The 121,896-nt window shown below is 40.9% G+C and overlaps 2 protein-coding genes across 2 annotated transcripts; one reads left to right on the forward strand and one right to left on the reverse strand.

Moving 5' to 3' along the window:
- Nucleotides 1–16,390: 16,390 nt before the first annotated feature.
- Nucleotides 16,391–18,510, forward strand: ID2 (inhibitor of DNA binding 2). Its single transcript, XM_084262113.1, has 3 exons — nucleotides 16,391–16,816; nucleotides 17,030–17,094; nucleotides 17,753–18,510. Exons 1-2 carry the CDS (start codon nucleotides 16,469–16,471, stop codon nucleotides 17,084–17,086), a joined length of 405 nt encoding a protein of 134 aa, XP_084118239.1. The 5' UTR covers nucleotides 16,391–16,468; the 3' UTR covers nucleotides 17,087–17,094; nucleotides 17,753–18,510.
- A 19,819-nt stretch (nucleotides 18,511–38,329) lies between these two features.
- On the reverse strand, nucleotides 38,330–119,067 carry KIDINS220 (kinase D interacting substrate 220). The gene is made up of 30 exons (XM_084262507.1): nucleotides 118,977–119,067; nucleotides 111,827–111,974; nucleotides 107,334–107,432; nucleotides 105,891–105,989; nucleotides 103,498–103,596; nucleotides 102,453–102,554; nucleotides 101,907–102,005; nucleotides 100,791–100,988; nucleotides 98,919–99,017; nucleotides 97,175–97,273; nucleotides 96,467–96,565; nucleotides 95,335–95,512; nucleotides 94,655–94,819; nucleotides 93,066–93,245; nucleotides 92,540–92,705; nucleotides 90,527–90,678; nucleotides 87,947–88,236; nucleotides 86,697–86,837; nucleotides 85,838–86,081; nucleotides 85,577–85,665; nucleotides 84,407–84,551; nucleotides 80,363–80,525; nucleotides 64,948–65,126; nucleotides 59,135–59,361; nucleotides 54,665–54,775; nucleotides 53,762–53,818; nucleotides 47,444–47,590; nucleotides 44,753–44,851; nucleotides 43,400–43,648; nucleotides 38,330–40,720 (listed from the first exon to the last, which is right to left on the reverse strand). Exons 2-30 carry the CDS (start codon nucleotides 111,932–111,934, stop codon nucleotides 39,449–39,451), a joined length of 5,355 nt encoding a protein of 1,784 aa, XP_084118633.1. The 5' UTR covers nucleotides 111,935–111,974; nucleotides 118,977–119,067; the 3' UTR covers nucleotides 38,330–39,448.
- Nucleotides 119,068–121,896: the final 2,829 nt, after the last annotated feature.

Consider the following 121,896-nt stretch of genomic DNA (forward strand, 5'->3'; position numbering starts at 1 on the left):
GTTCAAAGGCTACAGAGCCATTCAATTGACTCAAAAGTAGACATCTTTCTTTGGGCAGCTAGCTGGAGACTCCTCTGAGTGTGCTGATGAGACTGCCAGGAAAAGGACTGGAAATACCTTTTTAAAAGAATCTGGAAAGCCTGAACACTTTGAGAAGCACACAAACACGGGGAGCTGACACACCTGTAGGCAGTGTCTCATCTGAAGTCCAAATGCATTGTTTCTGAACAAGTAACTCTGGAAAACTCCACTGTAGTAATTTGGACTTTGTGAGCGACTGAAACACAAAACCATACTTCCTAGTGCTGAGAAAGAGACGCCCTGAGTGATGGCATAGCAGGGGACATTGCTGCAGAAGGTCTCCTGGATGTTCACAGAGAATAGAAAGGTGCGTTCTGGAAAAATCAGACAAAAGCTGCAAACCAAATCTGCTGAGTTGTAAAGCCTACAACCCTGCCAGAGGTATTCAGAAGTAAAGGCAGCCTTTGAACTGTATGTTATATGCAGCAGGTTGCTGCTGATAAGCCTCAAATGGGACAGCAGTGACAGTTCAGGCAGCTTCTCTTCTAGCTAGAAAGGCACCTCAGCCGCTTTTGGGCAAAAGAGACCCCAGTTCTGTTTCTCATTGGAATTGATTCCTCACAATTAAGGCTAACCCTGCATTTGATGTTTACTCAGTTTACTGCCTTTCCGCATTCTGCACTGTCCACATCTGGCATTGCACTTTGTATTTATTCTAGCCAATACGCATTTATTCATCAGCTGTGTTTGTTCTAGCTATGGTTGAGATGGCAATTCCATCCTAAGCCTCTGCATGCATTGATGATACATTACCTTTCAGCTGAATGTTCTCATCCTTGCTCTCAGGCCAGAGTTTACACTTTTTCCCCAAAAGTTGGAAGTGACTGTGCAGCCTGTTCTGAACCTCTCAATTTTAGACGTAAGAACACAGGATTTTAATAAAACCACTTTTTGATATAAAGTGGTGTTTTGGGTTTGTTTTTTTTTTTTCTTTTCTGAGTCCTTCCATTTTAAAGCAACTCTGAAATTACAGGCATGAGTATTTCTTCATGCAAAAAGGCACGAGACTGTATTTGGGAAGGGTGAGGTTTGTAAGGAGAAGGAACACCACCACTCCTGTTTGTGCGTGAACTCCAATGGGAGGGTAAAGTGTGTGACTGTGAGAATGTTTAATGAGTCACATTTGCATACAAATAGTTACAGAGCACTCAAATGAGTCATGAAAATTCACATAGTTTCTAAAAATGAGTGCATATGTTAATGTGATGGTAAGGTTGAGATTTCAATTTAAGATAAGTAAAAATATTTACTCTTCTGATTTCTGCCCATTATTCCTACCTACTACAACAGTCTATGTACATTCATTCAATTCTGATCTTGCCAGTATTTATCGATATAAAGCTTTTTCTTTTTTAATTAACAGAGGGTGGCTATTTTTTGCTGCAATCCAACATTATTTTTCTTGCATCAATGGTGAAGTACATTATATCTATATCATGTTCTATTTTGCGGCCACAGTATGTGCTGACTTTTTTGTCCTCCCTTGTAGGAACACTTAAAAACAGCAACATCTTGAAGGTTATCAGAAGTAGGGCACAGAGCAGTGCTAACCCACTGGGTACAGAAGGTGCTGTGAAAACAAGGCCCTTCTCGTGAAGCTTCACCTCCTACCCGCGGGAGCCACTAAGGTGATGGATAAACCTCTCAGTTACAAGCAGCCTGAAAGTGGCATTCAGGGGGGGAAACAGCGTCATCTGAAGGGGAAACTGGATGGGATTTCTGGAAGCAAAAAACTCAAAGCCAACAGATGAGCAAAGAGCGAGCCGGGGCAGTCTGGGCCCAGCGTAGGCAGGATATATATTTATGAAGGACATCCGGCAAAGGGGTAATAACGAGAGCTTATCAACGAGTCATAAATAAACTTGAATTCTGTGTCCAGGCAAAAACAGGCACTTGAGCTAGGATGTCTGATGTGCTGCTCAGGAAAGCAAGAAAGGTGTCAGAGAGCAGGGCTTTCTACAAAGAGAAAGATGGGAATGGGAAAAAGCTACCTTTTTTGGAAGAAGTCTTGGGTGCTTACTTGCAGAGCTATGTCGGGCTGGTTTAGAGGATGATTGAAAACGAGTCAGGATGAGTACAGTCTTGTGCTACTATAATGACAAAAATAATTAATAAAAACCCAAACCAAAACAAAAAACTTGAGTGCTGCTCATGTCCAGGACCCAGGAGACGAAGCAGCTGGCTGCCCACAGCTTGAAGAGCTCACTCTCCATTACAACCATTTATAGAAGCTAAGGTAACCTAACAAACAGCAGGAAGAACAAAGGATTTCTCTTTCTCCAGAACTAAGTGCAAGAACTAAACAGCTCTGAAAGGTGACTCTCACTGCTAACTCTGCTCCCACACCAGCTATCATAAGCACCCAACCACGCCATGGGTAACACTTTCCTTGCTCTAGGAGAAGACATCACGTGAGAACTATGGGAACTAAGTACTGCCTGACTTTTGCATCTGTCATCCTTGCAAGCTGCCTGATTTTAAAACATTAGCAAAAATGGCAAGGTAACAGCTTGTGTTTGTTCTGTCATCCCCCCACTCCAAGACCCCTGACGCATTGAGAGACAGACTGTGGGTCAGGTTCTGCTCTGCCCTGTTCTTTCTGTAGTTATTTACACCTGTACAAACTGAGCGGAAAACATGCAAAATGGTACCATTTTGTTTTGATAGTGTTTTACCCTCACTTCACAGGGGTGAGAATGAATAGACAGGGTGCAAGGCAGTGGAGAATCAGGGATTTTGTATATTAAAAAACAGTGCAGACAGCCGCAGAAAGTGTCAAACACCATACAAAAGGACTGTTGATGCATTCATGCTCAGCATCTGTGATCCGGACAGTATAAACAGAAGTCAGTATCTTTGTGCTATGTGGGGCTTATAGGGTTTTGTTTATATAATTTAAAAATCAGCAGACCTGCAAGGCTGAATGTTGCAGGGTGCTTTGCAAACAGCAGCCTCAGCCGGTCACAGCATTTCGGCAGCCTCTGGAGCATACGCTGAGGAATTCCCTCATTGTTGGTAGATGGTAAAGGCTATTGTCAGATGACCGATCCTGGCTCTCTGCCACATGATGCTGGAGCCTACAGTTTTAATTAAAAAACCTAAAACAATTTGAAGAATTGCCTGTTCTGAAGCTCTGATTAGCTAGGATGCCTGCCCCTTCCACGCATGGTTAGGCAAGCAATAGTGACTAGGAAGGAAGCCCTTCTGCCGCTGGGAAGGGTTAAGGTCTATGGAAGAAAGCCACACACACCCCCAAAAAATGCACCTGAGATGCCTGAAGCCAAGATGTGGCCACATATCCTAAAAGGGTGGACTCTGCCTCAGTCCCCCAGCAAGGCAAGGGAGCAGAAGTCACAGCTGCACAAGAGCCATAAAGAATGAGAGAGGCACAGTGGCTAAAAGCAAGCTGGTAGAATTGTGACTGAACAAGAGGGAAGGTAACAGCCAGCGGAGCTGAGAGCTGCTCTTATCTACGTCAGCTTCCAATGACAGCTGGCGATTACTGAAATGGCGTCACGGCCCTGTCCCCCCAGCAGGAAAGAGGTTGATAGTAAAACCACAGCAGAAATAATGTGAACATGTTTCACACAGGCTGCCCAGAAAAAAAACCCCAACATCCACTCTGCCTAGCCATTATCAGTAATGCCTCCCAGGCATCAGGGTCCAAGTGCATCCGAAGGAGTGATGTGAAGGAGAATGTCTGGAGAGAGTTTTCCAGACCTTTGTTCCACATGTGAAGGACAGGATGCAGGGAAGCATGAAGGCATCTGGGTGGGAAAAGGACTAGCACACAGTAAAGGCCAGCATCGCTAGCAGAGCACAGGTCACGTTCAGCAATGCACTCAGCTAATAGAGCTGGAAAGAATGGATAAAGAGAGCCCCAAAATAAAGCAAGCTTCTTTTTCGCCTGGAGCACAGAGGATGTAATGTGAGGTTAGTGGCTTTAGGTGCACATTCTCCTCTTTAACTTACATGGACTGTGAATCCGTGGCATTTTCTGTTCTCTGGAAGAAAATCTTACGCATCCTGGGATTTTGTTTTGGCCTCCCTCATACTGTAAGAATACTTGAGAGCTATTAAGTCGAACAGCCACTAGTTAAGCACTTAAAGCTGGGCTCTGACAGGTTTCCCAAGCTGCTTCTGAACGTATTTGGCAAATAAATTCCTCCTCATCTGCTAATTTCAGACTTTTAAAATAATTTAGCTCTCAAGTACATAACATAAAGTGATTATCTTGTTCTTTACAGTCTGAGGGCAGAATCTATTTAGAACCTGAGCAGGCTGGCTATGTGCAAACGGAAAGCTTTACATAAAATTCACTTGCCAACCCAGTACAGTGAAACAAATTCCCTGTTAGGCTCTTATAGACAACTGCTATACTAGCCAAATATCAGCTGCATCCCTCATGTACATTCAAAAGCACACCTGAAGCTGGATCCAAAGGTGTGAAACAACAAGGAGAGTCTTCCTATGTTTCACTGGATCTGCATCAGGCTCCTTGTGCATAAAGCATCAAGACTACCGAGTCTCCATCAAAGGAGTTTCCACAGCCTGTTTCATGTCCTACTCGCAGCCAAGCTGTAATAGCTGATCCACGCAGACAGTGTGCTTATTCTATGCAGGAATGTACACTTGCAGCTTATACACATGCGCTTAACTCCACCAAACGCTACCAAAATAGCAGAAAAGAGAGCAATTGGCACGCTGCAGATTGCTCCCTAAAACAATTCTGCAAGTTGCGTTGCTGCTCTCAGTACAGAGCAGAGAGTATCATCTCCCCAAATGCCTTTACCAGGCTTAAAAAAGGAACATCTGCATTACAGCAAAAAACATCCAGACAAAAGAAAAAATTACCTAAAACTTTCCCATGACATTTGTTTTTCCTTGATAGAGTCTATACAAACACTATTGGAAACAAAGCAGAAGCTCACATAAAAACCAAAAAAAGATGAAGTCACTGAAGCAGAACATGGCCACTCAATACTAAATAATTTCTGCAAACATACCCAAATATTCACCTGAATTTTAGTCTGAGATATGTCTTTAAAGGGATCCTGGGTCCTAAGGAAAGATCCTGTACTCCAAATGATACTAGATGCATATAGGAAGAATGATTTTCCCATCTTGTGAAACTTCAGGATTTCAGTAGAATTACCATCATTCTGCAGTAGAAAACCAAGAGCATTCTCCTGGATATTTTCTCAGGAAATTCTCAAATGCGTGGTTCGTGTTTAAAAAGCCTGTTGACATCTAAAGGTTAGGGTTAGGGTTCTACCCAGTTCTGACTGCAACTCAGAATTTCCATTTACGCAAGGTGAATGTCACAAATGACCACTTTTGGAGTGCTTCTTATGTGAGGGTTATAAGGACCTCACTGGATCAGTCCTGAGCCTGTATCTCCCATAAGCCAGGGAATTTATCTAGCAAGGGTTAAAATTACCACAGTTTACTTCCCAAGTTGTCCTAACAGGAGACAGAAACAGAGGAAACTTCTTCAGAAGCATTCACTTTCTGGGTAGTGTTGCTTACTTTAGCTTGTCGTTTAAATGTAAAGCAATGAATAGAGATCTGAGACTTGAATTCTCCCTCTCCCCTGTTCCCCTTTAATCCTTAGACCTCCTTGTTCCGGCTGCAAGTCCTCATCTAGCTATGACTGGTACTTTCCCTAGAACTCCAGCCCCAGCATGCTCAAGCCAACCAACCCATCATCATCTTTCTTCTCCCCCTCTCCATCAGTGTTACCCAGATGGTGCCCGACAGTCACCTTCCTGGCTCTGCACCACTCTGCAACTTCCCATCCAAGCAGCAGGAGCTAGAAGCAATCTATGGGCCATGAAAAGATTACTGGAAAGGAGACTGGAATGCCCCTTCTCACAATGAACTTCTCCCACTCCAGAATCACTTCCCACACTTACTAGAACACACTCTGTCCTACCCTCAAAGGGGATATTCCCTTTTCAAGGAAAAAAAAAAAAAGTCATCTGTTAACTTTAAACCAATGGTCATTTGTAAAGCAGCTGACCAGAACATGTACTGGTTAAGGACTCCAGCTCTGGCTGCCAAGCTTGTGATAGATGGGACCTGTTACTTCAGAGTGCTTGGCATTTTCGTTACACTTTAGATATTTAATAACTCCCATTGACTTCCCATGTGGTAAACAGTCTCCTGACAAAAGTCTGCTTTAAATGACTTGTCCATTATCTCACAAAAAACTCTGTGGTAGAGGCATGGATTGAATTAAATTCTCCACAGCAGAGTTCAGATGTTTTACGGGAGTGTCTTGCCTCTTTCACAATCCTTTGCATACCTTCTACAATCACTGAGGCAAGGCTCCCACAGAAAGCAACCTCCCTTGCTCCCTAAGCCGTATCTGCACTGCAAATGAATAAGCAGTCCTGCAAGCACAGGTTACCCAGCTAACAACAGGCAGAACTGTGGCAAAGAAACGCACAAAGCTAACAACTATGAGAACCTAGCCTAAAGGTTACACACTGCGGCCTGCAAATCCCCAGTACTATGTAAGACCACAGCCAGAACAACCTCTTGGTAAAAGTGTATTAGTCACTGCTCACTTTCTCTCTGCTGTCAGGTGTTTTAGGTAAAATATGTCAAGTCAGACACCACCACCACTACCGCCACCCCCCACCCCCCCCACCCCCCCCAATAAAATAAAACCTGAGGAATTGTTTAGAAAGTCTGAGAACAAACCCTGGCACAGACCATCCACGTCAAGATCAGGGTGTCTGGCTGAAGCATATGGCTGGACGAACAACTTGACTCAGAAGTCAAGGGGATGTCAGGGCAGAGTTAGAGTCTTTCAGACTTCTGTATTAGGAAGAATTAAGTCACCACAGAAGCAATGATTTTATCAATTGTCTGTAAACAGAATCTTGAAAGACAGGCTTACAGGGAAACATCCACAAGACATGCGCCTTACTTAAGTGAGGTGAATCCCACCTCCAGAGCCATACAGCTGTGAGAATAAGGAGCTCAGAACTATTTCTACTGAAGCAAAAACAAAGGCGAGCAAGAAGGCAGGAAATTAAGAAATGGCAAAAAGTCCAAATTTGCACTGTTCAGCAAGGAATGACTGAGTTCCTCAGCTAGGTATAAACCAGCTGTTCTGGCCCAAAATATTTTAAGAAGTTTGTACATCCTTCTAATGTTTTCAGACCACTTGTCTCCGCAGGAAGCAATAGCTTGAGGCCGTAAGCAATTTAACTTTGAGTCTATCCCAAATTATTTTTACATTGTCAAATTTAAACATCTTGGGTGTACATACAGTTTCTGTACTGCAATAAATGAAGTAGAAGGGTTTCTCAAGCATGTGTTTTGTAATAGTTGAAGGGATTCAGCCTTATGGAGCGATTGACATGAACAATGTGGTGGAATCTTCTCCAACTGTATTTGTAGCTAAAAACCCATCAGGAGAACATATGACTTTAATTTCGCCAAACTGGACACTTACTGTCCACCGCTGCCTCTACAATGTATATTGTGCAAAATGACTGGATATAACCCCTCAGTGCCCTTTGGAACATATCAAATTATAAAAACACATAGCTTGTCTTTTCCTGCAGTCATCCATTCGCAAAGAACATCCACACACCAAAGTTAGGCGGGTACAAAAAACCCATTTGCCCTCCCGTAATCCGGTAAGAAGGCTCGGTGACCTGTTGCTGATCTCAGATGAAACGCTGAAGCACGTATGTGGGATTTATCCCGTAGTACACCTCAGCATTACTCCCCATTACCAAAAATGAAAAACTGCAGCTTTTCAAAACTGAAAATTACACACTCATCTCTTCAAGGCTAGGATTCAGTGTAACATCTTTAAAGGCATCCAACCTCCAATTTTAGAAGCCAGAGACAGATTTTTCTGGGTATGCAAGTGCATGAAATGCAGTATACACTTAGTGATATTTTCCATGGCACTGGTACTTAGCTTGCTTTGATTTAAATAAGGTGCTTTTCATCTTTCTGAAAATCCCACTTGCAGCCTCTTCATATCTACAGATACTTTTAATGTGTATTTTTATGCAACTGGCTCCTCTCTTATTAAAAATACTGTGCAGTGCCTCTGGTCACTTAGACCAGTTTTCACAATGACATTTAATAGTTCCACAGTTAACTTTCAGACACCCAATGCCAGGATTCACGAGTGCAAACTAGGGGCACACATGAACTTTAGGGTCTACAGGCTTGGAGAAAAATACACATCATCCCAGGACATTTCACCCCAGCTATCCATCTCCTACCTCCCAAAGGAAGGAAGGAATGACCAGAGCAGTGACAGAACTCAAATGACTAACTCTGATTACACACCTAACTTATAAAGGCTAAAATTTGGCATGATGAATGAGAAAAATGAGTAACCTAAGTGGAATTCACCTCACTTGGTGTCTGCAAGTTAGGCTTCTGGCTGAAGTTGGTTGTCTAGCTTCTGCAGAGAACCACTGAGTGACTGCCCCCAAGGAGGAGACTTGTTCCATCCGGAGAGAGGTGTCAAACAGGCACAGAATGAATCACTCTCTGCAGGTGTCTCTTGTTCTTTCTTCCCACTGACTATAGAGAGAGGAGACACCAAACCTCTCATTAAGATAAGGAGAGATGAACTTCACCCTCAGGAATGGGCAAATCTGCCAGGCCAGGCCCAGAATTCAGGCTTCTTGCCATCCAGGAGATGCCTTTACCCCTGAGCTAGTGTCAGGCTCCCTCTTGTTTATAATTCCTCTGGCCCTTTGAAATTTGCATCTGCTTCTTTACTGTGGCAAGCTTGAACAGGATGGGTGGGTGTCCTCCACCTTAGCCTTATCTCTACTCGGGTCGTTAGGGGTGCTTTGCAACCAGGAGGGAATTTTATATCACCTCTAATGAGAAGAACGTTGAACCTGAGTCTCCCACTTCCAGGGCAACAGCTCTCACGAGAAAAATTGCTTATAAAAAGCAGCCATTCTTTCCCTTTTCTTCCCCCAAACTTCCCGGCAGCATTTCTACAGCTGCCACACTGTGTGCTCCACGGTGTCAGTGTGCCTTTGAGCATGATGTGAGCACACCTCCTGGACCAGGCCTCTCGAGAGATTTGGGCACCACGTACCTCTTTTGTGATTCTCAGGTGGCTTTATGCAGGCGACAGTCACTAAGAAAGTCAGCTTAACCTAGATAATGCTCATTCTAGGCCTATAAAGAAGCAAAGTTCTAACAGCCTCCAAAACTTCACTGGAAATCATGTAGTTCAGCAGCCTGGTGAGGGTGTACTTGCATTTGGGACATGGTGCGCACCTTTTGGTAAAAGTGCACTTCCAGTAACCAAACCTTGAGTGGAATTAGGCTCTCCTGACCACAGAGAATTTTGTTCTACATGTTAGTTAAAAAGGACTGAGAAATGCTGCAGTTCCTGTCCTAACAGAACCAACGACAATAGTTTTAGTACAGCACTAAGTGCTGTCTGCTTAATGCTACAAGGCTTTTTCCATCACGTAACTGAGGTAGCCTGCCTGTAGTGGTCGGTGAGAGTACAGATTCACCAACAATGAGATGACAGTCACAGTGCAGGCTCCATTTCTCCTCTATGCTCATGAGCAAGAACGAACACACAGACCATACTACACTAACACATCTATTCTTGTAATAATTTTACAATGTGAAGGGTGGGTGGGGTGTGTTTAAAACCATACCTGGAACACATTTTCAAAATCTTCTCCCACCAATCCAATTCCTAATCCCTCCATTCCCAGTGAAATTAAGCCAAGTGTTTTGTGATCCTATTCTCATGGGCCTGTACCTGAAAATCAAAGTTAGGCCGAAGTGGGAGGCTGAGGGGAGCTGGACCAGCCAGACAGCTAGTTAACAAAATAAAAAGCCCATTTTTTTTATTCCTTGGTTCATTCCTTACCATGTGCAAGGCACTGTCAGTAACCTTCTGCCTGGCCCCTCTCCCTTTTCTATCTTAAATGGATTTTCCAGAGAAAGTTGGGGAGCGCAAAGCTTGCACCATTCTAGACCTACACTAATTTAAAGGTATCACTAGAAGAGCTACAGCAGATGAAAACCATCTGCTATATAAGCCACGTGCTAAGAAGCGAACTTGTCTGATCCTAGATTTTAGCACAACCACGTAAGTTAAGAGAGCCGCCGGACTGGTCTGCTGTAAGCACTTCTGGAAGACACACTACGGAACTTAATTAAAAAAAAGACATTGCATTAATAAAATAGTTAAAGATTTTTTAAAATAAATGTATTTAGCTTTGAGTCAAACCAGATTTTGTGGATTTAATGCACCTCACACCAGTTAACACTTACAATGCCAGAGAGATGCTGCTTTCCAGAAGATTTCACAGCAGTGTTCTTCAGGCAGCACCAGTGAAGCAACAGCCCTACGCAGGCAGCAGCTCATGTAGAAATGCCTTCAGGGCACTGGTCCTGCTTACAGGAATGAGAAATTCTGCAAAACAGGAGAAAACACTAGAACTGAAGTGTCTGAATTTGGACTCGAAGTACATATCCTGGCAAACCTACACAATTCATGTACAAACACCCCTCTTTGCAGAGTAGTCCTAGTTTGAGTATTCCTACAGAACAGCAGTGTGGGACTGTGATCCTAAAACCATACACACCTCAAAACTAAATCAGAACAAAGACCTGTCCATCCTGTAGTCTAACACTTCTGGCCAAAAAGCAGACCTCTAGGAAAAATGAGAAAATATGTATGTTTTGTCACAGCACTTCCCAAACCTCCACCAACATGCAGCTCGGGAATGTGACAGCAGCGGATGAGAGGTGTTCAGAAGCGGGGATGAAGGGAATGATACTACACAAAAGCACCATTATTCAAACATGTAGTGGGGGAAAGGAAAGGGGATCTTACAGTCAGCAGATTGTGGCATTTGCAAATACGTCCCAGGAAAGAATGGAGGTTGGAAACGGGGCTCAGAGAAGGTGCCTCCAAATGCTTCTTGAAGAACACAGAGGGTTCACAGTAGGGTGGATGGAGGCACCGTGCTGCCCATCCTCGTGCCCAAGGGAGGTACCTGGACATGAGGGGGAGCAGCGATGCCAGCCCTGTGGCACTGCAAGGTGCTGCCAGTGGGACATGAAGAGCCGTGCCAAGGGCAGCAGGGTGATGCCAGGAAGCAGGAGTCATGCTCTCAGCACCACGGTTCTTCAGAAACAGCCCCTGGTACATGGAGATGTCACCCTGCTTAATGCCCATGCAGGTGAGGTACACCAGGGCCCCACTTCCCAGCCAGCAGTCCCACAGGCACCTCCACTCCGTGGGGATGAGGGCCCGGGATGCCTGAGCCACCAGTAGCATTCACAGGCAGCAGCACACGACGGACATGTGGCAGAGGGCTTGTGGAGACAGCTGTGTCCCTGGGAGCTGGTACTGCAGCGCTGGGGACCATGGGCACAAGGACGGCCTGGCACAGAGCTGGGCACCGAAGCAGGGCAAAGTAAAAATAAAATTAAGAAAGAAAAAATTAAAATCCCTTCCCCCAAGGCAGCTGCAGAGCACGATGAAACCCCCTTTTAGGCACAATCAGCCCCGAGCATCTGGGCAAGGATGAGGTGGGTGCAAAGTGCATGGGGAGGAAATGTGTCAGCTGCAGCATCTGAGAGCAGCAGAGCAAACTCAGACGGGAAATGAGCTTGCAAAGTGCACCCAACAAGATGATCGCGGGGATAAGTTGCTTCTATGGAAACTACAGCCCGATGAACCAAAAAACAGTTCGATGGCAAAGTTTTAGCAGGAGCCGGCTCATGCCTGGTTTCAGCCACGTTCCCCACCCCCTAAAGAAAAAAAAAAAAAAAAAGAGAAAAAGCTTCACAATGTGTTTCTTGTTATGGACAAAAAAAAAAGAAAAAAGAAAAAAAAAAAGAAAAAAATGGGGACACAGGTTTTTTCCTGTATGGGCTACATCATATTAAGCTGTAAGTTTAGTTCTGGACAAACAATCTCTTGTTGCATCTCTGGGATGGAGGTTAATGAATTCCCACAGATGATGTTGGCCAAACAGTGGTCGGCTTGTGACTTGATTTCCAGCATCATGATGTGAGGGGATCAGTATAGAAAAGCACTTTGAAGGGAAGAGGCTGCCTACAGCAGGATTGTTTCTACAAGCTAATTGTACTGAGTGCAGCTGCACAAAGCTGGATCAACAGTAATAGAAGGCGGCGCAGACTTCCTGACGCCAGCCCCGCAGAGCTCCCACCAACAGCCTGGCAATTCCAGATTGTTTTCCAGACCTTATCTCTCCCCCAAGTTTTTTTTTTTTTTCTTTCGCCTTTTTTTTTTTTTTTTGTAATTTTGTGACCGGAACAAAAGTAACAGGAAAATCCTTTGTGAAAGCAGAAAACGCTGTTACAGCTCGGTGCCTTTCGCAAAGTTGTAACTAAATATTTTGCGTGCATTACTCTCTCCCCAGCTCACAAGAGAAAAAAAACCCAAACCCCAAACTTCTAAAACTTTTTTTTTTTAATGAATTGGAAACGTGAGGGCAAAACAACAGGGAGCGGGTGGTTAAAAGCAGCCGAATTTAGCGAGGTACTTCACCTGGTACAGCGAAACCCCCCGTACCGAACACGTTGGGACGCCCCGCTGGAGGGGCTGGGTGGTGTCAATGACTTGGGAACGGGCCAATTTTAACAGATTTTTTTTTCCTCTATTTAAAAAAAGTCTAGTTTGATGGCTTAAATACGCGGCAATTAAAGCCATTTACATTATTACTAGATGCTTTAGATAAGTTTCGTCAGAGGCCCGGGACTGGGCGCGCGCAGGGACTTGCCGGTCCCTGGCGGGGGCGGCGGCGCGGCCCCACGGGCCCGGCCCCACGGGCCCGGCCTGGAGCCGCTTCCCCCGGCCGGAGGGATCGCTGTGACTCGGGGGCTGCTCTCGGGACGCCTCAGAAGCCCGGGGCACACGCAGCAGTGAAACCGAGGGTGGCTTTTCCTCGAGAAAAATAAAAAAAGTTGGGTTTTCTTTTTTTGGGGGGGACACACACACAAGGCAGGAATTCCCCTCTGTTCCCCCCGCACCGCATCCGGGCAGCCCGGCGCGCTGCTTCCCGCCCGGGTCGCGGCGGCCCGTCCCTGCGGGGCAGTACGGCGGGGGGCGAACAGTGCCGGGATCTCTCCCCCACCCCGACGCGGTCGCCTCCCCCCTGGGTCCGTGCGCGGTTTTGCCCGGTTTACTCTTTTTTTTCTCCTTTTTTCGCGGGCGACTCTCCCCATCCCTCCACCCCGTCCTCCCCCCACCCCACCGCGGCATGGCGGCGCGTCCGGCGGCGGCCCCCGCTGCAGGTGCGCCCGGGAGGGGGAAGCGGGGCCGGGCCGCCGCCTGCCGCCGCCGCGGGCGCAGCCCCGGTCGCCATGGTAGCCGCCTGAGCGGCGCCGCCGGGCCCGGGCGGCGCGGGCGGGGGGGGCGGCGGCGAGGGGCTGATGTCACGGGGCTGGCGCCGCGCAGTCCGGGCCGGCCCCGGGAGCGGGGCGGCGGGGCGGGGCGCGGTGCCCGGGGCGCGGGAGGGGGGAGGGTCACCCCCGGGGGCGGCCGCGCACCCGTCGCCGCGCTGCCCAGCGCCGCCGCGGGCTGGCGCCGGGCGGCGGGGGCCCCCCACGGCAGGGCGGCCCGCGTCCCCCCGGAGCGGAGCCTCGGGTTCGTGTCTCCCGGCGGCGGCGGGGCTGCGGCGGGCGGGTGGCGCGGAGGAGAAAGCGGCGCTTTGTGCGCGGCGGGCAGCGGCGGTTTCCTACCAGATGTTTGCAGCAGCGTTCCGGGGTTGGGAACCGGCTGTAAAAATCCCGGCCGAAAACAAGAGGCGGACGCGACTCCCCGAGGCACCCGTCCCCGCCTGGGACGTGCCCCGAGCTCCTGGGGAAAAGCCCCCGCGGAGCAGCTCACCCCGGCGCCCACCCGCCTCGCCCCGCGGGGGCGCGGGCAGCGGGACCGCCGCAGCCGCTCGTCTGGTACGAGAGCGGGGAGCTTGCGGGCCCGGGCATCCGCTGCCAGAGCTTTCAGGGTGGAAAGAGCAGAACTGAGGGAATTAAAACGTTAGGAAGAAACACTTGAGCCGCTTGCCCGGGGGAAGCGGGGCTCGCCTGCTCGCAGGCTCTTTCCGTCCAGAAAGCGCACGCCCCAGTCATTTGGTGACACACAAAATAACCACGTTAGCTTCTCCGCGCACAACTTCTGGGTATTTAAAAGAAATAATAAAGCCCTTAAGTGTGGAAAACCGAAACTATTTGCAAAAGGGTCGTCTGCAAAGCCCGGGCGGACGGTGCGGTAACGCTGCTGCGCTGTCCAAGAATGACAAATAACGATGGGAGAAGCGTGAACATACTTGTTTACGTTGGCTATTATTATACCAAAAAAGAGTGTCAGAATTTCTTCCACTGGTGCGTTCATGAGGCAAACACAAGCGCGGTGGAAGACCCAAACCCGTGGCAGCAGATCAAGTACCAGATCCGCTTGCAGCGGAGATTTTAGCGATGCGAAGGATTGAAGTCGCTCTAAGTGGTCATTTTAATCGAGTCGTTAATTGACAGGGTGCTTTTTTTCTTACTACTTATTCCCTTTAACTGCACTAGAAGGAAGCATTTGTCCTCCTATCTGAGAGAACATCGAGATTCGCTTTCCCCCCTTCGCATTTCAAATCGCGTCGGGCTGCGTTCCTGCCCGCCTCGGCACCGCCTACAGTCCACCCCCCCATCCGTCCTCCCCCCTCCCCAGAGCAGCCCCGGGGCAAACACCCGCGGGTGACAGTCGCCAAAACGTCCTGCTAGAGAACCGCCAGCCGCCACCTCTGGGATGCCACGTTAATTGGAAAAAAAACATTGATCCAGCTCCCCCAGCTTTGTCCCCAAGGGTCCGTCACGTTCCTCCCCCGCAGCCCCGCTCCTCTAGTGTAGCTATGCAACCGCAGCGCTGATAAATCCAGCGCTGGTTCGCGGCTTTTGAGTTATGATTGACAGCTTCGCCGATTTTATGGACGTGCGCCGTTACTACATTTTTGTGTGCAGTGAGCAGCCGGGTTGTTATTACAGAATTGCTCCGTTTCGTGTGGAGTTCCATTTATATTACGCGCACGTGTATATGTGTGTTAGGTCCACGCTCTCACGAGTGTAACTTCCCTCAGGTGGGCTGTGGGACGGCGGGCGGAAGCTCTGTCGGTGTGTCACACAGCCCCTGCTGCAAGCGAAGCGCAGGAGGACACAGCGGAGCTAAACTTGAGATAATCATCCCTGCTCCGGCTCACCAGAACCCCCCAACTCTTTCCTCTGGAATGTTTCTGGAAGATGTTTCATTGGCTGCAACTAAAAGCTGCAAAAAGTACAGCGTGTAGTATTTGCATTTGTCACCAGAAACAATCTCTGCGTAATTAATGCCAGCGCCGTGTCACAGGCACTGATAGGGTGCGGATGAGCAGCCTTTCAAGGGCAGCGCATGTAAATGCGCTTCCAATGTGCACGCTCGTTTAACGATCTCCAATTAATAGCATCGTTTAAAATAGCCCTGTCCTCACGAAGCAGGGAGTGAACAGTGACGCCTGACTGTCAGGGCTCTCGGCGTCCTGCCCTGGGCAGGGCACGAAGTTGCGGTCGGTGTTACAGGTTTGTCTGCTGGGGCTGGTGATGCTCACAGCCGCAGCGCTGCCGACCCCACCGCGCCGATTTACGCCTTTTGGACAGGTACATGCGGGGACGGCCCGATGCCCTCGCTCAGGGCGGCTCTGGGGAAGGCTTCGCGGCCGCTAGCCCCCCGCCCTGGCGTGATGCGGGTGTCCCTCACCCTGCGCCCCTCGCTCCGGCACCGCCAGCTCTCACAGCCCTGCACGCTCACCCCCGCCTCAGCGCCGGACTGTCACCCCGCGGAGCCTCGCGCCCTTTACAGAGATGGGGTGGGGGGTGGGGGACGGACGCCCATCGCCCCAGGCAAGAGGCGAAGGGGGTGTAAAGGCAGCGCCGCGGTGGCGCCCCGGTCCCGGCACTGCGGTGCCCGCCCCGTACAGCCGCAGCCCCGCGCCTTTGTGGTGGGCCGGGCGCCAGCGGGCCGGCCGCGGGCCGCTCACTATTTACTCCCTCAGCTGTGCGGCGCGGCCACGCCCCCTCGCGGGATTGGCTCTCCGGGCGGAAGGCCCGCGCAGCCCCCGCGCTGCCCGTCCCACCAGTGAGGGCGCCCCGGGGTGATGGACGTGCCGGCGGCCGCCAATGGCAGCGAGCGCGGGCTGGGCTCGGCGGCGGCGGCGGCGGCGCTATAAGAGGAGGCCGCGCTGCCCCGCGCTTCAGTGCGAGCTCCGCCAGCGCCCAGAGGGGGAGGGCAGCGCTAGCGCTCCGCCAGCTTCCCGTCCGCAGCCCGTCCGTCCGCTGGAGCCGCTCTCTCCGCCCGCCTTCCAGCATGAAAGCTTTCAGCCCGGTGCGGTCCGTCAGGAAAAACGGCCTCTCGGAGCACAACCTGGGCATCTCCCGGAGCAAAACCCCCGTGGATGACCCCATGAGCCTCCTGTACAACATGAACGACTGCTACTCCAAGCTGAAAGAGCTGGTGCCCAGCATCCCGCAGAACAAGAAAGTGAGCAAGATGGAAATCCTGCAGCACGTTATCGACTACATCCTGGACCTGCAGATCGCCTTGGACTCGCACCCCAGCATCGTCAGCCTCCACCACCAGAGACCCGGGCAAAACGCTTCCTCCAGAACTCCTCTGACCACCCTAAACACAGACATCAGCATCCTCTCGCTACAGGTAAGCGCATAACCCCGCGCCCCTCGGGCTCCCCGCTGACCTAGATAGGGCAGCTCAAGCCGCTGTTAGGAATGCGGTCGCTGAGGGGACGGCGCCCCGGGCACCTCTCCCCGCTGGCGGGCTCTGTCGCCGGGCGTGCCGCGGGCGGAGCGCGTCGCGACCCAGGACAGTGTTCTCCTGCCCGCTTACCCTTGTGTTGTTTTCTCCTCGCAGGCGTCCGAGTTCCCCTCAGAGCTCATGTCAAGCGACAGCAAAGCACTTTGTGGCTGAACTGAGCGGTGAGTGCGGCGCCTCCTGATTCCTGAACTTGGGGTACAGAGCGTCTCCCCGGGGAGCGGGAGGCGCGGCGGGCTAACTGGAAAAATCGCTCCTAAAAGTTGATTAGGAGATGCTTTCTTAGTGGCTGAGAAATCTAAGGCTCGTAAGGCGAGTCTGGGGGCCCGAAGGGCTCCTGTAGCGCAGGTTCAGCGCGCAGCGCGGGCCGCTCTGACACCGCTCCCCGCGCCTCGCTGGGGAGTCTCGGCTGCCTGGGCCGAAGTGACTAAGTTGGGAATCTTGGCACAATTCCGTACATTTTGTGATGTGGGATTGTCTGCGCTATCAATTAAAGAAGCGACTGCTTTTAATCAAGTAATTGCTGAAAGAGGCAGACTGGCGCCTCCGAGCATTACGGTTGCAGAGATCCAAATAAGAGATTGGGCTGAGAATCCTCTCCAGGCTTTCCCTTGAGTAGTGTGTGTTTTAATGTTGGAGTTGCGCTCTTGAGAGCAGCGAGTGTGTGAGCATGTATGTGTTGCATCTGGACGCCAGGGTTTGCCCAATCTCTTGAGTGTTTGGTTAAATGTTCAAACTGTGGCTTCCTCTCTGGCGCCAGTCTGTCCGGATCTCTGCCCTGTTAGCATTCTCCTAAATATGCCTCTCTTCAATCTCTTGCAGGTGTTCCACTGATGAGATTTTTTTTTTTTTGCACAAGAAAACGTCTACAGGATTTTTTTTTTTGAGGTGCTGAATTTATTTTTCAGCTGTATCTGGAGGGGAAAATCCACATTTTAACTAAAAAGGACCTTTTAAAAATTAATAAAGAAGAAAAAAAAACAAAACCCAAGATTGATCTTTATCCCCACCCCATTCTTCAACTTGGACTGAACCTAGTTATTTATGAAGAGACTCTTAAATACCCTTTCCCTAGTTGGAAGGCTTCCTTTATATACTATTCCCAACGTGGGGAGCGAAACAAAAATCTCATAAGGAGTTGCCCATTTTAAAGCAGACTTTGCCTTTTTTTCCAAAGGTGGAGCGTGAGTACCAGAAGGATCCAGTGTTCAGTTTTGTAGGAGAGTCTGTGGTCAGAAGTTACCTTTTTGACACAAGCCTAGGACTGAATGCTGTGTATATATTTATATATAAATATATATATATGAGTGAAACCTTGTGAACTCTTTAATTAGAGTTTTCTTGTATAGTGGCAGAAATTTACGTTTCTGCAAAAAGTGTAATGATGTACTTAATCATGCTAAACTTTTTATAAAAGTTTAGTTGTAAACTTAACCCTTTTTATACAAAATAAATCAAGTGTGTTTATTGAACTGATTGCTTGCTTTATTCTTTGGGGACCAACTGTTTGCTGGCTTGGATTTGTGTTGTGTGTTTTATTTTTTTTAATACTTCTACATTCTGTTATGACTTTACCAAATACGAACTCAAATATGTAGAGAATATAAAGAATAAAATTACCTGAAGTGAATAATGATTTTTGTAACTTGGAAAATGTTATTTGAGCGTACATTCTAAACTTCTAAACGATCTGCCTGTGAATAATATGAAAGGAACTATAAAAGTAACCTATTACGGAGGGTCTGCTATTGACGAAGTGTTTGGAAACATAGGCATGAGCAGCTAATTCTGAGACAGTCCCAGGGAGTGTTGCACTTTTTTTTTCCCCCACCCCCCTACCCATATGGATGATTCAGTTCTCTCCAGATCTGTTTGTGTTCAGAATAATAACTTGGAATTACGGGTTGTGGGTGGTTATTAGTCCCCTAACTATTAAACTTCTCAAAAAAGGCTTTGAATGTGAGAGTTGGTGATGCGTTAACATGGGATCTAGAATGATGAAGTGACTGTTGCCTTTCCACACTGGAATTTTCATGCTTCCATGCAGTATTTCAATGAAATGAGGTTTCTAATCAGTTGCAGCAGCTTCTGCGTATGACTAAGATACTGAGAATTGAGCTAAATCGCTGTTGTGTTACTGATTAAACTTTGGCTGCTCCTGAAGGGACTCTTTCTCCATAAGAATTAAATTAACTTTGAAATAGGAGTCTGAATTCCTGAAAGCCAGTAAGTTTTATTCCTCTCCTGCCCCTCACAAGCAATATACTACTCCCTTAGTTCTTCAGGGGCTGTTTAATGTGTGTGCCCCATGAAGCCACTGCAGTCACCACTGTTTATTGGGCCTGTGTAGCTGTCATAAGACAGTGGATGTGGGAACTGCGCAGCCTTATCAGATGACGTGCTAATTTAAGCTCCCTTATAAACTTGCCCAAAATGGGAAGTTTTGAGTCCTGTGAAGAAAACTGCTTGCCCTCGGAATGACAGACGCTTAGCTGATGCTTTGGGAAAGTCCAGCTCTGTGGCGAGCACAGCCCTTGGGGCCTGGGGGAGTGTGTTTGAGGTTTCTCTGCGCTGGGGAGTCAAAGTGAAAGGCGGGAGCTTCACCTGGGGCCGGCAACACTTTCACCAGCGAACAGGTGGGGGGGTGGTGCTCTGGGCCGGCAGCAGCTGCCTTTCCTTGCCCTTGACACCAAATCCATTCACGTAGGCTGGGAGAAAGCCAGCTCTGATCTCTTAATACAGGAGCTGCCCTGCCCAAGCAAAAGCACACTCTCTCAGAGGATCAATGCTGTCAGAAGACAAGAAAGGTTTGCAAAGCCTCAGCTGGGACAGGGAGAGACACGGGGCAGAGCTGATCTGCTGGTGCTCACCGTGCCCTCCCCAGCCCAGCTGATAAAGGAGATCTCTCCATGCAGCACACACGGGCTGTGCCTCCGCCCGCCAAACCTCGCTACTGTCTCAACAGCCAGAGCGCAGGGTTTGTTCCAACTTCCTGCAATGAATATTTAACCCTGACAGCCCAGTAGCAAAATATTTAACCGTGGCGGATCAGCATGCCTCAGTCCCTGAAACGCTCCTTCTCATGTATGTTTTACCCAACGCTGAACAATACTAATCGGGGCTTTCAGTGCGGTGTTGAGATCCTTGTCCTTCCATTCCAGTACCAAGCTAAGGTAATCGCCACCCCATTTCTCCCTCAAAACTAGTTTTTCACCCTGCTGTTCATTTTAGGGTGAGACCGTAGTGTCACTTCAAACTAACAGTTCAGTTTATGAAATTAAAGAGCTGCAACAGTCAGACAGATCACTGTAATCATTTTAAGATCAACTCCTCTAGAAACTAAGGCATTTGCACTTTTGGTATTTTTAAGCTACAGGATGATTAACACCACACTTGTAGAATGAAACCCATTTCCTTATCATGCATAGCCAAAAGAGAAATTCACAATTTACAAGGCGTGGGGAGCTGAGCAGGAAAACAAACAAACATGTTTTTAAAAATGTAAATTAAGAAAGGAAAAAATTTTTCCTCTTTCGGGATTAACTAATTCATTGTCTCAACGAGACATTCCTATAATCAGAACAAGGGGCTTAAACTAGGTGCTCTAACAAAATGACTCTTAGGTTTTGTTAGCCAGAGATAATCATCAAGGTCAAAGCTAAATGCCCAAAGCCTTACAATTCTTCAAGTTTCCTTGAAGATGTGAGATTTCTCTATTCTATAGCACTGTCATTGTCTCTCCAGAATACATTAGGAAAATCTGTGAAGCTTTCCCTGGCCCACTTCACTCTGTCTCAGAGCACGGTTGTTGCCAACGTTCCTGTTACCCAGCTGGCTGGACACAGGAGAGCAGGAGGACCCATACTGAGCTACGTGATAGCAAAACAGTTTTGGCAACGATCATATTTAAACGCTGTAAAATCTTTTCCAGTAGGCCATGCAGGGGAGTTGTAGCTGCACCCAGAGACACCTCCCCGGGGCGAGGGAGAAAGGATGCAGTGAAGAGGTCTCTCCCCTCTAGAAGGGGTTTGCGAACCTCTCTCTTTGTGTATTGCCCTCAACAACACACGGCCCAGCCCAAGCCCGGAATGAACGGTGCCCTTTGGGTTTTCTGGGGACGCCTTTGCATTGCAAGGCGGGTGGCGGCGCGGGCCGCAACGGCTGGGAGATGGCCCGTCTGGCCCGCAGCAGCCCCTCCAGCCCGTCAGCAGGTGAGGAAGCAGCGCGGAGAGCAGAGGTCCGGGCTTTGTTACTCTCTCCCGTGCGAACAGCATCGCGTCTGTTGCACCAAAACCCGCCCAGCGCCGCCGTCTCTGTGCAGACCCTTCCCGAGACCGGCGGCTGCGAGCTGCCCGCTCCGGGCCGGGCCGGGCCGGGCCGTCGGCGGGGCCGGTTGGCGCGTGGAGGCCTACTGCCCCCTGCCGGCCTGGGCGCAGAACGCAGGCGCGCGCGGCTCCTCCTCACGTCTCGGCGGGAACCGGCGCAGCGCGGGGCTCCGCGGCTGAGCGGGAAACCCGTGCCCGGGAAGCGCCGAGGGAGGCAGCCCCGCGCTGCCAGCCGGGCACGGCCCGCCGAAGTCGTAACGCCGTTCCGAGGAACCCGAAGAAAAAGTTGCGTAACAATAGTGAATGCTTCCCTGGTTCTGTTGTGGGAAAAGCACCTCTTGCTCCGCACCAGTTTGTACTTGACTCTGGGAAGTAAAGCACCTTCTCTAAACAATCCTGTGTGCGTTAGGGATTCTCCTGCACAGGAAGGGTCTGCAGCCTGGGTCAGTTCCTGCCATGGGGAAAGGATACCAATCATTTACTAACTGCGAGTGAGCATCCCTTCCCGCTTACCGCCGCCCTTGCTTGCTTACATGCAAATGATTTCCACAGCTCTTGTTGGGATCTGTAAGGAGGAGGGATAACAGAATGCAACTGTTGCATGACAACAGTACTGTGTCCAGTTCTGGGCTCCCAGGTGCAAAGAAGGACAGGGATCTCCTGGAAAGAGTCCAGCGGAGGGCTACAAAGATGATTAAAGGCCTGGAGCATCTTCCCTACAAGGAAAGGCTGAATGAACTGGGGCTGTTCAGCCTTGAGAAAAGAAGACTGAGAGGGGATCTGATCAGTGGTTATCAATATCTTAAGTGTGGGAGACAGAGGGAGATGGCCAGCCTCTTCTCAGTAGGCTGTGGGGACAGGACAAGGGGCAATGGCCTCAGGTTGGAGCACAGGAAGTCCACACCAATGTGTGGAAGAATTTTTTCACAGTGAGGGTGACAGAGCCCTGGGACAGGCTGCCCAGGGGGGTGTGGAGTCTCGTTCTCTGGGGCTATTCAAGACCTGTCTGGGCGCCTCCCTGTGCGACCTGTCCTAGGGACCCTGCTTTGGCAGGGGGGTTGGTCCCGATGATCTCTGGAGGTCCCTTCCAACCCCTATGATTCTGTGACAAAAGACTGAGTAAACGCTGGTACTGAATTTTATTCAGAAAAAGATTTTAACAAATGTACTCTTTAAAACTACCGGTTTCCAAAAGGATTGGTATTTTCTGATTCTGCAAATCAATGAAAATGTTTGATGTTTGAAATCCAGTTTGTTTTATCCACATTACCATTTTCCTCTCTAGAGCAGCCATTTAAGTTATCGTAATTCTAACGTGTACGAGCCAAACGCAAACACCATTTCAATAAAACAAAGCTTATATTGTACAGCAGTAGTCACTGATTGTGTGAGCCACTTGCTAAAGTAAATCGAAGGAGGGAACAAAAGAGGAAACAAACAAATGCAATTGCTTTTGGAGTCAGTCAGAGTAACTGAGAGGAATTAATATTTCAGTTGGTTGCTTGCCTTGAAAAAAACATAAAAAACGAGGGGACATGGGGCAAAGACAAGGTCCAAAGCAAGAAAAATTCATTGCACAGGAGATGCTGCTATGGACATACTGCTGCTAGCTGTCCTAGAAGACAGCCCTTTACTTGCTGCCTATCTTCACAATAATGTGATGAATGAATAGATAACACAACAATGTGTGAAGTTACAGAACCTATCCAGATTTGAAATAATTAAACCAACTGCATTACTTGCCAAAAAGAGTATGCTGTTATAATTTCCAGCAAATATCCCCACAAATTACACCATGTCTGTGGCAAACAGTTTTATGAACTGATCAGGTATTTCTACTTAAAACTAAGACCTTGAGCCAGGTCTTAGGTTTTACTACCAATGGCAGGACTTCAAAAGCTTACACAAAGCTCTTCTCTCTAACAGAACCAGACTATAAATCTGCTGAATTTGTCTTTCATTTGGAAGAGAACAAATTATTTTGATACTTACTGTCTTGCGTTTGAGCAGACCCAGGACCAGCATGTTGCCTCACTGAAGCCCACTCATGCAGCCCTCTCACCGACAGCTATAGGAGCCAATGTCTAGGGAAGAAGCTAAGGCCAGCGTTAGGTAACGTTTCTTCAGGGTACTCTCAGCATCTTGTGTTTCTTGAGAGCAGCCTACCTGATAAGTGTATTATTCACTTTGTTGTTCTGTTTGTCAGTGCAGAACTAGAATATCCTACCTGAGGTATACTTGTGGTCTGAGAAGAGGTGTAGTGCTCTGAAAGGGGAAAGATGGCAGGAAGAAAAGGGTGGGACAGAGATAGTGTAAGACTATGTATCTCCTGCATGCTTGACTGGGCATGATCAGAGAAACATATGTCACCTTAAAAAAGGAAGGAGGTTGAGGTTTGAATTGTGTTGTCAGTCTTGTGCAAGTTTCTTTCACCTGGAGCAGAGAGCCCAGCCTCCTGCCCACACTGTCTGTCTCAAGCAGAAAGTCTCTTGCATGCCACAGAACTGAGTTGGTTTAGCTATGTCTGATACCAGCACCCCAGGGAAACACAATGGACTAGACAACCTCTGGAAGCATCCTTCAGCCACATTTTCTGTAAACCTCATGCTCATCCACCAGCTCTATGTGATCTTTGAGAAGAAAAGGATTATGATTACAGGAAAGTGATGTAGAAAGGAGAGAACACAGGAGAGCTCATGTGCACAAACAAATGGTGGTGCTGAGATTTCTGCCACGTTCAGACCGGTAGCCTCATACATACCTAGCTGTAATGTATTAATACACTCTAGAAGAGACACAGACTTGTACAGCATCAGAAAAGTGCAGAGACTTGCCTCATGGAAACAGGAGGAAGTGTTACTCATGGATGTGGAATATGACAGAAGATACCTCTCTTTCATTTGTTAAGGGTAGGAGAGGTTTGTTCCCAGAGCAGGAATATGTAAAAAAAGACCAAGAATATGAACATGTAAATTTTTATTAAAGTTCAGATTCAGTGTCAATAGACAGGAATAAAGTGATGGAAAGGCTAGTTCAGAAAAATTGCTTGAGCCTCATTTCACAGATTCTTCAAGAAGAATTTCACTTGTGCTTTTGTATTTCAGCTCATAAGTATATAAAAAAACCTGCTACTGCAAGGGCTTTGCTTTTTTAATTAAAAAAATTTGTGTAAAACATATTAAGCAAACCCTCCCATTAGTCTTTTCAAAAGATATAACAGTTTGAAGGCTGACTAAATTACCTGCCAAACCTATAAATGCAGTCTAGCTCTTGTTAAAAAGCTGTTTTACTGCACGTAGATGGTTCCACCCAACAGATAGGAAATAAGGTGTTACACATGGGGACACATGCTGTTTACTAATCCTTACTGACTCCCATTTTGCTCAGATTATCCCATTGCTGCTTTTACCAGTCTTAGAGAAAAAGGTGGAAGTGTTGGTTGGACTTTATCCTGCAAGTAATAAAACTCCATGGTACCTAGGCAATTACATTTCTAAATCCCACTGTACATCTGCTTCTTCAGTCACTCAAAAATTTTAAGGGTTCATCAGAGACTGAACTTTTTCCCTGAATTAGTTTAATTTATGCACCTACCTAAGGATCTTTCTCTCCTTCCAATCTAAGTCTAATTTACAAAAAATAGTCATGCTTAGAGGAAAAAATATAACTGTATTTTACATATAAATATATAAAAGATGTGTATATTATGTACACCACACAATCACAGTTTATTGACAGAATGACAAAAATTCTCATCCTCTGAAAATCTGAAACAGACTGTTGCTAATATTGAATTGTATTTTATTTTTTTTGGCAGCTTTGTGTACTTACTATTATTTTTATTACTATTTTAGGGGGCTCTGAGGTCAGCAATACTGTCTAAAAACATAAAAGAAAGGTAGATTAACAGGACTTGTCAAGAGAAAAGAAGCACATATGGAGAGATATCCAAAGGCAGAAACATACCTGAACTGTGACAGACCTAGAGAAAATAGCTTTGTGAATTATGAAAAAAAAAACCTGAAAAATTTCAAATGGAAAAAGAAATTCAGAAGCCAGAAATCAGAAAAAATTAAGCTGATACTTCAGGATTTATTTGAGTTCCACTGGAAAATGTGAAGTGGCAACAACCCGTCACAGAACGATGGAAATGTGACTAAAATTGGAAGAATGAGACAAGAGGAATACACAGGACAGAAAGAGTGAGTGATATCATATTCCCCCTGAAGAAAATCACTGTGATTCTGCAGGGGGAGGGGAGGAAAGCAGGGTTTATGCAAAGAATCACAGGTGATAAAAAACCCAGAAAATACAATGAGTGAGACAAAAAAGAACAAAGAAAAGGTAGAACAGAATAAAGTATTTTTACAGTGTGGAAAGTGAGTTCAGCCACAAATTCTACAAAGAAAGAAACCAGAGATACTAGAGCAAAGGTATGGAAAAGTTACTTGTCCTGTGAGTTGAGGAAGAGGATGGACACATTTATCCTCCAGCCTCACAACACAGTTTTAACAAAGAGCTAAAAAACCCTACTGTAACTCTACAGTATTTACAAATATAAGATGCTAGTTCCAGCTGGCCTTGAACCTTAATCACAACATAAATTACTTTTTTTTGCCTGCATTTTCTACATTAGTCACACTGCATAACCTACAGAAGATGAAGTGAGATTGTAGCCCTTGATTCTTACCCTGGCCATAGTTGAGCAAAATTACTATTTTTTTTAAAGGAAAGATAAGAAAATTACCTGTAGCAGGTAAAAACTTGCTTTTGCGGGTTCATTTGCTAGGGAAATTATTAATGAATCACCTTCAGTTACTTAATTCCTGTGAAGCATAGTGTAACAACAAAACATTATTGTAGGAAGCATGTAATTCATGGAAAACAGGGACAGGAAACCCAGGTCAACTTTAACAACTTATTTTTTTAGATTCCATACTCAGGTTCATTGAATAGTGTGATTTCTGATTAAATCCTACAAATTTGTAACATCCATGACCTTCCATATGATTTCAAGGGTTTACCTGTAAAATGTGTAAATAACTAAGTAATCAGGAGATTATTTTTTAAGGAATAAAAAATGTGTTTTTTTTTCCTTTGGTTCTATATGCAGCAAAGGACTATTATTATACCTAAAATAATAGACCAGAGCTCAGTAAATGACAGAGAGGAAAGGAAGACTGACAATAAACTGAAGAGTTCTGTGATCTATCAATCAGATTTGCCAATGAAAGTTGTTCACTAAAAGCCCCCCAGTAACAGGAGATTCTTTTGATATACAACTTTCAGGTTTATAGACATTCTTCAGTTTCCTGGAGAGAAAAAAAACAGCTTTAAAAATGTAATTGATTTCAAGTTTAAAAAGTACTACTTTCCTATCTCTTAGTCTGTGAACTATCGCTGAAATTTATTATTACGTTTTATTGATTAACTGATGGCTTCCACACATTTCCCAAGTGCTTAATTAAAATCAGGAAAGAAAGTCCATTTCATTTGATGACTCTAACGCTGGTGAATGATTTAAGGTGTCCATGAAAACATATAAAATACAAACACTCCATACCTCTCCCTTCAAAGTTCTGGTCTTTAAGCAGCTCAAACAAAAATTTATCAGCTGTTGAAGGTGATGAAATAGGCCTTCAGTAATGCAGGGGGAAATACTGATCTCGTGGTTAAGACTTTGAACTGGGAGTTATGAGACAAGAGCTCTTAGCCCCAATTTCCCACAGACTTCAGATGTGACCTCTGCAAGTCATTTCAGCCCATTGTGTTTCTAAGCATCTGCCAGAATGGGAAATTTAGTTCTCTCTCTCTCAGTAATTCTTACAAACCAGCATGCCCAAAGTGGTATGATACTGGGCTACCTTTGTGATACTGAACAGTGCCAGCAGCATTCCTAGGCATTAAAATCGGTCATTTATCACCTGAAATTGTCCCTGCCACCTGCTGAAGGAATTGCCAATCATGACGTGGGAGTTACACGGCCTCAAAGCACTCCCAGATGATCCACTGCTTTTAGTATTATCTTTCAAAGAAAAATGATGAGTATCGATAGGAGAGATTCCATAACAATAGGCCAAAGAATGGTACTTACCCTGTTGGAAGTGCTAATGTAGATTCAAGCTCTAGTTTTTCTTATGTTACTAAATAAAAAAGAACCAGGGAGAAAGTGTGTGCTCTGGGCACTCACACATCTCCATGTCAGGAAGAAGCTGCTTCTTTGGGCCTGAATGTAGATAAAGTAACATCGCTGTATCCCATATGACCGGAATGGTCTGGTTTCCCATGTCATTGTCACTACTGCCTCTTTGCCTCCAACCAGGTTTGTGTCCCCTGGCACAGTATAAAATGTGACCTTTTGCATTTCATTTGTGTTTCTGCCCTTCTGAGGGGGAATTCTGCAACCCTTGCTCTTGTGTGGGTATTTACACCCAAGCCTGCTCTGGGAAAAGAAATCACAGAATCACAGAATCGTAGGGGTTGGAAGGGACCCACAGAGTTCATTGAGTCCAACCCCCTGCCAAAGCAGGTTCCTTAGTACAGATCACACAGGTTGGCGTTAGATGGGTCTTGAATATCTCCAGAGAAGGAGACTCCACAACCCCCCTGTGCAGCCTGTCCCAGGGCTCCGTCACCCTCACTGTGAAAAATGGTTTGGCACATGCTGTTTTTGAGTCCCATCAGTGATGATGGCTGCTGCTTTAAACAAACATGTGCATTTTGCTATATAAAACCCAGAGTGTCAGGAAGGGCCAAGTGGTCACCTTATGATTCTTGTTCATTTATATTACTCTCAAGCACTTGTGAATTAAATTCCACAACTTCCCTAGATAGCACTGATATTAAAATGATTATTAAAATATAGCATATTGGGTTTTTTTTTCCCCCACCCCAAATTAGAAGCTGATTACTTCAGGCTCTACTACTGAAGCTTCTTATGATCTTTCTGTAACAATATTTTACATATCAAGAAATGATGGGCATTCAGCCTTCCCTCTTCTGAACTCAAGAAATCCAACTCTCTCAATACTGCATACCTGTAAATGGCTCTGCAGTTCTCCTCCAGTTACTTATTAAAGTTGTTCTGGTCTGGAGACAGTACACCTCCAGCAGCACAGCCTACCTCTCCTGGACTGTAGGATACTCCTATTAATACACTGCTCAGAGGTTTCCTTTCCTTCCCTCTACCTTCAACAGCATCACATATTTGTTAGCTTAGTACTGGTTTACTACTCATGCCAACTCCCCATTGTCTTCTGCAGCATAAGCCTTTTTATAGTTGTGCATTTGATTTCACTTTTGTAAGTGCAATACTTTATACCTGCCTTTACTGAATGACATCATGTTAAGTTACAGTCCTCTATGTATAATCAAGTAATTTTGTCCTTCAGGATAAGGCAAGTTCATAGAAAAGTAAGCTATGAAATTCCACCAATAAGATTGCTAATAAAAACTGAATAAACTGGACCAGACCCCTGTATGACCCTTCCTTGCCATAAGATAACTTATAAGCACTCCAAGTCTACCTTTTCAAGCAGTCTGCTTTCACTTCATTGGATGAATTGCATAAGCTTTGATGATAAAAGCCTTACTGAAGTCAAACATATCACATCTGCTGTATCCATCTTCAGCCAAAGAAGGAAATGAAAGCGATTTGATAAGGGTCATTCCTGAAAACTCCATAGTGACTTTTATACTTGAAGTTTCAACACCTGATGAATAATAGAAGCTTGATGAATAAAGTTCTTGCAGGTATCAAAGATCATTCACAACTCCCCAGGCTCTCCCTTTTTCCCTTTAGTAAGGTTGCAGATTGTCCTCTCATATCTTCTGATAGCTGTATCTCTGGGCCTCAGTTTGGAGTATTTTGATGACTACCTTCAGTATTTATTTATTTTTGAATAATCTTAATCAGTGATTTACTTTCTTGGAAGTTCATTTATATATTAATGTTGTAGTTGCACATATTCCCAGGCAGTTCAGAACTATCCATAGTGTGTTCACACCCCATCCTCAGCTCATACTACAGACAGAGGTGTTGTTTCATCTCATCTCAGACCTGGCTCCACTACAGAATTCCAGAGTTCCCATAAAGACTTACCCTTCAGGGTAGCCAATGAATAGGGTTTTCCGCTGTTTCAAAATGCGTATTTAATCCATGTATTACCTATTACCACAGCCTAGGTATGTGTGGCTACATGAGAATTACATACCCTAATTAACATAGAGTCACTTGGGAAGAGGGGAAGCTATAAGACTCATGGACACTTTATAAAAAAAAAAAAAGGAGGTGGCAGAGAGAGCCCTGAACATGGATTTCATGTGCTCTCCTGAGCAGTGTTACAACCTGCAAAGAAATATGATCATAAATGTAAACTCCACTGAGGTTCTGTCACTTCTACAGTAAAAACAATTTCATTAAACCCACAGAACCTGAATTAACACTGCAGCTGGTGCACCAAGATAACTTTACCAAGTGAATGTGGAGGAAATTATGCTCTAGCTGAGGTTCTTTATCTCCAACAAAAAGTCCAGAAGGACTGGACCTTCATCCAAAACAGAAAACAGGCAGAAGACCCTGTAACTCACTCACAGAGCCCTTTATGCTAATAAGGATCTTTACCATACCGTGGGAACATCAGGGATCTTAATACTGACAGACATCCAATACTCATATTTAAATCAGAATGTGGAATGGACTGGGATAGGTAAAGAATTTTTCATCAGATCAGAAAGAGATGCTATTTTGGTATTTGTTACTGAGAGAGCAAAAAAGTTTGACAATGTGATGTGAGAAATGCTAGAAGAATGCATACTGCATTCCTGATCATAGTCCTTGGAGCACAGTGAACAGGGATTAAGGCTAAGGACACCTCAGGAACAGGAAGCTCTGCTTCTTACATTAAAAGCAAAAGATACAAATCAAAATAAATCGGGCTACCTACAAGCACACAACATCAGGACAGAGAAATTACAATTCTGTTCCCCAATCATGACTCAAGTCATCCACCACCAATTTAAAGCACTCAGGAGAAAAACGGGCAGATGAGTATGAGGCTTAATAGATCAAAACCAAGGACTTCTGGACTTTGTGAGGTGTAGATCTTGTACCGTACTATATATTGATACAAGACATCGCTTTGGTGTTGTCAGTTGTCACTTGAACATGCCACTTTCTCATGGTGAAAGAGAAATGCCTGGCACATGTTTCAGACCTAAGTTTTGAGACACTGATAAGCAGAATTTCCTCCTTGACAGTCTGAGTATGTCTCCAAGAAGTGGTATGTTATGATCTGGTAATGAAACTATGTGGAAAGAGACATATTTTGTGTAAAGTGGCTGAGTTTCACATCATAATCAGGGATTTCTCAACTTCTAGAAGTATGCCACACAGTTCACAGCTAGGCCTCAAAATAGGTGTGCTTATATATATATTAAAATGTATTTAAAGGTTTTGGGCCCCTCACTACAAGAAAGACATTGATGGGCTGAAGCGTGTCCAGAGAGGGGCAACAAAGCTGGTGAAGGGTCTGGAGAACAAGCCTTAGGAAGGAACTGGTGTTGTTTAGCCTGGAGAAAAGGAGGCTGAGGGGAGACCTTATTGCTCTCTACAACTACCTGAAAGGAGGTTGTAGCCAGGTGAGAGTTGGTCTCTTCTCCCAAGTAACAAGTGATAGGCCAAAAGGAAACAGCCTCAAATTGTGCCAGAGGAGGTTTAGTTTGGATATTAGGAAACACTTCTTCACTAAAAGGGTTGTCAAGAACTGGAACAGGTTGCCCAGGGAAGTGGTTGAGTCACCGTCCCTGGGGGTATTTTAAAGCTGCATAGATGTGGTGCTTGGGGACATGGTTTAGTGGGCATGGTGGTGTTGAGTTGACAGTTGGACTTGATCTTAGAGGTCTTTTTCAACCTTGATGATTATATATGTAAATATATATGTGTATGCATGTATGTACAAGCTCCAAGGTTGTTTCTGCAGGTACTACAGAAAGCTTAGAATGGCACTCATAATATCATAGCACTAGGAGGAAGAGTGTCCAACTACCTTATCCAACTTTTAACAGCCTTGATATTAATCCTGAGGAGACAAAGTTGTGATAGGTTTCTTCCCTCTCCACCCTCTCTTCAGTTCCATGGGCTACTTAAATACATGTGATCATATTTTTTTGTCTACTGGTAATTAAGAACCATGAAATGGTTTATAGAACCTGAGCAAACTGGTCTTATAGGTTTTTAGAAGCCAGTCATTCAGGCAAAGAAGTCTTCATCCATCTCCAGTGAGCTATCATCACTGTCAGGTCTTTGCTAAAGGACAACTAGTCCACACAAAAGTAATTATTCCATTGTTTTCTGAAAGTCCAAATGTTTCCAAGGACAAGAACAAAATAACAGTTCCCTTCATATATTAGAAAATAACAGGAGTGGGACTACCTTCCTGAGTTCGAATTTTAAGCATAAATGCCTCCTCCTCTTGCAAATTTAGGATGAATCACCTTTGTACTTTCTGCTTGGTAGTAAACTCTGTGTACTTTAAATGCAGAAAAATGAATTCTATGGGTCCTAGCATCACAAAGAACCTACCAGGTACTTAAAGATATTACTGTACAGAGAGCCCTGAAAGTTGATGTGAAGACTGTGGGATAAAAAAAGGGGGAACAAAAAGATAATTATTGAACATTGTAGCCATGGACTACAAAATTAAAGACTCTGGTTCATATTAGCATATAAAAAGATCTGATGAAGTTGAGCTATTCTGTCATCAGATGGAAGGGAGGCAGAAGGCAGCACAGATGGTGAAGACAGAGGAAATTATTCATGTTCCTTGCCACACCTTGAAAGGAGCTACTGAAAAGATGATGTTGAAAATTAAGACCAGAAGGCATCCAGGAACAAAATCTCTAAACCCTCCTTTATATTCCAAAGGTGTAAATATGTCCTGAGGTTAAATAGGCTTATGGTTTGAGGATTTGTCTTTTATAAAAAATGAAAAAACAATCAAGTTTTCTTCTTGTCTTTCAGAGTAAAAATACCTGAACACCAAAGGTTGGCTTCTGAGACTTTATACAAATGTAGAACCTCATAAATCTTGGCATACCAGATCAGCACTCATGAACACGTCGTCAAAGTTTGTCTTTCTTCAGATTACTTCAAAGCAAAAGCTAAAGTGCCCTGAACGTTACATGACTTGCAGTAGCATTCAGACCTGCAGCATCAAGCATAACTTAGAGGTCCATGAAGAAAATTAACCCTTCCTGAATGCAGCCCCAAAGTTCTAGAATCTTAAACAGGCTGCTTATAGTGGAGATGAGCTGATAACTCTGCTTATCTTATGAGCAAGTGTTGCCTGATTACTTATCAGGAATAGTCTTAATGAAACCAAGAGGTAGATATCCCTCTGCTCTGCCCACTATATTAAGTTTGAAGATTCTTCCCACTGGCAGATACAAAGTACTCCACTTTTTAAAAAATGTGTCCATTACTGTCCAGGACAAAGACATAAAACAAAATGTATTTTAGAACCAGTTCTGTGGACTGGGGATATGTGTATCCTGTGAATTCGCCAGGACTTGATGAAGAGGGAGAGAAGTGAGAAAAAAAAAAAAAGTAGAACCTAGACCCTACCTAGGTTGTAAAACCTTCCTAGGGTAAAAAAAATCCCCAACCAACCAGCCAAAATCCCCACCCAAGAATAAACCACCAGCACCACTGCAGAAGAACAGCATTTTCTGCCACTGCTGAAGTGGGAAAAATTGCAGCGTACAGCAGTTCTGAGGTTATGATGAAAACGTTGAAAAGAAGGTAAGGTGCCTGTCAGCAACCAAAGCCCCAATTACCAGTCAAGCAATAAGGCAGAACTGAAACATTCCCAAGTGTTCTACAATGCACTTATGGATTGAACACAGTGACTGGGGGCAAGACAGGAACTAAGTATGTCCCAAGAACAAGGGAAAGCAAATTTACTTAGTCCCAAATGATTGTCACGCCAAACACATTTGAAGTTCAAATCTCAACTTTCTGCCAGAAGGAAAGAACCACAACCAGGCTGCAAGGTTTACAGTCAAATGCAAAACATAAAAAGGATGGGAAGCAAAAAATGCTGAGCAATGACAGAAAGCTAACATAGTAGTCATCTTCAGTTCAGATTTCAGGACTTCTCGTGGTTTAAATGAACATAAAATAACAGGAGCCTCTGATATAAATTCCGATTTGTCAGTCTAGAACTGAGTCCTGAGCTTTCATCTGCTAGCCAAATTGGAATTTGTGGAGTTTTTTGTAGAAACTATGTGTAACTGTGTTCTACCTTTGCTGAGGTAGGAAAGGATTCTGCTGGTGTCCAAAATAAGGCTAGTAAAATTTTGCTGCCTCTCAAAAGTGGTATGACAAATTCAGAAAGATATAAACGTGTCACGATATGTGAACAGACTGAAGAATATGTATTGCCTTTAGCCAAGTGCAAACCACCACATTTCAAAAGAGAGAAATATTAAAAACCCCAAAAAGTTAAATCTATGCCGACTGCTTCCCTGTAGTTTAATTAGTGAGGAAAGGCAGTAAGGCATCACAGAATTTCCATTTTAGTTTTACTGTTCCCCACAGTCAGTATTTTATGCCTGTGTTTTTTATTTCTAGGTTCCAGGGACACATATAAACCGTTCAAACTTTGTTCTTTTGTTTTCTATCATGAGTCACAAATAAAATCTTATAATGGACCACTACTATTCCTCTCCTCCCCTTCTCTTTCATAAACATGCTGCACTCCAGTCACAGTAAATGGACACACTGGTTTACTTAAAGACAACTCTGCAATCCAGGTGACTTCTGTAAGAATATGTGATACCAGTACTCAGAAAGGAGACCTGAAGCATGAAGGAACTCTGCACACCATGCTATATAGTGGCAACACTAAGCATTCACAGAAATATGCTCTGCTGCTAGAATTCTGTCTTAAAAAGAAATAAACTCTCTCAAATATAAGCTTTGGTTACTTTAAAACCCTCACCTATTTTTAAAAAATTCTAAGCAATTCTGAAGGGTTTTTTCCACTTTAGAAGAAGGTGACCCTTAAGAGAAGGAAATTGGCCACTATCTTTTAGTTTATCCAGTGTCACCACCATAACAAAAAACGCTTTGGGGAAAAAAGAGCAGCTTCAATGATTTTTAAGGCCCAAACATTTCATGTGGCAATTATTGGTATTACTAAGGAATATGACTTATGACTGAGAAAACATTCCTAAAAACCCTGTAGCTCTGACTCTCTCTGAAAGACAAGGCACAGATCTCTAAAACAGAACTAAAATACTACGTGCGTCACAGGAGTCCGGCCCGCAAATGAAAATACAAATGCCAGGCTCAGAGCTCACCAGAAGAAACCCTACTCTGTCGTTAGTCTTATATTTCACCACAGAACTGAGTCAGTACAGTGCCAGAAGTTGTGCTAAGCTGCAATGAAAACATGCCTCTGTTAGAGAATTCCACGTGAAGACTTTAACAAAGGAATCATAAGCAAACTATGCATACAATCAATGAAATAATCTGAGGAACACACCTCAGCCAAAAGAACATCAGCTTTAATCTGCATTTTGACTTCTATAACCTGCTTCCATTTGTTAACCAAAGGGCAGAACCTATTTCATACTCAGCTTGCATGATGGACATCTTTAATGAAAAAGTTATCTAGATGTTAAACAGCTAAAACAACCCGTTCAACACTGTTTGATACAACTCCATGTGCCAATTAGTCTTTAGAGAATTCTAGTTCTACTTAAAACATGGTTTGATATGATTAATATTTTATATTAAAATTTTTTGAGCATCCACTTCCCTACTTTTTATTGAAATTCAGAAACCTGTGGGAACATGTCAAACTGATGAAACTGTTCTGTATTCCCACGGAGAAAGATACTAAGTACAATTATCCCCACCCCGCCCTTATACTGATGAAATGGGCTTTAATAAGGTAACTGAAATCTAAAAAACACAATGCACAAGGCTTAGAGAAAACAGTCCATAAGGTTAGCACAGTCTTCCCAGTCTTCTCTGCTTATCTGGCATTTGAATTTTGCTCCAAGCTCTCCTCACTACAGCTATTATCTGGCACAGAAAAGATCAAAATCTTAACAGCAGGCTTTATCTTACACTAATTAGCAGGTTTTATTTCTCTGTCTAAAAATTTGCTACTAGGTATTAACACTTCTACTGTATCACAATTGTAGCTTTCAGCTAAGAGAACTCAAATACCCAGGTATTGTTTCTTTGGCAATTCTTAGCAATTTCTTTAGGGACTCAAATAAACCTGTCACAGATGATAAAGCTATCTAGCATCAAGGCCACGGGGTGCAACGTGCTGGTCTGCAGATAACAGATGCTACTGGGATCCTCTGCCTGGTGTCTCGTGGCCGTACAAAGAACTTCTATACTCCTACCACAAGGCCCAAAAAGCTTCCCTCATGAGTTGCAAAGGTAAAAAACAGGCCTTGAGGATTCTGAGGACTGAATGGCTGAACCCCAGACCACAGCAGAAAGCACCTATTTTCAACATACTGCATAAATGCGTCCCAGGAAAGTTTCCCAAAGATTACATAAAGAAAAAAAAAAAGAAACAAACAAAAAATTAACAGTACTAAAAACTTAAGAAAGCTATAGACTGAAAACTTACCAACACCACATGTATGTTCTGTTGCAGAGGCAAAGTCACACAGGATGATATCCCAGACTGACCAGGACAGGCACAAAAGGGAAACCTTTTCTATTCTGTGTATCTCTTTAGATTGTTATTTTGTTGCAAGTTTTACAAGTAGGATGAAAGAATTTCCCTCTCCCTTTCCTCATAAACTAAAACCCTGAAAAAAGCTGGCAAATAGCCCTAAGAGTCTCACATAAATCCTGGAATGTTACTTGGATCCAATTTTTACTTTCAAAACCTATTTACTTTCACCCTACCAAGCAAACATATCCAGGCAACAGATCAAGACGAGAAGCCAAACCGTGCTCTTCAGATTCAGATAGGCAAAGAACTCTTGGTTTCAAGTGCCTGTAGTGTTCAATCAGAGTGGCTACATAAACTACCATTACAAGAGTTCTGGAAAGTGGTGAGCACCAGAAGTAAGTTTGCAGTTGTCTCATTGTTCTACACCCTTCATTCATTTCCACTCACTGTGAAACTCTTGGGTTCCATGATTCCCACAAGTCACAGAGCCAACGTTTAACATTTCAACACTGGAAATTGTTTATGGCTTCTTAACTCCAAGAATTGTGCAAGAACCTAAGCAAGCTAGTCACCATAGTAACCATGGCAAAGGAAAAACAAGTTTCAGCTATGAAGCTGCGGTGTATTTTTAATTCTTGCATATACTATTCTTTCATAGTCTATGTGAAAAATTCATTAAACATGGCCATATATACTATGTGTATATATATTAAAAACCATATATAAATAGCTCATTTATATATCTATAAACTAGCATATATATCTATTATGTACTAAAAGATACTTCTTACTACTGTGCAGTATCTCTCTCCTCTTTTCCTCTCTCCCCTTACCAGACTGCTACATTTTCTTCTGTTTGCTCATGAACACCTATATAAAAAAAATTAAAAGATGCTTCAAAGGAGAAGAAAAGTGTGCTCTGTCTAGTTATCTTTATGCAAGTAGGTTCTGTCAGTTATATCTACTGTCCTCATAACAAACAGCTCTGGTAGCAGACGGCCCTTGAATTGGCTATGAAGCACTCATACTTTGCTGATTCTAGGAACTTCACTAGGAAGGCATTAAATAACAAGCTGGTGAACACATCTGATGACATAAACTACAGCAGGCATTACTATATAATGCAGTTAAAGCAGACTGAGGAACCAGCACTGTTTGCAACTAAAGTAAGTTTTAGGTACCCACATTTCCTGTGGGGCATGGATCTACGTACCCACGGAGCACTGCCCTGCACAATCTTACACAGATGCTTTGCTTGTAACTATTGTTTCTTGGTGATGGTAAGCAATCTCACCAGTATTCATGAATACAAGACAGAAACACTGAAAAGTTTTCCACTCAACTACTTATTTCACCCAATTTTATGATGACTTGAGGGATGAAACTTTCAGGTAGATCTCACAACCATATGACAATTTAAAATTCATCCATTTGGATCATTTGCATTTAACAGAGAAAATTATTTCAAATAACTGTCACCTTTCAGCCATACTGTGAATGTGCCTTAAATGACGAAGGCTACACTTGTCCTCTCTCAAAAACCAGCATTTATCTTTCTGTAAGAAGCTTTTACAATCCAAACATTTCAGAAAGTGGTGGGGCTTTTTGTTTGTTTGTTGTTTAACAGGAAGAACCTAAGCAAACACACACACACACACAAACACACACACACACACACCCCCGTTCCCAAAGACTCAGCAGTGTATCATAGAGCTACATAGGTTTTGGGAAGCTTTTTGGTTGAAGTAACAATCTTTCTAATAGATATAGATGTGTGCACACAAGTTTCCTGTATTTCTGTAACACTCTGATGAGTAAATTATATTTCCACCACGTAACGCACTGACTGAACAGAATCAAGAACTGTAGAGATCACGTCTCCAGTCCTGCAAGTATGAGACATCCATGGAATGAAAAAATAGGCCCTAGATGCAAACCAGTTTTTCTGTCAACTCTGGCACAGAAAAGCATCCTCTTGATTTGGATAACAAAGGCCACAACCACATGGTCCTGCTGAAGGCATCTGCTAAGAGATGCACTAGGACAGAAAGCAAGCTGTGCAGATCTACCAGCACGTGCTCACTGCCACAAACAGCAGGATTCCTGCTCTGGACTAGTGGGAAGTGGCCACATCTCCGCAGCTCACAGCACCTCCTTTAGAAACATCTGCTTTGGCAATTCCATTTATCAAACTGTTTTTTTTTTTACATTTTGATGCTTCAATTCTGTATTAGTAACAATATTGTCTTAATGCATTCTTTTTTATTAAATGCATGAAGTACTTTAACCAAAACATGGATGTAACAGTTTCACCATGTGAAGAAACAAAATACTGCAATAAAAAGAAATCCAGACACAAAGCCAACACGCCAATTTATTTTTTATTCTCTTTGTACTACCAGCATCTAGTTCCAACAATTCTTCCTCAAAACCATGCAGATTTCACTGGACAGTACAAGTATTTTCTACAATAGCATTCAGGTACGTTACTTGGATGACATCACAATCTTCAAACACTGCACTTCAGAAATAAAGAAGCTGGCACATAGCTCTGATGAGATCCCAAGAAAAGTAGGCATTATTTTTAAAATAGCAAACACTGCTTATTTTTCCTTCCATAACCAAATGACAAACACTGTACCAAGACCATGCACAGCAACAGATACTCCTAAGTTCTGACACCACATTCAGACTTCGTCCTTACAGTATTTTAATGTAGCTCTGGTGGTTTCATCTATTTAGACCAGTGACTGTAAAATTATGTACCTATAATAAATAATGGATCCACTAAATCAATGATAAGGTATTACCTTATAAATAACTGCCAATTTCAATGACACATCAAGACAATGTTCCTTACAAACTTTTATCACTGCCCTACCCATGGTTTACAAAGTCAACAGCGATTACTGAACATACAGAGGGTAAAAGTGTACATCTAGCCAAACAGGTACCTTACCACTCAAATTTCAACATATTTAATATATGTTGCACACATTAATCCATTAATTAATGTGAATTTTGATAAGGCTGTCAGAGGTTGTGATATTTAATTTTCTAGCATCTTTTACATCAAAATGGCAAAGATGCAGTCTTTACTTGCAAATATACAGACTTAACTGGAATGTTTAGAAGGGAGAATTAATATATATCCCAACAGTAGAGTAAAATCACATCATAATTTTAATAATTAAACCATACTTACTTCTGTAACATCTGCCCCAACCACACCTTTGCACAGTGTCTTAGCAAAGAACTGGTTTCCCACGCTAACAAGTACTGCTTTTATATGTGGGGAAGGTCTGAAATAATCTGCTTCTTGTAAAACTTACTACTTCTCTTCCAGAAAATGACTGAAAGTAATCTAGACCTTCTATTACAATACTGAGAGCTTAAACTACAGAACTTAATGTAACCATACACTGACAAAGAATTCGAAGCAAGCTACAATTCACAGACATACTCTGTTTTAACCTGGCTGCCTTTTACAGGATACTCTCTCTTTCTTCTCCAAAACCAGCCCCTTCAGAGGCTGTAACGGTGTGGAGCTCTGAGGAATCTTTTGAAAGCCTGGTGTAACTTGAACGCTGGCTCCGCTTGTGAGCGACACTCTTCAGGTTCTCATTCTGAACCGCAGTTGAATTGGAACCTGAGCCAGGGTGCAGGATAATTTGAGGTGAATCTCTGATACCTTGTATTTCTTCAAAATTTTGATTAGCTCGATTGTTTGGAGCACTGTTATTATTTAAGGTTACTGTACTAGGGGTTCTGTTCAGATTATAGACTTTCTGGCAAGCTGGCCAGTTCTCCTCTGGGCTACTTGCTATCAAACTGCTTTCAGAAGGGCTTTTCTTATCTTCTGAGCAAATAGACATGCGAACCACAGCAGGGTCTTGAAGGCCACTAAGGCTGTGTGGAATTCCTCTCTTTCCACTGTGACTGTCATCTTCAAGCTCAATGAGATTTGCCTTTTCAAGCTGTGAATCATCTGCTCCTTCATTATGGAGGGAATGATTCGGAGAACTCTCGTTGGATCTTACACCAGAGTCAGATGAATCTTTTTTGTCCAAAAGGGCGTCTGTCAAATACTCCTTTGCTTTGATGAAGGTTCTAATAGGTTCAGATCCATGCTCTGGAGATTTGGGCTGCTTCTCTATTTTGCCATCTGGTTTCTTCTCTTTACCTTCCTTAAGGAGTGGAGTATTATCCGATTCCTCAGTTCCTGACTCATCTTCATCACTTGGCAGTTTCTGATAGCGGAGAGCAACTCCCTTAAGCTTTAAATCTGCAGCCTGGAAAATACTTGTTCTGTCTGAAGACTTCTTTCCCGGGAGAAGCTTGGAACCAGACTGATCGGATTTTTCATCTTCTTCAGTAATAGGATCCAAAGGGGATGCATCATTAGTAGAAACACCAGAAGTGCTGTAATCAACAACATCATTCCTCTTCATCAAGAAGGACTTTCTTCCATCATCTTGCTTCTGTTCGTTGTCTTTTCCTTTTTCCTGTTCTGCACTGGAATGCAAGGAACCCCCTGATGTACTCTGCCCCATATAGAAAGCACTTGAACTATGAGGGGAGGACCTACCACTTACTGTAGTAGAATTGGCACCTCCTTCTAACTGTGACATTTGAGCAATATACTCTCTATATGCATCTCTGTATTCTGCCTGTACCTTGTCAGTAAGCTTTGATATTTCAATACTAGAATCTTGAGAGTTAAGACTGGAAAGACTTGGAGTTCTACGAGTTTGTGACTGGAAAAAAAAAGAAAGAAAAGAGAAAGAGAACAGTTAAATGAACTATTTACTTTTACTCATCTTTTAAAATTAAATAACTCAAAGCATCAAGTATGCGCTTAAATGATTTTTCTGTTGCTGTGACTAGATTATGCAAGTGAAATTTCCAATGCTATAATTAAAAGATGCTTACTATAATCATATATATGCAATCACACACACATTCACTAAACTTACAAAGTATTCTTATTGTTGGTCCTCGTAATGGAAGATTTCCACAAAACAAGCATTTTATCCAATGCATTTGTGACTCTTTGAGTATATAATTATAACAATTGAATTTGTATGTCAAGATGGGCTTTTCTAATACATTTTTGTACATTTAGAAAATTAGCATTTTATATTAGAATGACAGCAAGAGTTCATCGAAATGCTGAACATCTCTCCAAAATAAACATTTTTAAAAGAACCCCATCCTACATACTTCAATACATCCTCTATAATTCCATTGCATGTAGCTGAGTTCAGAAAAATCAGTTCTTGGGCAAAATATTCTTCTTTGCCTCCTTCCCACTCCCTTTTAGTGAGTATGCAGAGAAGTCCATAGCCATAGGATGTGAGACCAGAGCTAGCAAAGTAAAGGAGCAGACTGTGGCTGATCATACAGCTTCATGTCATGCACATAACAGCCTGCTCACTACCACCAAGTACAAGATGTATGGTGCCCACTGCATTGGAGCTGAGGCGTTGACTTGAGCTGTAAGTACTTTAAGAAACCTACTTAACTTTGTAGTCCACAGAAGTGAGATTTTGAAAGACCATTGAGGTATTATGTCTTATTTGGGGCAAAAATGAAAATGAACCACATTTTAAAACCTACTTTCTAAAACACTACTTAAAAAGCCCCCAACAACAAAAACCTAAAGGGGTTTGGATAATTTTAATAAGCTGAAAATGCACAGGAAGATTAACATATGTGAATGAATTTAAGATTTAGAACAGAACTGCTCTTAGTCAGTCCTTTTCTTTCTTACCCTTTGCTTTTCTTTTCTCCTTCCCTCCACCTTTTTCCTGCTCTTATATGCACCCTTTGTATCTGTCTTGATTCTGTTCATTACCTTTCCCTTTTTCTTGTTCTGCACTGGAATGCAATGCAAACCAACATGTTTCTTTCTCAGAGGGTGCTCATAATCCCCCCAGCAAGCAAGACACACGAGATCTGCAGGTTATCATTCCATTATTGCCTCTGCATTACGGAACAAATACTACAGGTTTTTGTGAGATAATAATGTTGTATATACTTTACAATACTGGGGAACAGCTAAACTTATTTATCTAAAGGAAAATGGAGTTTGAATTACTTGTATCTGATCCTAGGCAGTTTAATGCCAAAAGCAAAACAGAAGCATCTCAGAAATATTAGCACTTGGTTATTTATGCATATTCACTACTGGTTATCCACACGCACAGCGGCTATGATTCCTCACCAAAAAGAGAAATATGGGATTGTGTTGTGCATTTGCAGCAGTATTCTTTCTTTTTTACAGAGAAGCAGAAATACATTTTTTAATCAGTATTGACTTTAAAAGTTCCAACAGGTGAATTCTAATGTTTGTTTGATGACAAACTCCCTTTCTCGTGCTTTTGATTCAGTTCCAGACAAATATATAGGGATCAGAAGCACTTTTTTAAAAAAACCTTACATTTTAAAGTTCTTAAAAAGCTTTTCTTGCACTTCTGTGGTTTTGACACTAAACCAATGTAGTAAATGTAAAGTCATGCCACTCTGGTTTGGAAAAACATACACTGATACTCCATTGCTGGAAAGAGGCAGTCTGGTAAGCTGGATCCTACAAACACACACAAAGGTATCTGGGATAGAAATCTGTCTCTGGGAAATATATCCCAAATCTCTTTCCAGTCACAAATTTGAATATTAAAAATAACACCTATAGATAGTAACTTGGGGTGCCTTCCCATTTTGGTGCATCTTCAAGATTTGTTGTTAGACTTCCAGAGATGAAAAAGCTGTTAAATGTTTGCTTGGGTTGTTTTGTTTTGGTTGTGGGTTTTTTTAATTATTATTTTATTCTAATAACTATTTAGATACCAACTGATGTGCCTTATTTCTTAGGAAGAACAATCACACAATTTGGGAGATTTCAGAGGATACAGAAGAAAACTGACCAAAACCTATGGCAGAAACCGTAGTTAGAGAAGGATGGGAGCTCTGGAGCCTATGAATAGATTACACAGTGTCAGGATAAGGCTCTGACGTCATGTCAGAGTATGCAGTCATCTGTTTAAAAAACCTTAATAAGTGTATCTGTAATCTTTAGAATAGCATAACATCTGACTATCACACAGTTCAAGTAATTCATACAGAAAGTCTGAATACTACAAAAATCTCACAGGACACCACCTTAAGCTAGATGTGGAGAACATGATAGGTTTGATTTTTTTCTCTCGACGTGTGATTACCGAACAGGTGAATACTTTTCAGATGGCAAAGACTAAAAGACATTGACTCAGAGAGAGGGGTTAGACTTCTTTGCAAAACTGGTCTTTGCCAAGAGTGAGAACTGTAAGTACCTCAACAGTCACAGAAGCCTTATTTTTTGACCTGTCTGCATCCAAGAATGGATAAAACCCTTTACATACAGGTAAGCAAGCAGAACACATTTTCCCATTAAATACCTGCCAACTTAAGTTACTGTGGCGTGGAGGAGCTTCATCAAGACCAATTGTGTTGAGTTCTTCAAAGCTGAAGTTAAGTGTGTAGGGAGCTTGACCAGAAAGACCTGTTAGCTCAGTGTGAGGCAACTCAGTGCTATGCCCAGGACGACGAGTAAGTTCACTATGAGGCATCGCAGTGCTGACGTGCTCAGCTGTTCCACGAGGATCTTCCTGAACAGCCTGATTTTCTGAACTTCTCATCTCAAGTATCTGAACGCAAAAAAAGGAGACAGTATGAATGCAATTATGTAACTAGATGTTCTCAGAATTGTTAAGAATGCTAGTAAAAATAGGAATGAGGAATTTATGACTAAAATGTGTATGTGGTTGTGTATGTAGCTGTATGGAAAAGTGTGATGAAAAATCTGCTCACAGATCCAGTGCATTCCTTCTCCCTGCTGCAAATCATGTTTTAGCATTTAGATTTTGTGTGTGTGTGTATTTACAGATTATTCTTACTACTGTCTCAGATCCTTAAAAACTCATTTGCCACAAAACACTTAAATTCTTATAAAACTAGGTAATTCATAAATTACAAATTTAAAAGCAAAAGTAAAACCAAGTATTTCTGGTTTATAGCTTAAGCAACTTCAATCAAACAATAAATCTTGTCTTGTAATTCTCAGTGTTTTCAAGACTGATTTAGCAGTTGACAGATATACTGCCACTTTCAGAAAGAAAACTGGCAATATATTAAAAATATTTAAAAGAGAACACAGTTCTCTCTGATGCATAATCCCTACTGTAAAACTGTCATTTATGCTCAAACTGGGATGAAGGGAATGGGGATAATTTCAGTAACAGTATGCAATGCAGCAGTGTCACCTTAAACAAGCAGGTGTCAATCCAATACTGTAAATTTCTCTCACTGTAGCTTCTTTAAAAATTATGCTTATTTGCTGTGCATTTGTAGCAGCCTTGCTGTCCACTTCCTCGCACTTGATACTTTGAACTCCCTAACTTTCAACAGGAGGACAGAGCTTCAAAGAGAATTAACTTCTGACAATTCCATTAAAATAGGCAAATTTTAAAAGGGAAAAGGGAGCCCCATACAGGAAAAACAGATCTTCAAAAAGAAGAGACAAAACTTCAGAGTTCACAATCAATTAAGATGCAAATCCGTAAGCAACTAGTTCTTCATTAAAGTGCTCAAGACAGAGACAAAGTAACTAAATAATAAATGCATGGATGTTTTAAGATGATACTTATCATTTTAAGTATGATAAAAAGAAAGCGATGGGAAAGAAAAAAGATAAGGTTCATAATGAAAAAGACCAATTTATAATGATTTGAATACTGAAGAGAATGCCTTACCATACTCCTGAACAGGTGCCAGTCACCAAAATTCATATTCATTTCTTTTTTCAGTTCATCAATGTTACACTGAGCCAAGACACGTCCATTTATATTTGCCTAAAACAATAAAACTAAATAATGTAAATAACTGATACAAGACTAATGGCATGGCATTAACTGGATATATTGATAGGGAGCTACTAGTGAAATTCCCCAGCATCACTTGAGTCCAACCCTATACATTAAACACTTTTTTATAAACACATATTTACTGATGGTTGCTGATGGACAAGAGCCACCTGTGTGGCATGAAAAAAATGAAAACATTAATCCCATCAAAAGTGTGTATATCACAGAATCATTAAGGTTGAAAAAGACCTCCAAGATCATCTAGTCCAACTGTCTCCATACGACCTATATAACTAAACCATGTCTCTAAGTACCTCATCCAACCTTTCCTTGAACACCCCAGGGGAGGTGACTCCACCACCTCCCTGGGAAACCCATTCTAATTCCCAACCACTCTTTCTGAAAAGAGATTTCTCCTAATGTCTAACCTGAATCTCCCTCAGCACAACTTGCAGCCATCCCCTCTTGTCCTGTTGCTACTTATCTGTGAGAAGAGGCTGACAACCTCCTTTCAGGTAGTTGTAGAAAGCAACAAGGTCTCCCCTGAGCCTCCTGTTCTCCAGGATAAACAGTCCCAGTTCTCTCAGCCTCTCCTCATAAGACTTGTGTTCCAGTCCATTTACCTGCTTCATTACCTTCTCTGGACACACTCCTGGGCCTCAATGTCTTTCTTGTAGTAAGGGGCCCAAAACTGAATACAGTATTCAAGATGCGGTCTCACCAGAGCTGAGTACAGGGGGATGATCACCTCCCTGGTCCTGCTAACTATGCTATTCCTGATGTAACCCAGGACACCATTGGCCTTTTTGGCCACCTGGGCACACTGCTGGCTTATGCTCAGGCAAGTGTCAACCAACACCCCCAGATCCTTTTCCTCTGTACAGCTTTCCAGCCACCCTGCCCCAAGCCTATGAAGGCAATAGAATTGTATTCTAAAAACAGACATATGGAAGCAACACATCAGTAGCAGAAAATTTCACAGACAATAAACCCCATTCATCCCCCTAGATTTCACAAGCGTGGAACACAAACAGACAGCAGACACCCAAGGATTTCAAGATAATCAGACAATGAAGTCCCAGGCATCATCTGACCCATGGCTTGAGGCATCTAAGATCAAGTACTACCTCCATCAAGTTCCATCCCTGCCAAAATAGTGGCTTACATTCCTCCTGTCATCAGAAATATCTGGGGATGGAAGACTAAACTTCTAATTTTCATCATTGTTCAGAGAACTACACAGAAGAGCCTAACACTATCTATACTCCAGGAAGGTGATTCATGATGTCAGGCATGTTTATATAGCATTTAACTTCCAACAGCACCAAACTGAATACAAACCATTCCCATCACGTAACAATGAAAGGTAATATAAGGAGAGAGGTATTTCTCTTTATACCATGTAACAGTGGACGGACAGAACATAGAAGAAGAACCACTTCTTAGCAGAGTATCACAGAATCACAGAATTGTAGGGGTTGGAAGGGACCTCGAGAGATCTTTGGGTCCAACCCCCATTTTGTAGCCACAAAATGACCCAAATTGAGAGCTCTGCTCAATCTGAGCGATCTCAGTGGTTTTGTTCCCACATCCCAGCAGATGGTCTTAATCAAACCAGGAAAAAGACCAGGCTGAGCCATTTTCATTCCTCCTTTTTTATATGGTATCACTTGTAGCACGAAATGCAAGAATATAAATAAGAGGAATCTCATTAAGGATAAATGATGGGTACATTCTTTTAGCTCTCTAGATCCACTGAAGCAACTAGAATTTTTTGCAGCTATACTTAATGAGCTGCAATCTGACATCCTGCTTCTTGCTTTAAGCAACATTGCTGAAGCTTCCTATAATAAACCTGCCTCTTAATCCTTCAATCAACATCCTCACTGTATTTTTCAAGATATCGTAGGTACTGGGACCAAGCAAGCTCAGCAAAATCATTTGCTAATGACAGCAATCATATTTTTCCATTCTTTGTAAAAGGAGCACAGAGTATGATAACAAGTAATAAAGACAAAAATGTTTTTGCTAACACCTCAGAGAAAAGAACAGTAACAGAAACGTACAGTAGCCTCTTTCTGAAACAAATAGATGTGGAATAAGAGAGAAATGGAGCCATCTTCACCACCCATTTACAACAGAAGCGATGTGCCAGTTTCTCAGAGAAAAAAAGAAAAGAAAAAGGGCGGGGGGGATGTTGGTTGGACTCAATGATCTCAAAGGTCTTTTCCAACCTAGTGATTCTGTGATACCTGAATGGAGAACACATTTGCAACCCTATTTAGCTACATATGGCAGTTTTGAAATGTTTTTCTTGCTTCTCTTCTCAAAATAGCCAGTCTCATCAGCATTTATATTCCTGAGCCTGCTTTTCCTTTTTGAGAGCGAGCATTTTCTTTGAAAAACATATGCTTGTATTACAATGTTTTCCAAACTTAGCATGCATAGAAGTTATGATGTTGTTTTGACATTTATGTGTCTTAATAAACATTTTTGAGAAAAGAGGCAACTAAACATTTCCTCTTCCTTGTGTATCTCCAAATTTAGGTGCTACGCACGTTAATACAATTCCACTGGTACCTTTCGTATAGTTGCAGAGTACTGAGGCAGCAAGCTCTGGTCCAGACCATCTATCTGCTTTAGCTTCTCACACACAGCTTCTACACTCATTGTGCTCAGAGGCACATGTGATACTCCTGTGGTGGATCCTGTGCCTGCTCCTGCTCCCTGTAACAAGTGAGAAAAGGTGCACGTAAGACTTGTTCAAATACTCAGTACACCCGGCATTTCACAATGTGAGCTAACACAGACCAAGTTGTGTTCAACTACATTTTAAAATTAAGAGATGATAATAAGAATGCACAAGCATTTTTAATTACTACTGGAGTATATGTATATTGGGAAACAATTATTATAGATATTTATATGAGAAAAAACACAGCATCTTCAGTCCTGCCTACGTGAGAAAGTAGATCTCTTGAATAATGCCATTTAAGAAAAGCAACATAAAAATCAGAAATATTAAGTGAGGGTTAATAAACTTCAAATGCAGCTTTACTCATAATTTCCCCCTGATTTTAGTAGTTAGTTTAGTTTTGAAATAGTTTTTTGTTCTAAATAATGCAGACACAACTTAAATTTCCCTGTCTTAAAAAATCCTGGTTTAGCATCAGACAAAGATGACCTAAAATACCTCCTCAACTACTTGGATTCACTGGGTAATTTTAGCAACATCTGTCCATTTTCCAGAGGTTCCTTCAGGTCCATTTATGCAAGATCAGCCAAGGGGCTGTGTACTACAGCACAGAAACAGAGCAGCACTGCCACTGCCTCTCAGGATTCTATGAGGATATTTCATAATATACCCCAAATTTCGGCAAGATTTAGCTAGAAATTATTCACAACTCAGATCTGTTACACAGAAGTTGTTGAGTTAATATTTCCAGCTTCTGGGAATTTCAAAGAAAATGTGGAAAACCAATCCAAACACACCTGCAGGTAGTTGGCATACTAAGACAGTATATTCTCAAAAAACCTCACAACTTCCCTGGATGGGGACACTGAGTAGGAGCAAAGCGCAAAGACCTAAACAGTTCTGCTAGTGACTGCAAATTCCTAAATGCAAAATCAGAAACAGTTCTATCAGCTATGAAATAATTGCACACCCTCCTCCACCTGCTGGAGGTCCCCTTTTTCAGACTGTTAACATTTGCTGTCAGGATTGTAGGCCATGCACCAAACAAAGTTCCTTTTGGGAGGATGTATAAGTGCTTCTAAAGCTTCAGAGCTCATCATCCCGTGTATGAACCCTGGGATGTAGAAGTGCATTTTGACTGTCCAAAGTTCAGTTAATCATTTGACTACATTCCTCAAACACCAATAAAGACTGTTTCGATAGTTGCAAGTTTTTTTTTTTCTATTTTTAATTACTTTGAAGTTACTTAACTTATTAATAAGTTAATAAATCCAAATATATTGCTTACGAAAACCAAGGATTATAACACAGAATGGCATGAACCATATCTGAATTACCTAAACCAGGACATTTAAAAATCATTGCTTCAACTATTAACTCCACATCAGCAATCCAAAACCCCATTATCTACTACCATTTGACCTCAAAGTTACTGGAGTTATCCTGATCTGGGGAGGTAAGAACACTCCCCACCTAAGCTACTCTGAGTGTCAAAGCTTCATATTATGACATGTAATTCCCCCAAAGGTCTCTGCAGGATGTGCCTGAATTTGACCTAAAACTGTCAAACTATCAGCTTCACTTAAGAACACTCCAGGAGGTCTTGGGGAACCTAAGCCAAGCAAAAACCAAGCTAGGGCACTGATTTTTGCTCCTTTAACCATTGATACTTTATGTGATGTCAACTGGTCACTAAACAAACAAAAGATAAACCCCATTTTCTGGGTAGGTAAGTCTACCTAAATTACCACATAAAAATTAAGGATTAAAATTTTACTACAGTCTAGACACCAATCGTAGGGAGTTTGTACTCTTCCTGAGGACATGACAGCTACTTTTCAGATCCTGCAAGGTCTCCTTAATTAGGTACCTACAATACCTATTTATTTTCAGAATGGGCATTTGAAGGAGGAAATTTAGGTCTTAATCTAGTCTGATTTTTAGCACAGATCATGTTAAGGATAAAAGCCAACCATCAAACTGATAAAGATGAGAGGAAGAAGATTCATCCATATAATATTTCTCATACACTTCTTTTATATGCATTTCTCTTTTTCCTCTCAGAAAACCCCAAATTTGAGATTTCCTTAAGAATACCAATTTCGTCTATTATTTCCCCATAAACACATTATTTACTATTGGTACCAGTTGGATAATACATCAATAAAGACAAGGTATTAAATTAATTCAGATCTTAATTAATTTTTTGAAAGAAGGCTTATCAATTCAATTGTTATAGCTAAAATTACATCGTGGCACTAGTAAAATAAATGATCCCTAAGCAACATGCGTAAGCAATTGCCTTTGTTCTCTGAATCTATTAAATACATTATCTATCACATATCTACAAATTAATGAAGAAAAGTTTTACAGGCTTCCAATTTAAGAGTTCTCTGTCAGATCAAAATATTTTTTTCACAATCAAGAACAAGCCATTCTTTCTGCATGCATTAAGACTTAGTTTAGAAACTCTTCATTCTGTGTATAAAAACGATATGGAAAAGTGCTAAAATATTTCGACTATTTTTGTTAAAAGTGTGAACTGTTTGAAATAGAAGCACATTAATCCAAATCATTCTTTATAAAAAGCACTCTCCGAAAAAATAAGGAATGTAATAGCTTTAGGGATATTGTCATCATGTAAGTGAATTAAAACTGCACTTAAACTGACACATTTTTCAGCCTTAGTGGCTTTGTTAGAGATGCTTAGAGAACATTAGTCTGAAAGGTATTTGCCATGCAAAAGCTAAAAGCAGCTTGTCAAAACAAACCTCAAGGCTAGTAACGAGCATTAGTTTACAGGCAGCCCAGCATGAAGCGCCAGTATGATAGCTTCTGAAATGGCTCCGAAACAAGTGAATGATAATTCACAGAAAGTGGCTGTACCTGTCTGTTTTTGTTTAACCCAGACTTACACGGCTTTGAGAAAAGGACAAAACAGAATGGAAAGAAACAACAGCTTAAAGCAACATCAGAAAGGTTGAACACACAGGTGACATGCTTTGAAGTAAACAGAGGAAATCAGTGTTAGGACAGAAAGGGGGTATTTCATAATGCGATGAGGTGTTTAGGACAGACCTTCAGAACAGACATTCAGTATGTGCTATACAAGTTGTATTTCCTGTGAGCAGACTACTCCATTTGCACTTGCAAAAAAAGTGACATTTGCTGTATTTTGTTTACACAGAAGTTTTACATTCGGTTTCCCAAGGAAAATTTTGCTTTTAACTAAACGTTCTCCTGCCTCTTCAAGATCACATCGTACCACCAATGCATCTCACATAACTTTAAAACCTCGTGTCTAAGCACACCCCCCCCACCCCTCCAAAAAGCAAACCCCCACCCGCTCCCAGAACTGAAAAAGTACTTTGTTAGAGAACAAATATTCAAAGCACAGAAATGTTACATAAAAGCACCAGGAAAATCCACGTCAGAAAATTCCCATGCCACACACTTTCATTCATGCTCGAACTTTGGAAAAGCACTTCTAGTTTCTTAAGGAGTATTGTATGTTTATCTACACTACATGCTCCGGGCTGTGTTAGTTCTCATTACAAGCATACATTCCGCATCTTAAGGTATCATATACTCAATGTGGTATGAAAAATGTATTTAAACAAAGTAATTATATTGCAACAAGCTGCATCCTAACAAGGCTTGATTACCAATGCAAACTGAAGCACGCAATTAGGTTTATCGTTGGACTGTAGTGTTGCCAAACTCTTCAGAGGAGCACTCTGCAAGTTTTTGCAGCTCCTGTCAGAAATCACTATTTGTGAAGTGCCTGGAAATGCACATTTAACCTCCATTACAGATGTGCTGACATCTTCGGTCAGTCTACTTCCATTAGTGATATAAGCTGATACCCTAAAATTTGCAATGCACCTTCAAGTTGCTACAACTACATAGATGGTATTGGTAAACTTACTAGCTTGACATCTATGTTTTGTTCCAGTCAGTAAAGAACAGTAAACTACAGTCCGAGATAGACAAGTTTATCATTGGCAACAAAATTCAAATATAGAAGGAAGCTGAAGTCAAATTCCTGAGGCAGGATGTCTGCTTTCAAAATACTTCTGATTCCCATTACACTAACCTAGACTTACACTGACTAATGGTTAGGATCTGAAATTTCAGAAGTCGGTAAACTCCAAGTCAGTCTCATAACAACAACTGCAGGGCCACAACTAGATCACGTAACATCCTCAACAGATCTCTGCTAGCTCATGCAATGAGTAACAAGGATGATCTGTGTAAAAAAAAATAGTAAAATTATATTCCTAGAAACTGAGTTTTGCTCTGTAAGACTTAAAACTTTCTAAATAGTGATTATTCTCTATTTTAAACAGAAATGCAGTGTCTCCATCTCCTTGCCAGTTTTGCATGAAAGACAATTTTAATTCTACACACTCTTGTCTTCAGTCATCAAACCAGTTGCACACCGTGGTATTAACTACTTTGTACAGGTTTTTTTAGTTTATTCCTTTACTTCGATGCACCAATCCATTTAAAAAATAAATATTGTATCATTTATATAGCAGCAACAACCCAGAAATTAAGGGCCACCTAAATAGCTGTATCACATTATTGTGCCCATCACCTCTGGATAACTGCAGTATCTAAAACAATACTGTCTCCTTTCAAAGAAATTTCAGTAAAGTCAATGCAAGTGGTGTTTTTAGAATAGATGAAATCCTGACGAGGCATCCTGTCAGGCACACAGAACACCATCCCCTGACTAACAACATGTTTGTAAACTATACAGGAGGTTTTCAAAAATTCAGATTTTAGATTTACACTGTAGGTTAATATTTCTAAGTCTTAGAAGTGTATGCTCTGATGCACTGTACTGTACGAATTCATGGCAGTATGAATTTAAACTAAAAACAGATCTAATAAAATAATCCATTATTGTTATTTCAATATTCAAAGTTCCTTTTAAATGTTCTAACTCCTGTAATTTCTTACCTACTGCCATCAGGCTACATAACTTACATGAGTCTTTACATTTCTGCTTGAAACTGCAGCCTATGTGTGTTGAGATACACACTTGGAGCAACACACAGAAAACCAGCCATGCCCATGTCTGCTGCTGGAGCCCATTCACTACTCTACCCTGGGACTAAACCCCACTTTTTTTGGACACACACATACTTCAGCCACCACTCTGCCATTTTCTCAAAAGTCTTTACTTTTTCTCCTTGCACTGATAAGCTGCAAAGGACTGGGAAGGGAATGGGATACTGAGATAAGGAATCAAATGCAGGGAAAGCATCAGCATCTCCAAAAATACACTACCAGGAAAACTTACCCCAAAGTCAGCCCTTCACACAAGGTAGGTAATGACCTGGAACTGAGAACTTTAGAGTACATTTTCTATTGTGTTGCCCACACATGGGTGCTCAAAGTTATATGCAGTTAAGTACAGTGCTGGGATTTGCATGTGTTTATTTTCATTGCATAACAACAGGAAGACATTTTTTGCAATGATTTACTAGATGATAAAATAGCAAAGATCAAACTGTAACTGCTGCCAACAACTACTGGCAGCAAGTATTAAGAGAATGATGACAATCATATTAACCTTTTCACTTTGGTAATAAATCATGATTCTCCATCAATTCCCACAGATAGAATTAAAACAGATACCCATAAAGACACTTTTCTGTAAATACTTTTGATAAAACAAGGCATGGAAAAAGTAATGTTAGCATTCTGACTCAAGAATAAGCTTATAACCAGCAATCTTTAGATTTAAAAAAAATTATAATTTCCATGGAAAGTTGCTTTATACTGTGTTAACTGCAATAGCTTTATGCCACAAACTAAAGGAGTAGGGATCAGATGAGAGAGCTGACTGAAGCGGGAACAAGTTACTTCATTCTAAAATCTAAGCACTGAATGACCAGCTGTCTGTCATTCTCTCTTTTTTAGCTACCACAACACTCCTTTTACTAAAAGCTCACCATAGCTACTGAGAAAGGCAAAGGGAAAACTATGGGGAAAAATATAATGCATCTTATAAGTGAAATATTAGCTCTTAAATTCATTCACAAACTACATTAGTTTTCAACTACTCTATTTGCCCACCAAAGCCACTGATGCAGTGTTAGTGAACTGCAGTTATGATTAATGCAGACTCATTACTGCTGAAAAAGCAATGAGATGCTAAAAATTTCCACACCACATGACTACTCATTTACCATTGAGGGGTCTGTGGGTGAAGGAAGCCCCTCATCAGCATCCTCCTTGATAACATCCTAACAACAACAAAATATTATGGTTTGGGTAAAATGATCAAGGGCTTAACAAAAAATTATGAAGTAAACAGTGAATGAGAATGATCTCGCAGTAATACTTAATTCAACAGACACACATTTGTTTTCCTTAAGCAATTATAAAGATTTTACCACCTCTCAAAAGCTTTGGTTATTGTATCAATATCCTAGAAATAAACTGATAGACCAGTGAGGCTTTTGCCTTTTTAGCTTTCCTTAGTTCTTAATTCCATTTGAACACCCATTGCTCAGTAAACCAAATATTGTTAAATAGGCATTTTATTAATCTATAGGAGGCTAGAGAAGTCTGCTCGTTTCTCCTTTTCAATGGATAAATAACGTTGATGCACTTACAAAGCCAAGCTACAACTGATGCATATTTAAGATAAAATGTATTTTGTTTTACTTAAGTATTTACAACATTTTAACTTTTTACTTTGGCCATCCAATTTTTAGAATTCTCCACAGCATGAAAGGATGTCATTTTCCCTTACAAAACATAAATGTACAAGTTGCATTCTTTCTCTTACAATACCACACTGTATCAATTTCTTTACTGTAGTGCAGATGGCATTTTCATAAAAATACTTTCCTGCCAGTATTACAGGTCATACTCCTATGTTAGAATTGGGTTTCCTCTCCAAGTAATTTCTGAAGTTAAAACAAAATACATTTTACATTACATGTTAATAATACCTTTGCTTAAACTATTTGTAATACAGAGCTTGTTCCTGTCTAATAGTGAATCATCATTGACAACCTTCATTTTCATTACTCGCTATATTTATCGTCTAGGTTAGTATTTGAATTATCCTTCAAAATACTTACTAGGCCATTGTTCTGATCTCTGGACAAACTCGTTTTTAGTGGTGGACGTGAGATGAGATGAGAACTGCCAGGGTAATACCTTGGCATGTAAAGATATGGGGCAAAGAATGGCTATGGAAAAAAAAAACGTAACAAAAAAGGGACAAACAATTACACAAATCAAAATGTAATAATAAAATAAAACTTATTTCAACAAAACACATCCTCTAGTCGAGTTTAATAACGTGAAAAATAGCAATTACTAATAGCTTGTTTTACTTTTTGCACTGAACAGAATTCAACCAAAAGCTCTGGAGCGAGTTCTTGAAAATCCCTCGGTGCCAATGGGTGCTCTGGCATGGTTTTCTGGTGGAACAGAGTTGGAGTGGGTTTGGTAGCTACACTCTCACATCTGTTCTGAGTATGGGAAAAGGATCATTAAGGATAATTCCGATAATTTCACTCTCTCAGACCTGCTAAACTCAAAATTAGATGCTCAGTAAAAAGCATAGTTTTATAATACTGAAGACAACTGTACTGAAAGAAAGTGTGATACAGAACAGCACCACTGGAACTTTCCAAATTTGTGGTAACCAATCTGAAGGCTTCCACAAATGCTAGATTTTATAAATGTATAAATAATATTTTATAGCAGACAATATTTCATTGGAAATAGATCAATGCATGTTATTCAATACAAACATTTTAAAAGGACAATGTTAACTACTATAAAACTAATATCAGAAATATGTTTTTCTAAACAAAAATACTTTTTTAACCTTCACATAAATCAGTTAACTCTAATAACGATTTTTACAACCAGGTTCCTTTTTATCCCTTTTAACTAGCAAATTTCAAGACAATAAACACTATCCAAGTCTTATCAGCACATCAGTGTAAAGGGTCCAGATGAGAACTCAGACTGTAATAAAATCACTTCTAGAAGATATAGAGATCTTAAAACGACAAAAACACTTCCAACAGAGGACTTCATGTACTCCAATCTTTCAAGCTTTAAAATCAACTGTACAAACATGTTCCCTGAAATTCACATGCTACCCACTGGCATGCAACAAAACCTCAAAACCTCTGTGTGTGTCTGTGTGTGTGTGTGTGTATGCGTCACCATGCGGTTAAGGGTTCCCAACCTTACAACTGCCAGTGGAGTTGGGAAGTACAAACTGATCTACCAATATTGTGAAATTTTGGTTTGACCTATTTGGGAATTTGAGTTAGGATGTGAAATAAGGTTTTTCATCTCCTTATGAATTCTCTTTTAAGGCAATGTAATGGAAGGCAATCGAGCACTCAGATTTCAAGAAAGCAGAATCACAGTGCTCATTGCTTTCAGTTTGTTACCCAGTTAAAAATACACTGAAATCTCAAAATAACATCTGTACTACAGATATCAAATGTTTCTACACATAGCACTTAAGAAATTGCAGTGCCCAAGTATTTAACAGAAAAGAATACTATCTGGTTTGTGTTACTGCACATGACAAGACTCTGAGTACCCTCTGCACCAAATTCAGCATAGTGTCAATAATTTTATGACTTGATGGCCAACATATGAGGGAGGAGTAAAATTCATTGAAATATCCCACTTTGCCTTTGTCTATAAGAACTAAAACCCCTCTGCATTCAGAAGCAGCTGTAAAGGAACCAAGAAATTAAAGTTCAATTCCTCTGTACACTGATCACTTAGCATATGCTACAACTTTGAGTAACTTCTGGCAAACACAAGTGGTTCCCTATTCTTAGCTGCTTTTCACGCTCTTTCACCCCATTACCACAAAGAGTTCATCTGCTCTTCCAGTACACGAAGTGACATGATACGCCCTGTAACCATTAGTCTGCATGTCAGAGTTTGTTTTGTTTAAATCCACAGGAGAACCAATACCGAGCCTCTGCCTTGCATTTATTGGCTACTGTAGGATGATTCAGGAAATTCACTGATTTAAAATTATTTCACTGTCACAAGGCACAGGTTCTGTGGCATTTTCTGGAAATTAAACTCTATTAAAAAAAGTTTGTGTTATTTCTAGAACAATTAAACGCCTCAGCTTTCTACTAACAGCTTAAACCACATGGCAAACCCCCAAGCATGACATGCTTAATGATCATACTGCAGTCAAGTGCCTAGCTCTCACTGCAAAGACCATCCTCTGAAACACATAGTGAGCACCTGTTTGTTGGTTGCGAGTCATCAAACCACAAAGCAATGAAAAAAATTTGTCCAATATGTCAATTACCCCACAATTCTTTCATAATTTCTAATTATGCCTTGAGCCCACTTCAGCCACTCCACTGCTTCCCAACCGTGGGATTAATTCTCCATTATAGGCTTGAACTCTGCAGACTCAATCTTCATTTGAAGTACGATAATACAGATACCGTGAAAACAAGAGATCAGTATGAACACAGATTGGGCGTAAACCACTGTTGAGCTGTTGTCTGTATTTACAGACAGCCTATAAAGGGCATAGTGCTTATTATTTTGTCAATATATCAAAGAATTTACTTCTGATTCACAAAAGAAGTCTTCATAAAACATCACTTCCAGTTCCCGCCTAGGAAATCCCAATTAGCCTTGTCTACTGCTCTGAGATTCCCCAACAGAAACACGACCTCTACAGTGATCCATGACAGAGAAGTGACTTTTTGAAGCTGAACTTCAATCCAACTTGCAGGCAGGCCCTCCTCAGGCAGGAGTAAAATGTTCACATCCAAGCACAGTCCTACACCAAGAGCCAAAGCACCAAGTTGAAGAACTGCTAAATGAAACTATAATTTTTCCTTTACAATTATACAGAAGGAAAAATGGGGTTTTAAACAAAAAAATAATAGACTGTGTTATGGACCTTGAAGCATTTAAAAAACAAAGTAAACACATAAAAAAAAATTTCTAAAAAATGAACATTTCTCCCAGCAGCTCAATGACTTTTTTTCTTAAGCACAAATCAATGCTTAAAGACATGAGGACAGGAACCATTTACTAGTCACATTAAGGCATCTATCTCCAGAACTTCGGGCGTTTTCACATAACATTTGGGCATTTTCAGAAAAGCATTTTTACTCATGATGTTGTGTCAGTGCCCAAGATCTCTCTCAGAAACTTCTACCAGGAGAGCCTATTCTTCAGTTGCTATTCCTTTTTTAAATGCCATTCTTACAAAGACCTGAAAAGTGAAATATGGCTGGAAATGCTTATGGAATCAGCCTCTCCATCTAAATTTTCTACTATTAGAAGGTTCTTATCACTTATCTCTGTATGTGGTATTCAGGACAGTACCTTTATGACCCCAAAGTAATGAATATAGCTCTTTGTCAACATATGACAGCGTGAAACACTAAAACCAAATATATCTTGGAAGGGAAGTACAAAATTCCAGAGAAAAAGGCCAACCTAGAAGTATTTAGTCTACAGTAACTGTGCCTGTAAGCCTGTGTATGCACTTCAGACAAATAAGCAAATAAACTGATTATAAGAACCGTTTATGACTCATCAATAATTGCTTCTGTAACGCTTATAAGAGACAAAAACCCATACGAGTTTCAACTGTGTATCCCCCATACTTTAAACCTTGTCATGTACAGTAACACAGACACAAAAACAGGGCTTCCAATTAAACACCTACTTTAACAAAGCTGAGCTAGTGTCAGTAAGATTCATGTGACAAGCATTTATCAGTGTGGAACTACTTCAAAGTATGGGATGTTTTAAGTTCTTTTCAACAAAACAGTGTATGCAGGTGCATAAGAATAGTATTAGAACAGATAACGATTATTAGATGAAATATTTATCTATGGTCAAATCTAGTTAAAGTTGAGTACATAGTAAACTATGACTTGTATTAACTTCCTACTTTTTTTTTCTTGATCGTACTACAGGAAAAAAAAAAGTTTAAAAAGGTTTAAAAGTGCTGAATACATCCCACAAAAATAGAAAGTTTGGACTCCATCCAACCTTGAAGTACTTCATTCACTTTTCAAGTGAGCCATATCCAAGACTGTTTTCTGAGGCCCACAAGTAGCTAAAAAATGTGTGGTTTATGCAATTTATGTTAATTCCTTTAAACTAGTGCAACACTGGTTTAGGGAAAAGATCCCAGAATAACTTTAAAAAGAGACAAAAGGAAAGACAGACACGTTCTTGTAATGCAACTCCTCACTTGAGTTTCTATATGCTTTAGCCAAAGTCACCAGGAAAAAGCCAGGATCCCTTCCAATGTCTCTGAGCAAGCACATGAACGACTGAGCACAGTTTACCCCGCGAGAATAAAAAAACCTGCAATATCCTACAATTGAGCAAATTCTGATGCAATTTACCACATTTCTCCCTCAGACTACAGTGACTGAACATTACCAACTTCTGGACTTTTTCTCCATTCATAAATAAAACTTGCATAGGTCTTTTAACATTTTATCTATGCCATCTGCAACGCTATTTGTTTAAATCAGAAGAATGTTAAATGGTTCTCGATTATTTACCCGATTGTAAAATGGATGCTGAGGTCCTGTCATACCACTATAGTAACTGCTGTGAGGTTGTGGTGATAGAACTCCACTGTTGAAAGGTCCATTGAAAGAGGTTGTAGAAGAGCAAGCTGATGAAGGCTGACTGAACAGAGATGTTGCTCTAGCAGGTGCCTCATGTAAAGGCAACGTGGGATAAGGAAGTCCTCCAATGTTCATTTGATCTCTTGCAGCACGAACGTCTGAAAAAGTAAAAAAATAAAAAGATATTTTGCTTGAAATACCCAAGAAAGTTTTTATAGATTTTCCAATTCATTACAGTACATCTTTGTGTATTTAATGCCAATCAGAAGTCATCAAGTTGAATGTCAAAGGTCACTGTCAGCTGCATCCAGTTGATTTCTCTTGAGGATCACATACAAGATTTTAGGAGAGTGTCCTGGTTTTCAGCTGGGACAGAGTTACTTTTCACAAGAAGCTGGGAGGGGACACAGTCAGGACAGCTGACCCAAACCAGCCAAAGGGATATTCCACACCATATCATGTCATGCTTATCTATAAAGGGGGAAGAGGAATCCCTGCTCAGGGACAGGCTGGGCATCAGGTTTTGGGTGACAAGCAAACTGCATTGTGTATTACCTGCTTTGTATAGTCTTTTATTAGCACTGTTGTTTTCCTTTTCCTTTGCTGTCACAGTAAAACTGTCCTTATCCCAGCCTACGAGTTTTATCTTTTCCTTCCTATTCTCCACCCCACCTCACTGCAGAGCTGGGGGATGTGAGCAAACGGCCGTGTGGTTCTCAGCCAGTGGCTGGGCTAACCCACAACAATCCTTTTTCGTGCCTAACATGGAGCCTGAAGGGTTGAGATAAGGACAAATCTGAACAGGACGTGTTAAAACAAAGCTGTTCAAAGCATTTATTAAATAGTTACAGGGGTGTTTATATTAAATGGTCACAGTGGCATTTTGCAGGTTCTCACGGCTGCAGCATGTAAACCCAGACTTGCTGTACGTATTCCCTGCAGTGCTGTTTGCCACCTCTGGGAGGCAGGGTTCTCATTTTGCTGCAGCACGTAATAACATGATAATGAGCACATCACTGGTCAGGAGGTTAAGCTGGTATTTGCATGCAGCACTAGTCATAGAATCATAGGGGTTGGAAGGGACCTCCAGAGATCATCGGGTCCAACCCCCCTGCCAAAGCAGCTCTCTAGGACATATCACTCAGATAGGCATCCAGACGGGTCTTGAATGTCTCCAGAGATGGAGACTCCACAACCCCCCTGGGCAGCCTGTCCCAGGCTCTGTCACCCTCACTGTGAAAAAGTTCTTCCGCATGTTGGTGCGGAACTTCCTGTGCTCCAACTTGCAGCCATTGCCCCTTGTCCTGTCTCCACAGACCACTGAAAAGGGGCTGGCCATCTTCCCCCTGCATTCCATGCTTAAGATATTTATAAACATTAATAAGGTCCCCCCTTAGTCTTCTTTTCTCTACGCTGAACAGTCCCAGCTCACTCAGCCTTTCCCCATAGGGGAGATGCTCCAGGCCCTTAATCATCTTTGTAGCCCTTCTCCGGACTCTCTCCAGGAGATCCCTGTCTTTTTTATACCAGGGAGCCCAGAATTGGACACAATACTCCAAGTGGGGCCTGACCAGGGCAGAGTAGAGGGGGAGGATCACCTCCTTTGACCTGCTGGCCACACTGCTCCTGCTGCACCCCAGGATGCCCTTGGCTCTCTTAGTCATGCCCATACCTCAGATAACTTCTCTCAGAACTTACTAATAACTGCACCCAACCTATGGGGAACACAGTAGAAGACACTTTTCCTGCTCTTTCACCTCCCCTTTTCCCTTCTGGCTGGTTACAGCAGCTTTTGAGACTTGAATATCCTCTGGCTGTTCAAGCCAGCGTGCTCCTACTGCTACGTCCCTTGAATGCTTTCCAGGTCTTGTTTAGGGTTACAAAAAGTTGGTTTAAGAACAGCAGCCAGAACCCTTCGCTGAGGCTGGACAGTCATTTGTGACATGGCATGTGGGAGAGCATAGCCAGGTATCTAGAGAACTTTTAACCCCCAATGGTTTGGAGTTTCACTCCTGAACACTACAGGACCCTGATAAAGTGACAGAATATTTGTAATTGGTTGTATATGAGTAATTTGGTTACTAAATGTGGAGGATTAATTCTAGCTGGAAGCCAGATGCCGAACAAAGCTGCTCCCCTTTTCAACTAGACAGGGGTGAAAATATATAGAGAGGTTTAGGAGTCAAGATAAGAACAGAGAGAGATCATTCCACAATCAGCATCATGGGTAGAACAGACTGAAAAAATAAAAACACAGATCTAATTTATTACACACACCCCTCCCCCAAAAGTACCCTATGAAAACAGAGTAGGATAATAAGTACAACCAGATCTTAAAACACCTCCCCACATCCCTCCCTTCTTCCCGGGCTCAACTTTATTCATAATTTCTCTCCCTTGGTGCCTGCCAGGTGTCACAGGCAGAGATGGGGATGGTGGTTTCGGTCAGTTCATTACAAGCTGTTTTCCTTCTTAGCAAGGGATGGCGTGGGGGGTGGTGGTGAGAATTCCTCACACCCTTCCCCTGCTGCACCGTGGGGTCCCATCCATGGGGGAGAGTCCGCCACGAACTTCTCCAGTGTGAATCCTTTCCCATGGGGCTTCAGCTCTCCACCAACTGCACCAGCATGGGTTTCTTCTATGGGGTTCAGTCCTTCAGGACCAGACTGCTCCAGCCTGAACCTCCCCAGAGACACAAGTCCCCCCAGAAAACCTGCTCCATGGTGGGCCCCTCTTTCCTACAGGATGCAGGCCCTGCCAGGAGCTTGCTACCACTTGAGTCACAGTGTCTTCCACATGTCTCTACCTGCTCCAGAGTAGTGCCTCTCCACAGGATCTCTGCTCCCTGTCATCTTCCACGGGCTGCAGGGGGACAACCCACTCCACCATGGTCTTCTCCACGGGCTGCAAGGGAATCTTTTCTCTGGCACCTGTGGCGCCTCCTCCCCCTCCTTCTTCACTGACCTTGGTGTCTGCAAAGTTTCTTACATCTTCTCACTCCCATCTCTAGCAGCAAAGAGCAGCTGTTTGTGTTTTTTGCTTTCTTAAATACGTTATCACAGAGGTGCTACCACTATCACTGATTGACTCAGCCTTGGTCAGCAGCAGGTCAATCCTTGACCTGGCTGGTATTTACTCTGTTGGACCCAGGGGAAGCTTCTAGCAGCTTCTTGCAGAAACCACCCCTGCAGAAACTCCCACCAACACAACCTTGCCACACAAACCCACAACGCTAAACCAGGTTTACTGGACTGTGTGGATCCAATGGCCTGGACGTCAGACCCTCAGGAGCACAAGGCTCTAGCAGACACTGATGCGCAGCACACCATAGTGCTGTGCCACGAAGGGGCAGAACCCATCTGTATTTCTGGAGTGACAGGGGGATCCCAACAGCAAACTGTACTGGGGGCTGAAGTCAGTCTAACTGGGAACAAGTGGCAAAAGCACCCTATTCGACTGGCCCAGAGGGTCTCTGCATCCTTGGCACAGATTACCTCAGAAGGCATTTCAAGGGCCCAAAAGGGTACTGGTGGGCTCTTAGCAGGGCTGCCTTGGAGTCAGAGGAGATTAAACAGCTGCCTACCTTGTCTTGGAGGACCTTTCTGTTGTGGGGTTGCTCAGAGTAGAAGAATAACAGCTGCCAGTTGCTACCACAACAATGCACTGGCAGCAGTAACTCAGCAACTTCTACCAAGACTCCCTGATTCCCATCCAGAAGCTGATTCATCAAATCAAGGAGTGATCAGCAGAACCACTCACCCTTTAGCAGTCCCATATGGCCAGTGTGAAAAACTAATGAGAGTGGAGATGGACAGTAGACTATCACAGCTGTGGTGGTTGCTCCCTGGCCTGAATGAAGTCATACTGCCGATGAGCGCTGCCATGCCAGACATGCTGGAACTTCAGTACGACCCACAGTCAAAGGCAGCTAAGTGGATTGCCACAACTGGTATCACTAATGGGACTGTAGAAACACAGTCCCACCGTCTGCTGGAACAGGGCAAATCTCCAGAACACAATGGGTGTGACATCATCATTGCATGGGGCAACACAGCAGCAGAAAGGTAAGAAAATTGTTCAAATCCTACTGAAAACTAGTAAGGTCGAGGGACTTGCATCAAAGACCCAATTCTTAGGAATAAAATAGCAATATGGGCATCATCAGATCTCCATGGATGATATCAACAAAGTAACAGCTATGCTGCCACCAGCTAGCAAAAAGGAAACAAGCCTTCCTAGGCATAGTGGGGTTTTGGAGGATGCATATTCCAAATTACAGTCTAACAGGGTACAGAGGATCCGAGACCTGGTATACTCCAACTGGAAAAGATGTTGGCACCATATGAAGGGGTTTTGAAGTGCTTCCCAAATAACTGGTACTGAAGTCCAGCTGCTCCTGGCACTTCAACTGCTGGTGCTGGGCTCAATATTCAAAGGGAGGGTCCCTTTACACATCATGCAACTAAAGCTATATGGAGTAAGTGGGTTGCATTGATCACTCAGTGGGCTTAAGTAGGAAACCTCAGTTGCCCAGGAATTCTGGTAGTGACCATGGACTGGTGAGAAGACAAAGGCTTCAGAATGTCACCAGAGGTGGAGATGTGTGTGCTGAAGAGGCCCCACTAGATGTCCTACACAATAAAGTTGCAGAAGTTGCTGTAGGACAAGGCAAATCAAGTCAGCAACTGGCAGTGCAGAGGCAAACCCATCTGGGCTGCTGACTTGCAGCAAGGTACTGCCACCCAGCTAGAGAACCCAACTGTGAAAGTGCAACATGTGGATGCCCACGTACCCAAGAGTCAAGTCACTGAGGAACATCAGAATAACTGGCAGGTGAATCAAGCTGATAAGAGTGACGTGGCTCAGGTGCATTTGGACTGGCAACATAAGGGTGAATTACTTATACCTCATTAGGCCCACGACACCTTAAGCCATCAACAAAAGGATGCAACATATAGACAGGCTCATGATCAAGGGGTGGATTTGACCATGAGCACTAACACACAGGTGACCCCATGACACCACTCCCAATACTATCCTGGGCCTTGGAAAGCAAGTCCTGTGACACCCTAGAAAGAAGTGAGTCAGACAGTGGGGCTCATTTCCAAAACACCCTCACAGACACCTGGGCCAAGGAGCAATGGCATTGAGTGGGTGTGCACATCATCTACCACTGGGAAAATCAAATGATACAATGGACTGTTAAAAGACTACGCTAAGAGCAATGGCTGCTGGGACCCTCAAAGCTTTAGTATCTCACAACAAAGACTGCACCCTAGGGTGAATTTAAATATCATATACAGCAGACCGAAAAGTAACTCATGGGTACCAACTGCACAGGTGAAGCGTCCATCAAACGGAGACATTCCACTTTGTTTCACTGCCTTCAGTTCTACAGGATTTTACTGGTGCTATGGAAAGTTGTTAACGATCTGGAAGTCAACTTGAATCTCTACTACTGAAATATCTTTGTGTGTACAGGTTTTCTCCATCTGCTAAAGCAGTCAACCAAGAACAGTGTATTCCCTCCCTCTAGAAGAGGTGCTTTAGTCTAGTATGATATGGCCTTTCCACCAAAACTACTAAGTGAAACTAAATGGGCTCTTATTGAAGTCAAAACCAGACAACCTGAAGGTCTGATTTGATGAACAAATCAGGATTCTGGTCAGATGCAAAGTGGCTCTACCTAAAATGAACAGAAGTGATACGATTGTCATTGTCCATTTATTTGAAAGCACACTCACCTGCAATGATTTCTCGTAGCTTGGGATCTAAGTTTACAGTACATGGCAAAAAGGTTCTTACATCACGTGCAACAAGAACAGGTGTCCGCGAAGACAAAAATACTTCAAAGTTCCGTATATCTCCATCAATTTCAAGCAGAGGTTCAACATCTTTAGTTGTAGGAATATTCTTTGAAATTCTGAGGGAAAATATTAAGTAAATCATAAACCATATTTATTAGAGTGCAACTTAGATTCCCATATTGATAATCTAGAGTGAAATTCTAGTACTCTTGCATCTATTTCCCCTGTTCTCCAGAAAATGAAAAGAGCTGCACTGGCTGCAGAAAGAACAAATTAACATTCTCTAATATGCAAAAAATCTCAAACTGCTAAGTAATCTGATTAATTGTATGCTCCAGAGAAGCAGATCAGGAATCTATGGATCAGTAACATCAAATTCAAAGGGGAAGTTAACATTTGTCAACATTAACCTCAAACATTGATTCAACTTCCAATACCCCAATCAGAAATTCCATAGTTAAAAATCTCACTTTAAAACTACCATTTATTTTAACAGGAATACTCAAGCATCTTAGACAACGCTAAAACCCAACTGTGCATGATTTCATAGTAAAAAGTGGAAATACAACTCACTGCTTTCAAGTAATTCACCTTCTAAGACAAGAAGCCACAGAGGAGAACAACAACAGAACCGTAAGACATGATCACAGAATCACTAGGTTGGAAAAGACCTTTGAGATCATTGAGTCCAACCATACCTGTCCTCTGCTAAACCATATCCATGAGCACCTCATCTACCCATCTTTTAAATACATCCAGGGTCAGTGACTCAATCATCTCCCTGGGCAGCCTGTTCCAATGCTCAATAACCCTTTTGGTGAAGAATTTTTTCCTAATGTCTAATCTAAACCTGCCCTGGTGCAGCTTCAGGCCATTAATATAAGGGACTGTTGATGCATTATGACTATTTTCAAGCAATGGTGGAGTTTTTTTGTGTAAGCACTAGTATGAAGATGAGTTTTAGGAAGGAACTAGGAGAATGATTAAATGTTAGTCTTGTGCTAAATGTTAGCTGAATAAAAGCTCCTACCAAATGCAAGTAAGTCATGGAGACTGACACGATGGGTCTGATGGATCTATTTTATTTGACATCTTATCTCACAGTAACATGACTAGTATCTCATCTGATACTAAATGATAAATTATAATCTAAATGAAAGATTATTAAAATGAAAATGTTTCTCACACCCAGGATAATAAAAATGGAAACAGTAACAGAATGCACTGAGAATGGTTGACATGGTTATAGTAATGACTATAAAGTAACTGTGACAACACTCTATGCAGATACCAGGGAAGTAACTGTGCTGTATTTAAAGTAAAAATAGAAAAAAGTTGTGAGAAAAACAAACTTTATATAAATATATAATGAATGGTGGACCTCAGCGGTCAATGGCTCTTCCCAAAGACACATTATGATCGCAGTTCCATGAAAAAGCAACTTTGCAAAGACACCTTGGCAGCTCTGTCGACTGCTGTAACTTGCCAAAAAATGAAGGTAACACAGCACAAAGAAAGTCAAAGTGTCTCCTCTGAGCACTGGACAATTAAAGCAGTTAAGGCAACTGGCAGTGCTGTCATGGCGGAAAGGCGGGCACTGATGCAGGGATGGAAAGGGAGGAAGGAGCACGTTCAGTAACCTATCCAAGTGCAACTAAGAATCTCATACATTATAAAGATGTATTCATTTGTCTATGGGAACAGAGAACATAAAAAAAAAAATCCATCTGTAATTGAATTCTACTAATAAACAGAGCAAAGTCTATTATTAGCTGAATGATTTCACCTTACTTTATCATTTGTTAGCCTTCTGAAAGCAATGGTTTTCCTTTACTTTTACATCACAGAACGCGTTATGTTGGAAGGGACCTTTAAAGGTCATCTAGTCCAATCTCCCTGCAGCAAGTGGGGACACCTTTAACTAGATCTTCCATAAAAAGTGGCATTTTATGTGCCATGCAATTATTCCAGAGACAACAGTGGCCCACTTACACAGAATATTTAGCATTTAATATAAGTAGAAGAATTGAGGATCAATGACAGATGCTTGAAGTAACTCCAACTCTTTCACACTTAAAATTTATTTTAACTGCGTTAATCTTCTAATCTTACCCTATACTAGAAGTAGAATCAACAAATCCCTATAAATTTTACCAAAAACATCTGAATGGACCATGTACCTAACAGATGGAGGATACTGCCATACCATGCTGCCTTAAGTAGTATCTACCAATAACATTATTTGCAGTAAGATGTTGCTTCTACAACATAGGAAAATGTGAAAAAATGTAAGGTATAAAAGCAAGCGTGGCCTATTTCTGGCAAAGGTTCTGATCCTGTAAATCGTTATGAGCAGTCCTTGGGATGGAAGTGGGATCACCAACTTTAGGGAAGTTCAATGCACATAAGGCTTCACAGGTTCCCGCCTTAAGAGAATAAAAAGTGGTGCTTCTGTAAAGAGAGAAACCTGACCTGCAGAAACAAGTTACTGTTTCAGGAAATGGAAGCAGTTCATTCTCCAACAACGTTTAAAGAAATACACCAGGAACTAAAAAGGGCCCTCACCTCAAGGAGTGAATGGTCAAAAGAACGAACAAACACTGGCAGTATCAAGGTAAAGCCTGTATAATCACCAGAATCTGAGAAGTGTATCTTTTCCACCAATACTTCACTACTTCCTTAAGTTGTTCTGTTTTGCCTTATATAAAACAACTGAACTGACTCTAAATGTCGATGTATTTACCCAAACATCAGAAATGTAAACAGCCTAGAACTACTAATGCACACTTCAGTTACTGTGAGCATCCCAGAGAAGAGTTCAACACTGGCAAAAAAAGAAAATTAAATGACTTAAGTCAGGGACCGAAGAGTTAAAGAGTGGCCTACTTCAACACTTAAATCTAAAGAATAAAAAGCCAAGAGAATGTGACATAGATTTAAATAAAACACACAGCTGATGAGTCACATGAAACAAATTAGCTGAATTTTAATGCCAGCTCTACTTAAGTCTGAATGCGAACACTGTTCTGAATACGATGAACAAAGCTACTGTTCAGAAGCCAATAGCCCACTGCTGGTGTGCAGATTGAAGTCTCTATTCCAACCTCCTGAGCTCAATGTCTTAAACTACGCCTTTGAAAGAAATATTTATGTAAATGATAATCTTTTGGCAAAAAGCCACAAAAATCGCATGTGCCTGTACTTCTCTGATAAAAAATAAAAGGTTAGCATGTAAAGCACTTTGGGAGCTACTTTTTCTAAAGTATAAGCACACAGATCTAAAAATAGAGCACTGTGAACACCCTATTCTCATTTGGGGGCTAGATTTTCCTGAGGCAGAAGAATTATTCTTTAAATCAGAAACATCAAAAACTGTCAGTGTTACAGAGTGTCTGTTTCCACAAGAAACTATTTGAATTTAAAAAGAACAGACCCAATACAGAGCATTACATTGACAGAAAAGAACTTAAAAATTCATTCCACTATTCTGCACGTGTCATTTTTCTATGCATAGCTAAAATTAAAAACTGCTTTTAGTGTGGGTTAAGTCATACTCAAATAATGATGTATTATTTCTGGGTTTTGCTTCAAATCAAAATAATTTACTGCCAGCATCTACAGGTACATCATCTCATCTTTTACACAAGAGATCGTGAATTTGCTCCAGTTTTTTGCTACTTTATTTTCACTTTGCACTTGCATGACTGTCTTGGAACATAACTATCATGGTCCAGCAGTGGGTCCAGTGCTGAATGTTGGCAGCAGAGCTTTAAGAAAGATGACAGAGCCCTCCTACTCACTATCCACTGAAGGAGATGGTCACCACAGGATGCAGCGCTTCAGCACCCAACCAGGCGGTGGTAAAACAGCATCCACACTGGAGGCCGTACTGTGCCCATGTTCCCTCTCCAGTTGGTTATGTCAGGCCCTGGAGTACACCAACGGGCTCTGCCACCTCGTCCCCCACTCAGGGGTTTTGCTGCCTGTGCTCAAGGCCAGCTCCGATCCTGCATGGTTGAGTAACCTGGGATCAGATTGCTGTGGTAACATCTGTGAGAAGCCTTGCTGGAGGCCTCTTGCTTGATCCACAAACTGCCTTTGTCCTCAGGCCTTTGCCCTTGGTCCTTACCTGAGCGACATCTATATATACCTCACCAATCATAACCTTGATTGAGCCACTGACCTGACTTCACAGCTTGACCTAAAACCTCATACCTACAGACCACTGGGCTGTTTGCTGTCCCTGAACCTGCTCTGTTCTTCCTGTCTGGCTATGGTGGGTCTGAACCCCTTCCTCATGAGGCCAATGCCCTGCCTGCCTCACTGTGCTCTCCAGCTCGCAGCTTGCCTTCTCTCATGGAGCAGCTTACCCTGCTCCTCCCAAAGAGGTGGAAGGCTGACTTCTTCACAAGTCCTCACAGCCCAAGGGCCATTCTCCTTGCTCTTTCGATATCTCTCTCCCTGAAGGTGAAGACAAAAAAATTCTAGAAATTACTCTTTGCACACCTAAGTATTTTTTTCCCCCTTCTGTTTCACAGAAGCAACTATGTGGACATGAATCGTTTAACTTTTGCACTTCATAAAAAGCAACAGACCTAATTAACTGTTATTGAATAACAAATAGAGCTAACAGAATGCATGTCATCTTTTATCAATCACGTGCCTTTGACTTTTTTCTCACAATACAGTTTAAGACAAAAATGTTCCTTGAAATAATTAAGGAACTTCTCATTAAAAATGACACAAAGCCATTTTTTTTTCCCCTAAAGGTCTGATACAGAGAAACAGAAAACTGGAAAATCTGGGCCACTTTGGAATGCAATATGAAAATCTGATGCTTAACAGTCTGCTAATTAGACATCTGATCTCTAATACCTAATAATCAAATACTAATAATATAACTGTCTGAAGATATTTATCCTATTCTTCTCATGTCTGGGCAGTGTAATGACAGCGTATCACCATGCCTAAGGGTGCATTCTTTTTGTATTAAAAGCTCTCATGCGAAACACTCCCAAAGATTTGCAGTATTATCAACCAATCAAAATCAGTGCTGCAAACTGAAATTTCCAACAGGTTATTTGGACATTGCAAAAGAGCATTTGCTCATATACATACATGTATAAAGGCAGGAATACAAAGCCATCATACACTCGATACTAAAATACAATGGAATCCATGTTTTATCTTAATAAAGACCAAAGGGAAAAAAACCCCAAACCTATAGTTTGATATATCTATCTAGACAAAAATTATAAACCCCTCAGTGCATATTAAGCAGTACAGAAACTTCACTGAACAGATGCAATAGCTATTTAAAAAAACCTCCGATTACTGTAGGTATTCAGAAAAGCCTGCTTTGCAAAACCAACTCTATCCAATTCCAGTGACAGCAGATAAATCATCTCTTTTAAGCATTCCTGCTTTTGATCATTTCAGAAAGAAAAAAAAAAAAAAGATCCTGAAAAGAGTATTTATTAATCTCCCACACCCAGTATCACGCACTGTCATTGAGCCATACTAAAAAGGTCCATTTTTTTGAAATATAATTTTCAAGAATACACCCTACACTAGCATTCTTTATAATGAAAACTGTTAATACAGTTACAAATGCGTGGATGCATTCACAGCCCTGCAGTGTTATTTGAATTACAGAAAGCAAAAGAATTAAAACCCCCCAATATATTTATTACTCGGGAAAAGTTGAGGAAAAGCAACAAAAGAGAGCAGCACAGAAGAATCTTAAGACTGCTCAAAGCTGCTTTGTAAACAAAAAAGTAATTATGTCTACCTGACAAGTCCAACAAGGTCACTGACACAAGTGGAATACTGTATTAATCTGGTTTTGGTATTTTCATTGCTGGATGTCAGTTACAAAGCTACTTTAAGGCTTTATACCCGGATTCTTTTACTCTATACCTCCACCAGTAGTACTTCAGAAATTCAGCAAGTATTTGCAGGTCTTCTTGCACTAGAAACAGCTGCAGTTCATCCTAGTGTCTGGCACAAGATTCTCTTCTGGGACTACATACATTGAACCTCAGGACCAGGCAAAAGGACACTCCTCATTCAAAAGTCTATGGCAAACACTTCACTCAGAAGCGTGAATTCCACTTCTCAGAGCAAGACAAAGTCTGACCCGTCAATCTGCTGCAAACAGTCCCCAGAAATGAATGGCAAAAAGGTACAAATGCTCTATTACATTAATAGGTCAAGAACCAAAATTCAAATCAACCAGGTCCAAAGACATCCAGATTCCCTGATCTTACCCTTCTAAAGCAGCTTCTTATTATGACAGTTGATCTAAAGAGGCAAATTTATTGCATGGGCATATAAGCAAGTTGTTGCAAGGAATCCTAGAGCATCACCTTGCCAAGAACTTGATATCCCATGCTATAGCTCAGTGACAGGCTTTTACAGCAACAGGAGACACAAGTTTATTCTGAATATCAAGCAAGTATTTTATCACCTCTTTTTCTGTGAGAAATAGAGGACACCAAATTTATTGCTGGTAAGAGCCAGGATACAGACTACTACCTATGCATAGCTGAGATGGCATTTCCAGCTTATCATCTTACCTCACAATATTTTCCTGTGTTCTCAACTTCTGAACAAATATTCTACTTTCGACAAAAAACGTTCAGCAGACAAAAAGCCATCATGCCCAATTTTATTTCCTAACTTTATTGGTTTCCCCAGAAGTGCAGAAAGTCTCATGAATTGACTTACATGTGTTAAAAATACATGTTTTTCTTTCCAGAAACTGTTTATAGTGTCACCAAAACTAAGGCTTCTGTGTTCTACCTTAAACTACTATCAGCCAGGGGTGCTTGGAGGAATTCGAAATACATGCAGGAACATTTCTGAGAGATGCCATTGTAACACACATTAACCATACTGTAAGCATTTACAATTATTTGGAAAGTATTTTAGAAATATGAGTTATTACTCTGTATTTCTAGAGAGAAAAAAGCTAAAAGTATTCCTCTGTCTTATTCTGATTAACTTTTGCTCTGATCCTTTTTGTCTCCCTATTACCTTTTAATCTCAGGTTCCTTCTTACTTGCCATGTCCTCTTGTGCTCTCTTTACTTCTCTTTTATGCCTTGCCTCATGTAGGTCTATTTAGTAGGCAGTTTGAGCAACAACCATCTAGTCCTCGACTGTGATGTTGCCTTTTAACATTGAGACCACCTTATTAGCACAGTAAGGAACATAACTTTATGTGCCCTGTGTTTTAAGTAGAAGGCAATAAAAGGCAACTGAAGAAGAAAAAGCAGGTTAAACATTTAGAAGCAATGCCTTGCTGTGAGGTCTACAAGAATCTTAAAATTGTCAACTTAGAGGAAGCGATTTATTTAAACCTGGCCTGGGCAAAAGATGATTGCAGGAAACATTAAAACCGGAGTGATGAATGTGGCACCTTCCATAGTTTTTTCATTTTTTAATTTCTGTAATCACTAAAGAGCTACACTTCTTAAATTAATACATCAATAGATTTTACACAACTTGCAAATCCCTCCAAAGTTAATTTCACCCTTTTTATTAAAAGGTATTTAAACAGTGTCAAAACTGGAATTAACATAATAACCTTCCAGAAAAGTTACACTTCAAATGATATTGCTCAATTTTAACATTGCTAGAGATTTGTTGAAAACACATAACATACTTTTTTAAAAGAATAATTTAATAGATACTTGTCTAAAGCACTGTAATGAAAAAGTAGACAGATAATGCTCGTCTTCAGTTTGTATTTTACTTCTTTTCTTCTTACTTATGTATATTAACAAAAAACCCTCAAATGATTTAGACAAAAGCTTTTAGCTCAACACATAATTGCAACAAAATTGCAATAATTGTACCAATTAAAATAATCCTGAATGAACAGTTTGTCATCTTAATGTTCCAATGGTTTATAGAAGGATCTACTTAATTAGCTGAAATTGCTTTCCAATGTTAGTATCAAATGTCATTTGTTAAAAGTTGAACGATTTCGAAAATAATTTAACAAAGCAATTTTACAAAACACCAAGAACCAACATTTTCTTTTCAGCTGAATAAAGCAAGCAGATGTGTCATCAAATTGCTATAAAATTAAATGAGCCTTTATATGGGGGAAAAATAAATTTTACTACTACTGCTACAGAATTATATTTTCTGATTCTTTATAAAATCAATTTCTTTAATAAAATAATATCATATCATTTATATCTTGGTGGTATTTTTAGTATGCTGTAAATACACTTTCTTAAATCGAAGGAGTAAACAATGAAGTAGAAATATTCAACTGTATGCAAAACAGAGGAATGTTTTAACCTGCCCAAGTGATTTCCTAATTCGATTCACATGGGCGTATCACACAAAAGAGCTGAACTTATCAGTAAAACACAGCACCAATGAAACCACGCTCCAGAACTCCAAACCTACACTCATCAACTGCTCGTCCACTTATAACTAAATTAGTTTTTACCAGAATAATCTGATGAAAAAAAGGAAAAAAAGAGAAAGAGTATGAGTTGTTTAGTAACCTGAATTTAAGTATTTCTCTGGGTACCATTACTAGAGAGAACTATTTCTGTTGTTGACTCCAAAAAAGGAAAACTTTCTGTAAAGACTGGGGGGGGGGGGGGGGGGGGAGTTTGAAAAAAGCAAACAAGCAAACAAAAAACCCCCCAAACCACCAAAATCAGTGCTCAAACTGGAAAGCTAACATCTATAAATGAAGAAACATGAACACATTCTATTATTTATAAATCAGGCAGAGCAGATATCTTTTACAAATTATCCTTACAATAGTGTAAGAGTTGCAAGAGCATTTTTAAATAGTGAGCTACAGCTAGCTAAGATTCTTTAATTCCCCACACAGGAAAGGATCTCGAATAAAAAAACCTATTACGTTATTCTTCTAAATTTGGTGTGTCCTGCCTTGGCACATGGCTTTGCCATCCAGTGTGACATTCATCATAGGTAGGCATGCATACGTATGGGCACAAATACTTTATTGCAGAGGTTATATTAAGCCCAAGTGACGGGTGAATTATATGTTGCCAACTTTTAAATAATGGTTACTTACAACTCTGAGGAAAGCACAACCATTTTCTCATCCTGGAAGTTATATATCTTTTCTTTTAAAATTAAAGATTTAAGACTCTTGATTTCCATAGTTTCCTTCAGCTTCCCAAAAAGCATGTTTTCAAAGGAATCAAGTAAGGGTGAAGAACCTGAACAGATGGTTCATGAGAGCTTCTTCTACCCCGAGCCAAACTCTCACATTCTAATATTTTGAATGAATTTATAAGAATAGTCACATCACAGATATTCAGGGACCAGCAACTATTTGCAGATATCCTTACAAAGAATTGATAAGCTCCATCTTAATACCCCAGTTTGAGCAAAGACTGGGCAAAGAATGACATGTACGACTGTCCTTCATGACATCAAGCATGACAATATCAAAACCACACAAGTAGGAAGTGCTTGTAACAGAAAATTGTGTGATTACCTAAATTCTACATTATTAAGCAAAATGTAAAAAATCAGTTGTGGGTACAAGGACTATCCTCTCCCCTGCAAGTATCTCTAAGCACCAAGTCAGTGAGTCATGGACTCTCTTAGTACTATCTCCCTAGATACACTATTCTTACATTTTTCAGTTTCACCAGGTAATGGCTAGAATTACATTCAGACTGATGGAATCTAGATCCTAACCACATGACAGAGAAGAAAATACTTGCTAAGGATCTATGTGATTCCTGGTTAAATATTATACCATGATGGTGTTCAGACATGACCGTGATGAAATTCTCATGGACTATACAATTTTATATTGACTTTTATTCTCTCCCAAGGAGCCCTCAAGCAGATCGGTCACTGAATTGTTCTGGTAACCTGCAGCATGCTCCCTAACATTTTCTTCTGAAGGGATAAGTGGAATTTTACTATAATGTCAACATACGCAGAAGAACTTTTTCAGTGAGGGTGACAGAGCCCTGGGACAGGCTGCCCAGGGGGGTTGTGGAGTCTCCTTCTCTGGAGATATTCAAGACCTGTCCAGACGTGTGACCTGTCCTAGGGAACCTGCTTTGGCAGGGGGGTTGGACCCGATGATCTCTGGAGGTCCCTTCCAGCCCCTATGATTCTGTGATTCTGTGATCGTATTGTGTTCACCAGGACCAGAAGGTTTCTGCATCTGGTTATACAGTCTGCATCTGTAGATGCCTGCGGGTAAAAATTTAGACACCTATAGCTTTTCAAGTGTTTACAAGTTTAGTGAGTAATTTTCTGAATTGCATTCTTGAACTCAAGAGGCATATACATCCCTGAAGTGTCACTTTCAACTGTATAAACCTGAACACATGGAAGAGACTTTAGCGGTTACCCAGAGAAGCTGACGGTGCTCAAGGTCAGGCTGAATGGGGCTTTGGACAACCTGGGCTAGTGGAGGGTGTCTCTACCCGTGGCTGGGGGTGAGAACTAGATGGGCTTTGAAGTCCCTTCCAACACAAACTGTTCTGTGATTAATCAGTGCAGACAGCCCAGCTACTAACAGCTTTAAAAAAAATGACAGACTGGCAAATCTGCCATATCCAAAAAAGAACTAGCTCTAAGATGTAGAAACTCTCTTTAACACCTTCACATTTCAGAAGGACAAAGGCCTACAGGCAAAAAGGTTACAAAACTACTTTAATGACTTCTAGGAACATCTTCCAACAACATACAGCAGACTTGGGTTTCTGCTGTGATAAGGAATACATAAACAGATGAAATGTGTTCAGTAGATCATCTCATTTAGCAAGTAAACTTCATAAGGAGAGGGACTGAGAAGACATTCCCTCCCATACAATCGGCTTTAATAGCATGATTTTTAATCAACAAGGTGGTAATAGAAAATCACTACCACCTACAGCCTTAAGCAATAGAAAATACCATCAAACAAAGTAAGATGACTAAAACTCAGAGCCTCAAACTGAAATGAAAACCTAAGGCCTTGAGGGAAAAGAAATAAATGAATCATGTCTTAGACTGAGAAAGACTTCAGAATCCAAAAAAGAGACTCTTCAAGTGAAAGTGGGATTCCTAACTGGGTGGGAAATCAGGAAATGGTGATACTCACAGCAAAATCTGATGTGAGACTGACTAGGTCTCTCCTCATTCTCTTTAGTATCTTTTCTACTTTGGCACAACCTTTTTGAGATTCGATGACTAGAATCTCACAGCATTTAGAATTCAGATATATCACGGATTTGTATAATGAATGCAATCCTTTCCTCTGCTTTGCTAATAACTCCTCAAGACAACGTTTCATTTTCTGACTGTTGCTGAAGGTACTTTTTCAGAGAAATCAGCAATGATTTGCGAATTTTTTTTCTCAATGCAGATTTACAACCCATTACTACATTAGCAGGATTAAAGATGAGTCTATTTTCCCCAATGTGTTATTATACTTACATCCGCAATGACTCTGATCTGCAGTTTACTCACAGCTACTTTCACAACCCTCTGTGAAACAGCTGAACTGGTTATATTCTCACATTGCACCTTCCCCCTCTGCCAGACCATTTACAGGTATGTCAGACAGTGCAAGTATTATCTTTGGAAACCTTACCTGCAAGTTTCTCATGGGACACTCCTGTCTAGTGTTGGAATTGGCAGCATTAGGTTAACAGTTGGACCTGGTGATCTTAAAAGTTCTTTTCCAACCAAAATGACTCTATGATCTTTCACTTCTCTCCTTTGTTTTCCTGAGGCAATCTTGACTGTTACTACCTTAAATTTCAATATATTTAAATGTTCTCGGGTCAAGATATTGCTTAAAATTTCTTACATTTCCAAATATTACATTGCCTTCACACGTTCATTTACTCTGTTGAGAATTCAGTTTCTTGAAATGTATATTTCTTTCTACAAAAGCCACAGTGACTCTTCACAATAGATCATGTATTTAGATCTGGCACTAACTTTTATTCTGGTGTCATTCCTGTAGATGGCTTATTTACAAGTCTGAGAAGTATCAATTGCAAACATTTAATGGAAACTTGCTTAAATCTGACAACTTAATTCTCTTACAAATTAATTTATAGAAAGTCCATTTCAGGGCTTTAAAAATTTGCTTTTTGCAACTTCTGCAAACCCTTTTGGCACTACACAAAACTGACGTTAGGGAGACCCTTTACAGCAACATGGGGAATATGTAAGATAAGTCTAAGGGAATATTAACTGTATGTCACAATTATACATAATCTGGCAAAAAAAAATATTGTAGAACAGGGTGGAGAGGCGGTTAATGACAACAACAGTCTCGACCACAGAACAACCTAAGCACAAAAGGGGAAGGAGAACACAACAGACAAGAAATTAGAATTAGGTGCTTAAGTTGGCAAGGAGACTATATGAAAATCCTGATGATGAAAGAGGACTAGAAAAGGCAACACAAACTCAAAGGAGTCAATACTGGTACTAATAAGTATTCCAATTGGAAAGCTAAACCAAGCAAAGATCCGGACCAGCAAAGAGAAAGGCTGGAATTGAGAGGATAGAAGCATCAAGTCAGCTAAAAAGAGTAAAGACATTTTTCTCCAGAATCTAGACCCAAAGTCAACAATGCAGGCTCAGCACTTTTTTATTTTCAGAATGTGACACGATTACAAAGCGTGGGCTAGTTCCCCTCTATCAGAAAAGTACAACATAGCACCTGTACCTGTCACAAAGAGAGAAGTCTGACTCCAGTCCATAAAGACTGTTCAGAGGTGTGCCTGTGCCAGAGATCAAAGCCTTATTTTGGTGGGTTTTTTTAAGACCCTAGGAAAATGTTACCAATTCAATAGGTTTTCTCATGCCTGCATAGTATGATCAGTAAAACACTACTTGTGACAGAAATGTTTTCATACTTATCAATATAGTTTTCCATATTCATCACAGTATCTAGAGAAAAGCACCTGCAAATTTACTTTCCTCAACAATCCACCACAGTAAGAATGTATCAGGTTTTTTAAATCCCAAATCAAAGCACAGAGATAAAGGCATACTTATTTAATAACCACAGTGAGATATAGAGGTTTTTTCAGAGTACTCCACCTACTGAAAGCAGAGCTCCCACTAGCTTCAGATATAGCTCTGAACATTGAGCACATACCAGTACCAGCCTACAGAACCGTAAGCAGTACAGCACCTGCCAAGAGAAGCACCAACACTGTCCAAGTGAGAGGTATGATACAGGTGATGAATCCAGCACCATACAAACTCCAAGAAATAGCTCAGAGCAGCTTTGAGCTGCCTTAGGTTTCCTACTGCATTCTTTTCAACTACAGCAGATAGCACTGAGATGTGACAGATAACAGCCCTCCCCCTTTACTGAATAACCTGTCCATACAGTTTTCAAAATTAAATTATGGACATTACAGGACAGGAGCCTAATGGAGGTAAATCAGTATATGATCATATAAATGATCAGCACATACATAGATAAAAATTACCTGCAGACTATTATTATTCTTTCATGTCTTAATACTTGGCTACTCGATTTTGTATGCTGTGAAAGTATTACTTATTCTTTGAAAGCCTGAAAACCAGAAGTATCTAGTGAAAAAAGTCACTAATGTTAAATTCGAATGCAGAACATGCCAAGACAAACAAGGGATTAGAAGGCGTCAGAGCTACACTGGACAGTCAGACGTTCTGCTAGTGCCACCTGCCGGCACAGCATCACCACACACAGAGGTACCACCTGCGCTCCATCCCACTTCCACAGCATCCACTGTACTCACAGTGAAGAGTTGGTCATAATCTGCCTCCAAAGATGCGGCAGTGGAACAACATAGGTTTTAACAACACTGGTCATACCCTCAGGGCACACACAGTGCATCTACTGTAACTCTTCAGCTGAAGGTACCTGTAGCAGATCAACCTGTTGTGTTAACACAGGGCCACACAGTCAGCAGCTAAGAGGAAGGTAATGAACAGAGAGCTCTCACTGCAAGGGAACCCTAGGGATTCACAAACTTTGTAGCATGTATTTCAGAAGTTGGACAGTTAACTAAAATATCAGACCACTCTCTTTACTGGGAATGTGATCCAGCATGCAACTCCTACACAACACAGAACCTACAAGATTCCTTTCATCCAAGGGAGAAGTCCAAGCAGAACCCCTCTCTTGGTACAGTTCAGAGTTCAGAAATGCAGCAAAACCAATGAAGAATTGGCAGTGTCACAATAAAAAGTAGTTTGACACAAAGATTCAACTACTTGGAGAAATATATACTTGCTCCTGTTCTAAAGTACCAAAATATTAAAAAAATGAATACATCATCCTTGCAGAATAAAAGGCAGGGAAGAAATAACACAAACTCAGTACAGGGTAAGAAACTATAAAAATATCAAAGTCTGGTTCTAGTCACGAGACTCCAAATGGGAAAGCTGTTGTATAAACTCAAAACCTGAAGTTTTAAAAGAGGAACTAAAGTAAATAACTCTACTTTGAACTGGTACAGAAACAGATCTATAAGCCAAGTGACCTCAAACTGTTGTAGATAAGAAGAATAAAAAAAAGACACAGAAAGGATTATTTTGGATAAAACAGAATTTTTAGAGCATTAGATAATACCAGAGAAGAGTTCATAGACCTGTGCAGCGTGTGCTAGCAGCTAAGAAGGCCAACCATGTCCTGGGCTGCATCAGAGACAGTGTGGCCAGCAGGTCAAGGGCGGTGATTCTGGCCCCCAACTCTGGCCTTGTGAGACCCCATCTGCGGTACTGCACCTCAGGCCACAGAGATGACTGGGGGGCTGGAGCACCTCTACTATGAAGACAGGCTGAGAGTTGGGCTTGGTTTAGCCTGGAGAAGTCAAGTCTTTGGGGAGACCTAACTACAGCCTACCAACACTTAAAGGGATTCTATAGGAAAGCGGGAAAGGGACTGTTCACCAGTGAGTGTAGTGATAGGACAAGGGGTAATGGCTTCAAGCTGAAAGAGGGTAGGTTTAGGGTAGACGTTAGGAAGAAATTCTTTACAATGAGTGTGGTGAGGCCCTGGCACAGGCTGCCCAGAGAAGCTGTGGCTGCCCCCTCCCTGGCAGTGTTCAGGGCCACGCTGGATGGGGCTTTGGGCAACCTGGTCCCTGCACATGGCAGGGTGTGGGAACTAGATGATCCGTGAGGTCCCTTCGAACCCAAAGCATTCTGTCAATGCCATGAAAGTAATTTAAAAATTTCCAGAAGTTAACAGAAAAGAGTAAGATTGATGGGACTTTTAGATTACAGTTTGCTAGCTGTTTGAAAGACACGTTATTCTTATTCATTTAATAACAATCACTACTTTAATCATTGAAAGTGTACACCATTACCAGAGTAACACTTACCTCTCATATATGGTTTTTAAAGTCAGCTGATCTGGAACGCCTTCAGTCTCTTCAAGATGTAGTATGAGCCACGATGTTCTATATGGCCACTGCTCTGTGAGATTGATCCAACTAGCCAGTCTATCCCAATTGAATGTGATCTGATTAGCTCTCAATAAACGACCTAATATAACAGAGAAGAGGAAAGAAACAGAATTTTTTCCCTCCACCTTTCACAAGGTTCCCCCCGCCCCCCCCAAAGTAACAGCTGTTTAAGTTCTTCAACCTGATCTGTGAACCTTCTGGTATTGTATTCTTAGCTCAGTAAGTTCAAAATCACCTCAAGTTGCGTCTAGAAATATAATTTGCCACCTTAATAAAAAACCTTACAAATACTGATCAGAATGTGAGACCCTTCAAATCCGCCACCTTCAGCTCCAGGATAAACACTAATTACTATCATCCTGTCCCATGTGAATCTTAAGTTACTTTCAAAAAACTCAACAGGGGATTTCACACAGCATTAATTTCTCAATCTAAACACAAAAATCATGGGAAGACTGTGAAGTATTTTCCGAGCAGTGACGTATGAAGCATGGTCTGAAGTAAAGAGCACGAATGCTGTCGTCAATGGCCAATAAATTACAACGCTGTAAGACACTGGTTTAAGTGAATAGGGCAAGGTATGACTCACAAAGTTAATTTTTAAAAAGAGAAATAAAAGTTAGTGCTACAGGTTATGCATTTCAAGTTTAGCAACTTTTCTAGAATTGCATTATTAATACTGGTAACTACATACAATTTCCATCCTGAACTCTCTGCTCATGAAATCCTCATATACAACCACGGGTTACAGTCCACTGAAAGCACTCTCTTGCACAGTTTTTTGTTTGTTTGTTTTTACAACTAACAGATTGCCACTTTCTTTGTACTTTCACATCTGCACTATAATTGGCCAAAAGCAGACATTTCATGCTACAAATTGTAATGACAATGCTAAAAGACTAAACATTTATTTAAAAGATTAGGTCAGAACTGTAGCTGTGCTGTCATGTATGATCACTAAGGAAGGAAAAAAGCAAGGGGAAAATGGGAAAAAGGCGTATTAACCCTTGTCTATTAATTGAAGTAGCATTAAGGTAACTGAGTAGAAAATAAGCCACAAGTTAATTTACTTAATTTAGAACTGCATTTACATTTAACTTTTCATTACCTGAGCAAAGGCAAATTTAGGACTATCCAAACCATGCACGCACTAGCAATGGAACTATACAGACAGCCAACTTTTTTTTTTTTTATTACTCAGGCTGGTTCAACAGAGCTGAACCTCAGCTTGAAGACATCCAGCTGTAGCCTTGTATCACACTTCCTAAGGAGATCATCACCTCAGCCCTGTACCAGACCTGAACCAGCTCCACCTATTTGTGGCGTGCTGAGAAGTACCCCTAAATGCAATGTGAAGTTGGGCAGTGGATGCAACATTGATACAGCTGTAGCGGAGTTCCATAACCAAATGGATCAGCAGGGTATCAGTTTGGTTTTGGTCTGTATTATTACTCTGTGCACCTATTGTTAAAGCAAACATCCTGAGGCATGGGATGGTTGCAGCAGGTTTCTTAGCTCCAGCTATGTGCTGTACAATCAATGGACAGGCTGATTTCTGAACTGCACCCATCATAGACAATATGGCTACAATCACACAACAGGGAACTCAAACCCAAGGTCCAGCACATGGGTCAGGGCAAGCCCAAGCACAACTACAGGCTGGGTAGGGAACGGACTGAGAGTGTGACCAGCAAGTCAAGGAAGGTGATTCTGCCTCTCTGCTCTGGTGAGACCCCAACTGCAGAACTGCATCCAGCTGTCCCCAACATAAGAAGGAGCGAATCCAGAGGTGGGTCACAAAGACAATCAGAAGGCTGAAGCACCTCTGCTACGAAGACTGCGGCCTTCCAGTACCTGAAGGGGCTAAGAGGAAAGCTGGAGAGGGGCTGTTATCAGGAAATGTAGCGATAGAACAAGGGGTGATAGGTTTAAGATGAAGTAGGGTAGATTTCAATTAAACGTTAGGAAGAAATTACTCATTCTGAGGGAGGTGAGGCCCTGGCACAGGCTGCCCAGAGAAGCTGTGGCTGCCCCCTCCCTGGCAGTGCCCAAGGCTAGGCTGGATGGGGCTTTGGGCACCCCAGGCTGGTGGAGAGTGTCCCTGCCTATGACAGGGGGTGAGAACTGGATGGTCTTTGAGGTCTCTTCCAGCCCAAAGCACTCTGACTCCATAATAAAACCAACCAATCCATTTTATTCAGGGGAAGAGTTCTACAGCACAGGAACTATAGAGAACAGGACTAATATCATCTTCCAAGACCCTCCTTTAAGTGTAAGAATCAGTTCACTGGGGAAGAGGTCAAAGGTGTACCACTGCTTCTTAAAGACACCAATGATACCTAATGGGTCATACAATTGCATGCAAAACTAGATTATATACATATTAAAAAAAAAACCAAAACAAAAGCAGAAATCTCCATTTAGTAAATAAAATGGTTTTTCAACTAGCTATTTCAAATTTTAAAAGCACTATTTGTCCTTTCCTAAACTCAGCCATAGGAAGAACAACACTTTACTGTCTTTCAATCATTATTTTATGAGCCAAGAACCTTGCTTACTAGTGCCAACTTCCCCTGAATTAACCTTCCTGTCTGCATCCCATCTTATTATCTAATGAACTTAATACAATAAATATGCATGCTAAATAGTACCAAATTAATTTAAATATTAATGACAATACATTCTACATATCTGAATTCCTTACATATTTCAGTTAGTTCTAGAAACTGTTAGTGTTATTTGTTTGACAGAATGGTTGAGACCTCTGGAGGTCATCTGAGCCAACCCCCCTGCTCAAACAGGGCCACCCAGAGCCAGTTGCCAAGATCATGCCTCAACACTTTCTAAGTATCTCGAAGGATGGAGAACCCAGAGTCTCCCTGGGCAATCTATGCTAGAGCTCAGTCACCTCTCATAGTAAAGAAGTGTTCTACTAGCATCTGGTGATTAATGGCTGCTTTCTACAGGGGTTCACATCCTCATCACAAACACTAGAAGCTGGTATTTGCTTTCACACCAATGCAAAAATGAGTTAGGGATACTGAAATTAAGCTCAAGCTTTTGCCAGAGTATTTTTTTTTCCTGGTTAAAGGTCAAGCCAATTCTGAGTAAAGGTCCAAGTTGCCCAGAAGCCTCACACTGTACCGTAGCAAATGCTTATGTAAAAGCTTCAGAGCCTGGGGAAAACCAATATTCTCTTTTGTTATTCCAGCCCTGAGTGATCTGTGGTTCACTGTTCACTCTCTATTCGCACTTGATGAATTTTACTTTATAGATATTTGTTTCTGAATCCATGTAAGCTTCCCATATTCATATGATATTGTTGCAGTTATATGCTTAACTACATACAATGTGAGAATTAACTCAATTTATTTGTTCTGAACGAGTTAGCTGTAAGGCTATTTAGTGCATTTTAGTGTCTGAAATAGAAAAGACAGTCAATAACCATTCCCCATTCACATGACACGTGATTTTATTAAACCTCCCTAAGCACTTTTCCAGTTTTTTCCAGTTTGTTAATGCAAAACAGGTCATAAAATGCTTTCATCAACTCCAGACAACCATTCAGGGGAAATACCCATACCAAAAATGTAAAGCATACATACCTGGTTTTACCTCACAGTTTCCCTTTCAAGATACCAGCAGTACGAGCTTTGTTCACATTACAGCATTAGGAAATTCAAAAATGTTATTTTATTATCCCACCTCAAAATTAAAAAGAAACAAACAACTTCCTAAAAACGTAGACTAGAATGATCTGCCTCCCAAATGAAGTGAATGAAACAATTTTTTAATTCTACATAGAACATAATCTTTACTTGGACCCTAGGAGAGTTTGCTTCAGAAGGATTTTCAAAATCAACACATGGACCTGACCTGTTAAATTCAGTTTACATACTAAAAGGCCTAACTACAACAAAACATAATACTGTTTACTATACACAAGCATTCCACACTTACCTGTCACTGAAACAATATTTAGCAATCTTCTCATGGTCTGAGGACTGATATCACTGAACCAATCCTCTGTAACCAACAGCTTGGTCAAATCAAAAGACATTTGGCGGGTAATGGTACGCTGCATCTGGCGCCTGCGGTAAGTATCCTGTTAATGACACAAAAACCCCAAAGTACTGGGATTAGTACCAAAACCCTTTCTGTGTTTAAAATAAAAGTTTTACTTGATTAAAAAGTTAGAACCTTTGTGAATATGTGCCTGAGAGGCTGACATGAAATACTACAAAAATTACCGGAATTTAATTCTGATTTAGGTGTGTAACTGTTGAATGTGAATTCCATATAAGCCAAGAACTGCTAAGAGTTACATATTTTACTTCCACAACAGTTCTGAGAGGGCAAAACAGAGTAACACAGTGAGAAACTTTGTAAAAAGGTTACAAGTTTCACCACTGCCATAATTGGTTTTTACTGTCTCTACAAAAAGTTAACGCCATCCATTAACTAACTGCATTATAAAATTAAAGTGAACATCAGGTTCCTCCACCACAAAACTCCCCAAGTCTCCACCTGTGGCAGCTCAAAAATCTCAGAAACTCCAAACTCTGTGTTGCTTTTCACTAATTCCGACATACCTTTTAATTTACCACATTCTGATTTTATATAAAGATGGGAAAATAGAACAGAAAACCAGAAAGAAAGCACGGAGAACATGTTGCAGTAAAAGCCTAGTACTGTAGTATTCTAAATTCCGTGACTTGCTCAATTACTGCCTCTTGTTGCAACACCACGATCAAGTGATATCTGACATACAAAAAATCCAAAATACACACATATATACATCGTAGCTACTACCAGTATGCTGTATTATCTCAGCATTCACAGAGAGCTGAATTTAGGTATTGGTGGAAAAGAGTGCTTTGGTGAGCAAGCCAAGTTTCTTCCTCTTTAACAGAGCATCAGTGTACTGATTTCAAAATGTACTTTTCCTACATGGATCATTTATATTAATTTCATAAGAACGGTTTGATAAGTCTTCTTAAGATGACGCCATTAAAAATATGAGAGACTAAAGAACAGAAAAAAGAAGGTATTGCCAGTATCTTCATTTAGTCTAAAGAGAAGTAAATAATAAAGTAGTAATAATATATTAAAAAAAAAATTCTCTCTCACCCGCCTATTGAGAGCAGTTTTGCTACCGAGCTTAGTCATGTCTCCAAGACTGTTCTGAGAAACTCTCCTGTCAATCTCTTCATGTAATCCTATGGAAAGGAAAGTAAAAAGCAGGTATTTTCCCCATTCGTATATATTTGACTGATCTATAAAATAACATTCATTATCTGCCAAGTGTTTAAATAGTGTTTTTGTTCCAAAACCCAGAGGTTTGGAATGCTGTTTTTCCAACTTTCCTATCAGCCTCCTGCATAACTTTACCTGCATTGTCTGCATAAGGAATATCGCCATTGGTTGTTGAAGCCACCATCAGTTTTTTTGCATTACTAAGCCCTCGGCTATTCAGGAAAACAGGCAAATGGACTATGTTTCGCATGTAATCGTGTCCATTTATGTTTGAATCACGCAGAACACTGTTGAGATTCTGGTTAATTGCCTTTATAATAATGTGGGGGTCACTTGCAAAAATAGCAATAAACGGGCCTTTTGAAAACAAGACTCGCACCTGTAAAAAAGCAGACAACACGTCTTGTTAGTAAGAATTAATAGTAACTGTGGATCATTTGAACATATGACACAACAGCTTATATGCCAGTTACAAGCTTGAGAGGACAAGTATAGTGATTCCAGACTCTTCAATAGGAGATACCTAATGTAGGAACTTATGCATAATTCAGAATATACACGCTTGACAAATTAGCAGTAGTGGTTACAGTGGAAGCCATCACCTAAACAGTATCAGGCAGTAATGTCCCAGCCCCGCCAAATATTTAGTATTCAAGCATTTTTTCATACTTTTAAAGTATTTCAAATGAAAAGTCTCCAAACATTTGAAGTTTGTTTTGCCAGGATATTAATTTGCAATAATTTACATCTATTTCAAAACTTTTCACGAGTATTAAGATGCACAGTCCTCCTGGGATTTAATTTTCAGCTTTTAAAACCCATCGCTGCTAGTACTAGTTATGCCAACATACACAAACGTTAAAGGCCACAACACAGCGACTCTATACACACACCTTCTTTCTACAGAAAATACACAGTAGCTTCTGTAGCTTCTCTGTGCAAAAGAACATTCAGGGGACCCAGAGATCGCCTTTATAAAATTATCCTTACTCACAGTATCAAGCATCTGTAAAACTTTGTCCTGTTCACAGGCATCCAACCCATCAATGATAACAACAAGCCTTGTCTGGTTCTGAGTGAAGCTGTCAATGGTTTTTGCCATTTTGGCCATCAGTTCCACTTCACATTTCAAAACCTACCAAAGAAGAAGGAAGAGACATCTCTATAAAACTTAAAACTCATAAAAATGTATGTCATTCCTTTTGCAGACTGTTACTTGTCACAAAAATACTTCAGTAAAATTACAAAAAAACCCCAGAAATACCCAAAGAGAAATTCCTAAAGCATCACTTCCAAAATTCTAATTTCCTATTTCCTCAAAAGCCAACAGCAGAACCACATATTCCACTTTAATGTGACAAACTGTCCTTATTTAACGACCACCTTTAATACAGAAACAAAGGTGGAATTCGTCTGCCCCAATTTTAGCAGGCAAACAGGTAGACATTAAAATCTGATCTATTCACCACTAATGAACATGTTAAAATGACATAAGTCATATAAGTAACTCTCTGGAAACACCCACTTCTCTCCTCGATTGCCAAGGGTCAATCCAACTCCTAAATGGCTGCGATTATGCCAGATAAACACCACTCCAAACACAACTGTCAAAAACAGTAGTAAGACACAGATAATATCATCTGTGTTACTGAAACATTTGCACAAATATTGTTATGCATTAGCTGTAAATCCACTGAGGTAACCACCTTGATGCCAAAGTATATTTTCAAATAACAGTGTATAGGATAGTCAATGACAGCCTGATGGGTACATTTTTTATCAATTTAGATACAACTCAGCAAAACAACAGTTTTTCATTTACTCATGAAATATGTGGACTGTTTTGGAATGTGCTTTCAGTGCTATCACTCCTTTCTTAATAAAGGGGTCTTGCAGTCAGCCAAAGCTAGGCTTGGCTTTTCAATTTTAGAGTATTTTAGAAGTCATCCATTCTAGCTTTTACTAAATACTGATCATTTAGAACAATTGTTTTCCTGGTATCTTCCTCCTTACAAAAATAAAATTAGAATCTGACAATTTAATAAAAATTTAACATTCCTGTTTGAGCAGACAGATCTAAACAGAACTACCAGCAGACCAGGAGTGTTCCCTTCAGCACACCAAGGCTCATTCTAACGTTGCCAGACTTAGCCTGATGAAACAAATGGCACTCAGTTTTCAGACAACTACAGATTTAAGGGTTTGTTTCAGTGCTTTCAATGGCCAATTCATATAAACACCTACCTTCATGAACCCCTCACTTTTCAATTTGTGAAGCTTGGAGGCAGCATTGTGAAGACGTTTTCTTTGAGAATTCAAAACTGAATCCATCACTTGCCACCATGTGCGACAATTCAAGATAAAGGCCAACCCAACAACACAGGTCACTGATATAAGGATAACATTCACTGTCATGTTGGCTGGTTCGACATTAAAAATCGCCAGCAGGGCAATTGCAGAAACAACGCAAGACAATATGAACAAGAAAATCACAAAGGATGGGAGGCAGCAAGTTTTCTTCCATTTCTTTTTACCTAGGAAACAAATATTTGCTGTTAAAATGAATGTAAAATGTAATCACAGGAGAGTACAAAATCTATGAACATCATCAACTTCTCATAAAACATTAACGTGCACAAAAGGTTAACACAAAAATGTTACCATCCAGTCATAAATGTGAAAAACCTGTCCAAATTTGCCAATATTCTTGTAAATCATGAGGCAGAGGTATATTCCTTTCATCTTCAGTTTATTTCCATTGTTTCAAGAAATCCATGCTGGATGGGAATGATCTTTATTAAATAGATTTCCTATCTGTGGTGTCACCGCTTTTGTGACATCTCATAGCAAAGTGTGCAAGTAAACCCTAGGAAAAGTGTGGTACCTGCTCTACCTAGAACAGAAGCACGGTATTTACATAACCTAATAATGGTACCACTGGAGAACTATATCAGAAGTGCAAGCTACAACCTGAGACTACACTGTCTTGAATGCTAAAAGACCCATAACCAAGAGACAACAGCAGTAAGTAAGGTCTGGAGAGATCACAGAAGCCTCAGAAGAGAATACAGACCTCCTGACTTCAGACAGATAAGGAAGAGACAAAAAAACCCTGCCATTGGCAGCTAGTACATCTAATGCCATGCTCAAAGACAGAGCTTTCTTAGAAAGTAGCAGTCTCTGCCTTTAGGATCTGTACCCACCTAGAAGATTCACATCTTCTGTACATATTTATTCATTAAAAAAAAGATTTTAAAAACCAGAACACAGCAATAATCTGATACCGAATGATTACAGCTAAAAAGCTGTATTTGAGCTGGAATGTGAACATCAAACTGTAAATATGCTATACGGAAAGAATATCTAAGGTTTATTCATGGTCCATGTGTTATATCCTAGCCTGGGGTATGAGCTGGAAAGGTATTTCACATTAATGATATGTGTGACAGGCTTGAGACGTAGAAGGACAAAGTAACAGAAATGCATAATGACAAGGGGCAAGAGAAAAATAGCTCAGTTACAATTACATTCAGTTTAGACATTCTGAAGTAGGAACGTAAGCTTCCTCTAGCTAAAAAGAACTGGATTAGAGAGAGACTTGGGAATCATCAACAATGAAATGGCATTTGAATAGGATTCTCCACCAATTTTCAGGCATAACAAAAATAAAAGATACAGGAGACTTGAAAATAATTCTATATGGAATGTCTATGAAAAATCCAGAGACAAGAAACCTATGAGACTAGATCTACCAATATTTGGAGAAAAGGAGAAGATTTCAATAACCAAAACATGTTATATTAGGTAATTAGGAAGAGTACAGGAAGACAACAGAGCCAAGAGTAATACAAGATTACAAATGGAAAGGAAAACATGATTACTGCAAATAATCACAAGAAGCCAGCACCACACTGCAACTCTAAAGGCAATTTTGGGAGACATTACAGCCTCACAAAAAGCTTTTTTCACTGACTTAAGTAGAAGAACTGCAGAGTGTCCCATATGGAAATAAGATGAAAAACTCCACATATCACTTTCAAATAAGAACATTAACTGAATATGAGAAAGAACAATCAAGAGCAAGTTGTATTCAGCAGATTACGTTTTTCTCGGACAGTCGAAACATTTCACTTTGTTAGAGGAGACAGCATCTACCAGATTCTTCAATTTGTGCTTAAAGATGAAATGGAAACTGACTGAAACTGAGCTCAGAAATAAGTTATCTACACATTGCAGCTACCCTGAAGAACTCTGGCTTCACAATATCATACTCTCTTGTTCTACCTAGGTTTTTTCAAGAAATCTACAGATGGGACATAAGAAAAACGTTGCTCCATTCGAATCAAGCAGGAATATTTCATCCCATCTCATCAGCACTTCTCACAGCAATTTATGGCTTTGGACTAACATGCTCTATACATTTATTATTTCCAAGAATACCCAGCAATCATTTATAAAAGCTCTAGATTACAAAGTAATAAACTAAACAGAAATGTCTCCTAGCAATATACAAAAGTATATTTTTGTCTCAGACACAGTGACTTAAATACTATGGCAAAATACCATCAAGAAGGACGTAATATACACACACACACACATATATGTACTTTCACAAACTATACTTCACAGAGGATATTCCTTTATGATAATAATGAAACTGAGATGAGCAAAGAAAACAGGGCATTTTTCTCTCCAAAACAAATCTGTATGAATTTCTGCATGGCTATAACAGTTTCTAAAAAGAGCTTATGATGTGAAAACAGAACCCCTGATAACAGTGCATCGAGACAGAATAATCGGAAGTGTCAGTCAGGTAATAAAAACCTTGTGTATCTTCTGTCTTGAAAACTCGAAATAGCCTTGTTGCTAAGAAACCAAATTCCCTTTCACATGCATCAGAGAGGGTAGCAATCATCTCAGCCAATGAAGTTTCTCCACCTACACTGGACAGTCTATTGTAGTCTGTAAACAAAAATCTGAAAGAGAAAAAAAATTATGTATTTTGTGTATTTTAGAAAGCTTTAAACATATTCTGGCAACTGAAACAAGAATCTTCCTGCATCTCTGCAGCTAGAAGTTTTTCAAGTGACACAAAACATAAAGTATTTAAATACTTAAGTAATTTTTTTTTTTTTTTAGAACTCCACATAAAATAGAAGTATTTATTTCTTAACTTCTCCTGTAATCAACTGCTGCTCTGCACTGCTTCCTATTCTAAAACTCGATCTCATAAAAAGGTAAAAGGTCTGTAAGCAATAGGAATAAACAAAACTATACGCCCAGTCAGCACGGGCTCATGAAAGGCATGTCCTTCTTGACCACCCTGATCTCCCCCTATGATAAGATGACCTGCTAGCAGACAAGGGTAAAGTTGCGCACATTGTCTATCTGGATTTCAGCAAAGCTTTTGACATCATTTCCCATAGCATTCTCCTAGAGAAACTGGCTCCTCTTGGCTTTGATGTGTGTAGTCTACACAGGTAAAAAACTGGCTGGATGGCCAGGCCCAGAGAGTGGTGGTGAATGGAGTTAAATCCAGTTGGTGTCCAGTCACCAGTGCTGCTCCCCATGGCTCTGTGCTGGGGCACAGATTTCATATCTTTATCAATGAACAGGATAAGGGCATTGAGTGCACCTTCAGCAAGTTTGCAGATAACACTAAGTTAGGCAGGAATGTTGATCTTCTTGAGTGTGGGAAGGCCCTACAGAGGGATCTGGACATGCTGAATTGATGGGCTAAGGCCATGAGGTTCAACAAAGCGAAGCACTGGGTCTTGCACTCCAGTAATAACAACCCCAAACAGCGCTACAGACTTGGAGCAGGGTGGCTGGAAAGCTTCCTGGCAGAGGACCTGGGGGTGTTGTCCGACAGCCAGGTGAATATGAGCCAGCAGTGTGCCCAGGTGGCCAAGAAGACCAACAGCATTAAGAACAGTGCAGTGAGTAATACTAGGCAGTGACTGTCCCCTTGTACTCAGCACTGGTGAGGCCCCACCTTGAGCACTGTGTTCAGTTTTGGGCCACGCAGTACAGGAAGATATTGAGTGTGTACAGAGAAGAGCAACGAGACTGGTGAGGGGACTGTAGAGTAAGTGTTATGAGTTGCTGAGGGCACTGGGGTTATTTAGTCTGGAGAAAGAGAGGTTGAAGGTAGACTTAATTGCTCTCTACAACTACCTGAAAGGAGGTTGTAGAGAGGCGGGGACTGACCTTTTGTCCCTAGAGACAAGTGATAGGACAAGAGGAAACGGCATCAAGTTACCTCAAGGGATGTTTAGATTGGATATTGGGAAAAACATCTTCCCAGAGAGGGTTGCTAGGCATTGGAAGTAGTGGAATCTCCATCCCTGAAGGTATTTAAAAGACAGCTATATGTGGTGCTGAGGGACATGGTTTAGAGGTGGATAGCAGGTTAGGGTGCTGGGTAGACTTGATGATCTAAAGGGTCCCTTCCAAGACAACTCTATGATTGAATAAAACACATGGTTTTTTTGGTTTGGTTTTTTTTTTTTTGCTTTCAGGTAAACTAGAAGCTTTGAGTTGTCCAATGCTCTACTTACAGAGAAAGGAAAAAAAAAAAAAAAAGGAGAGAAAGAGAAAAGAGGTAAGATTAAAAAAACCCAAACCCACCTTAACAGAGGTAACCAGTGAAACAAGCATTAAACCTAATACACAGAAAGCTATACAACAAGATTAAATTCGTGCTTTGTCTGTTACAAATTTTTATTAGTGTGATAGTCAAAGCCCACTTTCACCAACATGAATGTACAGTTTGAAAAGTACCAAAGTGAACCCAAATTATTAACTCAGTACATGTAAATAAAAGAGTAAACTAACCTGACGGGTAAAGCTTTAGTGGTTTGCTCTGGCAGTTCTGGTGGGTTCACAAACATGAGTTTGAGAAGCAACTCTAAATATCCAATATGTCTTGCCAACCTTGCACTTAACACCCAGGCCCAGCTCCAGCTCTCACCTTCTCTTCGGCCACCAAAATAAATTACAGCTAAAATATTAAAAATCGATAAAGATATTTCAGTCAGAATTCACAACTGAAAGAGTCATTAAGTTTGAAGAGATAAGGCATGGAGCTGCATAAAAGGAGTTGCATGAATTTTTAACAGTTATGGCTATAAATGAGAACGGTACAAACAACAGTGAAATTAAAATACAAAAACTGTTCCTTGTTTTCAAGAATGCCATCTCACAACTTACTTTCAAAACCAAGGAAAGGGTCCAAAGGGGTCCTATTTTCTAAAAAAACATTTAGTATTTTAGTTGAATTACAAAGCATGTCTACACAACATTACTGAATTCCAAAACCAGATAAAAACCATCACAAACTTAATAAAAAAGCAAGACTTACTAAAGAAAATGTAGAGAACCGCTAACAAGCTGAGTGACACAGCTATTCCAAGCTTTGCATCCACTGTGAAAGCAAGCAATAAACCCAAACCTCCACACAGCAAAAGTGTGAGGAATACAATAAGCCAGGAGAACTGAAAGAGAGGTTCAATCTGCTGCCCTGCAAAAGTCTTCATTTCATCTAAAAGAAAAAGAAAAGGTGAGTTAACAGGTTAAATCATTCTAGAACAGAAAGCAAAAAAGGCATTATAACAATCATCTTTGAAAATAAACTCTTTTTCACTAGACTGTGTAAGTTTTCTCTATCACTGATCAAATTAAAGAGACAGCAATGCTTGAGTTCTTCAAAAATTAATGCAAATGCCTAAGTTCTCATCCATACAATGAATGAAAATATTTAAATACATAATAGATGTAACTGTTTGCTGCAGATTTCCTACTTGTAAAGGCATACTAAAAGCCTTTTCCTATCCTCCTTCAAAAATTGAAAGCATTTTATGTCACCAAGGAAAACAAATCCAATTCTATGATTAAATCCACCATACCTGAAAAAAAACCCAGCACAACAAACACACCAAAACCAAACAACCCCCAAACTTTCATCACTGCAACCTCGACCATGTTCCTCAGTCAGATATAACAGTGCAATGTAAAGGCTTCAGTATTTATTTATCTTTGTTGATTTATATTTAGTAAAATAGGGATTCCTAAACTTAGTTAGGATCTGTTGAATACAAAACACAATCCAGAATGGTATTACAAACGAGGAACAGGAAAAAATACTAAAAAATGTTTTAACAATGTAAGAGCTCATCTACAATAAAATCACAGTCAAAAATACACACCACTTTTTGTTTATGACACAAGGCATTAGGTAAACAAAATTAACATAGACACCCCATTTTGACTAACACAGAAGCTTTTAAAAACATGTGAATTACAGAAAGTAAGAAATGTTTAGACTAGTAAAAGTATTTTGAATTATACTGAAGCATCTGAGAAAAATCATCCTTTGTTAGAAAAAGCTAAAACTGCAAATAAGATGCTTTTTTCCACTGTGAAAAATATTGACTATCTTCATATACGGCATTTGCCTTCCTCTGTCACTTCAGAAACTTCAAAAAGCTCAAAAGAAAATAAGGGGAAAAGGGGAAATAAAACTAGACGCAGAGAAAATACGCTACAGATTAAAAATACTAATAGCCTACAATCTGTTCTTAAAACTTCACTAGAGTAAAATAAGCTGACACATAGGAAGCATAACAAACAGATACTGCATCAAAGGAGGTCAGAGCCTGATTTGATACACAATACCCCCAGCAAGGCATATTTCAGCAGTACCTAAAGGGTAGATTCACTGCTGCAGGAAACCCAGAGAACAGTAAGTAGAGATTGCCTTGACATTATATAAATGAACAAAGCAACCTATGGACAAGCTGACCACACTAAAATTTACATTTCTTAAATTATGGAAACAGACAGGATACAACATTACATGCACCAACAGCTGTTCCAAAAACTAATAAATCCCATGTGACATTTTTCATAGAGAGATTTGAACCTATTGAAAAGGCAAAAATCAACCTTTACCTTCCAGTTTCTTGAGCAGAAAAGATTTTCCACTCCCCCACTGTGCATATAAGCCTACACAGATAGGTGGCTGCATAGTTGGTTCACTCAGAATATCAGCCAAAGCACTGCTGTACAGATCGTATCCCAGCATGTCACCGTCAGATTCCGTGGGAGACAAGTGTCCTGTAATACAAATACCCTGTTACAGAACCATCTTTAAGATCTCTCTTCCATGTAACAATTTTTATAAATAAAATCATGACAGGTTACCCTATATTTGTATATATACACTTCTCCCATATACTAGCTGTTACTATTGCTACATTCTTGTTCAAAGAATGTTCAAAAAGAATTTTAAATCATCCATGTAAACATTACATAATTATCAAAACTATTAGATCTTGCCACAAACAAAATCCCACATCACAGCAAGTCAAAGAAAATTCCTACACAAAATGATCAGAAGTTGCACGGTATCCAATATCAAAAGTATAAAATAAAAGGTACATTTGACCTTTGTTACACTCTTAGAATGATTTTTTTTTTTTTGCCAACTGATTTTTCTTAGAGCTCTCCTATGAGTTGCAAAATAAAAAAACCCTGAACGGTTATTACTTTTCAATACAGAATTGAATAAACTGGATTCTTAATATACAAATTATTAAAAAAAGAAAATAAAATTAAATGCTCAAACTTACTGGCTCCAAATATCTGTGTTAAAATACTCTTCTGGTGGCTACAGTCAATATTGTAAGGTGTTTCTCCTGTTTTATTTGGTCTATAAAGCAATCTACCATCTTTCGGATTTCTTAAGAGTAATTCAGCAAGTTTACGGCTTCTTCCACGAATGGCAATATGAAGTGGAGTATCTCCTTTCTGCAATTAAGTGAAAAACTAGTAATATCTAACATGAATTCCTAAGATCATGAACAGACGATATGTTCCATGTTGTTTCCCATGTGTTATTTAATTGAAATACATCTTAGGGTATTGTCAACATCATTAAGGCCTTATAGGACGCATTTTTCTCCCCTCTGGAAAGCATTGCAACAGTTTCAGAGAAGACGTGTAAAGGCAGTTCTTATATTGCTACATCTAAGACACTATCTTCTCCCTTCAACATTTACAATAATCCCTTTAAGGTTCATGAAAGCTGGAGTCTCTACTTAGCAAAAAGTGCCTACTGACAAACTGAGAGACTTGTTTTGATTTGGACTGAGAGATACTGCTTGTTAGAATCACTTCAATGACTTCTCAGACTTCCTGAAAAAGTAAAAATTCCCTTATCACATCAAATCCACATTATTATTTATTTGCCCTACATATAATAGTAAGAGGTTTAAAAAAATCAAATAAATACTCTTGTATTTAAAAGGTTTGTAGTCAAAGCAGGTATTGTATAAGAAGACAGCAACAAACTATTGTGTTCGCCCTGGGCATTCTTTAGTTCACGTCTGTAAATCAAAACCAAACATCAGTGACCAATGAAAAACCATTTTCTATCCTCTTTTTCAGGTATATAAAGAATTTGTATTCTTACCCCTGAAATTCTTATTTCTGACCTGGATTTTTAAAATTTTTGTATTACTAAAAGCACACCAATACAAACAAAAGATCAATATATTAATGGTGGAAATTAATTTATATTTAAGTATTCTGACCTATTTAATTACTACGCATATGAGGGACAAAGCTTTTTAGTACTATGGCCTATTGAACTTTTAAGCACATGGGAAGCTCTCTTTCTGTATTACCTTGAAAGCTTATCACAAATTTCTGCTGCAAAACTAAAATTATTAAATATACTAAAGTAAACAAAAATTTCTTTACCTTGTCTACAGCAGACACCTTAGCTCCTTTATCCAGGAGCAGCTCTACTATTTCAATATTTCTCATCTTGGTTGCCTTGATAAGCGGTGTTTCTCCATCCTAAATGGGAAAAGTACAAGTAATAAAAAGATCATCTCTGTATACTCAAAACTAAGCAAAAACTAGTGGTAGTGTAACACACCAAATCCCAAACTTTTAAGAGAAATTTTAGATTAAATATGTGCAGCTGTATGTTACTTACTAAGTCAGACAGAGAAAGACAATATGCAGATACAATACATTTGAAAAGAGACTCCTCGGAGAGGCAATTCACTGCTGTGCATACTCTATATTTTTCATTCCTGCACACACAATAAATGGTAGCCTGAACTTTTACACTTAGCACCAGAAACCTCTTTCCTCCCTTTCCAGTAGCAACTGCTCTCTACTCCTTGCTGCTGGTCATGTGAATGATGCTGAGGTAAAGTATACACACTTTCCCTGCTAGCAAGTTTTAGTAGTAGGTGATGTTTATCAACAAAGGGGTATTACTATTGCTGAAGATAAATTCTGTATTTCAGAAGAAAGTTTTGTTTTGGTTTTTTACAGTGTGCAAGGTACCAACATTTCACAAAAAAATAATTTGGTGTTATGATCTTAACCTCACACCAGAGCTGAGAAAAGAAGAGATGTTAAACAAAGCAATTCCATTAAAATTCTAATCATTACCTTTGTACATGTTTCAGTATCAGGGTTGCATTGCAAGATATCCCTCACCATTGTAGCATTTCCTTTCTCAACTGCCCAATACAGAGCAGTTTTATTATCCTGAAAAAAAAGAAGAGCATTAAATGATAACAGTACTTTCATTCAGTTGGATTAATTTCAAAACTGTCCATAAAGTACAAGCACTATATTGAAGACAGCACAGAATATGGCAAATTTTAGCATGGCTCAGGGCAAAGGGAGACATCATCAGATCTTATCAGCACACCAGTAGAACTTCAGGAGAGAATGTAAAACTGCATGGAAAACGCAAATCTATTTTAGAAACCCATGCAAAATACACTCTATTTTGCTTCAACAATCCAAGCAGCCTCCACCTCTCTTGAAACCGTTTCCAAAACCATATAGAAGTATTCCATTGTAACTCAAATATACAAGTTCTCTTTTTTATCCCTGTTATGTAAGTCATGTTTCTCTGCAGCATTTAAAACAAACAAAAAAAGGTAAAGATTTCCTATTAGAACATGGAAATGCTAACCACTTCCAGGCCTTTGAAAACAGTTGCTATTTTGTTCTCAGTTGTACAGTATAGTCTAATAATGTTGAACTGGTTGGTTGACCTAAAAACAGGCCAAGCAAGCTGCAAAGCTGTAAAAGTAGATGGACATTAAAGTCAATATAAAGTATCAGAATGCAGGTCAGCCGTGAATTGTATCACTGAAATGGGGAATGGTCGATTGCTGCAAACCAGCTTACATCATCTTTTTTTAATCTCCAGTGATGTCCAGGAAGTCTCCGTGCCTGCAACCTTTTTATAGCCTAGTGACTGCATCACAACTCTCTCTGATCAACACTTGTGTAAGGAAGCAGGAAAGTCAAAGCCTGCAGGCTTCTCCCTTGTTTCTTTTACTCACAACCCTTCCTCTCCCACTCACGGGCCTTGCAGCAAACTAAGTTTAAAGTATTTCTCAACAATCTTAACAAGCCTGGCCACTCCCCACCAAAAGATTCTAGGCTTCTCAAAGAGGCTCTGCATCAATAGCAGGCACATAACCTTTGCAGTTCTCAGTGACTAGTTAGTTCTGTGTTCAAACTTGGCCAAACATACATGCCCACGAGTGATTCGCTGGCTTCAAGCAAAAGTAAGCAAGTTGGATCTAACAATAAAAGTACTGTCATGAGTAAGAGAGCTTTTGGCTGAAGAATAAAAATACAACTTAAATGACAAAAAAAGAAAGAAGAGGTAGGTAGAAAGCATGGAAATCAATGACAACACTGCTTAACAGAAGAAAGGAAGTTAGTGAAGGAGACAAGAACTAAGCATAGCAACAATAACTAAACAGTGACAGAACTGCTCTAACACCACCTATGCTCTAAGGTGCACTTCATTTCACTGCATCACTATTAAATTTTTAAGTATTAAGCTTTAAAATAATACTAAGGATTTTTAAAGCATTTAATTACCTTAAATCTGTTCAGTAGTGTAGATGAACTATCTTCAGTTTACATCTTTTAAACCATTAAACAACTTAAATGAAAAAATGCTGCTTCCAAGTCATCACAATTACATATATTTTGTCTTAAAAACTGCACAGTAACATAACGTATTTTTAATGTTTGATGGGAATGTGAAATTCCTACAGAGTAGGCTGAGCAAGTTTTTAAAGCCCAGCACAGTGTAATTGTTTGGTGTTCAAATTCACATCCTATTTACGAACTCCTCTAATATTTGCATTGCTCTACTTACCTGACCTCTGATATCAATATCGGCGTATTTATGGAGCAGGGCTCTCACAATTTCAACATGACCTCCTCTAACAGCTCCAATCAGTACTGTATCTCCACTCTAGAAAAACAACATTGAAAATTAAATAATGCTGTTTATCAGAAAGAAATAAAACACAGAATAATTTATAGCCTCAAAATATACTTTATTCCTACTTACATAAAGAAATCTACACTCATTTTAAAGAAAGATACAAAAAATAGTTTCACCTCTGAAAAGATGGATATATAGAAGAAAGAAAAACTGGAGTCCAGATTTTTTTTCAAAACAAATTAAATATTACATGTTTATGGCAAGACAACATCACAAAAATAGATCCAGCTTAAACCCTTACCTTAAAAAGTAACAGCAAAAATTAATACTGAATATGAGTAAGTTCAGCTGTTCTGTGTTCATAGGAAGACCAACCACTCACAGTAATAACCTTTTTACAATCAGACAAGTAATTACCCACAGTAATAACCTCCACAATCAAATAAGAATGTCGGCTGTCTCCCTTTAGATGTTTCACAGCTGACAGAAGATCTTTAAAATTCTGTAAGAATTTTATCCCTTTTTTGTTGCAGATTTGACTGCTATCCTGTTTGCATGCACTATGTTGTTCCAAAGAAAAGAAGCAAAAGGCTAATTTTACCTCAAATCCATCAAAAGAAAAAATATTTTGCTGTGATAAATGAAGTTGTGTATATATATAAAACCAAGTTACAATTCTGCTTGGGGCTTCTGATTTTAACACACTTAAGGATGTATCACAATTTCAGAAAACGAAATCCTGAACTTACCTAATACTTCTTTTAGGATAAAACAGGAAAAAGTACAGCCAAGTCACAGGTGTGGAATTCAGTTAGAAGCTTAAGAGCAGTAGATCCCCTAACATACACATTACATACCTGGCTGTAAACCAAGGAACTTTCCTTCCCAAAATCTATTCTAGGATCTGAAATTAAGACTACTCATTGTTATATGTATTCCTGGAACAGTCTCAGCTGTACTGAAAGCTGTAATTTATCCTTTCTGAAAGCACTGGAATTCATACAGTTTAGAATTTTGTGACAGAAGTGGTGGGAAGGGAGACAGCAATATATTTTCTTAAATATTTAAAGGTTTGCACTGATATGTGCCTGACATCAAATTTTTTGACACATGCAGAACTACAGATCAGTATGTAACCATCTAAAACACTGACAGTTTTAGGTATCTAACCACCTACAGCCCCAGGGGTACAGCGCTTGGCCTGTCTCTGGCACTTCAGGAAAAACTGGGTATCCGCAGGACACTGCAGATAGTCCAAGGCACCTGTATAAGCAACCAAATAAATCCCCGCGTGGGTCGTAAGCAGATTCACACTGTGGTCGCTGCCCATACCACACACCTCAACTGAGCAATGCTTTACAGCTCAGGTACACAGAGCACTTCACACTGTCTCAGCAGAAAGGTAAAGTCTTCCCCATTTAATATGCTAGGATGAACGAAATAGATTCTTCTTTATGATACCTATTATTTTACAATTTTAACAGCACTAACACATGAACTAATGCACAAATCCTCACCCTAAATCTACAAGCTAGCTCAGTATTAGTCTTCTGGTACAAATACACAACCATAAACCATTCCCGTATCCATGGAAACTCACAATTCTAGAATCTGAAAGATTTACCTTCACACAGCGTTACTTAAGGAACTTGCAAAATAGCAATGCATAAAGGTACCTGTAGGTGGCAGAAAAATTAGAAAGCTAGAAAAAACATGTACTCACATTTGCATCGGCTGGCATTTTAATATATATTATTATTATAATATATAAAGTCACAATCATGATGAAAATTTACTCACTCTATCAGGAATGTTTACGTAGGTTCCAGCATCAAGAAGATCCTGAACAATTTCAGTATGCCCCTCCTTTGATGCAATCATCAAAGCTGTATTTCCATCTTTATCTGTTAAGTTTACATTTGGGTTCCTTTTCAGTATTTCTTTTACTGAGTCAGTATAGCCACCCTTCACTGCTACAATAAGTGCAGTCATAGAATTCTTGAAACAAAACCAAGAGATTTATCATACAGTGGATATAGAAATCATCATTATGTCAGCACTTTAAATAACAAAACACTAATATTACTTTCATTACCATCCAAATGTTACTTCAGGTTTGGTTTAAAAGTGCATTTACTATCCTTTTTTTTTTAAATGAAATCAACTAAGTAGTGTAAACCACTTCAAATGCAAACAGTAAAGCTGAGATCAGTTAGTTTCATCTAACCCATGGATGGCACACACATGGTAAAACAATTTACTTGTTATATGGGAACACAGTATTATCTGAGCACGCAGGTCTGTCCATATCATGCCCGAGGAAGAGTTTTTGAAGAACTTAACAAATAATTGTATAATACTACAAGCTGTCCTAATTTTCCACTTAAAATGCTTGCAAAAAAATATTAAAAAAAAAAAAAATCAGTAAAAGTGTCTTGTACAACAAAAAAATGAAAATTTCTTATATTTAAAAACAATGTGGAACTGAAACCTTCTAAAAATGTTCAACTTCTGAAAAGGCACAAAAGCCTTTTTTTTTCCCAATAGATGCCTTGTGTTTGACTTACTTTTCAAAAAGCACTGAGGAATAAGTGGTTTAACATACCAGGCTTGGGTATAGATTGAATTTTGATAGTGTTAACTTTTGGAGAACAATAACCTAAACTCATTTATGTTCATTAAAAATTAAACTTTACAGGAAAGTGTCAACTGTCAATCCTACTCTCTATTTATCTAACATTTTTAGTAAAAAGCACAGAGAAACTTAAATAATCCTCATGTGCAGTTTGCAGACAGCAATATATTCCAACATCAACATTTCATCATTTCATGTATTTCTTGCTGTTTGTATTATAAAATAGGACACATAGATGTATGCACCCACTCCTTATCACTGGAAAACAAGTTGCTACTTACAGCTCCTTCTTGATCAACATCAGCTCCCATCTGCAGCAAGTATTTCACGCACTCCAAATGACCTTTCCTTGCTGCCCAAACCAGGGGAGTGGTTCCATACTACAAAAAAATATTATAACATTTTATCATATTGCTCTCTGTATTTAGTATCCCCTATTGTCTAGATCTTTATTGCTTTAGTTTTACAATGATATAATTGAGCCTGGTGGGTTAACACAACATTTGAAAAGCCATTTTAACCTTTTGTTTGTAGATGAAAGCTGTAAGAATTATTTTGCTATGCAGCCTAGGATAGCAAGGTTTCCAATAACTCAAAACCAGAAATATGCTCCACTGAAATAAGTGTTCACAGCCATCTTTAGTGTATCATGGAAAAACCTCTTGCAACTATAACAACTTAATTCTAGCACGCAAAATATAATCTTATAGGCAAAATATAACTGGAGGTGTTTTTTTCCCCAATCAGGCTCAATTTTTTTAAAAATAAAAACTTTTAAAAGTAATGTAGCATGCATTACAATCCAGTACTACAAGTATATAACTTACTTTGTCAGAGCAGTTCACTTTAGCTCCATACTGCAGTAAGAGATGCACTATATCCGAGTGGCCCCGGCCTGCTGCCCAAATAATTGGATAAACACTGTATTGCTTAAAATTAAAAAAGAAATATGAATGAAGTCAGTCTTGGTTATTTTCATGAACAATACTTATCATAATGCTCCCAGAGATGATAAGCAGAGAGAAGGAAGAAATACAGAAATAAATCTAACTATGTGTCAATAACTGTCACCTAGCACACTGTCTAGATGATGTCTAGGAAAATGTCTACCATTTTGAATAAATTTTGTTTTTTAACTCCTTAAGGTTTAAAACTTCATATCCTCATCTCAACACACACATCTGTAAAGTTAGAGAAAAAACAACAGACAGCTAAGCAATATCCCCAAGTAATCAGGGCTGCATCTCAGTCAGGCCATGCATGCAAATCAGATGAAATGTACAGTCAGAAAGGTAAGTCACTTGTGTTCTTCTGGGATTGCTCCCTGCTGCTTCAAACACCACAGACTGGACAGTACAAACAAACTGCTCAGTCAAGTCTCAACATGCTTATACTTTTATAGAAAGTGCTTATAAAATCAAATAAACCTCAGTATCTTATTTACCAGTTCTCTCTCACATGTATAGTACATATATTAAATCCAGTTCATTTGGTAACTACTACAAAACAATTAAAACAAATTATTGCTTCCAAACTGCACGCATTATTTACTCCATTAACTTACACAGGCACAGAAAAATGACAACTGTTATACCAGTAGCATTAGATATGCTAATTATCTTTTCTTTTATTTTCTCTCCAGCTAATTTTAATCTTATTAAGAGCTACATGTTCAACTGCTTTAACTAAAAAACAAACCCAAAACAATTAAAACCACTGGCTATCATACAGATTGTTAAAGCAATTCCTTTATTAACAAAGGACAGTGATTAATATTGTATTGTAAAAAATGCAAAATGTTTAATAGACATTAGTGTATAATTCAGGACTTAAACCACTCCTACTCCCACATGTTTTAAGACTAAAACTTACCATTCCTGTGATGTTTGGATTTGCTCCTTTCTCAAGCAGTAGTTTAGCTACTTCGGTTCGGCCTTTGTATGATGCCCACATCAGGGCAGTCCACCCTCCCTGGCAAGCACAATTTAAAACAAAACAGAACAAAACAAATCCTCTTTAGAAACCTAACAGCGAGTTTAGTTTTGTATTTGTCCTAGGACTGTTTGACAAGTCCACAACATAACAAAGACAAATCACACAACCTTGTAACTATATTTATCTAATAAACATGTGTGAAAACAATTTCCTGCTAAAAGCAAAGCTAGGGAAAGTATTTGCCCCCAAAAATTCATGAATTTGCAATAAACACAGAGCTCAGACTTCAAGTGCATCATTGGACAAGCAATCAAAAAAAGAAAACACTATCTTAGAACAAGTCTAGAATCCAAATCAGTTAAACTTAAGGGTTTATGTTTTATTTCTGTAACAGACACCTGGCCTTCATAAAGTAACTATGTAATAAATTGCTGCTTCAAGAAAATTCAGGGAATCCTTTGTCCTCTTAAGGGATCACTAAGAGCAATTAACTTAACCCCCCATCAGTGCATTTAGTTTGTAAACTAGCAGACAACGAGCTTTCACATTCTAGGGCAATCAAGGGGGTAGGTAACCAAAATTAATTTTAAACTAAGAGCTTGCTTCCGGTAATTAAAAGCACAATTTTTGTATGTACCTTTACAATACACTTCAAGGGATATAAGAGATCCTTCTCAGATTGGCACAGGCCCAGATTTCAGTCCCTGGCCACGTGGATGTGCTCATCATTATACTGTTACAAAAAGGCTGCATCAGTAGGACATGGCAAGATGCCTCAGCCTTCAGAATTGGACTTTGATTAAAGGAAGCACTTCAACTCTCCCCTCTGGTTTTCCATAGTCTAACTTAAGCAGAATAAAATCAGTCCTCGCGGGTACCTAATTCTCTCTTCAGCCAATGGAGAGAAGCCTGTAGCTCTTCAGAGACATCTAACCTTCGCTTAGTGGATAAGGGAAAGGCGGTGGGTGCAGCATGCTTGGATCTCAGCAAAGCCTTTGACACTGTTTCTGACCCTATTCTACTTGAGAAACTGGTTGCCACTGGCCCAGACAGGCGCAGCCTCTGCTAGGTAAAAAAATTGGCTGGATGGCCAAAGAGTGGTGGTTAATGGAGCTAAATCCAGCTGGAGGCTGGTCACAAGTGGTGTTCCCCAAGGCTCAGTCCTGGTTCCAGTTCTGTTCAGTATCTTTATCAGTGACCTGGATGAAAGGATCAAACGTTCCTTTAGTAAGTTTTCACTTAACTGGGAAGAAATGTCAATCTGCTTGAGGGTAGGGAGGATCTTCAAAGGGATCTGGACAGGCTGGATCCATGGGCTGACACCAATGGGATGAGGTTCAGCGAGGCCAAGTGATTGGGAAGTGATTGTGCCCCTGTACTCGGCATTGGTGAGGCCATACCTTGAATGTAATTCAAGGACATTGAGGTCCTGGAGTGTGTCCACAGAAGGGCAACCAGGCTGGTGAAGGTGCTGGAGTGCCAGCCTTATGAGGAACGGCTGAGGGAGCTGGGAATGTTTAGCCTGGAGAATAGGAGGCTAAGGGGAGACCTTATCACCGCCTATAACTTCCTGAAAGGAGGCTGTAGAGAGATGGGTGTTGGTCTCTCTGCCAGGTGACAAGTGATAGGATGAGGGAATGGCCTCAAGCTGTGCCAGGGCAGGTTCAGATCAGACATTAGGAAAAAGTTCTTCACCAAGAGTGTTATCGGGCACTGGAACAGGCTGCCCAGGGCGGTGGCTGAGTCACCATCCCTGCATGTATTTAAAAGATGGGTAGATGAGGTGTTCAGGGACATCGTTTAGTAGAGGATGGGTATGGTTGGACTCAATCTCAAAGGTCTTTTCCAATCTAGTGATTCTGTGGTTCTGTTCAAGCAAGACGAAGAAAAATTCTAGGATACTGAGAACAAGGACTGCTATGTGAACAATCATAGCTGTACAGAGAAAAAGTGAAGATGGACAGGTATCTTCTGGGAAAACAGAACATTTCTTTTACCAGAATACATTAAAAACAAACAAACAAACAAAAGAAAAACACCAAAACCCACCACCACCAGAAAAAAAAACACTAACTTCCCCTCCCACAAAAAAATCACCCTCACAAATCAAACTGTTCATCAATTCAACTTTGTTCCAAAGCAAATTTAGAGGAATAAAGCAAGCCTATGAAACAAGTTGCCTGTATTAACAGTAAAGCAAATATTTTACAGCTGTATTTAAATATGTATTATTTTCCATTTTAACAACATTTAGTATATAATTTAAGAATTTTAAAAGCCATTGATTTTACAGACCCAAAAATTTCCAACACCTAATAGACAATACATACCAAATCCCGATGCTCCAAACTGACATTATAATTGAGTAGCTCTGCTACAATAGCTGCGTGTCCTTCTTTAGCTGCTGAAATAAGAGCTGTCCAGTTATCCTAGAAGAAAATATTTTACAGCCATATTCAATATTTCAACACAATTACCTTGTTTTTCAAGCATTTAGCCCACAACACAATGACCAAAACTCCTTTAAAAAAAAAAGCTATCCTTTAAAAAAGAAAAATACATTCACAGACTACAAGTTCTACATGCGAAAATACAGACCATGAGCTACTCCAATTATCTCCCCTCTAATTATCTCCTCTCCTCCCCAATATCCATCACACTCTGCTCCTTAGTTCACTGCAGGTTAACTGACTAAAAATTTTATTGAGGAAACACAACCTACAAAGTTTTAGAGAGTGAGAACTCTCAGAACTGCTGCATAGGGATAAATGGCAACCAAGACCACAGAATACAGATCTAGCAAGGGGCTGGTATACAGGAGAATTAGGACTTCAGCTTTTCAGATTTGTGATCATTTCAGGAGGCATTTCCCCTTGCATTACATTTATCTTCCATCCACTGCTCAAACCACGTATAGGTATGGACTAGTGTTTTATGTGCTATACACATATAAATATAGCGGCAGTTCATATGGTAACTGTTCTTCCTATACACACAGAAACCATTACATTTATAGCAGATGTAATAAAATGTCTAGAAATAGAGGTATTTTTCTTTTATTTTTCCCTCACAGCAGGTTTTATACCAGACCTTTCCTGGATGTTTACACTGCTGCAATTAAACTAACTGCAGAAAAAAAACCTCCACAAGCAACACCCTTTTCCTGTTTATCCCACTTCACTGGAATACAAAGGCCTTTCAAAACTGTTCAACACCACTTCTGTCCTATCCATCATTCCAGGGCATTTTTGACCTAGACTAAACCTGCTTTGCAAAGGCAGAAAGACAATTCATAAATCTGGAAACCCTACTCTATCATTGTTCAGGCTTTCACGTGATATAATCCTTTAACCTAAATGCCCTCTAAGTATTTATTGGAAAACACCAAAATCAAGGAACAAAAAAAAATTAATTCTGACATACCACAACATCACTTGGACCCCTCTTTGATGCTGTATTTCTTTATTCTATCTTTTTATAAAAGTCAAATATTACCAATCCTAAGTCCCCAGAAGAAACAGCAGCAGCATTTGGCACAGACCCTCACACATTTCAAACCATCTTAAATATCCCTATTCTTTACAAGGAATCAAATCAGGAAAATACACAGCCAAGCAATTTTGGATAAAATTTCTCTTGTATGTCATAATTTTCCACTTTTATTTTTCCCCTCTTTCCCTCATCATTCACCTAAATACCTTTTCTTTGCCTACCTCTTGATATTTCTTCTTCCTCTACTGTTAGTTACCATCATATAGAGCACTAATACTTACTGCATCTTCCAAGTTGCAATTAGCTCCCTTCTTGAGAAGCTCCTGGACAATTTCTAAATTGCCTTGCTCAGCAGCCAACATGAGTGGAGTCTGTCCATTCTGAAATTAAAACAACAGGAAAACTCATGCATTGGGAAGTGATACAAATGACACACAGACATCAACAATAAAAGGCTAAAAACTACAACAGAATGAGAAGTTGTTTCCACTGTTTCCGGTTTTTAATTGCCAGTGGGAAACAGTGAAGAGGACTGGTTTTCAAACCACATGGTAAACTTTAAAAATGGAAAATATGATATTAAACCCTGGCCCATAAAAAAAGATTAAAAAAAATGAATAAGAAACCAAACATGTTCATTTTAGATATTAAACATAGCTACCAAAAAAAGTTTACATCATTAAATATCTTTTCTTCTGAATTATTTGCCCACTGAGGACACCTCTAATACAGCCTGTTACATCCTTACATCTTCAAGTAACTGAAGTCACATTGTTTAGCTATAAACAAACCTAGCTGAGGAACCACAACGGCCAATAAAATATGCACACTGATTCAGAGCAACAGTAAGATCCCTGACAGAAGTCTTGGGAAAAACTGTCACGTCATACACCACGCTTCCATCTGATCAAATGCAGACACCGTTCCTGTCCTGTGCCACACAGGTTCTTAACAGGCAGCCTCATCTCAAGGGAGATGAAAGATGAGAGAGATGCTTTATTTGCCTTCAAAGCTGTTTCAAAAAAGTTTCCATCTGTCACCCTTCCCTCAGCCTGTTTCTGTGACAGCAGTTGTGAGATACAACCGCTCTACATGATGAAAAGTAAAACTTCCTAAAGTTGACGGTAAATTTGTTAATTTCAATAAAATAAACATTCCAGATATCTCTTCTGTCTTTTCTCTGTACCATAAAGACACCTTGAATTCTCTAGTCTATAAAGAATGCAAAACCTACACGTTCAGAGTCATATGCCAGAAATTTCCCTGAAAAGAGTGAAAATCAAAGCTAAATCAGAACATGGTAAGATTATTAATCTTCATTAGTAAAACAGTTAAAAGTGAAATTAATATAGATATCTCATGAGTTTTCTCTGCTCTTTATGTACAGCCAAAACCAACTAAATAAATGCACTGACTCTTTCAAAACCACTTTCATGTGCATCAGTTATTCCCTAATTAGCCTTCACAGAATCTTCCTGTGGCATTATGGATAACCAACAGTATTACTCATGACAGGATATAATGCAATATATTAACTGCAAGTTACAGAGAGAAATCATGCCCATGTCTAAGTTCATGGTGTTCACTCAAAATGATACCTTCCCTTTTAGATCCTAAAGTACATTTTGCATCAACAAGCAGTAGTATTTAGGAGTAGCCCTGAAAAACAAGTTAGAACTCTCAAAAAATCAAGAGGAAGGAAAATACTGCTTTCTGGAAGAGAACAACTCTCTTCAGGGAAGAGAGCAGTTATAACCTCTGCTCTTCAAGATGTGTCCTTTATACATAAGTTAGTATTTGGGAATACACATGCCAAGTGATTTGGGAAATCATTCCTGACCAATGTGACTATCTTCTGTGATGACATCACTGGCTCAGTGGATGAAGAGCTGAGACATTCCTTACCTCACCCATCCTACCACTGGACAAGTCACTGCAGCCAGGGAGGTCCTGGCACTAGCAAACCTTGGCTTGCCAGCAATCTTAGACTTACTCTGCTGGCATATTGCCTTTTTGATTTTACCCAAGAAAAAAGATGCCTCAGCAGTTCCAAAACTGGAAACAGAATTGCACTCAATGCCACTGAGTTCCAACAAAGAGCTAGCACTTAAACAAAACCTCTATCATCAATATGTATGAACAGTCCCCTGCCCTTCCATGCATTTAAAACCAATGCAAACCATACAGGTCTTCAGAAATTACCTTCTCCAATGCAGCATCTCAGAAGACTGAAAAAAAATCAAGTGTCAGGGAAATGATCTCTGCAAAAAAGGCAGTTACCAAAACCCAGAGTGCACTTAGTCCCATGAAGATGACAAGAATAATTTAGAAAAGATGAAGAAGGCATTGGCACTGTTGATAAAGTCAATGCAGATTATCTGCCTGATTTTTGCCATGTTGTTGAGAGGAATTACTAGCAGAGGGAACAGACTATTCCTCTTCTCAAACACATAGCATGCCAGGTTCACGTGCACGTTCTGAGAAGTAAGTTCTCCCATCTCAAATACCTTGGTATATGCACATACACAGCATGAAATAAAGATGCTGACAATAGAAACCAGATTAATACCAACAGTAAGGCTAAATTCTATACATTGTTTTCACATTTGTATGATTTTTTTGGTTTGAGTGATGTATCTCAAAAACATTCTTTCCATCTTATGCAGGTTTAAACAAATAATGCAACAGAATGTGCAGTTTACAAGAGTTATTAAAAAACCCAAAACCACACCCTCCCCAATTAAAAGAACCCAACGCCCCCCAAAACAAAAAAAAGTGTACGAATTGGAAAGTCAAGTCTTGCACACACTACGAGGTAAGTAAAAAAAACAGACTGTCAGATTCAATGGGTCCTGGTCAGCTCTCACAGTAACTGGTGCTCAGCTGAGAAGGTTTGATTTGGGACTAACACCATCAACACCCAGAACCACGACACAGAAAGTGCTCTCGGCAGGTTTACAGACTGCCCCAAGCTAGGGAGAACAGCTGATGCTCCAGAGGACAGGGATGCCATACAGAGAAGGTTCAACAGGCTGAAGAAAAGAGCTGACAACCTTCCTGTGGTTCAACAAAAGCAAACACAGAGACTGGAATGGACCGACCCCATGCAACAGTACAGGCTAGGGACTGCCTGCCTGGGGAGCCATGCAGCAGAAACAGGCATGGGGACCTGATGGACAAGAGGGCTGAGTTAGCAGTGCACCCCTGCATCAAAGGCAAAACAAATACTGGGCTGTATTAGCAAAAGCACAACTAGCCCCTCTGCTCAATGACTGGTGATGCTGAATCCAGATACAGTGCCCCATTTTGGGCTCACAATAGAGTCCCAACAACAGAGAGGTGGACAAAATGCAGAGCCCAGCAATGGGCCCACTTAGATGGGTATGAGACTAGAGCGTAGGACATGGAAGCAGAACCTATTCAGTGTGGAAAACAGAATAGTAAAGGGGGGCAAAGGGAATCAACATCAGCCCTAAACTACCTAAAAGCAAGGTAAGTCTTCAAAGAGAATGGCATATTCTTCTCAGAAATTCACAACAAAAAGACAAGAGTCAGCAGGAAAGGATATTTCAAAATGCAAGAAAACTGTTTTTAACCATGCCTTCATTTAAGCACTGAGGCATTGCCTAGAAAGGCTGCAGGTTCTCCATCCTCAAAGACTTTCAAACTTTGCTCGGGTAAGTCTCTGAGCAACCATAAAGCTAGCCCTGCAGTTAGGAGGAGATTGAATCCAATCAACTCCAGAGGTCCCTTATGCACTGATTTTTTTTCTCTGAACATGCTACATTAGTCAACGTGTTTCCAATTCTACAACACTGTTCACGAAATCAGAAATAAAACAGAAAATGATACAAGCTCTACATCCAGATGAAAGAGGAGCCCAGATGCTTACAAACCAGAAGCATCTACTATAAAAGGTGAAATAGATTAGTTATGTAAACTTATTCGCAAAATACACATAAATGTAACAGTGCATCAAGATTAACTGAATTTTAAACATTTTGCAAAAAGATGTAATCACCACCAACGAACATTTGCATGAATCAAACCTCTCAAGGAACTCCCAGGAAGCTTTAGTGCAGTACCATGAAGTCACAGCACATACGCTTAAATTGCTCGTGGTGATATGCTCAAATCAGACTAAACCAAATGACAAAGCAGCAGCTAATGACTATCCCAGAACGATCCACGATTCAAGTCCCTACTGTGTATCAAGACTTCTGTGTAATCCTAGTACAGTCGTTTAATCCTCCTGACTACATCCAGACTGACCTTGTGGATACATATCTGTTCACTCTGATGAACATCTGCTCAGAGTAAGTAACAAAATATGCGCTAATTTGGATCCTACAACAAAGTTTCTCTTGCCTGGAAACTAGGACATTGGGAAAGAGTTACCATCCCAAGTTTCACCCCAAAACAGACAGGATGAGAACGCACACCCAGTTGGATCTGTGAACTAAGAAACAATTCCTAGCTGCAGAAACACAGATATAACCTCCACCCACAAAGTAAGAATGAAGCCCCATTTGCCAACTTAGAAGAAGACCTGGAAAACAAATACAATGAAAAACACTGAATACTGTGTTTAGTCTGTGCAAAGGTAAACATGAAAAACACTGAATACTGTGTTTAGTCTGTGCAAAGGTAAACAATCAGTAAGTAAAACAAACCAGAAATCCATATGTGAAATAACCAGTGTGATCTCACTGATTATTACTTCTGTAACTAATAAGCTGCAATATGAAACTGACCTTTCTAAAAGTAGTCTTACCTCATTTCTCTCATCTACATCCCTGCATTTCTCAAGAAGGGCTTTCAGAGCAGGAACATTTCCTTCTTCTACGTAGGTCAAAAGACTCTGACTCACCAGACTTGCCATCTTCACGCAGTATTTAAAATGTTTCTTTGAGAAAGCTTATCTGTTTCAGAAAAAAAAAAACCAAAACCAAACCTTAAGTAAAAACTGTAAGAATTAACTTTAACATTAGAAAGCATGACTCTTACGTGGCAATAAATTATTGTCTGGGTACTAATACCTGCCTTCTCCTCAACAAAACGCTGTGGTGACGTGCACTGAAATACACTACATTTCCATGAAAAGTCAATTATTTAATTTTTCTAGTTCTTAGAATACTACTGATATTATTCTAATTTTTAGGCATTGTCTAAATATTTCTTTTAAATGGAATGCATAATAGTCTTTCATTTGCATACTTTGTCTGCATACATAACATTATGGGAATACCTGTACAGGTTACATATATATACACACACTTTATGTATACTCGTTATTTACAACATAAACCCCTTCTCCTCTATGCACATAATCAGAACACTGAGACTATTTAGCACTACAAAATACAGTCATAATATCTAAATTGCAGCCATATGGAACTTTGACAAACACCATTTAATAAATCAGCCATCACCAAACTTATCCAGACATGACTGTGATGACACATTGTTAACCCACTAGTCAAATTTAACATAGCTTCTGTTGTCTGATTACATGTTTTAACCTCTAACATGCAAGCATTATTATGACTTTCTAAGAAGCTGTGGGCTAGCAAGTTCTGAAAAACAACAGTATCATAGCAGCAACTGTATATGTGCATGGCTCCAGATGCTGAATTGTTCATTGCATCTTAAGTAAGCTTTGCTGGGAGCAGAAAAAGTTGTGGGGCTAAACAACGGATGGCACCCACCCCCACTGCTCTTCCCCTCACCAGCAGATGACAGGACTGCTCTCTTCCCAGATTTTCTTGCATGGCAGCAGTGTAACGGCAGAGGAGAAGCTGCAGTTTAGCGTCAGCTAAATCCTACTGCATAGGCTATTCTCTACCAGGCAGAGACCAGAGTCCAGTGGCTTTCCCAGGCTCTAACATTTATTCTCACATAAAAGTAGCCAGTGAATTTTTCTACACTCCCAAGTGAAATGGAACAATAGTCAAAAAGAGACAAAAGGAAGCTGTCAGGAACATCAGTATGCTTAGCACAGAGAGGTTTGATTTAAATCTCTAAATCAATACTAACAATCTAGCTCTGCTTTAAAATTGCTTGCACAGACTGTAGCACTATCACACTACTCTTTCCCCTTTAGCAAGTTAAGTATATATGGACAAACATGCTGTTGTCAGGATATATTAGACAGCCTGGGTACATTAGAAGAACTTCAGGCACACATGAACATCTAATGGCAAAGGAAACCACAAGCTACATGTATTTTAGGTATGTGAACAGAAGAACACAAGGGGGAGAAGAGAGGAGAAGGAGGCACTGTGACTCCCACTGTTAAACTTGGGCTTAATATCCATGTTGCAACGTAAAGGACAAAATCCAAAGCGGATTTAAGCATCTGAACTCTTCATACTCCAAGGTCCACATACCATATGCATAAATAGTAAAATCCAATCATATCATTCGGATATGATTTAAAATCCAAACCTAAAATCTGTTAAAAAAAAAGATTGGACATATGAAGCCCAGCGACAGTTTTACCATGGACTGCACATGGGACCAGCCTCTCCCACAAGACAGTTACAAAGAACACAAAAGGTTTATCACGTTTACCAAACAGTTAAAGTACCATCATACAAAGGGGGTGAGCAGTACAACAGTGGTGTCATGCCACTGTCTATTTTTTTCAGTAGGAAGAAGAGCTAATTCAGAGGTTGCAAGTTCAAAAAAAACCCACCCCTAAACCACATAAAAAATTAAAGGCTGAAAAGAAGCAGTGACTATAGCCACTCAAGTGCCCACATGTAGGCTCCTACTGCTATTTCAGATACAAAAATACCAAAAAAATTCAGAATCTTGCCTGGCATCCAGCTGCCAGAACAGCACACCTCCCTTACAGCCTGCACCCGTGTCTTTCAGCCCCATGCAGGTGTCTTGAATATCCACAGGCACCCAAACTGACATGAGATGTTCACATGTGGGTACTAGAATTCCTCCCATCGGCTTGTACATAAGCCAACAGAAGTTAATGAAAGCTGGCTTGCTGTCAGCTCCACTGCCACTACTGACATTTTCTGACTTCTCCAAGCAGTGTCCCAGCTTCTCTCCTGCAGCTGTACCTTTACAGCCCCACGCTATTATCCGTAACAAATTGAAAACTGTATTAAAAACCATCAGCAACACATCTACAATGCCTCACCAAGTGAATTATACCCTGCAACTGCTATAAAAATTTCACCAATTAATTCTTAGCTGGTGTGAAAAGGAAAAATATTCAGCACTGCTTCCTCCTCAAAGTACGATTCCTCCCTTGATGTTCCCCACTGCCGTATTTCGCAAAGGCAGCCCTGCTGCTCTGCAGATAAACATCCCGCTTCAGAAATCATTACTCGAGCTCCCAGTTATCGAGACAGTGCAGCTTCTGCCTCAATGTAGACCTGATCCTTAGAGGCAACTTAAACCTTTGACTAACAGCAAAATACCCGATGCTAAAGATTCCATCTAGAGCTGCACTTGCAACTCCGTGTTAATGTTACTTTTTAAAAATAATAAAAGCTTTGCAGGGGTGAAACACTGTGTCACCTATGCTTCATTGTCACACAATCTCCATCTGCTCCTTAGAATTAATAATAGTCTATTTTATAAAAGTACAAAATAAAATACAGTAATTATGAATTTTATACCCTCGTGCTTTCATTTGCCACTTTTCAGACAAGCTTCTTAGAGCATCCAAAAGATTAAAATCATGGGAGGGCCTTAGGGAAGCACTGTTTAGGGAGTCACTAACAGAAATTTCCACTTAAAATGCAACCTGAGTTCACCACCTTAATCTATGTGCTAGTATTCTTCTCATCCTTCAATAAACCCAGCAAAATAAAGAAAAAATACACCTTCCCCCATATCTTGCCCCCTCACCAACAAATATATGTAAAAAAGAACGATGTTAAGGTTTTGAGAAGTTTTGGCTTTCTCCTCCCCCTCTCCAAGAACAACAAACATGCCTGAAAGCAGGCTGAAGTTCATTCACGGTGTTTTTGCTCATGCTGGCAACTCAATATAAATAGAGCACAGTTGCAGTGCACCTGTTTATTAAATAAGATTTATGTTATTACACTATGAAGATTACAGACTCAAAAGTCCATAGGGGTGCTGGACACTACATGGTGATTCCTTTCAATGCTGAAGACCTCTATTGTTAAGTGCTTTGAACCAAGACCCTGAGGTTCAGTCTCTAGCTAGCTAAGTAACCCAATGCTAAGTAACCCAATTCTAGCCCCTCAATTGAAAAAACTCCTGAAAAATATATTCATACACTTCTCAAAACAAGCAACAAAAAACCCCCAACAAAATAAAGGTTATCCTGTGCCCAATTTCATAACTCATGAAGGAAAAAATAGTACCACTCAAGAACATCCAATACATATCAGGACATGCAGTCCTTACACATTAAATTAACAGTATTTTATTTCTTCTGTTACACAGCAGAAGTATTTTCACAGTCTGCAGCAAAACTTTAAACTAAAACCAGGGGTCCATTTGGATTTTTCATTCACAATCCAAGCTTCCAAGCTTGGAAATCTCACAGTGCCCTCAGGTAGCAAATCCTGGCATTCTCGAAGACTAATGCCACACCAAGAACTATGACAAAGTGTGTCAAGAGCACAAATGCTCAGGTAAAGGTGATGTTTGCAGAGGAATTAACCCCTGTCTGTACGGTGCTGGCATCCTGAGCTGAAGCACACGTTATCACTGTTTTGCAAAGACTGCAAAAATTTGCTGATTCACAAAAATTCAGGTTCTCTTAGTTGCACCAATACTGACTGCAGAGGTCCCGAGAACTCAAACCTGCAGGGATTTGACATACTCTCAGTGTCTAACTACATAATAAAGTATTCATACACACTACATTTTCCAAATATCATCATCAGTTTCACAGCTTTCCCCTATATTTTTCTTTTATTGTCAGCTGCATTTACAAATAAACATCAAAACTGGCCAGCAAACACCAGTGTTATGAAGACTTCTTTTCTTGCTTTGTTCTCATTCAGTGGGCAAAAATGGCAGTGACTTACATAAAATTACTTACATATGATGAAAAAACCTGTTGTCTTCTTCCTACAAAAGAAATCGTTGCCTCTCTTTCTACAAAAGCTACCTTCCCAACACACAGCACTGTGGCAGATCTTTCAGTTCACTGTAAAAGGAAATAATTACAGCGCTGCTGAAACCTAGGCACGTACAAATCAGATACACACGCAGTATTTTGCCCTTAAGAACTAGAAATGTCATTCTTCCAAATAAGAATATAAATTTAAAAACCTGGTTTACAGAAGAACTGTGCATATAAAATTTATTATAAATGACTAACCTAAGTCGGTTTCATATTCTCACACATTATGCTTTACAAGGGCATAAAAAAGAGAAAAACAAGTTGGAACATCACCTTCATTCGTGCTGTAATCTTGCTAGTACAAGCATTACCCATCCTTTATGACACCATACTGTAATTGCTTGCTAAATAAACATACTTCATAAACATTAAGAGTTCACAAGTCAAGGATCACATAAAGATGTAAATATTTTTAATTGTCCTTTCTATGGGGACTAAGTCAACCAGGATTCCGTTTAAAGAACAATTTTTCAAAATACTTTAAATGAGTGTCTGAAATATTACTTTCTGGTATTCAGAATTGGAGAGAAATAATAAATCTGTGTTTCCATAAGTAAGCTATGCATCATCTTCAATGCCTCAAGTTCCATCATGACTAACGACCTCATGCTGATTTTCAGCTTTTCCTTATTTATCTGGGAACATTTATTCTACTTCTCTTCGTGTGATGGTTTAACCTTGGCTGGATGCCAGTTGTCCACCGAACCAAACACTTCCCTCTTCAGCTTCCCCACACTCCTGTCACCCAGATGAGAAACACATCAGGGGTTACCTTATGTTAAAGAAAAAATTGTATAACTATAAAAAGATTAAAAGACTGAAAAAGGTAACTAAAGATAGAGACAAAGACAACCTTAGTTTGAAGCCTGTAACAAATAAACCCAAAAAAAAGTTTGCAGAAGAGGAGGTCCCTATGGTTGTAACCATTATTAAGAGTGCACTGTAGGAAATACAGAAAACTGGATGTAGAAAATAATGACATGTCTACCTTAGCCACTCAAGGCAACCACCACCTGCAAATACTGCAGTGAAGGGATTGATTGGGTTTTCTTTACTAAAACAATCGAGACTGGAGGTTACACCCAAAACACTGGAAAAATGAAAACACGTATTTCAATAAAAAGTCACCACTGGCATCAGATATGCCCACATTCCATCTCTGTTAAAATGATCAGTTAAACAAAAGGTTTTGGTAAGTACCTGATAAGAGGATTTAAACCTTATCAGAGAATTACTCTACCTTTAAGACTGAACTTACCTATGGTTAATGAACAATAACATACTGCTAAACACATCTCAATTCCAGAAGAAAACTGAACAAAACACCATTTCAGGTTTCAATATTTCAAATAAAAGAAAGTGAAGAGAAATAAGTATTAATAGTTGTCAAAAAGTTATACCAACCAACACAAAATCTGTCAGAGCCTGTACAAAAGAAAGCCTACAACTTCATCTTATGCTATCCCACAAAGGCATGTATTTCTCTGGATCATAAGATCAAGGGTTAGCTAATCACAGCCACAAGGTTTGTGGCAAAAATCTAATTTCTGGAGTATGGAAAAAGTGAGTTGTGATGATTATGTTAAAAAGATTTAAAAATTAATGCTGCCATCTTTCAGAAGCTGTGGCTGCATGGGATTTCGAGTAGATTTTAATTTCTTTATAACTGACAGACTTTAAATAACCAGCATTGCAGAACAAAGAACAAGCGCCTATTCAACAAACAGGTGAATTTTCTTATGCATTTTGACCTGACAAAATCCTCCTTTTAATCCTTCCACTTCTTGTTATTTGAGAAGCGCTGGGATCAGACAATCACTCCCACGATGGGAATGCTTTTCCTGCTAAAAGTGTATTACAGTATTACTCCAGCATCAATCCTTCATCAGAAGTTACAGATGGGAAAGCGCTTTCCCCCGAGGAATTTTTACACGTATATGAGAGGTGGTAAAGCCCAGTCCATGAGGGGTTTTTGCTACTCAAACAGCTTCTTCAGTAGAGCCCAGTGACAGGCCCAGGGGCAACGGGCACAACCTGAAACACGGGAGGTGTGGTCCGAACGCCAGTAAACACCCTGTTGATGTGAGTGTGACCCGGTTCCGGCAGAGGCTGCCCCGCAAGGCTGCGGAGTCTCCGTTCCTAGCCAGAGATAACAAGCACTGTCTGGACACGGCCTGGGACACCCAGCTCTAGGTGACCCGGCTCGAGCCGGGGGCTGGGACCCGCGGAGGTGCTGCTGGACCTCAACCGCTCTGTGGTTCTTCACCTCAGAAATTAGATGCCAAATATCTCCTGAGGGGCCGAGCTCGTGTTTACCCTTCCGAGTAAACAACGGGGACGTAAACGGCAGGAGCGTCACCCGCACCGCGGGGAGCGGACCTGACAGCGACACCCGGCCGGCCCCGCGGCACCCCACGGGCCGTTTTCTCTCCTGCAAGACGCCCGCGCTGCCCATAAAAGAGAGCCGAGCCCTGCCCTGCCCTGCCCGCCCGTCGGCAGCACGGCGTTGCCGGAGCCCCAGGGGCTGGCCAGGGCGGAGTGGCCCAGGCTCTGCCGCAGCTCCCGGCTCCCCAACCTGGTCCCGAGCCGGAGGGCACCGGGCCCATGCGCCCTGCGTGACAGTCAATCCCCCCGTCCCAGCGCGACCCGTAAGGCCCCGTCACTGCGGGGGGACGCCGGGCGCGGCGGTGAGGAAAGGCCCCGCGGTACCCTTTGTTTGGCAGTCGTGAGAGCCCCCTCCCCCGCGCTCTTCCCCGCCGGCCCGCGCCGGCCCTGCCTTCCAATCGCCACTCACCTCACAGCCGGAGGGACTCGGCCCCTGCGGGCAGCTCCCCGGGACCAGCCAGAGACAGACAGCGAGGCAGCGGCCCCGAGCGCTCCTCACCTTCCCCCCGCAGCGGCGGCCATCTTGCCTCCCTCTGCCCTCACCCCTCAGCGGGCCGGTCACGTGTGCTGGAGCACCGCCCACCGCCGCGAGGGAGGGCGGCGACGGCACGGCGCCTGTCAGCGCGCGGCCCCGGGCGGGGCGGGCAGCACGCCGGGCCCGTTAACAGGCGGGTGTAAGCAGCTAATAACGGGGACCCAAAAAGCCCTGCCCGGGAGCCCCGGCGGCAGTGAGTCACGGCGCTCCACCGCCTCCCTGCACCCCGGCAGGAACAGGCGCTGACTGACTGACGAGGCTCGGGGAGAGCTGAGCCGGGCCCGGGCAGCCCCGAGACAGTGTCGGGAGTACGGAGATCGCCTCAGCACTGGCCCCGGGGTACTTTCTGGAGGGAGACAGAAGTTAACGATTGCCCCCCGATAGGAAAGGCAGCAGCGGCGTAGTTCCGAGCCTGCCGGCACAAGCTGCCGCTAGTAAACATGGGGAAAGGTAATTTAAAACCTCTCACCGCAGCCCCAGGCCGTGCTTGTGGTTGGACTCGGTGATCCTGAAGTGACTGTATGAGTGTGGTAACCAGCTCCCCTCAAACACACCCCCACCCCTCCCCGAGCAGCTGGAAGGGTATTCTTTGCCTTGAGAAAAGGTGACTGAGAGAGGATTTGATTAATGTTTATAAATATCTGATGTGTGGGAGACAGAGGGAAACGGCCAGCCTCTTTGCAGTGGTCTGCGGGGACAGGACAAGGGGCAATGGCCTCGGGGTTTGGAGTCTCCGTAGATATTCAGGACCCGTCTGGACACCTACCTGTGTGATATGTCCTAAAGAAACTGCTTTGGCAGCGGGGTTGGACTCGATGATCTCTAGAGGTCCCTTCCAACCCCTACAATTAATCTCTGTGTGATTTCTGACCATGGGCCAGGGGGGCTGGCCCGCCCACCCCTGGCTGCCAGCTTCCCAGGCCCTGCCACAGAGTTTACAACCACACTAAGGGCAATTCTTCAGTCTGCACTTCCTGGGATAATGCATCCAGTGACAGTCCACATCTTCTTTATTGAATTCACTTGGGCAACTTGATGAGAGATGCTCCTTAATGACTACAGTAATAACATCTTCCTGAGAGATCAGGAAACCCAGGATGGCAACAAAGAATGACAACAAACCAGCAAGGGAAAGGCATATCACCCCCACACTCCTGCTTATTTCAAAGTCACCAATTCTCAAGGGTCAAAGTATTGATTTAAAAATCTTTACAACACTGAGATCTTCCATCCCTTTTAACTAGCCATCACTGTTAGCTTCTTAAAGAAATATGTGACAGTGCTTCCTGTATATCTCAAACACGTTTAACCAGAAAGGGTGCTGCATGCCTTCTCTTACTAACTTGAGAAATCCTTCCCATCCAGATAAAACAAACTTCCTTACATGCACAAAAGGCATAATTTAAGGCAAAAAAGTATGCTATGAAAATCAAAAACTAAATGCACTTCCATCCTGCACCAAAACACGGACTCAGCTGAAAGACTGGGAGAAACTACAAGCATAAAGCACATTCTTCCTTACACAGTAGAACTGCAGTGTGAACAGATGGAGGACGAAGTAATCTCTGCAGCTACTGCCGAGCTGAAAAGCACTCACTCTGTGCTGTCTGAGTCTATACGGACTGCTACTCAAAGGTGAGTGGTCCTGATGTTTGCTGCATCCATACAGTTTTCGGTATGTAGGAGAAACTCCAGTCCAAGATTATGGGGATTTCAAATTATCTTAAAATATTACTGTTTTTCAGAGTTTATACCCAAATCCTTAGTCCAGTATCACAGCTCTCCGTCCATCAGTTTTTCTCACCCCACCCCTACAAATTTATGAGGCAGAGACAGTGGCTCTTTCCCTGCTGTGTACGAGGGAACTGTACACACACTGGGAGCATGAAGGCAGGGAAGGCAGTTTTCTGCATGGTTCTTCGCTTTCTTCCCCTTCTGCTACAGATCCATCTGGCCCCCAACATCCTTGTGCCATCTGATCTCAGCTAGGGAAAGGCAGGACATGGCCTTATGCTCTTCTAATTGTATCCTACTCTTAGATTAGGAAAAACAATTTTTCCACAAGTGATTAATTCAGACAATGAAACATGAACCCAACTGAAGGGTCAACACTAGGATCTGGTAAAGTTAGGATTTCACACAAAGCATTTCACTTCTCGCTGAATAATGTGTTTCATTGGTAAGGCATATGAATAATCTCTTAATAGTTGTCCCCAAAAACTTCTGTCATATCATTAATACAGTTTAAGTGACACTTAGTAGAAATTTTCCAGAGTCTGGAAAGTGTAGAAATGCTTGAATGGTGCTTTTAAAAAAGGTAATAAATGTTGATGTTTGCAAGCTGCTTCAGTACAGCAGCTCTACCAAACAGAAAAGTTTTCCCAAGCAATTTTCTTTTCCCTTTCCAGCTTTTCCATCTCCTACAGAATTTCACAGAATGGCCAAGGTTGAAAGGGACCTCTGGAGCTCCCTTCTTTGCACATTGTTGGCTCATGTTCAAGTTGGTGATAACCAGAACCTCCAAATCCTTCTCAGGCAAGCTGCTTTTCAGCTGGGTGGCCACCAGCACATACTGACACATGGGTTTCCCCCACCAGGTGCAGCACTTTGCAGTTCTCTATGTTGAGCTTCATGAGGCTCCCGTCCTCCTGTTTCTCCAGTCCACTGAAGTCCCTCTGGATAGCCTCCTGATCATCTAGCACATCAGCCACTCCTCCCAGCTTAGTGTCATCGCTATACTTGGTGAGGGTACACTGTGCCCCACCATCCAGACTATTAGTAAAGATGTTAAAGA

This window comes from Gallinula chloropus, assembly GCF_964237585.1.
Source record: "Gallinula chloropus genome assembly, chromosome: 3".
Classification (NCBI taxonomy): Eukaryota; Metazoa; Chordata; class Aves; order Gruiformes; family Rallidae; genus Gallinula; species Gallinula chloropus.

Coding starts and splice junctions, on each gene's coding strand:
- KIDINS220 (XM_084262507.1), bottom strand. CDS start 111,934: ATGGCAAGTCTGGTGAGTCAGAGTCTTTTGACCTACGTAGAAGAAGGA. Junction 94,820..95,334: donor AACACAGATATTTGGAGCCA/GTAAGTTTGAGC, acceptor TTTGTATTACAG/GACACTTGTCTCCCACGGAA. Junction 47,591..53,761: donor CACCCACAGACCCCTCAATG/GTAAATGAGTAG, acceptor CACTTGTTACAG/GGAGCAGGAGCAGGCACAGG.
- ID2 (XM_084262113.1), top strand. CDS start 16,469: ATGAAAGCTTTCAGCCCGGTGCGGTCCGTCAGGAAAAACGGCCTCTCG. Junction 16,817..17,029: donor TCAGCATCCTCTCGCTACAG/GTAAGCGCATAA, acceptor TTCTCCTCGCAG/GCGTCCGAGTTCCCCTCAGA.